This window comes from Chelonia mydas, chromosome 1 (assembly GCF_015237465.2).
Source record: "Chelonia mydas isolate rCheMyd1 chromosome 1, rCheMyd1.pri.v2, whole genome shotgun sequence".
Lineage (NCBI taxonomy): Eukaryota > Metazoa > Chordata > Testudines > Cheloniidae > Chelonia > Chelonia mydas.
The window spans coordinates 208,697,196-208,805,648 of NC_057849.1; the positions used below are offsets into that span (position 1 = coordinate 208,697,196).

The 108,453-nt window shown below is 45.9% G+C and overlaps 2 protein-coding genes and 2 gene segments (V, D, J or C); 1 reads left to right on the top strand and 3 right to left on the bottom strand.

Annotated features, from left to right (window-relative positions):
- The first annotated feature begins 7,425 nt into the window (after nucleotides 1-7,425).
- LOC102940192 lies at nucleotides 7,426-8,926 on the top strand. The segment is given in 2 exon segments: nucleotides 7,426-7,585; nucleotides 7,683-8,926. Coding segments are annotated over 2 exon segments (429 nt in total).
- An 8,964-nt stretch (nucleotides 8,927-17,890) lies between these two features.
- Nucleotides 17,891-29,916, bottom strand: LOC122465755. The segment is given in 5 exon segments: nucleotides 17,891-18,113; nucleotides 19,749-19,855; nucleotides 20,764-20,781; nucleotides 21,214-21,549; nucleotides 29,663-29,916. Coding segments are annotated over 5 exon segments (492 nt in total).
- Nucleotides 29,917-41,338: 11,422 nt separating this feature from the next.
- On the bottom strand, nucleotides 41,339-53,648 carry LOC114021503 (T cell receptor beta chain MC.7.G5). Its single transcript, XM_037893320.2, has 6 exons — nucleotides 53,637-53,648; nucleotides 49,661-49,724; nucleotides 44,716-45,048; nucleotides 44,260-44,277; nucleotides 43,353-43,459; nucleotides 41,339-41,652 (listed from the first exon to the last, which is right to left on the bottom strand). The coding sequence occupies exons 1-6, from the start codon at nucleotides 53,646-53,648 to the stop codon at nucleotides 41,626-41,628; spliced, it is 561 nt and encodes a 186-aa protein (XP_037749248.2). The 3' UTR covers nucleotides 41,339-41,625.
- Nucleotides 53,649-55,806: 2,158 nt separating this feature from the next.
- LOC102938872 (anionic trypsin) lies at nucleotides 55,807-77,038 on the bottom strand. 3 transcript variants are annotated; one of them, XM_037911641.2, is made up of 6 exons: nucleotides 76,912-77,026; nucleotides 60,546-60,554; nucleotides 58,822-58,972; nucleotides 57,274-57,527; nucleotides 56,662-56,798; nucleotides 55,807-56,057 (listed from the first exon to the last, which is right to left on the bottom strand). In XM_037911641.2, exons 4-6 carry the CDS (start codon nucleotides 57,401-57,403, stop codon nucleotides 55,908-55,910), a joined length of 417 nt encoding a protein of 138 aa, XP_037767569.1. In that variant the 5' UTR covers nucleotides 57,404-57,527; nucleotides 58,822-58,972; nucleotides 60,546-60,554; nucleotides 76,912-77,026; the 3' UTR covers nucleotides 55,807-55,907. The 3 variants fall into 3 exon arrangements, with proteins under 3 accessions (XP_037767569.1, XP_037767563.1, XP_007068773.2); XM_037911635.1 differs by lacking the exon at nucleotides 60,546-60,554 and having other exon boundaries at nucleotides 76,912-77,038; XM_007068711.3 differs by lacking the exon at nucleotides 76,912-77,026 and having other exon boundaries at nucleotides 60,546-62,851.
- Nucleotides 77,039-108,453: the final 31,415 nt, after the last annotated feature.

Consider the following 108,453-nt stretch of genomic DNA (forward strand, 5'->3'; position numbering starts at 1 on the left):
GGAATCCATGTCACAGCATTTGCAGGATTTGCCTCTACATTTTTTCACTCTGAGCTGATTGCTTTTGTCTGTCTTGTGTGCTTTGTCTTTTTCCTTCATGTGACAAACAGATGCTAAAATAACGCAAACACTGAGTCTGGTGCTGGAGAGAGGACAAACTGCATATCTCAGCTGTGAACAAACCTATGGTCACAACAATATGTTCTGGTACCGGCAGGATCTGGGGCAGGGACTGAAGCTGCTCTTTAATTTCTACTATAAAGAAGAAAGAGAGAAAGGCACAAATTCTAGTCACTTTCAGGCCGACCAGCCGCGGGATGATCTCTTTCGCTTGAACATCTCGTCTGTGCAGCCAGAGGACTCAGCTGTGTATTTCTGCGCCAGCAGCTTAGACACAGCACTTCAGAATCACCTCCTCCCTCTACAAAAACCTCAACTGTTCCTTGTCTCTCTGCAGCCCCAGGCTGGCTGCCTCCACATGGACAACAACAAGGCCCACACACCCGGCCAGTCATGTGAGAATAACAATATTTAACCCTTGTCATACATTTAATACCTGAGGATCCCAAAGTGCTTTACAGACATCACTGAATATAATTACACAACAATATCCTACAATGCAAGAAAAGTTTCTTTTCCCCTTTAGATATGGGAACAGTGAGGTATGGTGCAGTTAAGTGACTTTCCCAAGGTTAAAAAAGAAGTTGGGGCAGAGGAAGGAATAAACAGTATGTATTCTGACATCCAGCTCTGTGCTTTAACCACCACGATCCTTTTCCATGTGTCTGTAAACAACTGGCCTCGTGGCCTTCAGCTCACCACACCACACACACATGAATGGACACAGGAACTCACAACCTTCCCAAAATACAGGTTTCTTCCCCATTATGTTACGCTACAGTTCTAGTTATTTTGGTAGTGATGAAAACTCACTTGCATGTAAATAACTCAACTGTCATCACCAATCCAGTAAGGGACAGCTGTGCCCACACACACGCACATACGTTAAGTCTGCCCATAAAACCACACCATGCTAATGTGACATATTGCTTGACATCAAACCACCATGTGTGCTAACAGCCCAGATTCAATTCGCATTCAAAAGAAGAGCTTTTATCTGGCACCATTTCAGTCATCCCTTCCCACTGGAGTATGTGTGAGTGTAAATCTTGGAGTGGTTGGTGAATTCCCATGTAAAAATCCATTTCTATTCTCTATGGCACTTCTCTCTGTGGCAATAGAAATGGAGCTTTTACACCAGAGATACCTGGTCCTGTTCACCAGTGCCCTGAGCCTTGTACAGTGATTTACACCATTAAAAGTGAACACAAAACAGCATCAAAATCAGAATGGTAGCATTTGATACCTACTTTACACCAGTGTAGCACACTAAAGGTGCAGGCAATGGTAAATCAGGTAACAAAAAGCCAATCCCTTCCCCAAAGAAGACTCAGTCTCAGGTGTTGACACCAAGCTTAAAGTAAATAAAGACAACCATGTGCCAAGAGTCCTGGAGAGGGGAAAGTAACAACAAAGACAGGTTCATTTGCATAAGTTAGTGGCCACTAAGACTCAGGTGACAACATACCTTCCCCGACCTAGAAGAGTTTTTCAGTGAGTGTAAATGAAACTGTAACATCCAAGGTGGCACGTGAGCTACTGCTGAAGGTAGAACAGCTGTTGTGTTGGCTTTTGTAGTCCCTGCACTCAGAAATGCCTCACTGTAATGATACCCCACACACCCATCCCAGTCCCAACAGTCCAGCTCCCAGTCAAGGCCCCAGATCCCTTCATTGAGTCCCTGTGCAATGACCCTGGAGCAATTCAGGTCTGTGGCTGCAGAAAAAAGTGATATAATTGACCAGTAATAATACAACTAAGAGACCCATCTCTTGCTCCTGAGGGCAGAACCAGGCCTACAGAGCAGCTGTATAAAATTGTGATCAGGGAAACTCCCCTGCTCAGTTAGACAGAGGTGGGGATGGGGATAGTCTGGTGCTGGCTATGTGCCTCTTGGGACTAAATACATAATTGGCTGAGGCATGAAATCTCCACCCAGATGTTTGTGGGGCGTGGCTGAAAACGTTTCCCTCTGAGCCATTTGTTTTATGGACTCTTCCTCGTGTGCTTTGTCTCTTTCCCCTGCAGGATGCTCAGATCAACAAAACCCAGAGTCTGGTCCTAGAGAAGGGGCACCCAGCCCACCTGAAATGCAAACTAACTTACAATCACACTCGGATGACCTGGTACTGACCAGTTCAGAGCAGGGGCTGCAGCTGCCCTTTTACTCGCTTGATATAAAAGTTGTGCAGAGCGGTGACACTAGAGAGAGAATCACAGCCTCCTTGCTGCAAGCTCAGCTCTTCTGCTTCACCATCTCATCTGTGACACTAAATCTGTGTATTTCTGTTCCAGCAGTTCAGACACAGGGGTTCAGTCATCTGCTCTCCCGCTACAAAAACCTCGTCTTCCTTCCCCTTTCCTGCAGCCCCCAGCACCAGAAGCAAGAGGCTGGCTGCCAGTGCAGGCAACAAGCTAGTTGCCTCTCTTAGCATTGGAGAGGTGCAAGGTGGGAGAAGGGACTGGGGTGGGGGGGAATCCATCTCTCTGGGATGTACTCACCTGGTTGAATATCCCCAGTTGTCATGTGAGAACAACACTTTCACAAGGCCTTCCATCTGAGGATCTCGGAGTGTGTTGCAGACATTAGTGAAAATAGCCTCACAACACCAGTCTGGGAGGTAGGGAAGGATTATTGCCCTCATGTTTCAGATCGCAAAACTGAGGGAGCTCAAAGGTGCAGATTCCCAAGCATTGATGCCTGGCTTGAGAGATGCACTGTCGGTAGGATGGGGGCAGGGCAAATAAGAATCCACAGGGGCTAAAAATATGAACTAATGGTGCCGATTATTTAGGGCTGTTGACTGGGACTGGTTCACAAACCCATTGATATACTCCACGTGGGTGTCACTTTCATCTCTCAGTGATGAGGTCAGAATGTGGCTTGTGGCCTATAATGACACGGCAATGGTAACCTTATGGAGGGGAGTCACAACCTCCTGACTGGAGAATATGATCTTTTGCTTGACTCTCTCTCTCCTGTGGAGACAGAAACATGGCTTGTGTATTTCTGGGCCAGCAGTTTCAACCCAGCACTTCAGGGTGACCTTCTCAATGCAGGGCTACAATTTTCTCCAGCCTTTGAATGCTCTTTGCCCTTGTCCAGTCAGGGCTGTCAGTAGATTTCCTCATGTGGAGGGAGGACCATGGGAAGTACGGCATTAGGTATCAATGTAAAATCCATCCATACCCATAGGTGGCGCCCTTTCCCTTTTGAAATGGAGAGAGAATTTCAACAGAGGAGACTCTAGGTGTCTCTGGTTTCTGCAGTAGGGCAGGGAACTGGGTCTCATTTCAGAGGCAGAGATGGAAAACTGCAGCGCAGCCCAGTGTGCATTTCTGACAGGTTTTATAGTGACTTTGCAGGTTAGTGGATAATGCTCTTACATATGGACCAGAAGACTATAGACTTTACCAGGACTTGGGTATATATAGAACATTGGCACGGCAGGACAGCGCTAAGGAGAAAGGGTTTGTTAGAATTACTCTCTTTTGGTATCCAGCCCAGGTCCCTTCTGCTTTTGGTGGGTGCTCTATGCTCACGTTGCAGGGGTGTCCCACACACAGCCATGGTATGCCCCTAACAGGAGATGATAAGTTCTGATTTTCCTGTATCTGGTGGACTGTTCAAAGGGAAGTGAAAGAGCTAATGGTGTCTAAGGGTCTGTGAGCTAACGCTGAAGGTGGAATGGCTGCTGTGGTTTGCACATACAGCCCCGCATTAACGATTCCCTTAATAACAAGACCTAACCCTTATCTAATGCTTTTCATTCGTAGATCTTATAGTGTTTTCATAGAATCATAGAATCATAGAATATCAAGGTTGGAAGGGACCTCAGGAGGTCATCTAGTCCAACCCCCTGCTCAAAGCAGGACCAATCCCCAATCAAATCATCCCAGCCAAGGCTTTGTCAAGCCTGACCTTAAAAACTTCCAAGGAAGGAGATTCTACCACCTCCCTAGGTAACTCATTTCAGTGTTTCACCACCCTCCTAGTGAAAAAGTTTTTCCTAATATCCAACCTAAACCTCCCCCACTGCAACTTGAGACCATTACTCCTTGTCCTGTCCTCTTCTACCACTGAGAATAGTCTAGAACCATCCTCTCTGGAACCACCTCTCAGGTAGTTGAAAGCAGCTATCAAATCCCCCCTCATTCTTCTCTTCTGCAGACTAAACAATCCCAGTTCCCTCAGCCTCTCCTCATAAGTCATGTGTTCCAGACCCCTAATCATTTTTGTTGCCCTTCGCTGGATTCTCTCCAATTTATCCACGTCCTTCTTGTAGTGTGGGGCCCAAAACTGGACACAGTACTCCAGATGAGGCCTCACCAATGTCGAATAGAGGGGAACGATCACGTCCCTCGATCTGCTCGCTATGCCCCTACTTATACATCCCAAAATGCCATTGGCCTTCTTGGCAACAAGGGCACACTGCTGACTCATATCCAGCTTCTCGTCCACTGTAACCCCTAGGTCCTTTTCCGCAGAACTGCTGCCTAGCCATTCGGTCCCTAGTCTGTAGCTGTGCATTGGGTTCTTCCGTCCTAAGTGCAGGACCCTGCACTTATCCTTATTGAACCGCATCAGGTTTCTTTTGGCCCAATCCTCCAATTTGTCTAGGTCCCTCTGTATCCTATCCCTGCCCTCCAGCGTATCTACCACTCCTCCCAGTTTAGTATCATCTGCAAATTTGCTGAGATTGCAATCCACACCATCCTCCAGATCATTTATGAAGATATTGAACAAAACCGGCCCCAGGACCGACCCCTGGGGCACTCCACTTGACACCGGCTGCCAACTAGACATGGAGCCATTGATCACTACCCGTTGAGCCCGACAATCTAGCCAACTTTCTACCCACCTTATAGTGCATTCATCCAGCCCATACTTCTTTAACTTGCTGACAAGAATACTGTGGGAGACCGTGTCAAAAGCTTTGCTAAAGTCAAGAAACAATATATCCACTGCTTTCCCTTCATCCACAGAATCAGTAATCTCATCATAGAAGGCTATTAGATTAGTCAGGCATGACCTACCCTTGGTGAATCCATGCTGACTGTTCCTGATCACTTTCCTCTCGTGTAAGTGCTTCAGGATTGATTCCTTGAGGACCTGCTCCATGATTTTTCCGGGGACTGAGGTGAGGCTGACTGGCCTGTAGTTCCCAGGATCCTCCTTCTTCCCTTTTTTAAAGATTGGCACTACATTAGCCTTTTTCCAGTCATCTGGGACTTCCCCTGTTCGCCACGAGTTTTCAAAGATAATGGCCAATGGCTCTGCAATCACATCCGCCAATTCCTTTAGCACTCTCGGATGCAACTCGTCTGGCCCCATGGACTTGTGCACTTGTCCTTTTGCAAAGGAGATCAGTGTCATTATCCCCATATCCCCTGAAGGGGAGCTCAATGTGGCTCAAAATCGTGTCTCTCTCACCACTGCCTCACCCACCTTGTCACTCTATTAGCCCCATTTGACAGATGGTGAATCTGAGACACAGAGAGGTGAAGGAACTCGCCCAAAGTCTCCCAGAAGGCAGAGCCAGGAATAGATCCAGGATCTGCTGAGTTCCAGTCTAGTGCCCTATTCACTAGTCCACCCTGTCTTATACTTACTTACTGTATTTGTGCCGCACAGGTCCATTCAGTGCTCTTGATTTTGGAAGCTACAGATGTGTACTCCCAAGGGTCCAATGGAATGATCCTAGCCTCCCCTTATGGGCACCTCTGGGGTTATGGCTGCAGGTGTCAACAGTGACTAGAGTGGGACAACATTTTTCATTTGGAAAGTTTTCCCACCCAAAAATATGGTTTAGTAAAAAATATTTTTTAATGGGAAAATGTCAATTCCAATGAAAACTTTCTATTTTCTCACAGGAACTGTCAAAATTAAAAGGTTTTTTTTTGTATTGAGTAAAACTTATTTCATTTTGGCTTTTTGGTTAAAAAAGAAAAAAGAAAATGACATTTTATGTCAAAATCTTGATTTGAAAAAAGAATTTTAATTTCTTTCCAACTTAAAATGTCCCTTTGGCTTTTTTTAAACTGGATAACTAAAAATAAATGACATTGTAAGGCAAAATGAAATGAAAATTGACATTTTATGTCAATAGACAAATATTGCATTATGTTAATAGGAAAAATGGGTACAAAAATTATTGGGTTTTTGAGGGAGAAAATCTGGTTTTCCATCTAACTATAATAGTTCATAGCTGAACTTGCAAAAGCCTTACATTTAACCCAACAGCATCTCTCTCTCTCTCTCTAACTTTTCAACACCACATCTGATCTGTTCCATAATTTCAGGGAATGTTCTATACATGAATGGTGAGAACCCTATTGATTTCGGGGAGGACTGGAAAACCAAAAGGGAACATATAAAGCCCCTGCCAGCTCATTAGCACAGCCACAGATCCAAGAACCTTTAACAACTGGTTGATGGCACCCATCAATGGCTTCCAGCATATCAGTACCCCATCTCATCTCTGCTCACCCTCCCAATAGAGTTTAACGTATTGACAGCCTGAGACAGAAAGAATAATAATGGGGGGGGGGAGGGAGAGAATGGGGGGCATGTGAGAAGGGGGGCATGTACACAGCCTCTGGCATGGGGGAAGAATGGGGGCCTTAGTGTGGGGGCAGAGGACAAAGGGGCAAATTGAAATATTATGGGGTAAGATTGGGAAATACTGATATGGAGGCAGGGGAACACACAGAGTGCCTAGCATGGGTGGGCAGGTGGAAAGAGGAGAAAGGAGGAACTGGGGGCAGACAGAGCCCCTTAATGGGGGGAGAGGAAAACTGGGGGAGGGGAGAATGGGGTTAGACACAGAGACCCTGCCAAGGGGAAGAATGGGGGACTCTGCTATGAGGGCAGGAGGGATGGGATCACATAGAACCCCCTTCCATGTGAGCGAGAATGGGGGACCCTAGCATGGGGAGAACGGCGACATGGGGGAATAGAGGAATACATTTTCACATGGAGCCCCTGCCATGTGGGGGCGGGGAGGGAATGGGGGACATGGGGGCAGAGAGGCCATGCAGAGCCCCTGGCATAGAGGGGAAGAGAATAATGGGGAGGAAGGAGAATGGGGGCACAGCAGGCAGGGGAGAAGATTGGAGGAATAGGGGGTATGGCATGGAAAAAGGGGGTGCATACGTAATACAGATCTACTGGTATGAGAGGGGGAGAAGTGGGGACCCTGCAATGCGGGAGGGAAAATGGGGGTCACACATAGTTCTGGGCATGAGGATGAGAATTTCAGGGATTCCCTGAAATAGGGAGGAATGGGAGGGTGGCCCTGAGCTTGCCTACATCAGTTTTCATGTGTGCACCCCCTCTGGTGTCTATCAGTGCAGAAGCAGCCCTACAGAGCAGAGCCATATAAAACCGTTCGCTGGGGAAAGGCCCCAGAGATGGGGATGTGGTTAGTCTGGTGCACGGCTGCCCTGTGCTTCTTGGGAGCAAGTAAGTCTTTGGTGTAGTCATGAAATCCCCTTTCTGGTGTCTGCAGGTTACAGCTCCTTTGTTTAACTGTGTTTGTGTCTTTTGTTTTGTCTCACAGGACACACAGATGCTAAAATCACCCAGATACCAAGTCTGGTACTGAAGAAAGGACAGACAGCCCAGCTGAAATGCAGCCAAACTGATGATCATAACTCTATGTACTGGTATCAGCAGCAGCAGGGGAAGGGGCTGCAGCTGATCTATTACTCTCTTGGTAAAGATAACCAGGAAGATGGTGACAGTGACATTAAAAATGATTTCACAGCCTCCCGGCCACAGATTGAAATCTTTGACTTGAACATCACCTCTGTGAAGATGGAGCACTCGGCTGTGTATTTCTGTGCCAGCAGTTTAGACACAGCGCTTCAGAGTCACCCCCTCCTTCTACAAAAACCTCCCCCCTCCAAGAGACCTTCTCCTCCCATCTCCACATAACAGGGAGATCAGGCTGCTCTCATGCAGAGAGGAACAGCCTATTATGCATAGAAATACCAGCAAAGTGCTGCTGGGGGAGAAGGGAATCAAAGGCAGAGCAGCTCCCTTAAGTATGGGTTATTTCGCAAACCATATCCCCCCCTTGGTGTTCACCTGGCTAGTCCCTTCTTCAAGATGTCACAGTTGCGATCATGCAGTTCCCATCATGCAGGCATGAATCAGGGCAAATAGAAATCATAACTTTGTATTCCAAAAACCCAATACTCTCCCTAGGGCCGTTCTCATAGCCAACAGAGCAGAGGTACCCAAACTTTTCTTATTGTGTACTCCCTTACACACAGAGGTGGATTAACATTTTGTGGGGCCCTGGGCCACAGCAAGTGGGGGCCCCTCCCCACCCCTTCCACCTACAGTCCCTCCTCCATTCCCCCCCGGTGCTCCTGCTGGGAAGCGGGGTCGGGGTGCGGGGACTTGCCTTGCTCTGCCCACCCGGCACTCCTGTAGGGAGCAGGGGAATCCCCAGTGCCCTGACCCTGTGTTCTTCTTAACACTACTTGTCTTTAGCCATCTGTCGCTATTTCACTGTTATGTACAGAGATACTTATAGTGCAATGTACACAGTTGAAAAAAACCCAACAACCCTGACTAAGTTCTGTGCTCAGTTAGACTAGACAATTGCTAGGCAACTGAACCTGTGCTGTACAGTGATTGGAGGTGAGGGCACTATACATCAGTGTTCCTGTGTATCTGAATTATCGCTGGTGCATCTTGAAGTAAATTAATTACCGTATTTTATGTAACAAATTCCTACAGAGTTTTAAAGCTTCGTCTGAGTAGCCTATTATGAAAATGCAATAAATAAAAGAAATAGCATCTACCATTACACAATTTCTCCCATGTATCCGCCAGAGATGTCTCACTTACCTGCAGGGATACGCATTCCACAGTTTGGGAACCCCTGCAATAATGGGTAACAAAGTGAATGATAAAAGGTTACAGGTCTGAAACAGACTGTCGAGTAGGGACAGTGACAGCCATCTATGGACACCTACATGTCAGAATGTTACAAGTCAAGGAAATCTCAGGACATACATTCTGCACAGCACTTTGAAAGTTCACCCCAACCAGGAAGAGTTCAATAGACGTGGGAAATTAGAGAACCACCACAAAACTCATTAAGTTGTCTTCAGGAAAGATGTTATAGCAGGAAAGCTGAAAAGAACTAAATATGTGTAAGTCACCCTTAGCACAACCTTAACTCCACCTCCCTGGAGTTGGCAATAGCCGCTGGGAATGATCTGCATGTGCTCCAGCTACAGCCACTGGGTTAGGGTTAGCCGTAATGAACGGTAGAGGGATTAATTGGAGCAGCTTGGCAGAGCTGTGTTTGTGAGATGAGGGTATCTAGGGGGAAGCTGTGCTGCTTGGGGGAGAGCCCCTCTCCCTGAGCCCCGTGTGTGTGATCAAAGGAAAGTGGTGCACATGTACCTTGAGAGATCCAGAATGCCTTGTTTCAGCACTGTGTAGGTCATGTCAGCTGTGGGGCACAGGGGTCTTCTTGCCATGGGGACTGTCAGCAGTTAGGTGGGAGTCAGGAGATGAGTGTGTGCTGTGGGTTTAATGAAAGGTCAGTGAAAGCAGAGTGGTAGATGGCATCTTGTGTATAACAGTGAAGGGGTTGTAAAAGGGGTTGTAAAATTTAGCAGTCCTGGCATTCTGTCTGTGTGTGTACACTAATCATTCAAGTGTAGGACAGGTGTGTGGAGCTCCTGTTCAATGCAATGCAAAGGGAGGGTGGTGAGTATATGTCATGGTGCATTGGGGAGAGGACAGAGTTAAGGTTACATGGGCATTTACCTTAACTTTTCCTTTCCTTGTTTTCAAAAGTTTGTGTTTTGTGGCACTCAATGTTCCTGAAGGGCACAAAATGTCTTAGTTTGTTTTGTTTTTTTAACAGAAAGAGAAAAGTAGGAGTTAGTGGTCATTTAGGTTTCTGTGGTTATCATGCAGGTATGCAGCTGAGATGCTACTGTGGCCAGGTAATGAGACTAATAACTAGCTCTGACATAGTGCTTTTCATCAGTACATCTCAAAGAACTTTACCAAGGAGGGAAACATCATTATCCCTCTTGTATAAATGGGGAAGCTGAGGCAAAGTAAGTTGAAATGACTTAGCCAAAGTCATTTAGCAGGCCCATGGCAGAGCCAGGAACAGAGCCCAGACTGTCTGAGTCTCAGTTTACTGTTACCCCACGAGGCCACACAGCTGCTATGTGATTGCTAAGTGTCGCTCCCCCTCCCCGCCCCCTTTGTTATTGTAGAATGGGGGTAATGGTCTGGCTTTGGAGTGTGTCGTTTCTTACAAGGCTGGTGAGAGAAAACTCAAGTATGGTCTCCATCCCCAAAACTTGACTGTTTTTTTACATGGGCGTTATAGTCACTTTAAGCATAAGAGAAAAGACTGGTGTATCTCTCACCATCTCCACCTCCACCCTCACCATCCCCCGCAACATATAGCTTCACACCATCATTTCCAGCTCACCTTCCCCTTCCCATTCCATTAAGCCATTAGTACTTTAAAAGCCCAGTCTGCAATCAAAAAGTTTGTAAAATCTGTGAACTTTAAGAAAAGCTGTTTTTTCAGGGTCTGTATCTTGGTCAAATGACTGTAAATTTGGATCACTAATCCTACCCCACACTCCCATGAGGCACACCAAATTTCAAGCACTTCAAAGCATCATCCTTTAATGAGCAAGTGACTCTTAACCTTAATTGACACTCTGCTATAATCATAGAAATCACAGAATCATAGAACCAGAAGGGACCTTGAAAGGTCATCTCGTCCAGCCCCCTGCACTTGTGGCAGGACTAATTATTATGTAGACCACCCCTGACAGGTGTTTGTCTAACCTGTTTTTAAAAATCTCCAATGATGGAGATTCCAAAACCTCCCTAGGCAATTTATTCCAGTGCTTAACCACACTGAAGTTTTTCCTAACGTCCACCCTAAATCTCCCTTGCTGCAATTTAAGCCCATTGTTTCTTGTCCTATCCTCAAAGGTTAAGAAAAGCAATTTTTCTTCCTCCTTCTTGTAACAACCTTTTTATGTACTTGAAAACTGTTATCATGTCCCTCTCAGTCTTCTCTTTTCTGGACTAAACAAACACAATTTTTTCAATCTTCCCTCATAGGCCATGATTTCTAGACTTTTAGTCATTTTTTGTCACTCTTCTCTGAACTCTCTCCAGTTTGTCCACATCCTTCCTGAAATGTGGTGCCCAGAACTGGACACAATACTCCACTTGAGGCCTATTCAGTGCAGAGTAGAGCGGAAGAATTACTTCTCGTGTCTTGCTTACAACACTCCAGCTAATACATCTCAGAAGGATGTTCACTTTTTTTGCAACAGTGTTACACCGTTGATTCATATTTAGCTTGTGGTCCACTATGACCTCCCCCCTCCCCGCCACCCCAGATCCCTTTCTGCAGTACTCCTTCCTAGGCAGTCATTTCCCATTTTGTATGTATGCAACTGATTGTTCCTTCCTAAATGGAGTACTTTGCATTTGTCCTTATTGAATTCCATCCTATTTACTTCAGACCATTTTTCCAGTTTGTCCAGATCATTTTGAATTTTAATCCTATCCTCCAAAGCACTTGCAACCCCTCCCAGCTTGGTATCATCCTCAAGCTTTATATGTGTACTCTCTATGCCATTATCTAAATCATTGATGAAGATATTGAACGGAACCGGACCCAGAATTGATCCCTGCGGGACCCCACTCATTATGCCCTTCCAGAATGACTATGAGCCACTGATAACTAGTCTCTGGGAACAGTTTTCCAATGCTGAAGACAAAAAAACAAAGGGTGAAACAAACAAGATGCATATGTAATTATATGCATACCATGATCTCTCACTGCTGGAATTCTCATTCCCCTTTGTCCCCACCAAAATGCCTTCCATACCTCAAGAGCTATCATAAGTTTTCAGTGTAAGAGGTAGATTATAGCACCCTTGCGTAGTACTATGTTTCACAAGTAGTGCCATTGACTTCAGTGCTATTATTCATGGTATAAAGTACTCTTTGATGTTAGGGAGCCAAAAAAATGGCCGAAAATGGCTGCAAAATAAGAAAGCACAAAAATAAATTCTCCATAAGAGAGTGTGGTGTGTGTGCCACCTGTGGAACATGCTGCATTTGAATTAAACCCAAAGAAGCACCTGGCTGCAGCAAACTGTAGATTTCTAGAAAGACAAAGGTGCAGTACATGGAAAACAAAATCGTAACAGTTATAGACATGTGTACAGCACTTGCAGATTGTTTGCTTATTGTCATCCGTTGCTGAATTCTGTCTAATTAAATTGTGAGATCTTAAGTCAATGTTTTCATGCCATAAAGCATCATACACCTATGGTGCTGTTTCATATATACATAGTAATAATGACATTGAGCTACAAGGGAAAATTTCAGGCTGGATAACTAGGAAATATTCCCTCACAGTGAGAAAATGTATTATCCTGTGCTCTAGTTCCCCAGGGGAAACGTGGAAGCCCTGTTACTTAGATATTTAAAACTAGCCCAGAGGCAGCCCCGGAGAACAGAGAGTAGGGAACAATCCTGCAGTGACTGTGAGGAAAGAGTGGGTGCTGAGGCAATATGCAATCAGCAGTTCTCTTTCAATCCCTCATGTTTGTCATTCAAAAGAGACCCAGAAAAATCTTGTTTTTCTCATTTTTGAAAACAGGTCAGTGACCTACAAACACCCCCTAGTTTGTCGTGTGACACATCAGGAGCAACGGCTGCTTCTGCAAACACCCGCTGCAGCCTTCTGTGCAGCAAGATTATGTGATAACACAAGGCGGCAAAACCACCAGCCTAGCTGGGACAGATAGGCACTGTGATTTCAGTCTAACATGTGCCTCAGAGTGAGGTGCGGGGGGTGCTGTGGAAAGAGGTGATGATGAGTTACAGAAACGGTTTCACAAGCAAATGTTAAACCGCATCCTGTTATGTATAAAACTCAACTGCTATTCTTGTAAATGAACAATATCAAGGTTGGTTAGGCTCATAATTTGAGCCATTCCCTTTCCTCTCTTAATCTGCATACGAGGCCTTTTGAAATGTTCTATGCCATCCCATGCTGAGCTCTCCAGCTCCATCTCACCCTTGAACGGCAGCACCCGCTACTATTGCAGCCCTGGGCTCCCCACAGAGCCCTGCCAATGCCCCTCAGTCATGCCCTAGAACCCCCCTGCTAGTCCAGTGTTGGCCTCCCCACACAGCTCTGCCACTGCCCCTCAATCCTGCCCTGCAGCCCCCGGCTATTCCTGTCCTGGGCTAATCACACAGTTCTGCTAATGCCCCTCAGTTCTGCCCTGTAGCTCTCCTGCCATTCCAATTCTGGGGTCCCAACACAGTTTTGCCAAGGCCCTCCAACCTGCCCTGCAGCCCTCTGCTAGTCCAGTGCTGCATTCCCCACACAGCCCTGCCAATGCCCTTCAGTCCTGCCCTGCAGCCCCCCTGCTATTCCAACCCCTGCTATTCACCTTCCTTTTTTAGGAGAGATTACTGATAATACTGAAGTGCACAAATGGGGATTAGGGTGATTTTAACCAAGCCTGTCTAGGCAGCTTTGTACATTTTTAGACCCTAGTTATCATTTTCCCTTAGCCTTTTTGCAGCTGTCCTTAGATCTGTATTGCATTGAAGTCCTTCAACAATAATGATTGAACTCTTTAAAAAGATATGGAAGTCATGTCTCTATAAGTAAGAATTTATCCTCCCAAGGGAGAGTACTGCCATCTGAATCCCTGCTCATTACCACAAACATAGCAATGATATTGTTCCATTACTAGATGGAAAAGATAGAATTATTAATAATAATGCAGAAAAGACAGAAGTGTTCAATGAATATTTCTGTTCTGTATTTGGGGAAGAAACAGATGATGCAGTCTAATCATATAGGTTTCAGAGTAGCAGCCGTGTTAGTCTGTATTCGCAAAAAGAAAAGGAGGACTTGTGGCACCTTACAGACTAACCAATTTATCTGAGCATAAGCTTTCGTGAGCTACAGCTCACTTCATCGGATGCTTATGCTCAAATAAATTGGTTAGTCTCTAAGGTGCCACAAGTACTCCTTTTGTTTTTTCTAATCATATAGTGATAACACTCTTGCCATTCCACCAGTATCTCTGGCAGATATTAAACAGAATGTACTAAAGTTCAATATTTTTAAATAGCAAGTCCAGATAACTTGCATGCAAGAGTTTGAAAAGATCTCACTGAAGAGCTCTTAGTGGACTATTAATATTGATTTTCAATAGATCTTGTAGCTCTCGGGAAGTTCCAGAAGACTGGAAGAAAACTAATAAATTTTTAAAAAGGGTAAATGGGATGACCTGGGTAATTACAGACCAGTGAGTTTGACATCGATCCTGGGCAAGATAATGGACAGGCTGATACAGGACTTGATTAATAAAGAATTAAATGTGAGTAATGTAGTTAATGCAAATCACCATGGCTTTATGGGAAATAGATCCTGTCAAACTAACTTGATATCTTTTTTTGATGAGATTACAAGTTTTTGAAAAAGGTAATAGGATGACATAATATATTTAGATTTCTTTAATGTGTTTAACTTGGCAATTCCTAACATTTTGATTAAAAGACTAGAATGATGTATTAAAAACTGGCAAATGGATAGGTCTCAAAATGAGAGAGATCAGGTGGGTGAGGTAATATTTTTTATTAGACCAAATTGTGTTGGTGAGGGAGACAAGCTTTCAAGCTACACAGAGTTCTTTTTCAGGCCTGAGAAAGGAACTCCCAGCATCACAGCAAAATGCAAAGTGGAACAGATTGATTAGCATAAGTAGTTAGCACATATTGTAAGGGACCATTCAAGGTAGAGTGGCCTAAAGCTTGTCTCTCTCCCCAACAAAAGTTAGTCCAATAAAAGATATTACCTCACCCATCTTGTCTCCTGACTACCTAATATTCTGGGTCCAACACAGCTACAACTACACTGCATAGATCTCAAAATGTAATTGTAACCCGGGAATAGTCATTGAGTGGATGTGTTTTCAGTGGGGTCACATGGATCAGTTCTTGGCCCTATGCTATTTATCAGTTTTATCAATGGCCTGAAAGAAAATATAACATCATCATTGATAAAGTTTGCAGACGATACAAAAATTGCAGACGATATAAAAATAGCAAAGACAACAGGTTGAGAACAATGTGAATTGCTTGCTAAACTGTGCACAAGCAAACAATTTGTGTTTTAATATGACTAAATGAAAATGTATACATCGGGGAACAAAGAATGTAAATGTATATATCTGGGAATAAAGAATTTACATAATGGGAGACTGTCCTGGGAAGCAGTGACTCTGAAACAGATTTGGGGGGCATTGGGGATAATCAGCAGAATATGAGCTCCCAGTGTGACTCTGTGGCCAAAAAAGCTAATGCTATCTGTGTTGTATAAACAGGAGAATCTCGAATAGGAGCAGAGAAATTATTTTATCTCTGTATTTGGTACTTTTGCGACTGCTGCGGGAATACTGTGTGCATTTCTGGTGTCCACAGTTCAAGAAGTATGTTGATAAATTGGAAAGGGTTAAGAGAAGTGCCACCAGAATGATTAAAGAAAATCTTCCTTATAGCGATAGATGCAATAGGCTCAATCTATTTAACTTCAAACAGAGAAGTTTAAGGGGTAATTTGATTACAGTCTATAAGTATCTACGTGGGGAACAAATATTTAATAATGGGATCTTTAATCTAGCAGAGAAAGGTATAACATGATCCAATGGCTGGAAGTTCGATCTAGACAAATTCAGACTGGAAATAGGCGTAAATTTTTAACAGTGAGAGTAATTAACCCATTGGACCAATTTACCAAAGATTGTGGTGGATTCTCCATCACTGATAATTTTTAAATCAAAATTAAATGTTTTTTTCTAAAATATCTGCTCTATGAATTATTTTTGGGAAGTTCTATGGCCTGGGTTATACAGAATTTTGGACTAGATGATCACAATGGTCCCTTCAAGCCTTGGAATTTATGAATCTATGAAAACATAAAACTAGAGATGGGCATGAGTCACAAAATTTGTGTCTGCATTTGAACTTCCAGAATCTGGGGGTGTTTGGATCCTGAGCTTTGGCTAGGACACATCTCTACATAAAAGATGTCCCTGCTTCCCCTCACCGTGCCTTGGGATTGAGTGAGCTGCCTCTGAATCACTCCGTATTTAACCTGAGGCACTCACTGCCAAAGGATATTAATTTAGTAAGAATAAAAAAAAAAGATTAGACAATCTTATGAATAAGGATATCTGTAGAGACACTATCTGGGGTTATCAGTTCTCATGATTCACTGTCTGTGATTAGGAAGCAACACCTCTTGTTGTACAATATTGTACCATTTATGATGGTTTCCACTACTAATCCCCATTAAAAACCAAGAAATGTATGAAACAGAACAACTTGTGTTGTCTATTTTTCAAGCTTAAAATAGCACTGGCTGCTGAGCAGTATATGACTCCCATTTTTCACTATTGTCTCTTTCCCTTCCTTAGTTCCACACCACTATAATGATAAATGGCTTGAAATGAAATGTGCCATTACTAGCTTTTATGAGAGCCCTTCTAGTGGTAGCAATGCTACTTTACGTATGGTGCAACTCAAAATGCTACATGGTAAAAGAAGAAAAGGAGTACTTGTGGCACCTTAGAGACTAACCAATTTATTTGAGCATAAGCTTTCGTGAGCTACAGCTCAAGAAGTGACCAAACATGGCTGCCTCTTCACTACAAAACTCACCATACCCTGGTGTCATTATTTGTTGTGTTATCTTCCAAATTTTGCCTATGTCTATCTCAGCATAGCCTCCTTGTGTAGACATAGCCCATACCAACAGGAGTTTTTCTGTCCATGTAGGAACACTACCTTCCTCAACTATGTTAGCTATGTCAACAGAAACAATCTTCTATAGGCATAGCTGCAACTACACTGGGTATTTTGTCTGCATAGATATGTTGGTTAGGGCTTTGGTCTTTTCACATCCCTGACTGACGTAGCTATGCTGATATAACTTTTTAAGGATAGATCAAGTCTGAGAGTGTAAGTGCCTAGTGTCAGAACGCTTGTCTTTTTACCTGTAGAGTGCCATGTACTCCTGTGGGTCTCTACGTAAAAGAGTAAATGGACACAAATCAGATGTCAAGAATTATAACATTCATAAACCAGTCGGAGAACACTTCAATCTCTCTGGTCACGCGATTACAGACATGAAAGTCGCTATTTTACAACAAAAAAACTTCAAATCCAGACTCCAGCGAGAAACTGCTGGATTGGAATTAATTTGCAAATTGGATACAATTAACTTAGGCTTGAATAGAGACTGGGAGTGGCTTAGTCATTATGCAAGGTAGCCTATTTCCCCTTGTTTTTTTCTAACACCCCCCGCCCCCCAGACGTTCTTGTTAAACCCTGGATTTGTGCTGGAAATGGCCCACCTTGATTATCATACACAATGTAAGGAGAGTGGTCACTTTGGATAAGCTATTACCAGCAGGAGAGTGAGTTTGTGTGTGTGTGTGGGGGGGGGGGGTGAGAAAACCTGGATTTGTGCTGGAAATGGCCCAACTTGATTATCATACACATTGTAAGGAGAGTGATCACTTTAGATAAGCTATTACCAGCAGGAGAGTGGGGTGGGAGGAGGTATTTTTTCATGCTTTGTGTGTATATAATAAGATCTTCTACACTTTCCACAGTATGCATCCGATGAAGTGAGCTGAAATGCAGAAAACCTCATTAAGGATTCCATAAATGTTTATTAAAAGCTGCTGTTTCAAACAAGCAAATACAGCCAGACAACCCCAAATTGCGGTCTTTGTACATTTATTGTAACAAAAGCCTAAGTGCTGTGCTGGTTTCTGAAACAAATGAGGACTTGTAAAACGAATGCAGCTGCAGCTCCTTCTTTCTCCAGGCAGCTGTGCCATCCGCCTCAGGCCAGCTTCTTCTACTGCACTTTCTGTGGGAGGGAAGGGAATAGAACTGGAGATTAGTCATGGGCCATCGCTAACCAGAACCAAGCAATGATCATCCTGTGATTGAAACACCAGGGGGAGGAGCAAACAGTCAAGTTTTCCATAATGCAGCTTGTTCATGCACAGCCATCCCCATCTCCATTCTGATTCATAAATTAAGGATCTAGATAGATTAATTGATGAGGAGACATTAAAGGAACTAAATATATAGTGGGTACCTAACTGACAGAAGGTTGATCAAATTATATCAATATTTTAGTAGATAGATAGATAGATCAGCTATTTCTCCTTTCACTGATGCTGGTGTAAATCAGGGATAACTCCATTTACATTAATGGGATTACACCAACATAATACTGGTTTAAGGGCTGGTCTACACTAGAAAATTAGGTCAGTATAACTATGTTGCTCAGGGATGTAAAAAATCCACACCCCTGAGTGACAGAGTTAAACTGATCTAACCCCTGGTGTAGACAGCACTAGGTGAACAGAAGAATTTTCCCATTGACATAGCTACCACCTCCGACAGGAGAACCACTCTCACCAGTGTAGGTAGTGTCTTCACCTAAGAGCTGCAGCGTTTTAAGTGTACACAAACCCTTAGTAACAGAAAAATCAGGGTCACTGTGTTTGAATGGTGTACACCTCAAGGATAGACACAAATTGACCCTTGGACTAGATCTCAGGGAACAACCCTCTATTGGCTGGTGAGGGGAAAGAAAATGGACAAATTGTGACCAAATGTATCTTTTTATCTGTAATTTCTCAGATTCCCACTGCCTCCAGCCAGTGCTCTAGCTGGAGGGGATTCACTGCTATTTTACAGTTGGTGCTTCCTGTTAAGTAGTGGTCAGGGGCATATCTGACAGGTGAAACCTTACATTGAATTTTCCCATGCAGTCACTAAGGTTATGAAAGTTTCTGCACAACAGAAACAGTGTGGTTTTGCTTGACTATGCTGAAGGACTCATGTGTGATTGGAAAAGAAAGAGTCAGCTCAGAAGGTCTCAAGATATTTCCGATAAGCACTGTTAAAAATGAGAAAGAATGGATGACTACAAGCACACCACTAGATAAACAAACTTTCTTAACTCACTCTCTCTTTCATTTTTTATTCTTTCTCTCTACATATCTATTTATCTCTCTTTTTCTTTCTTTCCCTCACATCTTTTCTGATTCTCTCTCTGTTCTCTCATTTTTCCTCTGTTGTTTCTCTCTTGTCTTTCTTCCTCTTCTCTCAATTTTCTCTCATTCCCCATCTTTTGTCTATGTCACATTTCACTCTTCCTCTTCCTTCTTTTGTCTCTCTCTTGCATTCTCTCTCTCCCCTTCTCTCTCAACACTTGCACTCTCTCCATCACTCTAGCTTACTCTCTTGCAAACCAGGAGGTACAGAGACATGGGGAAAAAGAAAAAACACTTCATTGAACTTTTTTGCATCTTAAAAGTTGTGGAGATTTCTTTTTGTGTGTGTGTGGGGGGGGGTGGGGGGGGGGGAGAGATAGAGGTTCATGGCTGGTTCTCATTTTGTCCAAGCTAGTCCCCTCCCCACCCACCACCTCTCTTCTAGTTAGAATGCACCTGGCCCAGAGTGCATAGAATAAGAAAACACCTCTCACCTTGTTCCTTAGCATTAGCCCCATCACAAAGACCCCATACAAGGCACTCTTGAAAATGAGCAGAACATACACACTCTTGCCTGCCATGGCACTTCTCAGATACGACTCTGAAAAGCAAGGGAGAAAATAATACATCAAAACTAACAGAGAAGTGGAAGATTTCTTTGGAGAATTTATCCAGTCCAGGGGGGTTCTTTTAAGCCTGTAGATTAGCAGAAGATGGTGCAATGCTTATCTGTAAAATCCACCTACTGCCCATTTGGCTGCCTATGGCTGTACCACCAAGGAGGGCTGGATCTCCAAAGCTAAAGATTGTCAGCCCTGGCCAGCAATTGGTTTGGAGACTGCTAAGGGAAACCTAGGAGTTTGAAGAAGTGGTGGTGACACTGAAGGTGGTAGGCTTCCCCCAGAGATAACATTGATCCCAACACATCAGTGTGGTGCTAGGGGGTGCTGTGCTGCAGAGAGTGGGGTAGGTGACTCAGTAGGGGGTACTCTCCCTTCTAAGTCAGTACTGACCCTAATGACCCAGTGTGGTCTTAGGGTCTCTGTGCTGCTGAAGGTGATATCTTTAGGATGAGATCTAAAGCTGAGGTCCTGGCCACTGGTGGTTAGTACAAGTCCCACAGAAATGTTTGTGTGTTCAGGGGTGTGAGTTCCAGTGTGTGTGCCTACGCACATACTCACACGTGCACACCCATGTCTCTGTGAAACAAGAAATATGTACACGCATGTGCACCTACACATACAAATATGCACATAAGCACATGCACACCCGCACCTGACAGCATGAATACACATACCCCCATGCACACACCCCCACAGCAGTACCTCAGGGTACACATACCCCCATGCACACACACCCCCACAGCAGTACCTCAGGGTATACATACCCCCATGCACACACACCCCCACAGCAGTACCTCAGGGTACACATACCCGCAGGCACACCTGAACATTCATGTGCACATGCACACGTGCGTACAGTACAGAGGAAGAAGGGGCTTTAACTGACCTTCTGAGACACTGCAACCTGAAAGGAGAAACAAGCAGAAGTTAGTATCTGAGCCCAGCTATCTGTGCCTTTTACAAGGAACTCCCAGTTTCCCACAATTAATTGGGTTGGGGAAGGGCGGAAGGGAGAATTATGTGTCTATTCACTAGCTTGTAGGAGACCAGATTTGGATCCCAGTCCCGGTCTCAGATCCCAAGGGCGGGCAGAGGCTGGAGTGTGGCATACAGTGGTCTTGGTGCCCCAGGGTTTAGCAAATTGCTCTGCTTTGCAGAACTCTGAGGTGACAATTCCCACTCTTGGACTCTCTCTTGGGACAGCAGCGATTTAAGTGGTGATTCCCTGATGTGCTGGGCAGGAGCCCTGCCTTCCATTCCAATTCCTAACCCCAGAGGTGGGAAGGCTGCAGAGGCCAGACCCCAGCACCCTAGGGCTTTTGTGCTCAGTACTCACCAGCTGCACCACGGATGACTTCTTCATATGTGTGTGTGTAATTCTCGTAGAACTCAACAAAGCACTGGAATCTATTCTTGGAGTTGGAAAATTCCTGGTGTGAGATCCTCAGGCGGCTGGTCAGTGAGTATTTTTTTGAGGCTTTGTCCATGATAGATTCATCTGTCCTCACCCCCTCTTTCCTCTCAACATCGTTCACCCGCCAAACCAGCTTGATGTGATCAGGGTAGAAATCTGTGACCAGGCACACCAGGGTGGCCTTCCTCTTCTCTTTGATCTCCTGCTTCGACGGGGGAAAGATGGCCACTTTGGGGGTGGTGATATTGAATCCATCCTCTGGAACAGAAATCAAGATGACACAGAGAGCCCTACACAAACCCTCTCCTGCCTTGTGCCAACAAGCCCTCCCAGATCCATGTATTTGACTCTGTATGTGTTGTGTGAGGAGGGAGATGCTTTTAGAGGCAGATTCAATGCCCTCTTTAGAAATCTACACAGGAGACCCATCATTTTAAACCAAAAGAGAAAATTATATTTTTTGACTATCCTGTACTCGAGTCTGAATCAGTAACCACTGTGTATGTACCACTTCCACTGAAGTCAATAGAAAGTGTTGGCTGCAGAATCTGGCCCCAATATTTTAAAAACACAGCTACAGAGTAAATGTAAAGTCTCTATATCCAGTCATTCATTGAGCCCTGTTGCTCTGTAATTCCTTACTGCACTGGGGTGCCCTGTGTTTCACCTCAGAAAAAGATGCTGAAGACTGCACCCTTCTTTTGCAAACCCAAACTTTCCAATCTCTCAGCAAGCTCTCCTTGCTTTCTCTCCCGCAATTTTAAAAAGGACAAAAGAAATAAAAAATCCAGCCCACAAATATCCAAAGAGAAGCTTGAGACAGAAGCCCAAGACTGTGAATGTTTTGTTATTTAGCAAACAAACAAACAAACAAACAAACAAACCCTTCCTTACCCAGGACAGTCAGCTTGGTTCCTGTGCCAAAATACTGTTCATATCCAGAGCACAGAGACAAAGGGCAGTAGTAAAACTCAGCAAAGTAGCAATTTACGGTTCAAGGGCTTGACTCTACACACTCCTCACACAGGCTGAACTCTCACTGAAGTCAATGGAAGTTTTGCCTGAATAGGGACTGCAGGGCTAGGCCTGTGGTGTCTCTCTATAGAGACAAAGTGAACACGTGAGTACAAACCTATATGACCATGAAATGAGCACATAGGGAGGATCTCTGCTGTTGATGTATTTCCCACTTTCACAGGACTCATCAGCTCCATTCCTGCCACTAAAGTTTTCTTTATCCTGCTCTTGACTTTGCAGTGGCAGAGGGGATCCTTCACCCACTTCACGGGGGGAGTCAATTCCATGGCCCACTTCCTCTGGCTCATAATAAATTTTTCCTATTGTTTAATACTAGCTTTTCCTTACTGGACCTTAGGTTTCCCATCTTTGTCCTGCCATCTTTTGAAAGAGATCCCCATTCTTCCTCCACATATATTATTTCTTCAAGGGAATGATGTCTAGACAGTGCCTTACTGGACAGAGGAGGCAGTGTGTTGCAATGAGCAGAGCACCAGACTCTGTGGGCCAGATTTTCAAAAGAGCTCAACTCGCATTTATGCAGCAAACTAGGAGGCCAGATTTTCAAAGGCTCAGCATGTTGGGTGGAGAGCTCTTTTGAAAATTGGGCCATGAATAAGGAGGCTTGGGTTCTGTTCCCAACTAGGCCACACTTGTTATGTAACCTTGGGCAAGTCACTTAACTGCTCTGTGCCTCAGTTTCCCAAGCTGTATGAAGCTTGTAATGTCCACCCATCATAGTGAAGTGCTTTGAACTCTATGGATGAAAAATACTAAATATTCTTATGAAGAGTTTCAGAGTAGCAGCCGTGTTAGCCTGTATTCGCAAAAAGAAAAGGAGTACTTGTGGCACCTTAGAGACTAACCAATTTATTTGAGCATAAGCTTTCGTGAGCTACAGCTTCCTAGTATATATTATTAAATTAACATGTTATCTGTGGACCTCTATGAATATAGCCTAAAAATCAAGCTATTAATTATGGATGGTTGAAATTTTTTTTATTTCCAATTGTTTTTTTAAAAAAATGGAAATATTCTGTAGAAATGTCGACTGAAATAATTTTTTTTTGTTTCCATCAACATTTTTCTGAGAAAAGAATTCCTATTTTTAACTAGTGCTCCTATTCATCCAACCGTCCCTGTGTCTCTTCTACCAGCATTACAGAGGGATTGTATGGGCTGTTCTAATATATTGCAGAACCAGGAGCACATGGGAAAGAATTGTGAATAGAAAAAATAAGGCTGACCACTCAACAACATTTCCTCATGGTGAGGGTCTATTAAGCTGTGTCTGCAGATAAGTGTGTCTGAGAGAGCAGAATCTCAGCCCTTAGACGTGGAGAAAAGACTTGTTTCATTACACCTACTGTACCCTCTCTTCTCAAGCAGAGTAAGGCTATTCCTTACAGCAATGGCTCTCAACCTTTCCAGACTATTATACCCCTTTCAGGAGGTTGATTTGTCTTGTGTACCCCCAAGTTTCACCTCACTTTAAAACTACTTGCTTACAAAATCAGACATAAAAATACAAAAGTGTCACAGCACACTACTACTGAAAAATTGCTCACTTTCTCATTTTTACCATGTAATTATAAACTAAATCATGAGCCCCAGTTTGAGAAACACTGATATAGTATATAGCGCAGTATAAACAAGTAATTGTCTGTATGAAATTTTAGTTTGTACTGACTTTCATGTAGCCTGTTGTAAAACTAGGCAAATATCTAGCTGAGTTGACATACCCCCTGGAAGACCTCTGTGTACTCCCAGGGGTATGTGAACCCCTTGTTGTGAACCACTGCCTTATAGTACACTCTCAAGGGGCTTCGACCATATCCCTTTGGAGACTATTTCAAAATCTCTTCCCCCCTACTCTAGAAATTATTCCTGATACACTATGTGAAGGATTTTTCTTTAATTCAGTTCCAGCCCCTTTATTCCTAGCTATTCCCTCACGGACTACACTAAAAAAAAATCATCTTCCTCCTTAGTATTTCATCCTTCCCTGTCTTTCTCTCTTGTGTGTCTTCTTTGTCTGTTTCCCTTTTTATTCCTTTTTTCCCCATCACCTTTTTATTACAAATCCAGCATACTCTCCTTAAATATGCTCTCCAGACATGTCCCAGGCAGATCACATAATGTTAGGCATAGAATTGTCTTCTTTCTGACATAGATTGGTACAATCACATACCAGCCAGAAAAAAACTCTAGAGGTGAAATGCTGGCCTTATTAAAGTCAGTGGGAGTTTTGCCATTGACTCCAGGGGAGCTGCGCTTTCACGCAAGTGTTTTCCTTTTGCGGATCCTATCTTCCCAAAATGAAAATGCCTTTTATTGTCTATGGGGTTCTTAGGAAATGTACAGATCCCACTGGGCTGCTAGAGACAGATCATGAGATGATAAAAGTATTTATTTTTCTTACCTAGAACTGTGAGTCTGGTCCCGTCTCCAAAATATTGCACCGAGCCAGAACCAGAACACAGCGTTTTCCTCCCATGCTACAAATGCCCTGGAACCGGGACTCGTTTCTACTTACCTGTGTTTCATTATTTTGTGTTTCTCTGCTTTGTCCCTCACTGTCTGTCTTAATCTCTGTCTGTCTGTTTCTCTGTCCCTCTTTTCTCTAGATTAACCCCGTTAGAGACAAGTTCATCAATTTGGCTGCCACCAGAAATGCTTCTAAAAACTGGGTTTTATTCCAGTCTCTTTGCCTGCTATTTTCTTTCTTTCTTTCTTTTCTTCCACTCACCCAGAACTGTCAGCTGTGTCCCTGCTCCAAAATACTGTGCTCCAGTTCACAGCCTCTTGGAGCTGCACCAAAACCATCCCTCCCAATCCTCCTCCCCATCCAAACCCCACCAAAACCACTTTACACTCCTTAGGGACTGGGCAGAACAGAGCTGCTTTGGTGGGGCTAGGGAATGCTGCCATCTCCATAAAGTGCCGTTAGATTGTATTTAGTCTACTTTCTCCTAGCCAGTGCAGAACTGTTCTCTATATTCCACTCTCCTGGACTTTGTTCTGCCCTAGCTTTAAATAACTCAAGCAATGAGATATCCTACAGTTCACTTGCGGAGAATATTCTACATTCCGCTATCCACCCCAAAGGCTTCCCTCTTCATTCAGTTTCACCGATTCATGCTTCAAGAATCCTGCCCCTTTCACACTCCCAAACCCAGTCCTCTCCCAGCATGGGGTGTATGTTATGTTATTTTGTCATCATTTTCACTCACCCAGAACTGTCAGTCGAGTTCCAGCTCCAAAATACTGGATGTCTGTGGAGCACAGCTTTGCATTGCCACACCAAAACTACTCACTACCCAGTCCTGGGCTGATCCCCATGAGATGCCATTGTTAACCCTTAAAATGCTGGACTCTTCCAGAATCGTAGCCAAAGGCATGCTCAGGAGAAACTATAGGCACTAGCCATCTAGCTGTGCTGTCTCAGCAGCATTTAGAAGACTAATATCCTGTATGTGCTCCCCAGTGATGATTTGGATCAGACCTCATATTTCAAAAGATCCCTCATTTTCCTTTCCACAGTAAAGTACCTCATCCTCTGCTTCTGCACCTCAGCATCGCCACACACTCCTAGGATCAGTGTTTATCCTTCAAGCTCCTTCTCCCGCCTTCCCCCCCCCCCCCCCGGCTTTATACCCTCATCCAATCTCTCTGTTTGTTCTCCCAGCTGCTGCAGGATAGTCCTATTGTTAATGAATGTCTGGCTCCTGACCTCAGTCTTCTTCACCTCACCCCCTTTTCAGGGACAGATGCTCCCTTAGATATTGCAATGGGAAGACAGAGTCATCCCAGGCATTCACTGGATCGTGGTGGGGGAGGGGGCAGATGCACCACCTCTGAATAGGTGTAGTCTAATTTTGGGGTGCTGGCACTGCATGGGCTTCATTTCTAAGAGAATCCAGCCAGCACCCTAAGTGGGCACTGAGCAGGGCTTCCGGAGTTTCCACCAGATTTATATTGCAATCTAGATATAAAATACCACTCTAGGGGCCCGTGTGCTCTCCCTTCTTTCTCTGATTAGATTTGAGATCTCCTCCTATTCCAGACTTGAAGGAGATGCTCCAGCCATTAACCACGGGATTAGAACACTTTCTTTCTTTCTTTCTTTCTTTCTTTCTTTCTTTCTTTCTTTCTTTCTTTCTTTCTTGTCAATAAGTTTATTAGCATGGCAAGAAAATGTTGGCAAAGTTAACACTACAGTTGTCTGTGCCCAGGACAAATTTAATAGCAGTAATGGGTTTGTACTCTTCCCCAGTCATCAACTGCCTTCCTTTCCCTCTGTCTCTCTCAGTGTCTTTCCCAAAACCCTTTTCTTGGTGTGTTTGCCAGACGATGACCTGCTGGCTGTGGCCCAGACACGATTGCTGGTATCTCTTACCTAGAACTGTGAGCCGTGTTCCCTCTCCGAAGTACAGTATATTTGCAGAACACAGCCTGACACCCCTGTCAGAAAAGTCCTCTCTGGAAAGGGGAAGGGAGGGAAGGAGGCGGTGGGCTGCAGTAATGGAGAAGTTCTCTTCGTCCTCTTTACTGTCAGTGAAAGAGCCTGAAATCTCCCATCTCTCCTCCCCCAGGAGAGCAATTCTTGGCCTCTGGGTGATGAGGGAATCTGCCTGTTTGGGAGTGCTGAACACAGCATTGTGGTCCTAGAATCAGGTCACATTCCATCCAGATTTAACCCTTTCCAGCTTTCCACCTTCTTTCCACCCACTCCTCCAAGCCCACACAGGAGGGCTTCTCCTTGCATAAGGAGTGGGAATTACTCCCAATGGGAGTTACTTGTACCCTGTTTGTATCGTGCTTTATGCAATCCTAGCCTTCATTGTCCTAAGCAATTTCCACTTCTCTTGGCCCACTCCCCATCCCATATCCTGCCATTGCACAGCCTAACAGATCTTCTGATCTGCCTGTTAAGACATACTCACCCCTTTGCAGCCTGGCATTCCCCCCTTTTCCTCAGTTTCATCCTGTTGACCCTACACTTACCCTCTTGGAGCACCCTTAATAATTCCTCCCCCTGCCTACCCTTCCCATGCATGTAGAATTCTTAGCTGGCATTTAGTCAAGTGAAACATATTTTATCTTAATCTTTTCCCATCGTTCAGTTCCCTCCTGCTCTGTCAATATCTTTCTGGCATTGAGGGACCCAGAAATGAATGCAGTTTTCGAAGTAGGTTCTCAGCGGAGCTGTAGAGAGGGGGTCTATACCATGCATAGCATTCTCAGTGGGGTCTGAGCACCACTGACTGGTAAATACTGGTCTCTGTCTATCTGTGTGGAAGATGACAATGTGTCACCATAGAAGCCTCTCCCAGGGCCAGTGGGAGACAATTGTTAGATCCCTGCAGTTTTTCTGGCTGCCTTCACTTACCTAAGACAGTCACTTGGGTCCCTTGGCCAAAGTTCAGCGGGGAATTGTAAGAACACAGCGTGAAACTGTTATAATCAAAGTGAACATCTTCAAAGGCAGAGGCAGCCCAAAGTGTAAAGCCCAAGGGAGCCTTGATCTCGTCTCCTCCAGCAGTCGCTGGAGGCTAGTAAACACTAGTCACAGAAGTATCCCAGCGGGAGGTGGGGGGTGAACCTGTACATTTTGTGTTCTCAGGGCATAAGCTGCTCACTGGCTTGTGCCAGCAGGTAATTGTCCCCCATGCCATGTAACACTAACACAGAAATATCTGTTCATAGCCTGCCCTAAACCTTTCCAACCATTGCTTCAGGCAGCTGCCTCCTGTTCTTTCTGTCTCCAGATCTGTAGATAATTCCCTGTTCCTTTGGAGGGATCTACAGTCTCTGATCAAGTCCCACCACCACCTTGAGCCAGCTCTCCCCTGGGTTACATACACTGAGCTCCCTCAGACTCTCTTGAAACTCTCAGATCATGGCATGAAGGTTTATTGCCTTGCTATCTATATTATCTCCAGCTTTATTATTTTTAGTTCAAGTAGCGAGATGTTTTGGGGAATTCTCATCTCTTCTCCAAATGGCTTTCAGATTCACATTCTCCGACTCCACATGTCTCTTTGCCTCTGTCCCTGCCTGGGTTCTTCTGTGTGTTTTCCTTGTTCTCTCCATTTCTTTGTTTAGTTAAATGACCAAGGACCACTTTTCATCCTGCCACCCACTGAAACCAGTGCAACTGTGGGAAACATTAACTATTAAGGTAAAATTGAAATGATAAGGTAGAATACCCACCTTTCTCATGGTTACATTTTAGACGCTGATCTTATCGGGGTTAAATGGGAAAATGCCCACTCTCCCTGCAATGTGTCTAACCAAAAAATAAATAGTTATATGGGGACAAATTCCCCCAGACAGGAATTGTAGATTTTGCTAAGTTTGGTTCAGAGATACTTTGGAAGATGCATTTTCTTACCTAGAACTGTGAGCCTGGTCCCCTCTCCAAAATATACCGGCTGTGTGTTTACACAGACAATTTGCTCACTGCTAAAACCTCCAGGCAGCAGCCCAAATGGCAGTGATTATTACCCTGAAACGTCTGCTAAGGTGAAGAAGACATTAAACCAGGCTTCCTCTAACCTCTAATTGGAGCACCCAGTGCTGGCATAGCATCAGTGCTATGGGGAAGAGAGGATGATGCCTCCTTGGAAGGCACATTAAACTGCTTTGGAGGAGATATTAAACTGAGTTCCCTTCTGCTCAGCCCTCATGGGCTGTTCCAGGTCGAGATTTGAGACCCACAGGGCACTTATTGAAAAGAGCTCCTGTCCAGACAACATTTCTTCTCTTTCAGCTAAAACACATTGTAATACCGGAGGCTACATACCAGTGATAGTTGAGTTCAGAACATCAGCTACATTTGTTTGCACAATATTCAATGCGCTGCACTTAAAGTGCTTTGGGGAGACAAGGAAAGTGACAAGCTTTGAGAGAAAAAAATCCTTCTTTAGATCTTCCCATCGACTCTTTGCCCACCTGCCTCCCAACACTGAGCCATTTCAAGCTATGCACTAGAGGAGATATTCCAGGACACCCCTGATTCTCCCCAAACCGATCCCTTCCAAAATTTGCCAGTGCCTTTACAGTGGTGACTTTTAATCTGCTTGGATTTCACTTACCTAGCACTGTAAGCCTGGTGCCCTCGCCGAAGTTAGCTTCAGCATAGTTACACAGTGATAGACCCACAGCCTAGAAACACCACTGTTCCCCAAGGGGCTGCCATTTCTCAGGTGGACTCTGTTCTCTGCTCCTTTTACCCTTCCTTGAATCCTGAATTTACCTGATGAAATGTCAGCCTGTTGCCTATTTGCAGACCTCTGGGAATTTGGGTATTTGAGTCACATCATAGAAGTTAGAGATGGCAGAGACTTACCTTCCTTCTCCAATCCCATAGCCAGGGCAGGATTACCCCCTACAGTGTAGTCTCTAGGTCTTTGTCGCAGTACTCACTTTAAATGGTCCTGGAGATGGGGCCTCCTTTCCCTCTTTGCACCCTTGCAAATGGTTCTCATACCTACCGTTAGCCACCTTTATCCAAGCTATTACATTCACTTATTCCTGTCTAGTAAATTAACCCCTTACTGCTGTCAGTTGCTCTTATCAGACATCCCTTCACTAATGGACTGTGTTTGGGATAATAGACAGAATGGCCACGAAGAAACTTACCCAACACTGTCAGCCTGGTACCCTGGCCAAAGTACTGTGGTGTGTTTACACAGTGTTATGAAGGGGTACAGGAATCACCTGCCTTCAGCTATGGGAATAAGGCAGCCTCAGGGAAGTTACCAGTTGGGGGAGGGGGTGTGGATTATCCAAGGAGACACAACAGATTTAGGTAATCTTATATAATATAATGTGTCTGCCGCTCCCCCCCCCGCACCCCCCAACCTCCAAGCACTGAGTACAGTGTTAGAAAATGCTGTTTTTATGGAAGACGGATATGATGAAAAACCCCTGTGTTCACTTGGAATATCATCTAATCTATCTATCTATCTATCTATCTATCTATCTATCTATCTCAACCCCACCCTGCAACTGAGTCCAGGCTGAGATTCCTGTTCTTGTGTAATTTTAGAAGCAGTTACCCTTTCCTGCGGTCAAAGGGCAGTGGTGGTGGTGTGCATGGGGAAGGGAGGGGATCTTCTTCTGGATTTCACCCACCCCATGCTGCAACCTGTTCCTTCAGACCCTATTCTGGACAAATTTGCACACAGGACTTTTTCATTTACTCTTGAAAAAGGTATTTCATTGTCACCAATTATTTAATGCCTGAGCTTCTTTTCCTTACCTAATACAGTCACTCGTGTCCCGGAACCAAACTGTGCTGGAGATGAATCACAGCGCTACAGAGACCATCTCAAAATACACCGCTCCCCAGAGCACAGGTGGGGAGGGGGAACTGTGATAATCATCTTGTAATACCCCGGGAGGAGAGGAAACAGACCCTGTTTGGGATAATAGACAGAATGGCCCAAAGGAAAGTTACCAAACACTGTCAGCCTGGCCCCCTGGCCAAAGTATGGCTGGCTGTGTTAGGAAATATTGTCTAATGATAAGATGGATTGGGCTGTGGGATGGTCTCCCAAAGGGAAGTGGTGGAAGCCCCTCATGTGAGACATTGAAAACTGGTCTGGACAGAATCCTGGAGAATCTCCTGTAGGGTATACTCTCACCTGGGAGAGTTGGGGCTGGGAGGATGGAGAAGATGGGAGGTGATAGGCTTTTTTAGATCCCTAATTCCTAGAAGTCACTTACCTAAGACAGTGAGTCTGGTCCCCTCTCCAAAGTACACGGTGCTGCCAGAACACAGTGTTGGTAGGCCTGGCGAAATCAACCACAGGTTTCCTTAGCCACCTTGGGGTGGGATTCCAGCGACACTGGCCCCTCTGGGAAAGATACCTTGAGACACTGATGGAAGGTGCAGAAAAGTGGCATGTGGAGGAACGTGGTTGCCATGTGTCTTGATTTTCAAAGGCAACCACCCGCATTTTATTCCTCCACAGAGGATGCCCATCTGGTGCAGACTGTCCTATCCTGGGGGGTCCCATAGATAGAAAAACTATTGGGTGAGCCAAAGGGAATCTCCTCCCACCGGGGTCTGCTGTGTGGTCTTGGTTAGGAGTCATCCTTTGTGGCCCAGGAACACATCAGGGTTAGGATGAACAAAACCTTGAAAATGTGCAGGCAGCTCCTAGTGGAGCCGTGGGTGTCAAGAAGTGCACATACGCCAGGGGGCCTTGCATCCTATCCACTACATGAGGGAGGTTTTTGTAAAGGCCTCCCTAGGGAATGTATCACCGTGGCCCTGCTGTCCCCACAATCGTTCAACCTCATACAAAAACATCTCCTCCCTCAGCCCCGCCCCAGAGTCACCCAGCAGAGGCAGGGCCTGGGGAAATGGCAGGGTCTGTGCTTATACTGAATAAACAAGGGAAAACGGATGATGTTGCTGGGGGTGATCATACCAAACAGACACCTGGCCGGATAGAGGGGTTCCTGGGTTTCTCTAAGCAGGAACTTGCTATGCTCCCTCCCCACTACCCCTCACTAAGCCAAACTGGTATTTATAGCTTACGAGAGGGAGAGGGGAGCCGTGAGAGGCGGGAAACCACACAGAGGTACCCAGCCTAGACACACGTGTACAGACAGCTGCACAGATACACATAGATTGTAGGCAGTGTTGTTGCAGTCATGTCGGTCCCAGGATATTATATATAGCTATGACACTTTAAGTAACTTTCCCAGCCCCGAAGAACAGCTCTGTGTAGCTGGAAAACTTGTCTCTCTCACCCAAAGACGTTGGATCACCTCACCCACCTGATCTCTCAAATACACAAAGAGACATGAATACAAGCACAAACACATGACACAAATGACACATCATACCGAGCGGTTACACAGGTACAGGCACACATATACACACAGAGGAATGTGCCGACACACACCCAAGAACATGCAGAGAATAGCAAAGGCACAAATACACTGCAGAAGGATATGTGCTGTCACACACACTCAGAAGCAGGTATGGAGAGTCACATGAATGGCCTCTCCCTCTCCCCATAGAATCATATGTATAGATGCAGATGTAGAGTCACAAACAAACATGCACATACCTAGTCAGACTCGCCCCCACAGAGAAATTAACTGAGCTGGTCAGAAAATGTTCATCGGGAATTTTATCTGAGAAACCTTTGAATAAAAATGTTTCCTGGGTTTTTATTAGCTCTAGAAATTCAGCACGGCTACAGATGCATGCATTCCCACCCAGAAGCCCATGGACTGACCACACTCAATCCCAGCAGACCAGGAGATTATTCATACAGAATCCATGAGATCAGGTGAGAATACTGGGAAGACACTATGGCTTTGTTATTCTCTGAGCATGAAATCAGACTCTCAGCACTTAGTTTAATGGAATAAGTCAGGAATGGGGAGAGCCAGGTCAGAAGAAATAAAAAGCCACCCACTGAGCCGATGTAGAGGTTTAACAACTGTGTGTGTGTGTGTGTGTGTGTATGCAGAACATGGTTTCCTACCCCTGCTCATTTCATCCCAAGAAGCCTGTCTCTCTTACTCATGTGGTTCCGCCATCCACTTGTATAAGCACCATGGCCTAGCTCCTCAAATCTAAATACCTTTGAGGATCTGGGCCCACATGACTGAGAGACCAGCATTCCTATAGTGTCTTTGAACCCAGAGATTCACAAAGTGCTTTACAGACAATACACAGGGGCCATTCACTTGGAAGGACACTGCACAACATTAGCACAGAGAGAGAGGAGTTAATGCCATATCCCCTGATGCTACAAGGGAAATCTGAGTCAGAGGAATATAGTGCACCTGCTGGAATTTTTCCAGGAAACAGGTAACCATAAAACCTTAACTCTTGCAAAAATTGCTTTGGGACCTTTAAGCATCATGACTGGCCCTGGGCTTTAGCTCTCTTTTGGCCATTATCTTTGAAAACTCATGGCGAACGGGGGAAGTCCCGGATGACTGGAAAAAGGCTAATGTAGTGCCCATCTTTAAAAAAGGGAAGAAGGAGGATCCTGGGAACTACAGGCCAGTCAGCCTCACCTCAGTCCCTGGAAAAATCATGGAGCAGGTCCTCAAAGAATCAATCCTGAAGCACTTAGAGGAGAGGAAAGTGATCAGGAACAGTCAGCATGGATTCACCAAGGGAAGGTCATGCCTGACTAATCTAATCGCCTTTTATGATGAGATTACTGGTTCTGTGGATGAAGGGAAAGCAGTGGATGTATTGTTTCTCGACTTTAGCAAAGCTTTTGACACGGTCTCCCACAGCATTCTTGTCAGCAAGTTAAGGAAGTATGGGCTGGATGAATGCACTATAAGGTGGGTAGAAAGCTGGCTAGATTGTCGGGCTCAACGGGTAGTGATCAATGGCTCCATGTCTAGTTGGCAGCCGGTGTCAAGTGGAGTGCCCCAGGGGTCGGTCCTGGGGCCGGTTTTGTTCAATATCTTCATAAATGATCTGGAGGATGGTGTGGATTGCTCTCTCAGCAAATTTGCGGATGATACTAAACTGGGAGGAGTGGTAGATACGCTGGAGGGGAGGGATAGGATACAGAAGGACCTAGACAAATTGGAGGATTGGGCCAAAAGAAATCTGATGAGGTTCAATAAGGATAAGTGCAGGGTCCTGCACTTAGGATGGAAGAATCCAATGCACCGCTACAGACTAGGGACCGAATGGCTAGGCAGCAGTTCTGCGGAAAAGGACCTAGGGGTGACAGTAGACGAGAAGCTGGATATGAGTCAGCAGTGTGCCCTTGTTGCCAAGAAGGCCAATGGCATTTTGGGATGTATAAGTAGGGGCATAGCGAGCAGATCGAGGGACGTGATCGTTCCCCTCTATTCGACACTGGTGAGGCCTCATCTGGAGTACTGTGTCCAGTTTTGGGCCCCACACTACAAGAAGGATGTGGATAAATTGGAAAGAGTCCAGCGAAGGGCAACAAAAATGATTAGGGGTCTAGAGCACATGACTTATGAGGAGAGGCTGAGGGAGCTGGGATTGTTTAGTCTGCAGAAGAGAAGAACGAGGGGGGATTTGATAGCTGCTTTCAACTACCTGAAAAGGGGTTCCAAAGAGGATGGCTCTAGACTGTTCTCAATGGTAGCAGATGACAGAACGAGGAGTAATGGTCTCAAGTTGCAATGGGGGAGGTTTAGATTGGATATTAGGAAAAACTTTTTCACTAAGAGGGTGGTGAAACACTGGAATGCGTTACCTAGGGAGGTGGTAGAATCTCCTTCCTTAGAGGTTTTTAAGGTCAGGCTTGACAAAGCCCTGGCTGGGATGATTTAACTGGGACTTGGTCCTGCTTTGAGCAGGGGGTTGGACTAGATGACCTTCTGGGGTCCCTTCCAACCCTGATATTCTATGATTCTATGATTCTATGATTCTTATATTGCTTCCAAATAATGGCATCTCCAGCAGCAGAGCACCCCTTAGCATCACACTGGGGCATTGGGAGCTGTACTGACTAAAGGGGAAGAAGTCACTGACCCCACTCCCTGCTTAGCCTTGGTTTTGCTTGGAAGGTTCCCATTCATATGCTGATCAGGGCTAATCCTGCTTAGTGTATGAGTTCTGAACAGATCACAGCCACCCAAGGTAGTATATCTGTGAGTCCCAAGTCCAGTTTTTGTCTGGCAGCTTCAGGGTTTTGCAACAGTGTGTGACTGGCGGCACAAAAATACAGGGCAGAGTCCCTGGGCTTCAGCAGAACTATCTGCAGTGTGCAGTGTCTGTCATTGTCACGTCCCATACTGAATCAGTTGTCCCTGAAGTGCTCCTCAAAAGTGGGTTCTGGGGTCTCTTTAATTAGCACTCCTATGAGCTCCAGCCCTCAATGTGCTGCTGGCTGTCAGTACCAGTACATCCAGCCATGATCTGTGTTGTTCTGGTAGCAGTGCAGTTTGGCCATGGTCTCAGTCTTCTGTGTCTCCCACCTGGGTACCTGGGACAGGACCACCTGCTCCCTCTCTTCACAGAGAACAGATGGAGAGATAGTAAGAACAAAGGGTTAGGGATCTGTACAAAGTGTCCATACTACCCTCTGCAATCAGTCAGCATAAGAACAAAGGCAGGGGAGAGATTAAAGACACAAGAGAATATTTTTTATTGGGAGACCCATGTCCCGAATGTCCTGTGTCTGCCTGCCTGCTGGCTCTCTTATTCTCTCCGTCTGTCGTTGCTTTCTTGCGTGTTTGCTTGATCTAACTATCTATCTATCTATCTATCTAGTACTGTCCCTTAATTTCTTCCACCTCCCCTCTCTCTTGCTCTCCTTTCTTTGTTCTCTCTTTGAATAAGGCTCTATAAACACTTACAAGGAGCGATGAGGAGCCACAGAAGAAGTGCGTAGAGCTGAGACATACTTCTCTTTGCATACGGTACTTAACTTGAATCACCAGAGAAATGTGCTATTTGTAGAGTAGAGGCAGGAAGTGACATCGGGGTGATCTGGAAAATGCTCACCCATCTTGTACCGGGTCATAGCTCTTCTCCTGCATGAGGGGAGGGATACAAAAGCCAAGGTGGAGATGAACAATATAAAAAGAAGACATTAGTATACAATTGTCTAATGAGAGCTAGGCATCTTTCCCCTCCACAGGACTAGGTGGACAATGTCCCTCAGAGTGAAATTACATCAGTGAATCCCAGCCATAGGTGAAAACAAAAAAAACCCCACACCTGTTCATTATGATTATCGAATTCTACCCTGGAGAAGCCTGGTACAGGAACAGCAAAAAAAAATCACGGTTGAGGGAATCAGCAGAGCTGTGTGGGGAGCCCAGGACTGGAATAGCAGGAGGGCTGCAGGGCAGGATTGAGGGGCATTGGTGGTTTGATTGGGTCATAACAGGAATGGCACTTATTTAATCAGAACTCCAAAAAAGTCCTGATCTCATCTTGACATTGTTTCTGAGTCACATCATCTCAACTGTGCAAATAAAGGCTTTGCAAATAGGGTTTCCTATGTGCACTGTCTTATACTCTTTGCTGCCATCTGCTGGCACAGTGAGTCTGCACACAGGTTCCCTAAACCAACAAAAATGGACATCTTTGGCCCAGTTCATCCTTGCATCAGACTGAGTTTGGTTTTGGGAAGGGAATCAAAGGACGCCCCTGGACCTTACATATTCTAGACTAGGCAAGCCCTGCTTCAGTATCCCAAGGGTTGTGCTAACTTGTGCCCAATGCATACACAGGGTAATTCTGTGTGGGGCCAGATCCATCAGTGTGGCAGTTCATTTATGCTGGTACAGTATTAAGGTGGTACAGCATAGGAATGAACTGGGCCTCTTGATGCTTCTCTACTCTTTTGGGGTGTGAGTTGGGGGCATGTATTTGGTCCTTACCTTTTGAACTTTCCTCAGTGGCAGCCATAATCCGTTACCTTGAAACTTCTCTCTACAAGGGTTATAATATCTTTGGTTTTCTTAGCCAGTTCTTCCAGATCCTGCTTCCCTTTTCATTTCCTTCCAGCCTTTCTCAGAAGGGTCAGTTACCCCAATTTCTAGGACTTTTTATGACCCCTCACCCCAGTTCAGAGCAGTGCCAGGCGTAGCAGAACTGTGAGTTTATTCCCTAGTTAACTAAGATCAAAACATCACCTCTTTCTTTCTAATCACAGATGACGATTGAAGTGGTTTAGTGAGTCCACTGATTGGTTTTAAGGCTACAGTGAATTTGGTGCTGGGAAAAGATGCTGGACTGACATTCTTTGGATCCTGAAGTCCACCCAACAGGGACAGCATGGGCAGTGGTTGGTGCAGGCTTCTTCACACACTGCTCTGTCAGCATGTCCCATCCCTGACTTGCAGTGACCACCTCCATGAGTGAAAGCGGTGTTCAGTCTCCATGACCCATTTACTCCACGGCTTCTCTGCTGAGAATGGCAGCAAGGAGGCCAAATAATAGCACCTGTAGGGGGTGGGGTTTGTGATGCATGCCTGGTATATAGATTGCAGGGTTTTGCATGACCCGGGTGAGAGCGATGCTGGGTCGACACCCTGTTTATTATCTGTAAACCACAGACAGAACAATGCTCGGAAGCGTGGCCCACAGAACAGTACCACCTGCGCTGTGACCTCTTGGAAATGCTTTGTATCATTGTCATCTCAGTGTTGCATGTGGTTTTGAGAATAAGACCTACATTGGCTGACAGGTGGAATGAAATGGTGACTCACCAATCACTTGTGACTCTGAGCGTTTAACCACATTCAGAGACCAAACCCCCAGGGCCTTGTTATTGAAACTTCTGCTGCCTTTTCAATTCTGCACTGACACAATATGAACAGCTCCTCCCCACATCTGCTATGCTCTCTACCTTCACCACATCCTCCCAGCTCTCTGCTGCTCCCCACCACACATCTTCTTGGCTCCCTTCCCCCGTCTTCAGGCTAACTGACTTGGGCTAAGATTGTGTCAGGTTTCTCATGCTAGGAAGGGTCAGTACTTAGGCAGAAGACTTTCAAGGAAAAAGCAATTGGTACAGGGAGTGGTTTGGGTGACTCAGTAAGGGGCCTTTTCTCCTGTAAGTCAGCATTGACCCAAAGGTCCCTGCATGGTGCTAAGAGGTGCAGAGCTGCAAGAAAATGTGTGGGTGACTCAGGAGGTGACTTTCTCCCATGTAAGTCAACACTGACCCCAGTGTCCCACCATATTGCTGGGTAAAACAGTGTGGCTAGAGCTGAGTGGTAAAGTGAAGATACTAATTATTTCTAATAATTGGAGGTCCCATGCTGTGGCAACTTTAGGGCTATGTAACCTGTGCAGTTGCATTGGCCCACGTACTTCTGTGTCCCATGGCACATTCGCACACCAGACAGTACCACTCCAAGTTTCATGTGTGTTTCTGTGGCACCCGCAGGCCATGGTACCGGTGCATTTCCATCCTCACTCCCTCCTTGGTTAGTTGCCCTTCCTCTCCACCTCTTGGCTTGTACACACCATGAGGTTTTGAGGAATAGCCATGGGCTTCCTAGTACAGGGTCCCATCCCCGCTTGCTAGCGTTGGAGGCAGAGTACCCTGTCCCAGCTGGACAAAGCAGAGACTTACCCCATAGTAACAATCCGAAACACTGAATGTAGCCAAACATGTTCATGAGCCACTTGGTGGACGATGACAAAACCACACATGTAAGCAGGGTTACTAGACAGTGGCTGTTAAGTAGTTAGCCTGTACATAGTCCCCCTGGCCCAGTGATGTATCCTGGAGAGATTACATCAAATAATTGCACAAGGGATGTCCAGTCACAATAGAACAAGGAGAGCACTGTCTGTCTGTCTGTCTATCTGCCCTTAGTGGTCTTGAAGGATGCTTGGGTGAGGTGTCACCTTTTTGCAGGAAGTTCAGATCTTGGCTGACTCAGTAGCTGGAAATTTGCTTCTGAGTCCTTTGGTTGGCTTGCGCTGTCTAGACAGCTGGAAGTCAGGCATCTTGTGTGGGTCTTACTGGAGCACAGAATGGAGACTAAACTACAGTAACTCCTCGCTTAATGTTGTAGTTATGATTCTGAAAAATGCTACTTTAAGCGAAACAATGTTAAGCAAATCCAATTTCCCCATAAGAATTAATGTAAATAGAGGGGGTTAGGTTCCAGGGAAATTTTTTTCACCAGACAAAAAACTATATTTTATATAGTATAAGTTTTAAACAATTTAATACTGTACACAGCAATGATGATTGTGAAGCTTGGTTGAGGTGGTGGAGCCAGAGGGTGGAAGAGGGTGGAATATTTCCCAGGGAATGCCTTACTGCTAAATGATGAACTAGCACTCGGCTGAGCCCTCAAGGGTTAACACATTGTTGTTAATGTAGCCCCACACTCTACAAGGCAGCACGAATGGAGGGAGGGGAGACAGCATGGCAGAGAGAGACAAAGACACACACCACACGATGTGTAAGAGAGACGTGCGTGCTGGCCTCACTGTGTACTGTGCCTGTTTAAGTAGATCAGCAAGTTGAGACAGCAGCTGCTGCCAGGTTCCTGAGCCATGTCGTGTCCCCCCACCTGCTCTGTGTATGGGGTAAAGGAGCGGGGGGCAGGAGCAGGGGGAGAGGGATACCCTGACATTAGCACTCCTTCCCCCCCCCACCCTTGCACAGCAAGCAGGAGGCTCCCTGGAGCAGCTCCAAGGCAGAGGGCAGGAGCAGCACATGGCAGTGGGGGGAGGGACAGCTGGACTGCCGGGCAATTGATAGCCTGCTGGGCGACTGCCGCACAGGGAGCTTAGGAAAGCTGATAGTGGGGCTGCCGATCCACCCTGGTTCCAAGCCCCCCTCCAACGGGCTGCTTTTTCTGCAAGCCGTGGACAAAGCAGGCGGCTGCCCAACAACGTTATAAGGGAGCACTGACCAACTTTAAATGAGCATGTTCCCTAATTGATCAGCAACGTAACAATGAAACAACGTTAATCGGGATGACTTTAAGTGAGGAGTTACTGTACCTGCTTCAGCTGTCTCCCAGCTTGTCTCTTTTTACTGATCCAGCTCTCTGATCTACTTTCACCCCTTGGTCCTGGCATCCACAGGCTAGTTTCTGTGCCTGCCCTTATGCCATCCATGGCTGGGCCTGGCCTAAAATACAAAAGGCACAGAAGTGGTGTAAAGCCATCTTTTCCCCCTTCCCCTTGTTCCCTATGCTCAGCTCATATCTGGTGCAAGGGAGAACTGGGCCCAAGATGTTCCTACACTGATCCACCTGAGGTCATCCATTCCTTTGCTCATATAGAACAAAGCAGAAGAGAAGAAAAAAAAAGCACAGTCTTCAAATAGGACATTTTCCATAGTTTTTCAATAGGTAAGTGAAAGTAGGTGCCTAAAGACCTTTGAGGGTCTTGGTCTTTGTATAGCTTCCCCAACTGCAAAGCCCTGGGAAAATGCCATCTAGGCATACAATGACCTTCTCGTCTGGTATCCTGTCTCTGATAGGATAAATGCTGAAAGCTTCAAAGGAAACTGCAATACATCTCATTATTATTATTTTTTACTTTGTCCAAACTATGTAAGGCACCTTGCCAAATAGAAAGATATAATCCATGCCCAGGAGAGCTAACAGTCTAATCTTAGATATAAATAATAAGGCACCTAATGATACAGTATTCAAGGCCCTTCATTTTTGCTATTTATTGATTTTTGTTGAAAAATTCCCAGGTGTTCAAAAAGCCAGTATTTTGATTTTACTGATTTTCACTCAGATTTTGGCTTTTTCGCACCTGACATTGCTTTGGAGACGCTCCTCTCGTGACACTAGCCCTTCAGCATGGCCCAGGGCACAGAGCCCCATCCACTTCCCCTGCTGGACAGAGCCTGTGCAGGGCAACCGGACGGGGCTGTGCTGAAGGGTTGGGGTCGGCAGGGGGCTCTATCCAGCAGAGGGATCCGTACTTATGGGGGTGCAGCCTCCTGATCCCCTCCTGATCCTGGCACTTCTGCGCAGCCCCAACTGCTTCCTCTCCACAGTAGGAGAGTGAGAGGGGCAGGGAGCTGGGTCCCAGAAGCTGAGACCACCTGACTGCTACAAGGAGTGGAAGGCTTCCTCAGGGTAAGTACCCTCCAGCACACCCTGCCCACTGCACCCTGTGAGTACCAGGCACCCCTCCCCTCCCCTCCATTTGAGTATTGAGCACTCTTCCCCTACTCACCCACTGCCCTTCATTTTTGGTTTTTACTGATTTTCTCATGTTTTTTTAAATTTTTGAATAAACACCAATACATTCCCAGGAAATTAAAAAACAAAACCAAAGCTGAAAAAGAAGGACCTTGACAATATTATACCACTTTATTCCAGGAAGGAGGTCAGCACGGACTGTGGGTGGAACTTCAGTGTATACCCTGATGCATGAGAACTCGAAGACCCCTGTATTTTCCTAACTGCAGATGAGATACTTTTCTAATCCCGGTCAATGAATGCAGATTAACATGGGCTCTGCATGATGATGTGTGTCATTCCATGCTGCAGTGTGTGGACTCCAGCCCTGTAGCTATCAGAGAAAAGACACAAACTCAGGTTTTTCAAATGAAAAGAAACCAAGACTTTATTACGGCTTCAGAGGGCAGCCACCTCAGTCTCTCACCATGAGTAGCTATCTAGCTTTTAAAGCTCTGGGGGTAGGGGGAGCCATCAGTGACTACTGAGAGAGATGGATAGAGAGGAACTACTCGACCCATCAAACCCCTCCAAGGAATGGAATATAGGCAGGGTGCAGGCAGAAGCAAAATCCTTCTCCCTGGAGGATTCGGGGCAGTAGATAAATTTTGCTGTGTTCCTCCTGAGGTGCTGGAGACGAGTCCCAATTTATTCTCTGCTCAGCTTGTCACCAGCCTAAACAGAAGAAAGAAAAACACAAACAAAAGTGACTACCCTATAGAAACAATGGTCCAGATTCACAAGGTGCTGTGCATCACAGAGCAATGCAAAACAGTCAGTGCATCATCTGGCCCAGTGCACTTCCCCTGTTTTTTGTCAGTAGAGTCTCCACTGCCTTACATCTGGTGTCACTGCCATTCTGATTTGGTAGAGTTTTATACCCAACTTTTCACAAGTTGTCATGGATCCACAGGTCTGGTACTCTCAAACAGCTCTGGAACAGTCCCTGGGAGGATCCCTTCAGTGTGTCAGCCCCCTTAGGGTCACACACTCTCACTGGGGTAAGCCACTCGGCTTTATCGCCTCCTGGGACCCAACCTCAGAGCCTTCAGCACCCCTGCTTCATGCCGTGAGCTCCCTTCAGTGAGTCCACCTGAGTTGGACACATGGGGGAGACTTACACACCCAAAGGGAGCAATGCACCCCCAACTTCCCAACTCTGCTGTGACTCTCAGCCAGCATAGAAAGTCCTTAGTTAGCACGGTGAATGGAAATTTACAGCAAAGTCCATCTGGGTCAGTCTAGAACCCAGAGCCCTCTGACCCCTCTTTAGTCCCACTCCAGAAGCTTCCCTCTGACTCCAGCAGCCCACACAATACAACCCCCCTGGTCCCTCCCCAGTCCTTTGTTCTCCAGTTGGTCACACCCAGCTGGCTTCCTAAGGAGGGTGGCTGATCCATGGTCGTTTGTTGCAAGGTACCAAATGTCCGAGTGACTGGAGTGGCCAGTGTTTTCTGGGATAATCCATGGGCATGGGGACAGGGGACCCAGGCAGCTAGGCATCAGTTACACCTATATCTCTGGGTCTCTGCAACAAGTAACTACACTTTTCCTCCCACCTATTTAAACATGCCCCACATACGGGAAACTGAGCCACATACAAAAGTCGTCCAAAATGCTGTGAAAAAGTCCAGTGCCATCACACAAGTGTATTATTATTTTTTATTGTTTGTATTGCCATTGTGCCTAAGAGCCCCAGTCATTGACCAGGAACCCACTGTGCTAGGCACTGTACAAATCCAGAACAATGACTCAATACATTGTGCCCATCTGTCTATAACTCCCTGGATCGGTCCATAAGGTCTATGTTCTAGTGCTTTGTCCAACCTGAGGTTTAAATGAGTCATGTAATGGCGCTTCCATCACACCCCTCAGAGAGATCATTCAACCGAACATCATTCAACAGTCAAAACTCCCCCCTGTATTCAAATTCATCCCATTAACCCCAGGATCTCCTCAGAAACCACTTAGCTATTCCTCTCCAGGTGCACTCTTTCCAATACACGTAGAATGTTAACATAGCCACCTTAGTCATACTCTGGAGAAGCTATAGTTAATTCTTTTGAGCTTTCCTCATGTGTTAACAAGTGCCCTGAAAAGGAATATTTGTGTTGGGTATCAGGAAACCTTTCCTAACAGCGGGTTTCTATTAGACTGTGAAAGGGAAGTGGTGGAAACCTCATTGTTTGGGACATTATACTAGACTGGACAAAGCCCTGCAGAATATATGGAAAACAACCTTGCAATGGCTGGGAGAAGGAAGGACAAGATTGTAGGTCTTTGCCCATTGCTAGCGTTCTCTGCATCCGATGTCCCTGTTGCATCCTTGAACCTCTGATTTTGCGAACCCAAACAAAAACCAATGCCCAGCCTACCTTGACTCTCCACACCAGAGCACTCGCCAGCAAGGCATAGAGCATGGCTTTCCACAAGAGCATCAGGTAGGTGAGCTTTGTAGAGTTGCCAGATCGCATGTAGGAGTCTGTAAATCAAACACTGATTATTTATGGAATTATATAATCTGGGGAATCTGCATCTAGAGTATCAACAGTCGAATAAGAAATCCACAGCGAGGAATAGAAGGTCTTACTATACATCACTGAAAAACTGGGCTGGATATCTGATTACACCGGGCACCCAAATAAAGCTGAATAGCATGGCATTTGTATTTATATTCCTGATATTCACTGGCTCTTTAATGCTTTTAATGCCTCATGGAGCCATTTGGAAAATACCAGTTTCATAGATGGGCCTTCTATGAGTAATGACTAAGCTGGTAACTTTCCAGTCTGAAGATATCTGCTGTTCATAATTATACTGAAGGAGAGGGAAGACCGAGGGAGCAAATCTGATTGGATGAGGAAGGTCCCATGATCCCCTTTGTGTAATTTACAAAGGGAGCCCCCGGAGGTGGCAATCTCAGTGCACTGTCTCTCACATGCAGGTTTTTCTTTTGTACTTTTTAGTTATCTTTTCTTCATATACTATACCGGACATTTTAGGCTGGAAGTTCTTGCTTCTCTCTTAGTGCAGAGAAACATAACACATTTCCTCCACGTACTAGTCTAGTCTCCTGTGGGCTGTAGGACTTTGGTCTAATTTTGGTTGTTGGCTTTAGTGTGGGGGTGTTGGGTGGTGTTGGTGGCCTGTGATATTCATAAATAGATGATCCGGTGGTCCCTTGTGGCCTTAAACTCTTCCTGACACACCCTGTACATAGTGTCTGCTAGTAAGGGAGTTTAAATTCCTGGAGAGATAGAGGCAGTGAGAGGAAATGCCTACCTTCAGTGATGCCACATCCTGAAAGGCAAAGAAAGGATTGTAAGTCACAGCATTCCTCAGAGCTGACAGAATACAGGCTTCAGAGTTTCTGGGATGTTACATACTGATGGTATTAGTGGTACTTACTTATATTATTTAGATTATAGACTCTTCGGAGTGTTTCTTAGCTAAATTCTATAGAGAGCTATGAAAATGTACTTGACTATATACACATATAAAAAGACTATGCACATGCAAATATGTATCTCTGTGAACATACACATATAGTCCTGGCACATACTCATACATGTACACGTATATGTGTGTCCATGAAGCTGCACATTTGCAGATGACACTGTCTTTCTCTTTCTATTTCTGTCAGGATTATTTTCTCTCTCTTTCATCTCCTTTTGCTTTTGTTTCCACTTTGATTGTTTTCCATTTCATACGATAAAGTAATGCTCAGTTGCTACTCACCATCTCCACCTCTGATCACTTTATACTGGATCTCATCCAGGTGGAACTTCACAGCACACCGGAAACTGTTCTTGGAGTTGAACCACTCTTTGGTTGAGATCCTCAGGCGGCTGGTCAGGGAGTATGATTTTGATTTTTCATGCCAAGTGGAAAACTCATCTGTCCTCACCCCGTCTTCCCTCTCAGCATCATTCACCTGCCAGACCAGCTTGATGTGGTCGGGGTAGAACTTTGTGGCCAGGCACACCAGAGTGGCCTTCCCCTTCTCTTTGATCTCCTGCTTTGATGGGGGAAAGATGGCCACTTCGGGGGAGGTGATAGTGAGCTCACCCTCTGGAACAGAAAGCAATATGGCACAGACAGCCCTGCACAAACCCTCTCCTGCCTTGCGCCAACAACCCCTCAGGGTACTGATTGTGTCTTTACCCTCTATACAACATTGACAATGCAAGGAAACCACACAGACACAGCTGGACCCCAAGGCACCATGTTTACTAACTAGATCAGAACATAGCAGGCCTAGCTACATACAAACTATGGCTGAGACAGAGTTCTGGTGCCTTCTGCAACAGAAAACTGGGAGGCACACTAGGGGACTCCAAATTCCCAAATTATTTAAAGGGATACTACCAAACCCATGCCTCCATCCTGACAGGGAAAAGTATCCATGGGTATTATCAGACAAAACATGCAGTGTATTCCTTGTGGGCAGTGTGCTGCATCGTAAGACACAAGAAGCAATATGTTCTTGGCAATTACAGAGTGTTTTGGGGAGGTGTAATAAGACACAATAGTGTATTACTCAGAATTATACTACAGTGTGATCGGTTCACAGGCCCCATTCAGGCACTGGCAGGAAAGGGGTTAACCTTCTCCCGCTGGCTGGAGGAAGACTCTCCAAGAAGAGCCCTGGAGCTGAGCTGAGAGATGGACCCTCCCCAAAGTGATCAACTCCTGATCAGTGCTTTAGCCTTAACTGGCACAGCCTTACATCTTGACTTTCAGTTTTGGCTGTTGTATGTGTGCTTGGCCCTTAAAGGGGCATCACATTCCTTACAGAAGCTTCGCTGTTTTATTACAAAGGTGCCAAACTCCTGCTAGAGATGTAGAATCTTTTCCTGCCTTGGCTGGCCTGTTGTGGCAAACCCTTGAGGAATAGAGAGTGGAGACATGGAAACAGATAGAGGCATACAGACAGAGAACACCCCTTTGGGAACGTGGCATTCTGAGATGCAACATGCCCTGAGTTACTGATGATAAGCTCACATCATCTTATTCTCCCCTTAAAATGTTAGCATTAGTTTTGAAGCCACAGTATCTAGTATTTTCCTCTTCCTTGTAGGCACCTCTCTGCCATATGAGAAAGCCCATAAGATGAGAAATTCCACGTTGCCCAAGGAGCAAGAGAAATTGTTCAAGGACACCTGAGGTGAATAGCTAGGAGCAATGGGATGAAAATGAGCAAAATGAAATGTTTCCTGAATGGCAGGAAACATGACCTGATACCAAGGTTCTGGAATAGCATGAAATAGTCCACCCCAGGGAAGAAGTGCTGGAAGCCTCATTACTTAAATCATGTAAAACTGGGATTGGACAAACCCCAAGGGAACGATTCTGCATTGGTGAAAATGTGGGGGGAATGAACTAGGGGATGGACAAGATGTGACCTAGATATGATTTCCATCTCTACTTTTTTAAATTCTTCACCCTAAATTAGCTTTATCCTCCCCTTTATATCCTTGCTGAAATAAGAATATCCTTCTTGTAGATTTGGGGACAAGAGTGATGAGGACATACAACTTTGTCCTTGGTCTACTTGCTCAATAACATTTAGTCTATAGGATAAGAGACTTCAGTAGAAGTCAGCTGGGATTTTATGTATTTTATTTAGGACACAGAAGTTGCCGTATCAATGGTCTGTGCAGTCTGGTCTCCAACGCTGGCCAAGTCAGGCATCAGAGGAAGACTTAACCACTTCATCATGCATAGACACACACATACATTTGCACAAGCATGCATAGGCACACTTTTCGTTCAGTACTTTACCCTTACTTAAGATTTGTGTATTGTTTTGAAAATATTGTATAAGTGACAAATTTAGGCAGGGAGCATTTCTAAAGCACCCACCATTATAGTACTAAGTTTCTCCCTGTTGGAACCCTTGCAGTGAAGAGTTGTGTAGCAAAATCAAACAAATCACTGATCTTTTTGCAGCTCCACTATAATTACTGAGAACATGAAAATGCACACTGCATTTTTTCATGTTCTCTGTATATATATGTATCTTCCTACTGTATTTTCCACTGCATGCATCTGATGAACTGGGCTTTAGCCCATGAAAGCTTATGCTCAAATAAATTTGTTAGTCTCTAAGGTGCCACAAGTACTCCTTGTTCTTTCTGCTGATACAGACTAACACGGCTACCACTCTGAAAACTATAATTACTGTTATCCCCTAATGAAATGGGTTCCATTATGAATGCTTTCCAAGATCCCTGGAAGCACCATACTGAATGAAAGGCGATAGGTTAAACATATCCTATGGGGATATGTCCATTTCAGAGAGCCAGCATATCACGCAGCTCACTGGGTCTGACTGGCTCCTGTAGAGGAACCATTTCTAGGGTGCGTGAAAGTCAGTGGAGGTTTTTATCTGACGTGGAACCTGACTTGGAAGTTTTAATTTGGATTCCAAATCCTGGTGCTTTATTTCAGCGATTAATATTAACCACGATAGTCAGTGCTCACCTAGTACAGTGAGATGGGCTCCCTCCGCAAAATTTAGTGTGCTGGCTGCAGAGCACAGTAGTAGGGGTCTGGGAGGAAACTGAGCAGCTGCCTCCCCTTCCCCATAACCAATGCTGTGACTATGGGGGAGCTATGATCCCTTTTCTTGTTCCCACCATCATAATTAGTGTTTTGTTTTACAAACTGTTTTCTGTTGTCTTCAAAGCCTCTCTGGCATATGTAAATGCTCAGTGTGCTTATCAGATCCTGCCCTCAAGGAATAGAGAGTGGAGGAGACATGGAAACAGAGAGAGAAACAAAGACAAAGAGACAGACAGAGAAAAAAGAGAGAGGGATGGAGAGAGAGAGAGAGAGAAAGAAAGACAAAGAAAGAGACAGAGCTAGAGAAGGACAAAACACAAAAAGACAAGGTAGGTGAGCTAATATCTTTTATTGGAACAACTTCTGTTGGTGAGAGAGACAAGCTTTCAAGCTCCACAGAGCTCTTCTTCAGGCCTGGAACCAGACCTCTCTCACCAACAGAAGTTGGTCCAATAAAAGATATTAACTCTCCCCTCTTGTCAATCTAATATCCTGGGACCAACACAGCTGCAACAACACTGCAAAACACACAGAAAACATAGAAGGCCAGAGAAATGGGTGGACTAGGAATGAAACAGAGAGATTGAGACATACAGGCAGACACATAGAAAGAGAGAATCTGAAAGAAATCTATTGATACAGTAGCCTAGGAATAGTCTATTTTATATTCCCACTTGCCAAAGTCAATGTTTTTTAATGGGTGAGTACACGATCATTGTTTTTTTTTCCCCTTATTTTCACAGCAAGACCAATTGGGTAGAGATTGTGCCTTGAATAATTGTCTTGCCAGTTTTCCCTCACTTCCACTTGTGTGAATGCTACATGTCACCAGCATAAGGGAAACTTTTAAGCGTCCTTCAGGGGAGTGAGGAGATAAATCATGACCTCTTACCTGTAACAGTGAGCACAGTGCCAGCTCCGAAGATAAGGGGAGAGGTATTAAAACACAGCTGTAAACTGTCAGAATAAAACCCACAACAGCTAAAGCCTGGCCCAGCCCCCACTGCTCCCCAACTCAGGAAACTTTGTAGCAATCATGGCCAGATTGTATCACTGGAGACTGCAATCAGACTAATCTCCAGCATTCGACAGCAAAAGACAGGAGGCAAAGAGGAGCGTATGATTCTACAACGTCCTTCCTATGTTATCTATCTCAAAACAGCCCCCAGAGAGGGTGAAAGAGAGGGACAAGAGAGAGGAACTGTGTGTGGGAGACACAGAGAGACAAAGAGAGAGAGAGGGAATAAGAACATTACAGAGAGAGGAAAATCAAGAAAAAGATAGAGTGACAGACAGGCAGTCGGACATTTTACTGGGGTCAGTGAAAGAAGAATGTTGTGGAGCGCACCCGTCCCAGAGATGCCATCAGGCTATGCTCTCCCTAACTACCCTCCCCCCCACGGCCCACAGCCCAGGAGCCAGTAGCCCGTTCCTTACCCAACACCGTGAGCCTGGTCCCGTCTCCAAAGTACTGCTCACGGTTGTTACACAGTGAGGCAGGAGAGCTGCAAAAACCACATGGACTGGGGACGAGTCCCCCATCCCCAACCTCCTTACTCCCTTCAGAAATGGCTGGAGAGAGCTGTCACTTCTTCCTTTCTCCTGTCATAGGACTCCCAGTGAGTGTTCATGTTATAATACACCTCAGCCCAGGGAGGACACGAGAAGTGAGTCACTGCAATCCCCCCACCATCTCATTTTATCTTTTTTGGCCCTATGTAATTGCTCTGTAGAGTGAGGAGATTGACCTAGTCCCGTGGCTGAATCCAAAACGAATTAGACACACATATGGCTCAGAATACAACATGCAATAACACCAGCTAGGGTAAAAACACCAGGGCTATCAATCCACAGGTTCCAAGGCTTGTGTTGGCCATTGCTTGGTGTCAAGCCTGCCACTATGATACCAGAAGGTACTAGCAGCTACTTTATGGATGGGGTGGGGGTCACACATGCCTCTGCAGCATCTGGTATTAGCTGTGGGTCACTGGACTAGATGGACCAGAGGCCTGTTCCAGTAAGTGGGACATAGGAATAGGTGAAGCACTGGTCAGGTCTCGTATGGCAATACCTCAATAATATCACAAACAACACACGACTCAGGCTTCTCTCTTACCTAGGACAGTGAGTTTGGTGCCATCGCCGAAGTATTGTCTTTCAGAGTTCACACCATTATACAGCTGCAGGAAAACCTACCTCCAAACTCACTCTGCTGAACCCACCCTGCAATCTATCCCCCTCCTCTGCCCCATTTGGTCTGTTGTTAGGGGCCCTGTGTCCCAGTGGATGGAAAAAGAGCAACTGGGAATTAGAGCACAAGGCATCTGGGAGCATGGCTTGGGATAAAACGGATCGTTTGTTTGTTGTTCTATTTTGTCTGTTAAAAATTTCATGCATATTTGTTTGTTACCTTGTCATCCCAGACAAAATACGTGTATGTTCAATCCCAAAGAGACCAGAGTTACTGAAGTTAATGAACTCTGGTTTGACCCCTACACACTATTGTTTGTGCTATCTAGAACGTGATTGTAACTCAGTCCCCTCTGGCTAGGTGTGCTGATGCATGTGTTGGTTTTTAATGTTCTGTAGCCCCAGAATAACTAGCTCTCTAGGGGAATACTTACACCTTTGTGGATCAGAGAGATTTTTCAGAGGTTGTTATATTAATGCAAATTTAGGATACACAAATATTTCACAGCCCCTCACCCTTCCTAATTCTTTGCCAGGGCAGCCCCATTGTCCACATATATTACATTCATTCAGCAACTCACAAGGAAATTTATGTCCTTACCTAGAACAGTGAGTTTAGTCCCTTCTCCGAAGTAGACTGGGTAATTGGCACACCGGGAAAACACCAGCTCAATAACCAAAGGGGGACGTGGATGGGGGGGTTATTCCCAAAAGGGGAAGATCTGGGATTTCAAGGGATTATAAAGAAAAATGGGATTTTCTTACCTAACACAGTGAGTTTTGTGCCTGCGCCAAAATAGACTTTATCGTTGGTCACGGTGACAAGGGGCCGCATCATAAGCAGAAGAAAGGGACATGCTACAGGTGATGTGGACAGACATAGGAGGTGTTTACTCTATCTAAAATCCCAGAGATGTGAGGGCCACTCAGCCCCGGTTTAGTGATCATTGGCATAAAAACAGTCCACATTGCTTATGTTCAACACTCAGCATTCACTAGAGCACTGTTCATTATTTACTGATCCTATTATTGTTTTATTTATATTTCACACTCCAATTGCTTTATAGACATTATCTAAACCAGTAGTTCTCAAACTTTTGTACTGGTGACCCCTTTAACATAGCAAGCCTCTGAGTGCGACCACCCCCCTTATAAATTAAAAACACTTTTTTATATATTTAACACCATTATAAATGCAGGATACAAAGCGGGGTTTGGGGTGGAGACTGACAGCTCGCAACCCCCCATGTAATAGCCTCGTGACCTCCTGAGGGGTCCCGACCCCCAGTTTGAGAACCCCTGATCTAAACAGTCCTCACCTACCCCTGTGAGATCAATACATATTGTCCCCATTTTACAGATGGGGAAACTGATGTGCCCAAGGTTATCAAGCAAGTCAGTGACAGTGCCAAGAACAGAACCTCCTGGTTACTAGTAGCTCCAGATTCCCAGTCCTGTGCTCCAAGGAGTAGGCAGCCATTCGCTCTGTAACTAGTGGGTGTACAATGGTCAATGAAGTAGTTACTTAATGGGACCTAGGAATAACTATAAACAGGTGCTTGCAAAGAGTGTGATGTTTTCATCTTTTTATCCCTGAATTAAAGCAAAGAGTTCCTGATTTCATCTCCTCTACTGTCAGAGTGCCAAAGTCCTAGGAAGACCCTGATAGAACACTATGGGGTTTCCTAATAGATTAAAGAAATTAATCCAAAGCCCCAAAGACAGTCCAGGAGGTTCAGTCGCTGAGAGTCTAACTTCTGCCATCCCTGAGTTAATAATGAGGAGGGTCAAAGAGAAGCCTTGAGCCTGTCACTATGATCAGCCAAGCCCAAAGGATACCGGAAGCTGAACTGGAGAGTGAAAGATCCAACAGAGTTTTACACTTACATCGCTACTGCCTCTGTGTTTTGCATCTGACAGAGCAAGTCATGTTTCTATCAGGTCTCTGTTATGTTTCGGATTGTCTTTTTCTGGGAGCGTTTTCACATGAATAAAGGGACACTTATTGCAAGACGTTATCACATCAGCAAAAGTCTCTCCCTCTTGCACTGACACGCGTTTTAGGTATACCCCAGCTGAATCTGTTTGGTTCACATATGTTTTAGCTCCAACCCAGGACTGGCTGTCCTACCAAACATAAATACTTCTCCAGTAGAATATGCAGGCAGAGCGGCTGATCTTCCTGTTGCCTCCCCGCTGGAGTGGAGCCAAATGCTCTCGGTACATCCCAGACAGAACCCATGCTGTGCGGCAGTCGTCTAGGCATATCAGGCCCAGGTGGAGAGTCCCTGCTGCGCGGTAGAATGGTCTAAGTATGCCCCCGATGCAATCCACCTGCCTCGCTGCTGCACACGCGAGGCACAGCCCAGGGAGCATGTGCCTGCCCTGCTACAGACTGCGCTATTTCTGTCCTGGCACACTCTCAAACGGGAAACCCACCGGGAGGTTTTTGTAAAGGCCCCCCTAGGGAATGTATCACCGTGGGCCCCCTGTCCCCACGGCGTTACAATCTCATACAAAAACAATCCCACCCAAGGCTCCACCCCTCCGGGACTTCAGCCAATCACCATCAGAGAGCTTCTCCGAAACCACAATCTATTTCCTCAGCTGCTCCGTTACTGCATTTGTGGAGGAAAGTGAGTGTGTGTGTGTGTGTATAAAGGAAGGATTACGTCTAACTGTAGCCATCTCTTCATAACATATATTTTTAGCAGAAGCCTTATTGCATGGTTAGAATAAGTCAGTGGCAAGCTTTTTCGTTAGTGAGCTGTTTTCAGAGACAGCTATTTTCCACCCCCACAGCATTCTGTGTGTTCCTGTTGCACCCCCTTCTCCCTCTGCCTTTCCCATTCCCTGTGAGATTGGCAACCCATGTTCAAATCCACCGTGGACCTGATAGCACTGAGCCAAGCGGCCCTGTGCACGCCTGCCAGATGGGAACCTTTGTTCACAGCTTTTCCCAAGCCTTGATATTTTCTCTGAAAACCCGGGCTGTGTTGTACGTGTTTATGCCCAGAGCGTGAGCGCAGTGCTAGAGAGATGCGCTAGATTGACCGTCCCTGGAGTCTCAGGCTTCTGTTTACCCTCGGAGTGGCATACCATAGGCAGTGGCAGTGCAGGTTTCTTTCACGCCCTGTGTGTTGCAATCCCTACCCTGAAGAGATCTCATCTGGGAACATGAAGAGAGCTGAGCCGCCGTGGCCCATTCAGTCCTTCACTTTTTTCCTGAGACGATCAGCAATGTGGTCAAGCAACAGAGATGATGATCGATGCTGTGAAGCACCACCGTTCTATAGACGTTCTGAGTGGGCATGAGGTCAGGTCACATGGCATCCCGTTTACCTACATCACACATAAAATAGCCCTTGGAAGTGAGCCCTTCCCCAGAGGCTCATTTACAGGGCAGTTGTGGTGCACCCCAGGAAGGAAGATGTCATGTCAGCTAAGTCTAAAACCTGCACGGAACTGAGCCAGCCAAGGGAAGGGGTGGACACATGAAAAAGCTGTAACAGAATCATCCAGTAGGGGGCATACCCCCCACCCCCAAGCCAGTCCAGCCCTCTTACCTATTGGACCAGCTGTTCTCAGGCAGCCAGCACTAGGAAGCGATACACACACAAGAAACCCTGACATAGCCTATTCAGCAGGGAGCAGCTGGTGAGGCCTCAGCAGGTGTGCAGAGGAGAGAGGGGCTAGCAGCAGTACTTAGCATCAGGGCAGGGGGGTCCAGCTGGGCATTTGGGATGCTGGCAAAATGCAGTGCTTAAAGAGTGTGTGTGTGTGTGTGTGTGTGTGTGTGTGTGTGCACGTGCACACGGGTGTCGCAAGGGGGTCACAGATTTGCCCTCCATAAATAAATAAATAGAGCTGGGTTGTTAAGGGGCACACCTTAACAGTCTTACCAAAGCCGCCATTCCCACATTGTGATAGAGACACACTTTTTTCAGAGCATTTTAAGCACTGGCTGGATGAGTGCTACGTGTGCGTCTCTGCAGTAACGAAGGGTTTTCAGCACTAGTGAAATGTGAGCATCTCTGCAGCAGCAAATGTTCTGCACCACCAAAGCTACATGCTTCTGCACAAGTGGGGGCCACTAGCCTGTGGGAACAATTGTGTGTGTTTGCCTTTTCAAAGTTTATTACATTAAAAAACTATTATTTGGGGACATTATCAAACTGTCCATTTGTCACTGTCTCGTCTCTGGACAGTGTGTTATTTATCTGTCTTTGTCTTTCTGTCTCTCTAGCTATTAATACAGGGACCATTATCACAACAGCGAAGTCTCTATAAAACTATGCTTTGATTTGACCTTCTCTTGACTACTACTGCTACTTTATTAATAATAATAATAACTATTATTCTTATTATTATATAAAGAGGCATTTGCATTATTTGTATTCAGAGCCCCAGTCATGCACCAGGACTGCATTGTGCCAGGTGCTGTACAAACACAGAACAAAAAGACAGTGTCTGCCCTAAGGAGCTTACAATCTAAGAGAACCAAGAGAAAACAGATGGCTAAGGTAAGTACAAGGAAACTATAAAACAATATTGGTCAGCATGACAGGCTGTGGTTTCTGCACAGCAGCAGCGTAACTGTTGTCAAGTTTCTTGTAGTCAAGGAAAAGGACAGTTTTCAGGATAATAATGAAGTGACTTTGTGCTGTTAATGTCCTTAATGTCACTAATGAGCCCCAGCCCACAAGCTACGTGTCCTCTGAGTTGGAGATCTTTTGGCCAATCACTTTGCTCCCTTTGTTTCAATTTAACTTTGTATCATGATTCCTGTGGATGATGTTGGCGCCTCACTTGGACGTTAACTTTAAGAGGTAATTCTCCAGAGCACCAGCAGAGGGAAACCTTCCTCCACTTTGGGTTTGAAATTGTCAAGGTTTCAGATTGTATGTGTGACAATCAGAGGTACAGGAGTGAAAGTGTATCCATAGGCGCGGGAACTAGGGGTGCGGGACCTGCTGCAGCACCCCCAGGTTTTGTTCTGGGTCCCGGCCACTGGCACCATGCCCAGGGTCCCGGCGCTGCCAGCCCTGCGCCTGGGGCTCTGCTCCTGGCCATGCACCTGGGGTCCTGCTGCTGGCCCCTCGCCCAGCCTCAGCCTCCTTACCCCTGTCCAGGCCCCCCACTCCCGGAGCCATGGCCGGGTTCTGGCCTCAGCTCTGGGGAGAGGAGACATGGACAGGGGCAAGGGGGGTGGGACATAAAAAGTTTGGGGACCACTGGCTTTCAGCACCCCCAGTGTAAAAAGTGTTCCAGCACCACTGAGTGTATCCTGCATGAATTCAAAGAGGAGACAGGGAGAGAGACATAAAAGGATGAGGTGGAAGAGAGGGCTTCAGTTATGTTTTGTGTACCTTGCTGCAGGCAAAACATCTTAAATGTATTTCAATGAGGAGAAGGGACCACAAGTACACAAACAAATGGTACAAAACTGAGCAAAGGGGAGACATTTCTGGAAATATTTTCTAACAGATCTGTTAGATTGTGGAATAGTGTCCCAGGGACGTGGTGGCCCCATCACTCGTGTCATTTAGAACAGCACTGGACTCAGCACAAGAGAATACATTTTATAGGACAATACTGCTTTGTCCAGAGGGAGTGGGGAGGGGAAGAGAGAGAGAAAGAGAGAGAGAAGAGAGAGAGAGGCCTGTTCTGTTTCTGTCTGTGTTTTGCCTCCTATTGTGGATCAGTCTTTAGGGCTAACAGTCACCACTTTGCTCAACTACTAAATCTCATTTTAAAAGACGCAGGAACCATTTTGTATGTTTAAGAGAAGTCCTGGCCATAGTCCATCCTGAATAAATGCAGGCTCCCTAAATTTCCCCCAGCAGGTACAACTGGATCCACTATCCTGCCTCACTTCCTGAGCTAGTTTGTCATGCAGAGTATTGCTGTGTGCTGTGCTTCACTCAAGGATGGATGACTTCAGTGCTGGGACAGTGATTCCATTATGCATCATCTATACGGCACTATAGGAATGAGAGATGCTAGGGAACAGTAAGGTGTTGTTACGAAAAACCCTGAGGAAAAAAACACTGGCACCAAGAAAGCACTTGCTACAGCTAATATATCTTTTTATTTGTGCTATGTACTTTTCAAAGATGAATTAAAGGGGAGGGAAGGAAATGTCACCAGGAAACCAGCAGGAGATGGATGTCTCAGTTGGCAGCAATGGTATCCTTGATCCAGTCAACATAGTTGCAGACCTTGGTGTAGACTCCAGGGTAACCCTGCTGAGCACACCCAATCCCCCAGGACACAATTCCTTGGAGCACACCGTTGCACACAGCTGGGCCACCAGAATCACCCTGTGAGGGAAAGGATTTGGGTGTTACAGACATGAGCTAATTCAAGCAGAGGAATCTATTCAGCTCATCAGGAAAGGTTTCAACTAGCTGCAGGTGAATCTTGAAAGCACTAGGTAAGAGCAGCAGAGTCCATATGCTCTGATATGTCTGATGGGCAGGGAATAGGGGATAGCTCAAAATTCCCAGTTTCCTCTGTTGATCGTCACGTACCTAACACCCATCAGCAGTACCTGGAACTAAAATGCTAACTGTGGTAAAAGCCTAATATATCCAAATCTGCTGATCTGAGACTGGATTGGAAGCAGACACCTGTCTCTGTCCTTGTTTTGTCCATCCTGTTCATCCCCACCCTCAATCAGAGACTGAACTGCATTTATAATCCAGAGGTGAAATGCCCTGCAGTTCACAGCTTGATCCCTTGAGCCATCCAGTTTACACCCCCAACACACACCCTCCAAACTCTTGAGCACATTCTTTTCCTCATCACATCTTGTGATTAATTCTTTGCAGGTTCTCAGAGTTCTGGCACTTAGGCTAGAACAGGAGGGACAAGAGCAGCTGAGCCCTGTCTCTGCAGAACAAGAGAAAATGAAAGGCAGCTCACCTGGCAGGAGTCTTTGCCACCCTCAGGGAATCCAATGCAGAACATGTTTTCAGTGATTTGCCCTGGGTAAGCAGCACTGCACACAGCGTCAGTCAGGACTGGAGCATCCAGACACTGGAGAATCTCGGGGTAGTTAGCTGCCAACAGAGAGAGGAGAACACTAAGATTCATCTGAGAAAGCAGACAGGCCAATTAATACAAAGACTTGTAGATTTCTGGGCTAGAGAATCCAATAAAGAAGAGGGCAGTAAGAACTACTGCACCATCTCTGAGGAGGACCTCAATGACTAGAATAGAATAACAGGGGTTATTTCAGGGCAGGTCTGAGGGGCATTGGCAGAGCTGTGTGGGGAGCCCAGGGCTGGAATAGCAAGGGGGGCTGCAGGGCAGGACTGAGGGGCGTTGGCAGAGCTGTGTGGGGAGCCCAGCACTGGAATAGCAGGGGGTGCTGCTAGTAAGGAGTGAGGGTAGTTGGCACAGCTGAGCGTGTGGACCCAAAGACTGCAAGAGCAAAAAGAGCTGCAGGTCAAGACTGGGATATATCTGGGTCCCATATCTGTAATAACAAGATAAGGGTGCTGTGTGTCATGTGTGAGGCACATTCATACTTACAGCCACTGCTGAGGGTGTTTCCCCACCCAGAAATCAGACACTGAGTCCCAGCAGCCACACAAGCAGAGGGAAGAGGGATGGTTGCGACATGGGAGTTCAAGTTAGCTTGGGTTGCCAGCTTGATCAGCATAATGTCATTATCCAGGAGCCTTGAATTGTATTTGGGGTGGCGAATTATTTTAATGGCGCTGATGAACTGCTCGTTCCCTTCCACCACATCGATGTTGTATTCCCCGAGCCTCACCTCGATGCGGCTGCAAAATCAACCAGGCAACATGGAGGGCAGCTAACCACAAATATCATGATGAGATGTGACCACTAGATGGCACTACATAGTTCAGTGCACTGTGCAGTGATGACATTCAAATTCTGTCATAGATCACAAGTGAAATAATTGTGACTGGCTTTCATAATAGTCTTCGTACTGAACTCAAACCAATGGGCCATTGAGTTTGGTATCCCACCTGCATCAGGGGCACAAGCTAGATGCTTCAGAGTAAAGTCTTAAATCCCCCTAGTGAGCCTAATTGTGTAAGAGCATACCAGGAAGAGGAAGTTTGATGCTGATCCCAAATAGTGAGTGACAGATGTCCAGAAGCAGGAGGACTGATTCTTGCTCTGGTTGAATATTTGTTTACATGACACAGTAACAGTGAAATTCATGAGCTCTGTCAGTTCTAATAAAAAAAGATAGAGATGGGAAATCCGTACCTGTCCAGTAGATCTCCAGCTATGGCCCAGGGTGAAAAGAAAGAAAGGTTCTGAGAACCCATTGGTGGGGTGTATACAGGAGAGGACCCTTCACTTGTGAAATGCTCTGCAGAATGAGTATGCTGGAGAATGCCTGATTTAGACCATCCCCCAGAGTCAGCTCAGGATGGTTCTTACAGCACGCAACCAGCTAAGCTCTCCGGATCCTTCCTGAACCCAGGAATGGTGACTGGTTTACTTTCTTTAGTGTTGTGGATGTAACAATAACATATGACATTTCACTAGCAAACTTTTATCCCAAGATCAATTATGTCCCTGAAGGTGGATCCAGTTCTGTCCTCAGCCAGTATGAACTGCAATGGCAATTGCATCTGGATACTCAAGGGCAGAACTAGGCGCTGTATAGAAAGTATACATAGGGATCACGTCACCCCCTCCACAGATATATAGCCATCTCAGGGAAGCATGGGGCAGCTGTCTAGCAATACCTAGCAGCGTTACTTAACACTTTAGGTCAGGAAATAAAGAAGAAGAATGGGTCCAACTGAAAATTCTGGGAGAAATAAAGGAGAACAGAAAGTAATTAACAATTTTGGAAACTGGCCTGAACAGATGGACTGTCAACCCTACTACAGAGAAAAGTGTCTTGGGAACTTTCATGGTGGTCAGAAACACCTCCTGACACCATGCTTGGGCACTGGGAAGTCACTCTGCAACATGGATTTTCCTTTATTGTTCTGCTGTCCAGGTACTGGGCAGGTCTGATTAGATCTGACAAGATCTCAGGCAGAGGCTGCATGGCCAGAGGCAATACATAATGTTTTAACCTTCACTCACGATTTGTAGCAGTGAGCAGCTGACACGACCCATTGGTTGTTGATGAGGGAGCCCCCGCAGAAGTGGTATCCAGAGTTCAGGGACACCTGGTATGGGACAGAGCAGGGGTAGCCCCCCACGATTTTGTCATCATCATCAACAGGGACAGCAACTGAGGGAAATGGGGAAATCAGGAGTTAAAAAAATAACTTGGAACCCAGTGACTTGAAATGCACCAGCAGCTAATGAGCAGCAAATTATTTAACCATACCCTTAAAAGCTTTGGTTTACAGGAGTCTTCTCCACATCCCTAAAGCCCTGCCCTCCTCGAATTTTCCATGTTTCATGCCCAACACCCTCTAAGGCAGGGGTGGGCAAACTTTTTGTCCTGAGGGACACATCTGGGTGGGGAAATTGTAAGCAGGGCCACGAATGTAGGGCTGGGGCAGGGGGTTGCAGTGCAGGAGGGAGTGCGGGATGTGGGAGGGGGTGCGGTGTGCAGGAAAGGGTTCTGGGCAAGGTGTTGGGATGCAGGAGAGGTGCAGGAGGGGGCTCAGGGTAGGGGTTGGGGTGTAGGAGGGGTACGGGGTGTGGCAGGGGGCTCAGGGCACGGGCTTGGGGTCTGGGGTGCAGGAGGGGTTTGGGGTGTGGGCTCCAGCCCAGTGCGGCTTACCTTGAGTGGCTCCGGGGTGGCAGCAGCATGCAGTGGGGCTAAGGCGGGCTCCCTGCCTGGCCTGGCCCCACGCCACTCCCAGAAGTGGCCAGCATGTCTGGCAGCGGCTCCTGGGGATAGGATGGGGCAGGCAGCTATGCTGCGCATGGCCCTCACCTGCGGTACCACCCTGAAGCTCCCATTGGCTGCGATTCCCCGTTCCCAGCCAATGCAAGCTGCAGGGGCAGTGCCTGCTGGCGAGGGCTTCACGCAGATCCCTCCGCTCCCCGCTACCCCAGGGGCTGCAGGGACATGGTGCTGGCCGCTTCTGGAAGTGGCACGGAGCCAGGGCAAGCAGGGAGCCTGCCTTAGACCCACTGGGCCATAGGGCTGGCAATCCCACCTGCTAGATTGAAAGCACTGACAGGCCGGATCTGGCCCGCGGGCCATAGTTTGCCCTCCCCTGCTCTAAAGCATGAAGCTGTAACAACTATCCTGGTTCTGGAAGAAAACAAGTTTGGGCTCACCAATTCTGCTCCTTCATTGCCCAGTAAAATAATGATGGGGATTTCTCTCATATCTCCAACCCTGAAAGACCTCAAAGTGTTTTACAAACTATATATGTATGAGAATTACTGCACCCACCACTAAAGGACTGCCACGGAACATGATAGCTGTTTAACAGTGAACAGAAACAATAAACATCAGTTTAGGGCAAGAAATGAAGAAGAATGTCAAGACCAATTGAAACTGCCAGTGGAATTTTTTGTTTCATTGCAAGGAGACAGAAGTACAAAGAGAGAAGACAGAGGGAGAGAGAGAGAGAGAGAGAGAGAGAGAGAGCGGGAGAGAGAGAGAGAGAGAGAGAGAGAGAGAAACAGTGTGTCAGAGAGGGAGCAGAAATTTAGAAGTCTGAAGGGGGCAGAAAAAGGGAGAAAAGCGGAAAGGGAGACAGAAGGGACAGACTGAAAGAGAGACAGAGAGATAGGGAAACCTAAAGAAAAGGGGAAAGCATTAGGTTTGTGGTAGAGCACCAATGATCCCTGGAGAGAATCAGAGGATCAAGAGAATTAAACTGCTTTGGAAAACTCACCTGCTGCTCCTAGGCAGGCAAGAATCAGGAGAAACTTCATGGTGTCGCTGTTAGTGAGCACTCTCAGCTGTGACAGGTTTTGCTGAAGAAATCACCCCCTTTATACCTCCCAGAGGGTGTTATCTCCCCAACCCAAAGTCCTACCAGGTTTCCACTTCCCAGGGTCTTACATCAGTTCAGACAAATATAGTTACCCTATCAATCTAAAAAGGTAATAAAGTGACTGCGGTGCCACAGAGATCGAAACAAGCATTTCGTGAAATTAAAAGAGAAAATGTCCAACTCTATACAGCCCTGCTGATGTGCCTTAGTCCTGCCTTGCACACGCCTGCTATTTCAGTCCTGGGCTCCCCACACAGCTCTGCCAATGCCCCTCAGTCCTGCTCTGCAACCCCCTGCTATGCCAGTTCTGGGCTCCTGTGATGAATGTGGAAATTGTTGGCAATATTTTTATGGTCCATAGGTGTAGCTTGGTTTCCCTGTGAGCTTTGTATTGCCATACACTGAGTGTAAAGGGAAGCAATGGGTGTTTGAGTCACTTTAGCTGCATGGATGGAGACGAGAATCATTAACATGAACTACATATGACCTACAAATGTAAATGGAGGATCTGGAGGAGACAAAGGAAGAGGCGGTGACCAGAATTTAGGACCTAGCAACTGAGAGTCCGAGGCTGGCTGGCCATGTGAACTCAGTGTGGCTTGCAGCAGGAGGACACTAGACAAAAGGTATCAGGAGTCTGGGCTAAGAAGAGGGTTCACAGACAAACAGTGGGAAATTTGGGACAGGCACAGGGACAAAGGTCTGGGGGAGAGTGAAGATGGAGCTCAGGAAGAAGGAGAGCATGGCAAAGCCCTGGCTTCCACTGCCATGAACTCTGTCCTAAGCCAGCCTCTCTCATGCTAACATGAAGACTTTTGGTGCTGTATTCCAGGTGACTAAAAAGGTTATGTTATTATCAAAAGAGTGCCTGGTGTTGCTGCAGATACTTTACTGAAGAGCATTGCACCCTGAAGGAGGGGAAAAGGCTCTCACAGGAGTCTGGCTCAGCTGGACTTGCTCCAGAGAGACAGAGAGAGACAGGGCTTGCTGGCACCTGAAGGCCCAGTTTCAGAGTCATGGAGGCTATGGGCCTGCCCTTGTGGAACACTGTGGATCTTGGGATCCAACTCTCTAAAGGGGTTACTCCCAGGAGACTGGTTAAAAACCATGGCATAGTGCAGAACCTTTGAGTACATTGCAGTTCCCCACACCATTCTGCCAATGACCCTGAGTCCTACCCTGCAGGACCTCTTGCCATCTGAGCCATGGGGCTTGTAGCAACCTGCATAATACTTGGAGGGAGGAGCACAAGTTGTCAGGAAGTCAGTCTATGTGCACATGGCTGGAATGCTAGGTGCAGCTGCAGCATCTCTGTAAATAGGTCTCTTAATAAAGAGCCCATTTAGTTTTACAAGCATGGAGTCCTTTCATGTTTTTGCCCAGCACATGGGACATGAAACAGGGTCCCCCAAAACTCCTTTGAAGCATCTGAATTCTGACCTGCAGCACCATCTGTTAACTTAATTATCACTTGCAGTGTGTTTGGCTATTTCAGTCATGTGAACCTTCAGAACTCTGCTAAAGCCACTCTGTGCTGACCCCTGCTCTTTGAAACCCATCTTGGGCCTCTATTGCACAGTCACTACAAAATCCTGTGGTAGAGCTTTTGTGATATTCACAAATGAGAGATACGTATGAGACTCAACAAGCTCAATTAATTTGTAATCTCAGATACCATGTGAAGTATCATCCCAACAGGAAAATATGCAGTGAATGGTTCCCATTTGTCTCCCCACCGGCATCCGGAAAGGACCTGAAGTCCACAGTGATTAGTTTTGCATGAGTCAAGCAATGTTACCTAGTTGGAGCAGGAGATTGGGAGTCAGTCACTATTCCCAGCTCTGTCACTGAATTGCTGTGTGTTATTGGTCAGATTTGTCTGTGCCTCCAGTTTCCTCCCTTCTAATAATGCCCATCTCAGAGGTGTGTTCTAAGGCTTAATTAATGCATGTAGAGCAGTTTGAGAAAGGTGATTTCTAAATGGAAGAGTTAACCTTGGATAAAGCCAGGTAGGGCAAATGAGGTGAGGGAAAATTTCATTACACCAAACCTGCCTTTCCATATTAAAGTACAAACTAAACAGCAAGGTCAGAGATTAATTGACATTTCTTCTGACGAGCACAAGGGAGATGTGAACTTGAATAACTATCTTTCCAGCACTTCCAGATTCTCCCTTGCTGGACTTCACCCCCCAACCTCCAATAGCACTGTGACGGTGCACCCCATAAGGCTTTATGGAAATATGCTTTTGAATGTATATATATGACATAACTGGAATATGTTTTATGCTACATATGCCATATAACATATCTATGTAAAGGTTATGATACACTGAATATATTCATCCTATTTGTATGCATGTGTCATTGTTGTATTAGAAGTTATGAATATTGGCTGTATACTTGTTTGATTTTAAATAGCCTTAGTAAGGCATTTGCTCAGCTTCTTTAGAAAGGAATTTGCAAGTTAAGTGCCCAATCAAGAAGCACGTAATGGACAATGGATCTTGGAAGACTCCAATCCACATAAGAAGTCTACATGAGGACGTTCAAGGTAGCATGTGAACCATGGCTGCTACCTGTAAGTTCTGAGTCATGCATGGACATGTGACTTAGGGAAGAATTAGTGGGGGAAGCAAAAGTGGACGGGAATCTGGGAGGCAGTGACCATGAGTTGGTTGAGTTCAGGATCCTGACACAGGGAAGAAAGGTAAGCAGCAGGATACGGACCCTGGACTTCAGGAAAGCAGACTTCGACTCCCTCAGGGAACGGATGGGTAGGATCCCCTGGGGGACTAACATGAAGGGGAAAGGAGGCCAGGAGAGCTGGCTGTATTTCAAGGAATCCCTGTTGAGGTTACAGGGACAAACCATCCCGATGAGTCGAAAGAATAGTAAATATGGCAGGCGACCAGCTTGGCTTAACGGTGAAATCCTAGCGGATCTTAAACATAAAAAAGAAGGTTACAAGAAGTGGAAGGTTGGACATATGACCAGGGAAGAGTATAAAAATATTGCTCGGGCATGTAGGAATGAAATCAGGAGGGCCAAATCGCACCTGGAGCTGCAGCTAGCAAGAGATGTCAAGAGTAACAAGAAGGGTTTCTTCAGGTATGTTGGCAACAAGAAGAAAGCCAAGGAAACTGTGGGCCCCTTACTGAATGAGGGAGGCAACCTAGTGACAGAGGATGTGGAAAAAGCTAATGTGCTCAATGCTTTTTTTGCCTCTGTCTTCACTAACAAGGACAGCTCCCAGACTGCTGCGCTGGGCATCACAACATGGGGAGTAGATGGCCAGCCCTCTGTGGAGAAAGAGGTGGTTAGGGACTATTTAGAAAAGCTGGACGTGCACAAGTCCATGGGGCCGGACGAGTTGCATCCGAGAGTGCTAAAGGAATTGGCGGATGTGATTGCAGAGCCATTGACCATTATCTTTCAAAACTCGTGGCGAACGGGGGAAGTCCCAGATGACTGGAAAAAGGCTAATGTAGTGCCAATCTTTAAAAAAGGGAAGAAGGAGGATCCTGGGAACTACAGGCCAGTCAGCCTCACCTCAGTCCCCGGAAAAATCATGGAGCAGGTCCTCAAGGAATCAATCCTGAAGCACTTACACGAGAGGAAAGTGATCAGGAACAGTCAGCATGGATTCACCAAGGGAAGGTCATGCCTGACTAATCTAATCGCCTTCTGTGATGAGATTATTGATTCTGTGGATGAAGGGAAAGCAGTGGATGTATTGTTTCTTGACTTTAGCAAAGCTTTTGACACGGTCTCTCACAGTATTCTTGTCAGCAAGTTAAAGAAGTATGGGCTGGATGAATGCACTATAAGGTGGGTAGAAAGTTGGCTAGGTTGTCGGGCTCAACGGGTAGTGATCAATGGCTCCATGTCTAGTTGGCAGCCGGTGTCAAGTGGAGTGCCCCAGGGGTCGGTCCTGGGGCCGGTTTTGTTCAATATCTTCATAAATGATCTGGAGGATGGTGTGGATTGCACTCTCAGCAAATTTGCGGATGATACTAAACTGGGAGGAGTGGTAGATACGCTGGAGGGCAGGGATAGGATACAGAGGGACCTAGACAAATTAGAGGATTGGGCCAAAAGAAACCTGATGAGGTTCAATAAGGATAAGTGCAGGGTCCTGCACTTAGGACGGAAGAACCCAATGCACAGCTACCGACTAGGGACCGAATGGCTAGGCAGCAGTTCTGCGGAAAAGGACCTAGGGGTTACAGTGGATGAGAAGCTGGATATGAGTCAGCAGTATGCTCTTGTTGCCAAGAAGGCCAATGGCATTTTGGGATGTATAAGTAGGGGCATAGCGAGCAGATCGAGGGACGTGATCGTTCCCCTCTATTTGACATTGGTGAGGCCTTATCTGGAGTACTGTGTCCAGTTTTGGGCCCCACACTACAAGAAGGATGTGGATAAATTGGAGAGAGTCCAGCGAAGGGCAACAAAAATGATTAGGGGTCTGGAACACATGACTTATGAGGAGAGGCTGAGGGAACTGGGATTGTTTAGTCTGCAGAAGAGAAGAATGAGGGGGGATTTGATAGCTGCTTTCAACTACCTGAGAGGTGGTTCCAGAGAGGACGGTTCTAGACTATTCTCAGTGGTAGAAGAGGACAGGACAAGGAGTAATGGTCTCAAGTTGCAGTGGGGGAGGTTTAGGTTGGATATTAGGAAAAACTTTTTCACTAGGAGGGTGGTGAAACACTGGAATGTGTTACCTAGGGAGGTGGTAGAATCTCCTTCCTTGGAAGTTTTTAAGGTCAGGCTTGACAAAGCCCTGGCTGGGATGATTTGATTGGGGATTGGTCCTGCTTTGAGCAGGGGGGTTGGACTAGATGATCTCCTGAGGTCCCTTCCAACCTTGATATTCTATGATTCTATGATTCTATGACTTGCCCATGTGACTCCAAAACTCCATCCTGTAGCTGGAATTCCACACAGGGGGAGGGAGGGGTATCCATCCACAAAAGAAAGTCTATTTAAACCCCTGGGAGACCTCTCCATTTTGTCTTCAGCTGGCTCAAGAGATAACCTCTCCACCCCAAAGGATACCTGAAAGATATTGGAACAAAGGACAGTAACTACAGGGGGTGTGAGTGATTGCTGGACCCAGACTAGAAGGAGACTAGTCTGTAAAAGGAAGCTTACTGGAACACCTCTGAGGGTGAGGTTTTATCTGTATTCAGTTTTCTTACTGTATTAGACATAGACCTATGTGTTCTATTTTATTTTGCTTGGTAATTCACTTTGTTCTGTCTATTACTTGGAACCACTTAAATCCTACTTTCTGTATTTAATAAAATCTCTTTTTACTTATTAATTAACCCAGAGTATGTATTAATACCTGGGGTGGGGACTCGAACAGCTGTGCATATCTCTCTATCAGTGTTATAGAGGGTGAACAATTTATGAGTTTACCCTGTATAAGCTTTATACAAGGTAAAATGGATTTATTTGGGGTTTGGACCCCATTGGGAGTTGGGCATCTGAGTGTTAAAGACAGGAACACTTCCTAATCTGCTTTCAGTTAAGCCTACAGCTGTTAGGGAACGTGGTTCAGACCTGGGTCTGGATTTGCAGCAGGCTAGTGGGTCTGGCTCAAACCAGGCAGGGCACAGAAGTCCCCAGCTGGGAGGGCAGGAAAGCAGGGGCAGAAGTAATCTAGGCACATCAGTTGGCAGCCCCAAGGGGGTTTCTGTGATCCAACCTGTCACAAGCACCATTATGTCCTTGAGGGTCAATGTGCAGGCACAGGAGCAAAAGCCACCCTCCTCTTAAGTGACAGGTCTTCAGCACTCCCCAAGCCTGGTGAGATGGGGTTTGTAGCAGCATCCTTTGCACACCTCTGATCAACATTGGTCCTGCCCCTTCTGTCTCCTGCCTCCCTCTGCCTCGTTTCCATGCACAAAGAGTGAAATGTACCATTTGTAAAGCTCTTAGATTCTGTGGAGATGAGAGCTGTAGGAAAGCCCATGAAGAAATTCAGAATGCTGTTTTCAGTGCAGGCTTTGATAAAAAAGGCAGGAGTTACTTAATGAATGATGAACATAAAAAGAAAAGTTGAACAGCTGCCTCATTCCCTGAGCACCATCCATTCTGTGGCAGGTGTTGTGTGGAAAAATAGCATGTGATCATGTAATCACTGCATCACAATATATGTATGATAGTGCATACGTACAAGGGGTTGAATTGAGGCTGCACTGGCAACTGTAATTCAAGGATTTCTCAGCTTTAGAATTTTCAACATTTTTTGTAGAAAATTATATAAATAATTTCATATCTTATTCTCCATGGAGTTGGCCAACACTACCACGTGGATGTAATGGTGTCCATGAGAGATAAAGCACCTGGATGAGATACAGCTGGCTGAAATTCAACCCAGGTGAGCTGGAAGTGAAGCTGGGAAACAATTTGAGGAGCCTGCAAAACCCATAATTGGGCCCTTCATTGAGGGCATCTGCCCAAAGGCTAGTCTTGTCCCTCTTCTTTGGGAACTAGGTGGTCCAGGAACAAATCTCCCCCTGTGGAGAGACAGGAGATTACACCCACTGCTTGAGGAGCAGGGATCTATCAACCCTGTTCCTCATGTTGGTCTAGTCACGGCTGGAAAACTGTAACACCTTTTACCTGGAGTTATCAGTGTAGGTCACAGAGAAACTTAGGCTTGTCCAGCTCTGCCCTTGAGCCTGAGAGATGCTAAGCACTGATTTCCATAGGAGTTGGGTATATGGTGTATCTACCTATTGTGACGGGGCAAGGCCAGATGGCTATAGGAAAGTAGTGAGAAACAGGTATGTAAACCCCAGGCTAAACAAATCCCTGTTACCATGGTAACCAAATGGCAGTTGCTCCACGTTAATCAAGACAGCTGGGGCCAATTAGGATCCTTCCAGAAAGCAGCGGAGACAGCTAGGTTGGTTGGGACACATGAAGCCAATCAGGGGCTGGCTGAAACTAGTTAAAAACCTCCCAGTTAGTCAGGTGGGAGGGCGCATGTCAGGAGCTGTAGGAGGAAGCTGTGCTGTTGGAGAGACTGAGCAGTACACACCATATCAGGCACAAGGAAGGCGGCCCTGGGGTAAGGGTGAAGTGGCTCTTGAGGAAGGAGGGGCTGCTGTGGGGAAGTATCCCAGGGAATTGTACGCATCCTGTTTCTAAAAAGTCAGCTACCATAGCTGATACTATTAGGGTCCCTGGGCTGGAACCCAGAGTAGAGGGTGGGCCCTGGCTCCCCCCTTTGCCCCCTGATTAATCACTTAGACTGGGAGACCACAGAGACTGTGCAAGGGAGGATAGCTTCTCCTCACCTCCATCACTTGCTTATGATGAAAATAGCTCAATAGGCTGTGACCCTTGCCTCTAGAGAGAGAAGGGCTACGTAAAGGGTCACAGTGAGCCTCTAAGGCTAGCAAAATCTGCAAGGAAATATGGGACCCACAGAGACAAAGACAGAGCTTTGTCACAACTGATGTCAGGAGTGGAATAATCATTCACAGCATGGCGGAAGAAAGAGGTTAAAAAAAGTGCACTGGGGTTTTGGATTTTTTTTTTGTTTTGGTTTGTTTGTTTGCTTTGTACCACAGTGGAGAAGGTGGTAAGAGCTCTGGTACAAGCCACGGCAGCCAAGCAGGAGGCCACCCGGGTTCAGGCAATGGCACAACAGGAGTCTATGTGGCTACAGCAGGAAACCAATCAATTACTGATGGGCCAGGTGACCTAAGATCATGCCCTCTTGTGAGAGATAGTGGACCAGCTGAAGATCCTCACCACCCAGGCCCGGGGTTCTGACAGGACGCGAACTCTGAGGTCCACTGGTTGTCTGTCAAAGATGATATCAGAAGATGGCATAGAGGCATATCTCCTCTCTTTTGAGAGGACTGCTCAGTGTGAAGTGTGGTCCCAGGAACAGTGGGCCAGCATTCTCGCCCATTTTTTGTGTGGAGAGGCCCAGAAGGCCTACTTTGACCTGCCTGCCATGAACACCATTGACTATCTCCGGCTAAAGGCAGAGATCCTAGCACTGTCAGGGGTGATGGCTGCGGTACTGGCCCAGAGGTTCCATGAGTGGAAGTACTAGGAGAAGAAAACCCCAAGGTCCCAGCTATTCAACCTCATACACCTCACGCAGAAGTGGGTACAGCCCAAGGCGTGCAGCCCGGACGAGATTTTGGAGACCCTGGTCATGGACCATTACATGTGGGGACTGCTGCCAGATCTCCGCAAATGGGTAGGCCAGAATGATCCGTCCACCTACAACAAGATGATCACGTTGCTAGAAAGATGGATGACAGCCAGAGAATTGACCCGACTACCCAAGGAAGGCCCCTTTTGGAGCAAGCACTCGAACCCAACCCTGGAAGGTTGGGCAACCAAACCCCCAGGCAGTCTTAGGTGGAAGAAGGGGTGGGCTGAAAATCGGAGGGGACCCCAGAAGGAAGGGATTGGCCTAAGTGGGGGGAACCCTGGGACTAAACCCCCTAGCTCCTGTGATAGGGGAATGATTAGAAGCAATTATAGATGTTATGCATGGGGGAAGTGAGGACACACAGCAGCACAGTGTCCCAGCATAGAGGAGCCTATGCAATGTAACTTGGGGGACTGGGAGATCCCGTGCTCCCTTATCCACCTTGCAGGGGTTGCATTAACCCCGCATAACTACACCAGGCCGGTGAAGATAAATGGAGCAGAGACTACAGCGCTTGTGGACTCTGGGAGTGCTATCACCCTCATATCGGGTAAGATGGTAAAAAGTAGCCAGATGCTACAAGCCAAATGCATAGCCATGACGTGTATGCATGGGGCCATGAGCCATTACCCCACCACCCTGGTGGAGATAGAGGTTCAGGGGAACCCCGTTGAGGTGACAGTGGGTGTAGTTCCTAAACTTTGACAAGGTCCCTCACCAGAGGCTCTTATGTAAATTAAGTTGTCATGGGATAAGAGGGAAGATCCTTTCACGGATTGAGAACTGGTTAAAAGACAGGGAACAAAGGGTAGGAATAAATGGTAAATTTGCAGAATGGAGAGGGGTAACTAAGGGTGTTCCCCAAGGGTCAGTCCTAGGACCAATCCTATTCAACTTATTCATAAATTATCTGGAGAAAAGAGTAAACAGTGAGGTGGCAAAGTTTGCAGATGATACTAAACTGCTCAAGATAGTTAAGACCAAAGCAGACTGTGAAGAACTTCAAAAAGATCTCACAAAACTAAGTGGTTGGGCAACAAAATGGCAAAGGAAATTTAATGTGGATAAATGTAAAGTAAAGCACATTGGAAAAAATAACCCCAACTATGCATACAATATGATGGGGGCTAATTTAGCTACAACTAAGCAGGAGAAAGATCTTGGGGTCATTTTGGATAGTTCTCTGAAGACGTCCACGCAGTGTGCAGCGGCAGTCAAAAAAGCAGATGGGATGTTAGCAATAATTAAAGGGATAGAGGAGAATTAAAGGGAGAATATCTTATTGCCCTTACATAAATCCATGGTACGTCCACATCTTGAATACTGCATACAGATGTGGTCCCCTCATCTCAAAAAAGATATACTGGCATTAGAAAAGGTTCAGAGAAGGGCAACTAAAATGATTAGGGGTTTGGAACGGGTCCCAGATATGAGGAGAGATTAAAAAGACTGGGACTTTTCAGCTTGGAAAAGAGGAGACTACTAAGGGGGGATAGAGGTATATAAAATCATGAGTGGTGTGGAGAACGTGGATAAGGAAAAGTTATTTACTTGTTCCCATTATATATGAACTAGGGGCCACCAAATGAAATTAATGGGCAGCAGGTTTAATACAAATAAAAGGAAGTTCTTCTTCACACAGTGCACAGTCAACCTGTGGAACTCCTTGTCTGAGGAGGTTGTGAAGTCTAGGACTATAACAGGGTTTAAAAGAGAACTGGATAAATTCATGGCGGTTAAGTCCATTAATGGCTATTAGCCAGGATGGGTAAGGAATGGTGTCCCTAGCCTCTGTTTGTCAGAGGGTGGAGATGAATGGCAGGAGAGAGATCACTTGATCATTACCTGTTAGGTTCACTCCCTCTGGGGCACCTGGCATTGGCCACTGTCAGAAAACAGGATACTGGGCTGGATGGACCTTTGGTCTGACCTAGTATGGCCATTCTTATGTTCTTATGTTCTCCTATATGTAGCCATTGGGACTATCCAGGGTTTGATAATTTACTCCCCCCGGAGAGGCTGGAGGGAGGTGGGGACCCTGAAGGAAGCAACACATTGCCAGGGGAATGTCAACTCCCGATGTTCGCTGAGATTTCTCAGGATCTGTTCTCAGCCCCCCAAAGGACCCGGAAGACCAAAAAGAGAGGAAGGCCGCGAAAGCCTTGGGTACCCGGATCCTGACCCAGGGCCAGAAGACCACCCTAGTAGGCAGATGGACATGAGCAGCCAACAGAGAAACTACCACCACAGAAGGTGAGCCAGTGACGGCAGCGAGATGTTGGAAGAAGCAGAAGTGGGCCCCTGGGAGCTTGGGCAGGTTAGTCCCGGGAGAGAGACTTTTGGGAGGGACCAGGCAGGGGACCCCAGATAGGATAATGCCAGGAAAGAGGTGGCCAAGATAGACAGGATGCCCGTGGATGGGAAGGACCGGGGTCCAGGACCTTACTTTATAGTAAAGATCTCCTATACCAGGTGGTGCAAATGCAGGAGCAAGAGATACAACAACTTCTGGTGCCATGAAAACATCAAAAAGCCATATTGAGCCTCACCCACAGTCACCTGTTTGGAGGACACCTAGGGGTAGAGAAAACCCAGGCACAGATCCCATAATATAAGAACTCAGTAGGCTGTGACCCTTGCCTCTAGAGAGAGAAGGGCTGCATGAAGGGTCACAGTTAGCCTCTGAGGCTAGTGAAATCCACCAGGAAATGGGGGACCCGCGGAGACTAGGACAGAGCTTTGTCACACTATGACAGAGCTTTGTCACACACTGTTATGCCACTGTTTTTTGTGTATTGCACCTTTAAAATTCTAAGGATGATGATATCAGAGAAATAGCCATTTTGTATTTCATGCTCAGACTGTCATTGTGGTGATACACAAACACAATGTGTGCTCTCGCTTTGTCCCATAGAGACTTTATTTTGTTCTTTGTTTTGTTTTTTTACTTAATCTAAAGTAAAGGTGAGTCTGACTGACAGAATAAGGTTTATGTCTGAAAAAAATCCATAACAAGAATTCTAGCAATGAGGATGGGATCTAAAACAGCAGAGAGCCTAGAGCAAGTGAACTAGCAGGGGAAAGGTCTCCTGTCTAAACATAAGAGATTAGAAAACAAAGATAGAAAGGTAAGCAATGGAAGGTTTCCAGTTTAACGAAGTGAGGAACGTTATTTAATATATGTGCAGAGAGTTGGTCAGTATTGACGTAGATGCTGTTGAAAACAGTGGCATAAAAAGGTCAGCACTGGGCGGGGGAAAATGACATTTGCTGAGCATGGAAAGCAAAGCTAAATACATGTTCGCCGCCATTAGCATTAGGATTGGTATTTGGTCCATATCAATAGTGATCATAAGTTGCTACCACCTGATGGCTTTTTGGTCAGGATGAACTGCCTTGGTAGTTCTTACTCCAACTCCTCGTGGGACTGGTGCCCATACTAGCACCATCTGGCCTCCTCTTTGGTTATCTTTACAGACCTAGCAATGGAAATATTCAACAAGGGGGCAGAGGGGAAGCTATACGTTTGAACACCATTGAAATACAGTAGAGTGAGAGAGCTTTCTGCAGGCACTGACACCTGGTACACATGGTAAGCTGTCTAGGTATAAAGGCTAGGCAGGTGGCCTGCTAGTGAGTCATTAACATCTCCTCTTCACTTAGCTTATGTTAAAAATAAAACAAATCACAATGAAGCCTCCAAATTGTAGATTTAGCTAATATACGCAACCATATGTTTCTATTATTTTCACATGCGTCATTTTAATGACGATACAGAAAATATGGATCTTATTAATAACAATAATGCTATAGATATCTACACATAGGCCAGAAGCTTGGCATAACTTAGACATAAGCCTTTAAAATATGTCAAACAACAGACGCTATTTCTGTGATTCACACAAAGGAGATGTAGGTTGAGTAACTACAACGGGGGGGAGAGAAAACCTTTTGTAGTGATAAACACCCATTTTTTCATGGTCTGTGTGTATAAAAACATCCTCACTGTATTTTCCACTTTATGCATCCGATGAAGTGAGCTGTAGCTCAAGAAAGCTCATGCTCAAATAAATTGGTTAGTCTCTAAGGTGCCACAAGTCCTCCTTTTCTTTTTACAACAGCTAACCAGCTAGATTTAATCACAAACTTACTAAATTGTGAAGTAACTTCCTCTTTCATAGTTTTCTTCTATTTTATATGCCATATTCCTGTAAGTTTGTAATAGAGATACAGTAGAACAATCTGTACTATTTGATGAAGTACCATAAAGTATAATTTTATTATTAAATAAAACAAATCAAAGAGATTGAAGAACTTAAATCTTCTGATATCGTTTATCGAGAACCATTCTGTAACACGCCCTGTCAATTTGAGGAAGTTTTGCTGCCAAGGCAACCCAAACATAACTTTTTGCAACTATCGCCCTATGCAGTCTATTTTAAATAGAAATGGATCAATAAGAAATAGATAACTGATGTTTAATGAAGGTATATATAAAACATATTTGCTTTGTATTAAAGAAGCCGATACATTCAAATGGTATGTTGAGAAGCCAATGTGAACTATAAATCTTTATGGCTAACCGACCAAAATGTCATAAGACTGTAAAGCCTGATTATCTGTATGGTTGACTGTGGCGCAGAGAGGTTTGCATATGCAGCAATCCTACTGATCTTATCCCTGAAGGGTATAATAATAATATTATTCCCTGAAGGGAATAATAAAATAGTGGCACAGAGGTGTATACAAGTTTTTTGTGTTATTTCATTAATCATTATTTCTTACTGGTGATGTATGAAGCTCTGATGCTGTATGATTGAAGATGACAATTTGCTATCAATGTTGCACAATTGCACTAAATTTGATACAAAGTATATCATGTAAGGTGTCAATGGAAAAGTTACAATCCCTCAATTATGATTATCCTGGTTAAATCTGTTTCATCACTGTATCTGAAGTTTGAATATTGGCTATGTATTTGTGTCTCAGATATGTGTGTTTTTGGGTGACACCACAAAGTCATTTACATCCAGCCTCACCAGCCCATTGTGAATGGACTATTCAAGCTCCATGGGCCATTAAAAGAATCAACTCTCTGGATAGCTCTTTCTGAGGAAGCCTCAGACAGCAAGGAGCCAATGGCTACCCCTGTGATTCAGAAAAGCATGTAAGAACATGTGATGTGGACACATGACATTGGACTCCATCTTTGTCAGTAACTTTCCGTATAAAGTGGCTGTGGTTGTTGTTTGGGACAGTAAATTTCCATGCACATGGCAGAGGATATAAAAGACACACAAGACATCTCCATTTTGCCTCATTCCTGTTCCAATTCTCTGGACTGATTTACAACTAAAAGGAGTATTTTGTACAATGTACTGAGGATCTCCCAGTCCTTTAGAAGTTACCAGAGAGACTTTTGCAAGCCAGCAGACTATTGCATCACTGCTACATACCTGATCTGAGGACTTTGCAGTTATTACAGGGGATTTCAGTGGACGAGAAGATGGATATGAGTCAGCAGTGTGCCCTTGTTGCTAGGAAGGCTAATGACATATTGGGCTGCATTAGTAGGAGCATTGCCAGCAGATTGAGGGAAGTGATTATTCCCCGCTGTTCGGCACTGGTGAGGCCACATCTGGAGTATTGCATCCAGTTTTGGGCCCCACACTACAGAAAGGATGTGGACAAATTGGAGAGAGTCCAGTGGAGGGCAAAAAAATTATTAGGGGGCATGTTAAGAGGAGAGGCTGAGGGTACTGGGCTGGTTTAGTCTGCAGAAGAGAAGAGTGAGGGGGGTTTTGATAGCAGCCTTCAACTACCTGAAGGGGGGTTGCAAAGAGGATTGAGCTCGGCTGTTTTCAGTGGTGGCAGATGACAGAACAATGAGCAATGGTCTCAGGTTGCAGTGGGGGAGGTCTAGGTTGGATATTAAGAAACATTATTTCACTAGGAGGGTGGTGAAGCATTGGAATGGGTTACCTAGGGAAGTGGTGGAATCTCCATCCTTAGAAGTTTTTATGGCCCAGCTTGAGAAAGCCCTGGCTGGGATGATTTAGTTGGTGTTGTTCCTGCTTCGAGCAGGGGGTTGGACTAGATGACCTCCAGAGGTTTCTTCCAACCCTAATCTTCTATGATTAGTATGTATATGATCTTTTCATCATTTATAACTATTCTTTTGTTTTATTAATCATTTTTTAGTTAGTTTACTAAGGATTGGCTGACAGCACGATATTTGGGTGAGATCTGAGATACATATTGACCTGGGGGTAAGTGTCTAATCCTTTGGAATTGGTAGGACCTCATATATGGTGAATTGAGTTTTCAGTAACCTCTCACTATATTAAACTAATTTGTCTGATGGGAACCAAGGACTGGAATGTCTAAAGGGGACTGTGTTTGCCTTCTTGTTAATCAGTGTGCTGCCATAGAAGCTCTTTTTTTACTGGTTTGGTGAATCTAATTATAGAATAAACCAGCTGTTTTGGAGGATTGTCTGCCCTGTTTCTTACAGTCTGCCCTGAATGTGACATTTTCATGGTGGTCCATCCCAGGCACCTGGTCATAGAGGAAAATGAGTCAAAGACTTTATATTGCTGCATGATGAGCAAACAAAGACAGAACCATCCAGGAGTGTGAAGACACTGTACATAAAGACTTTGCTCTAACTTCAGTATAGATGTTTCTGCATAAAGCTAAAAGTGCTGATGGAAAGATCATGGAGTTGGGCAAAGTTGGCCAAAGGGCCTGTCAAGGTTCCTTCCCCACTCTGAACTCTAGGGTACAGATGTGGGGATCTGCATGAAAGACCCCCTAAGCTTTTTCTTACCAGCTTAGGTTAAAAACTTCCTCAAGGTACAAACTTTGCCTTGTCCTTGAACCCTATGCTGCCACCACCAAGCGTGTTACACAAAGAACAGGGAAAGAGCCCACTTGGAGACGTCTTCCCCCAAAATATCCCCCCAAGCCCTACACCCCCTTTCCTGGGGAAGGCTTGATAAAAATCCTCACCAATTTGCATAGGTGAACACAGACCCAAAGCCTTGGATCTTAAGAACAATGAAAAATCAATCAGGTTCTTAAAAGAAGAATTTTAATTAAAGAAAAAGTAAAAGAATCACCTCTGTAAAATCAGGATGGTAAATACCTTACAGGGTAATCAGATTCAAAACATAGAGAATCACTCTAGGCAAAACCTTAAGTTACAAAAAGACACAAAAACAGGAATATACATTCAATTCAGCACAACCTATTTTACCAGCCATTTAAAAAAGGAAATCTAACGTATTTCTAGCTAGATTGCTTACTAACTTTTTACAGAAGTTCTGAAGAGCATTCCTGATCTGTTCCGGGCAAAAGCATCACACAGACAGACAGACCCTTTGTTCCCACCCCTCCTCCAGCTTTGAAAGTATCTTGTCTCCTCATTGGTCATTTTGGTCAAGTGCCAGCGAGGTTATCTTAGCCTCTTAACCCTTTACAGGTGAAAGGGTTTTGCCTCTGGCCAGGAGGGATTTTATAGTTCTGTATACAGAAAGGTGGTTACCCTTCCCTTTATATTTATGACAGGGCCTCACTGAAAAAGGGTTCATGGAATGTAACTTGTGGAAGTAGGTTTCTGAACAGAGTTGAGCCAGCAGGTGTTCAATGTATGGCCCAACATTCCTTACACAAACTGGTAAAGCAGAAGATGTTTTGCACTTAGATACAAGTACTGGAATTTTCCAGATGAAATTTCAAGAAGCTATAAAAGGAGATTGTGATGGGTCCCCCGTGGGGGTACCACCTGGAACTGGGGTACCACTGAGCCCTCTAACTCACAAGCCTGGGCTCCCTCTCACATTCTGCTGCTGTGACCAGCCTACCAAGCCCCCTCCAGCACACATACAGGTAGGGACACACGCAGCAGCAGCTATATACAGATGCTGAGATCAGCTCTGCATAGGAAGGCATCAGCTAAGGAACTGCCCAACTACTTAAGTGCACATCCCCCTCAGGAGGATAAAGCCAAAATTATACCATCTTGTTCTGCACAGGGAACTGTACAGCATAAGTTCATGAAACTCACCTCCTTCTCACTAGGACACATCTTCCTATGCCCCTAGGGTGAGGTGTGTCCCCTGCTTAACTGTAAGCTGCTAGCAGTCAGCAACCTGGACAGTTTTCTCACTGATAGGCAACATGCTCCCCTCCCCTCTGGAGTAAAAGCTGCCTTTAGCCACGGGGTGATAGGAGCTGGTCTCAACCACACCCACCCCTGGTACAGCCTGTTTTCCCTGCTGCAAAGGAATTAAAGAGACACTGTTCCATTCTTTCTGAAGTTCCTGGGACTTCACCCTTTCCCTCTTGGATCCCAGCATATTATTCCTCCTTGCTGCAGACAGACCCCTTGACAGCCCAAGCCACATTGAAAAAATCATTTCCAATTAACAATTGTGTTGGCTTACTATGTACTGCTGCCACAGTTAATTCAGCTTCCAAACAAGATCTCTCCTGACCACAGAAATTTCTGCACCTATATCCCTCCACCCAAGGAGTTCCTTGCCATTAATGTTGACAGCCTGCCTGGCTGTGCAGAGGCTGCTTTTACAAACCCTGTATGATAAGTGGCAATTGCCTGAGGTGAGTCTGTGGTTCTGGGTAGCAGCATTTCCATGAGCTGCTTGCTGCTTGTTTCCACTTAGCACCTTCTGGGCTCTTCTGCTTTTACGGGAGATTTAGGACGAGGACTAGAGGAATGGACTTGTTTAGGTGGGTATCCAGTATCCCCTCCACCCTCATTCTTCTTAGGAGTAAAATGGTTCAGAGTATTCATATGGAGCTTTGAACCTCTAGGATAGTATTTCCAGCTGCTGATGAGAAGAGAAAGGGATCAGATGGTCTGGAAAAGGATCTGAGTGTCTGTTGTGGGGACAGTTTGACCATGTGCTTGATTGATTGTTTGAAAAGTGTGAATTGGGAGTGCTTTGTTCCAGGTGAGCCTTGAGTGGGCCTGACTGTTATAAAAAGCCAGTCAGGTGTGAACCAGCTGAGCAGCGAATAGCAGAGAGGCTAACAGAGGGAGTTTGACTGGCAGTTTGCCTGGGGAGAGCCCACTGAGGCTTACGTCTTGCCGGCTTCTCTGAGGAGTTAGTACAACTCCTGAGGAAGATCATAGAAGGAAGGTAATATGGATGGGGAGCATTCAGCTGTTGTGACCTGCACATGTTTGTCTTTCTTCCACAGGACAGAAGCAACTTTGTCTGTACAAAGTGCAAGCTGGTCTCCATATTGGAAGAGAAGGTTCAAGGTCTGGAGAAACAAGTATCGATCCTGTGTTGGATAAGAGAAACTGAAGATTTCCTGGACAGATGTCAGGATATGCTTCTACGGAAACCACATTCTGAAGAATCAGAGCAGGCTGCGCAGCAGGAACAGAAGGAAGGTGAAGAAATTTGCTAGCATGTGACCTCCAGAAGAAGAAAGGGGAGCATCCATATACCAGCAATGCAGATAGAGGTAAGCAACCGTTTTCGTGTACTCTCCATAGGTACTTATGAGGAGAGTGGACTAGATGATACATTTGAGGGAAGGGAACAGAAGGAGACTCCGATTGGAAGACATGAGATGCACTGTCCTAGGGATGGGGGTTCCACGACCACTGCTCCCAAGAGAAGGAGGCGGGTGGTGGTGGTCAGGGACTCTCCTCAAGGGGACTGAGTCATCTATCTGCCGCCCTGACCAGAAAAACCAAGAAGTTTGCTGCTTGCCAGGAGCTAGGATTCATGATGTGACAGAGAGACTGCCGAGACTCATCAAGCCCTTGGATCGCTACCCCTTCCTGCTTCTCCACATGGGCACCACTGATACTGCCAAGAATGGCCTTGAGTGAATCACTGTAGACTACGTGGCTCTGGGAAGAAGGATAAAGGAGTTTGAGGCACAAGTGGTCTTCTCGTCCATCCTCCCCGTGGAAGGAAAAGGCCTGAGTAGAGACCGTAGAATCGTGGAAGTCAACGAATGGCTATGCAGGTGGTGTCGGAGAGAAGGCTTTGGATTCTTTGACCATGGGATGGTGTTCCAAGAAGGAGGAGTGCTAGGCAAAAACGGGCTCCACCTAACGAAGAGACGGAAGAGCATTGTCGCAAGCAGGCTGGCTAACCTAGTGAGGAGGGCTTTAAACTAGGTACACCGGGGGAAGGAGACCAAAGCCCTGAGGTAAGTGGGATACCGGGAAGAAGCACAAGAAGGAGAGCATGAGAGGGGAGGGCTCCTGCCTCATACTGAGAAAGAAGGACGATCAGTGAGTTATCTCAAGTGCCTATACATAAATGCAAGAAGTCTGGGAAAGAAGCAGGGAGAACTGGAAGTCTTGGCACAGTCAAGGAATTATGATGTGATTGGAATAACAGAGACTTGGTGGGATAACTCACATGACTGGAGTACTGTCATGGATGTATATAAACTGTCCAGGAAGGACAGGCAGGGCAGAAAAGGTGGGAGAATTGCACTGTATGTAAGAGAGCACTATGACTGCTCAGAGCTCCGGTATGAAACTGCAGAAAAACCTGAGAGTCTCTGGATTAAGTTTAGAAGTGTGAGTAACAAGGGTGATGTCGTGGTGGGAGTCTGCTATAGACCACCAGACCAGGGGGATGAGATGGGCAACGCTTTCTTCTGGCAACTAACAGAAGTTACTAGATAGCAGGCCCTGGTTCTCATGGGGGACTTCAATCACCCTGATATCTGCTGGGAGAGCAATAGCGCAGTGCACAGACAGTCCAAGAAGTTTTTGGAAAGTGTAGGGGACAATTTCCTGGTGCAAGTGCTGGAGAAACCAACTAGGGGCAGAGCTCTTCTTGACCTGCTGCTCACAAACATGGAAGAATTAGTAGGGGAAGCAAAAGTGGATGGGAACCTGGGAGGCAGTGACCATGAGATGGTAGAGTTCAGGATCCTGACACAGGGAAGAAAGGAGACCAGCCAAATACGGACCCTAGACTTCAGAAAAGCAGACTTGACTCCCTCAGGGAACTGATGGGCAGGATCCCCTGGGAGAATAACATGAAGGGGAAAGGAGTCCAGGAGAGCTGGCTGTATTTTAAAGAATCCTTATTGAGGTTACAGGGACAAACCATCCCGATGTGTAGAAAGAATAGTAAATATGGCAGGTGACCAGCTTGGCTTAACGGTGAAATCCTTGCTGATCTTAAACACAAAAAAGCAGCTTATAAGAAGTGGAAGATTGGACAAATGACCAGGGAAGAGAATAAAAATATTGCTCAGGCATGCAGGAGTGAAATCAGGAAGGCCAAATCACACTTGGAGTTGCAACTAGCAAGAGATGTTAAGAGTAACAAGAAGGGTTTCTTCAGGTATGTTAGCAACAAGAAGAAAGTCAAGGAAAGTGTGGGCCCCTTACTGAATGAGGGAGGCAACCTAGTAACAGAGGATGTGGAAAAAGCTAATGTACTCAATGCTTTTTTTGCCTCTGTCTTCACGAACAAGGTCAGCTCCCAGACTGCTGCACTGGGCAGCACAGTATGGGGAGGAGGCGACCCGTCCTCTGTGGAGAAAGAAGTGGTTCAGGACTATTTAGAAAAGCTGGACGAGCACAAGTGCATGGGGCCGGATGCACTGCATCCAAGGGTGCTAAAGGAGTTGATGGATGTGATTTTAGAGCCATTGGCCGTTATCTTTGAAAACTCATGGTGATCAGGGGTGGTCCTGGATGACTGGAAAAAGACTAATGTAATGTTCATCTTTAAAAAAGGGAAGAAGGAGAATCCGGGAAACTACAGGCCTGTCAGCCTCACCTCAGTCCCTGGAAAAATCATGGAGCAGGTCCTCAAGGAATCAATTCTGAAGCACTTAGAGGAGTGGAAAGTGATCAAGAACAGTCAACATGGATTCACCAAGGGCAAGTCATGTCTGACTAATCTAATTGCTTTCTATATTGAGATTACTGGCTCTGTAGATGAGGGGAAAGCAGTGGTCTCCCACAGTATTCTTGGCCTCAAGTTAAAGATGTATGGGCTGGATGAATGGACTATAAGGTGGAAAGAAAGCTGGCTAGATCATCGGGCTCAATGGGTAGTGATCAATGGCTCCATGTCTAGTTGGCAGCCAGTATCAAGCGGAGTGCCCCAAGGGTCGGTCCCGGCGCCAGTTTTGTTCAATATCTTCATTAATGATCTGGAGGATTGCATAGATTGCACCCTCAGCAAGTTTGGAGATGACACTAAACTGGGAGGATTGGTATATATGCTGGAAGGTAGGGATAGGATACAGAGGGACCTAGACAAATTAGAGGATTGGGCCAAAATAAATCTGATGAGGTTCAACAAGGACAAGTGCAGAGTCCTGCACTTAAGACGGAAGAATCCAATGCACCGCTACAGACTAGGGACCGAATGGCTCGGCAGCAGTTCTGCAGAAAAGGACCTAGGGGTTACAGTGGACGAGAAGCTGGATATGAGTCAACAGTGTGCCATTGTTTCCAAGAAGGCAATGGCATTTTGGGCTGTATAAGTAGGAGCATTGCCAGCAGATTGAGGGATGTGACCATTCCCCTCTATTCGGCATTGATGAGGCCTCATCTGGAGTACTGTGTCCAGTTTTGGGCCCCACACTACAAGAAGGATGTGGAAAAATTGGAAAGAGTCCATCAGAGGACAACAAAAATGATTACGGGGCTGGAGCACATGACTTATGAGGAGAAGCTGAGGGAACTGGGATTATTTAGTCTGCAGAAGAGAAGAATGAGGGGGGATTTGATAGCTGCTTTCAACTACCTGAAAGGGGGTTCCAAAGAGGATTAATCTAGACTGTTCTCAGTGGTAGCAGATGACAGAATAAGGAGTAATGGTCTCAGGTTGCAGTGGGGGAGGTCTAGGTTGGATATTAGGAAATACTACATCTCTATGAGGGTGGGGAAGCACTGGAAGGGAGGTGTTTGAATCTCCTTCCTTAGAGGTTTTTAAGGTCAGGCTTGACAAAGTCCTAGCTGGGATGATTTAGTTGGGGATTGGTCCTGGTTTGAGCAGGGGGTTGGACTAGATGACCTCCTGAGATCCCTTCCAACCTTGATATTCTATGATTCTATTAAGGTATTGTATTGTATAGACATATTTTATTCATGTATTGATGTGTTGCATAGTACTGATGTATTTTATGTATGTATTCTATTGATTATTTACATATTGATGTATTGCATTGATGTATTCATAATGCATTTTGTTATACTGAAGTATTGTGTTGTGTGGTATTGATGGATTGAATTGAGGTATTGTGTTTAATTGTACTGATGGATTGATATATTTCATTGATGTATTCTATTGGATTTGACTAATTATTCATGTATGCTATTCATAGAAACATAGGACTGGATGGGACCTTTTCCAGTCCAATCCCCTGCACTCAAGGCAGAACTAAGTATTATCTAGACCATCCCTGATAGGTGTTTGTCTAACCTGCTGTTAGAAATCTCCAGTGACAGAGATTCCACAACCTCCCTAGGCAATTTATTCAAGTGCTTAACCACCATGACAGTTAGGAAGTTTTTCCTAATGTCCAACCTAAACTCTCCTAGCTGCAATTTAAGTCCATGGCTTCTTGTCCTATCCTCAAAGGTTAAAGAGAACATTTTTTCTCCCTCCTCCTTGTAACAACCTTTTATGTACTTGAAAACTGTTATCATTTCCCCGCTTTTTCTTCTCTTCTCCAGGCTAAACAAACCCCATTTTTTCAATATTCCCTCATAGGGCATGTTTTCTAGACCTTTAGTCATTTTTGTTGCTCTTCTCTGGACTTTCTCCAGGTTATCTTTCCTGAAATGTGGATAATACTCCAGTTTTCTGAGCGGTAGCCGTGCTAGTCTGTATCAGCAAAAACAACCAGGAGTCCTCTGGCACCTTAGAGACTAACAAATTTATTTGGGCATAAGCTTTCGTAGGCTAAAACTCACTTCATCAGATGCATAGAGTGAAAAAAAGAAGTGGGTTTTAGCCCATGAAAGCTTATGTCCAAATAAATTTGTTAGTCTCTGGGGTATGTCTACACTACGAAATTAGGTCGAATTTATAGAAGTCGGTTTTGTAGAAAGCGTTTTTATACAGTTGATTGTGTGTGTCCCCACATAAATGCTCTAAGTGCATGTAGTCAGAGAAGTGTGTCCACAGTACCGAGGCAACTGTCAACTTCCAGAGCGTTGGACTGTGGGTGGCTATCCCACAGTTCCCGCAGTCTCCACCCCCCATTTGAATTCTGGGTAGAAATCCCAGTGCCTGATGGGGCTAAAACATTGTTGCGGGTGGTTCTGGGTACATATCGTCAGGCCCCCGTTCCCTCCCTCCCTCCCTCCGTGAAAGCAAGGGCAGACAATTATTTTGCACCTTTTTTCTTGAGTTACCTGTGCAGACACCGTAGCATGGCAAGCATGGAACCCGCTCAGATCACTTTGGCAATTAGGAGCACATTAAACACCACACTCATTATCCAGCAGTATATGCAGCACCAGAACCTGGCAAAGCGATACCGGGCGAGTAGGCGACGTCAGCGCGGTGACGTGAGTGATGAGGACATGGACATAGACTTCTCTCAAAGCACGGACCCTGGCAATGTGGGCATCATGGTGCTAATGGGGCAGGTTTATGCGGTGGAACGCTGATTCTGGGCTCGGGAAACAAGCACAGACTGGTGGGACCTCATAGTGTTGCAGGTCTGGGACGATTCCCAGTGGTTGCGAAACTTTCGCATGCGTAAGGACACTTTCATGGAACTTTGTGACTTGCTTTCCCCTGCCCTGAGGCGCAAGAATACCAAGATGAGAGCAGCCCTCACAGTTGAGAATCGAGTGGCAATAGCCCTGTGGAAGCTTGCAACGCCAGACAACTACTGGTCGGTCGGGAATCAATTTGGAGTGGGCAAATCTACTGTGGGGGCTGCTGTGATGCAAGTAGCCAACGCAGTCAAAGATCTGCTGATATCAAGGGTAGTGACCCTGGGAAATGTGTAGGTGATAGTGGATGGCTTTGTTGCAAAGGAATTCCCGAACTGTGGTGAGGCCATAGACAGAACCCATATCCCTATCTTGGCACCGGAGCACCAAGCCGCCGAGTACGTAAACCGCAAGGGGTACTTTTCAATAGTGCTGCAAGCACTGGTGGATCACAAGGGACGTTTCACCAACATCAGCGTGGGATGGCTGGGAAAGGTACATGACGCTCGCATCTTCAGGAACTCTGGTCTGTTTCAAAAGCTGCAGGAAGGGACTTTATTCCCAGACCAGAAAATAACTGTTGGGGATGTTGAAATGCCTATAGTTATCCTTGGGGACCCAACCTATCCCTTAATGCCATGGCTCATGAAGCCATACACAGGCAGCCTGGCCAGTAGTCAGGAGCTGTTCAACTACAGGCTGAGCAAGTGCAGAATGGTGGTAGAATGTGCATTTGGACATTTAAAGCGCGCTGGCGCAGTTTACTGACTCGGTTAGACCTCAGCCAATCCAATATTCCCACTGTTATTACTGCTTGCTGTGCACTCCACAATATCTGTGAGGGTAAGAGGGAGATGTTTATGGCGGGGTGGGAGCTTGAGGCAAATCGCCTGGCTTCTGGTTTCGCACAGCCAGAAACCAGGGCGGTTAGAAGAGCACAGGAGGGCGCAGTGCGCATCAGAGAAGCTTTGAAAACCAGTTAATGACTGGCCAGGCTACGGTGTGAAAGTTCTGTTTGTTTCTCCTTGATGAAACCCCCCGCCCCTTGGTTCACTCTACTTTCCTGTAAGCTAACCACCCTCCCCTCCTCCCTTCGATCACCGCTTGCAGAGGCAATAAAGTCATTGTTGCTTCACATTCATGCACTCTTTATTAATTCATCACACAAATAGGGGGATAACTACCAAGGTAGCCCGGGGGTGGGGGTGTGGGTGGAGGAGAGAAGTACCAGGAGGGGTGGTGGAGGAGGGAAGGACAAGGCCACACAGCACTTTAAAAATTTAAAACTTTAAAATTTATTGAATGCCAGCCTTCTGTTTCTTGGGCAATCCTCTGGGGTGGAGTGGCCGGGTGGCTGGAGCCCCCCCCCCCACGTTCTTGGGCGTCTGGGTGAGGAGGCTATGGAACTTGGGGAGGAGGGCGGTTGGTTACACAGGGGCTGTTGCGGCGGTCTGTGATCCTGCTGCCTTTCCTGCAGCTCAACCATATGCTGGAGCATATTGGTTTGATCCTCCAGCAGCCTCAGCATTGAATCCTGCCTCCTCTCATCACGCTGCCACCACCTTTCAGCTTCAACCGTCTCTTCAGCCCGCCACATACTCTCTTCAGCCTGCCACCTGTCCTCCCAGTCATTTTGTGCTTTCCTGCACTCTAACATTGTCTGCCTCCACGCATTTGTCTGTGCTCTGTCAGTGTGGGAGGACAGCATGAGCTCAGAGAACATTTCATCACGAGTGTGTTTTTTTCGCCTTCTAATCTTCGCTAGCCTCTTGGAAGGAGAAGATCCTTTGATCCTTGAAACACATGCAGCTGGTGGAGAAAAAAAAAGAGACAGTGGTATTTAAAAAGACACATTTTATAGAACAATGGGTACACTCTTTCACAGTAAACCTTGCTGTTAACATTACATACATAGCACATGTGTTTTCGTTCCAAGGTCGCATTTTGCCTCCCCCGACCACGTGGCTAGCCCCTCCCCCCTCCCCATGGCTAACAGCGGGGAACATTTCTGTTCAGCCATAGGCAAACAGCCCAGCAGGAACGGGCACCTCTGAATGTCCCCTTAAGAAAAGCACCCTATTTCAAACAGGTGACCATGAATGATGTCACTCTCCGGAGGATAACACAGAGAGATAAAGAACGGATGTTGTTTGAATGCCAGCAAACATACACTGCAATGCTTTGTTCTACAATGATTCCCGAGTACGTGCTACTGGCCTGGTGTGGTAAAGTGTCCTACCATGATGGACGGAATAAGGCTGCCCTCTCCAGAAACCTTTTGCAAAGGCTTTGGGAGTACATCCAGGAGAGCCACGAATGCCAGGGCAAATTAATCATTAAACATGCTTGCTTTTAAACCATGTATAGTATTTTAAAAGGTACACTCACCAGAGGTCCCTTCTCTGCCTGGCGGGTCCGGGAGGCAGCCTTGGGTGGATTCGGGGGGGACTGCCTCCAGGTCCAGGGTGAGAAACAGTTCCTGGCTGTCGGGAAAACCGGTTTCTCCACTTGCTTGCTGTGAGCTATCTACAACTTCATCATCATCATCATCATCTTCCTCGTCCCCAAAACCTGCTTCTGTGTTGCCTCCATCTCCATTGAAGGAGTCAAACAACACAGCTGGGGTAGTGGTGGCTGAACCCCCTAAAATGGCATGCAGCTCATCATAGAAGTGGCATGTTTGGGGCTCTGACCCGGAGCGGCCGTTTGCCTCTCTGGTTTTCTGGTAGGGGGCTTGCCTCAGCTCCTTCAGTTTTGCGCGGCATTGCTTCGGTTCCCTGTTATGGCCTCTGTCCTTCATGCCCTGGGAGATTTTGACAAAGGTTTTGGCATTTCGAAAACTGGAACGGAGTTCTGATAGCATGGATTCCTCTCCCCCTACAGCGATCAGATCCCATACCTCCTGTTCGGTCCATGCTGGAGCTCTTTTGCGATTCTGGGACTCCGTCATGGTCACCTCTGCTGATGAGCTCTGGCCAGCGTGGAAAGATGCAGGTGACCATGCAAACAGGAAATTGAAATTCAAAAGTTTGCGGGCCTTTTCCTGTCTACCTGGCAGTGCATCTGAGTTGAGAGTGCTGTCCAGAGCGGTCACAATAGAGCACTCTGGGATAGCTCCTGGAGGCCAATACCGTCTAATTGTGTCCACAGTACCCCAAATTCGATCCAGCAAGGCTGATTTAAGCACTAATCCACTTGTCAGGGGTGGAGTAAGGAAATCGATTTTAAGAGCCCTTTAAGTAAAAAAAAAAGGGCTTCATCGTGTGGACGGGTGCAGGTTTACATCGATTTAATGCTGCTAAATTTGACCTAAACTCCTAGTGTAGACCAGGGCTAAGGTGCTACAAGGACTCCTGGTTGTTTTGGCAAATACTGCAGTTGAAGCCTAATCATTGTGGAGTAGAGCAGAAGAATTACTTCTTGTGTCTTGCTTATACCACTGCTGCTAATACATCCCAGAATGATATTTGCTTTTTCTGCAACAGTGTTACATTTTTGTCTCATATTTAGCTTGTGATCCACTATGACTCCCAGATCCCTTTCCTCAGTACTTCTTCCAAGGCAGTCATTTCCCATTTTGTATGTGTGCAACTGATTGTTCCTTCCTAAGTGGAGTACTTTGCATTTGTCCTTATTGAATTTCATCCTATTTACTTCAGACCTTTTCTTTACTTTGTCCAGATCATTTTGAATTTTAATCTTGTCCTCCAAAGCACTTGCAACCCTTCTAAGTTTGGTATCATCCACAAACCTTTTAAGTGTACTCTCTATGCCTGATGCGCTGGGCATCACAACATGGGGAGTAGATGGCCAGCCCTCTGTGGAGAAAGAGGTGGTTAGGGACTATTTAGAAAAGCTGGACGTGCACAAGTCCATGGGGCCGGACGAGTTGCATCCGAGAGTGCTAAAGGAATTGGCGAATGTGATTGCAGAGCCATTGGCCATTATCTTTGAAAACTCGTGGCGAACGGGGGAAGTCCCAGATGACTGGAAAAAGGCTAATGTAGTGCCAATCTTTAAAAAAGGGAAGAAGGAGGATCCTGGGAACTACAGGCCAGTCAGCCTCACCTCAGTCCCCGGAAAAATCATGGAGCAGGTCCTCAAGGAATCAATCCTGAAGCACTTACAAGAGAGGAAAGTGATTAGGAACAGTCAGCATGGATTCACCAAGGGAAGGTCATGCCTGACTAATCTAGTCGCCGTCTATGATGAGATTACTGATTCTGTGGATGAAGGGAAAGCAGTGGATGTATTGTTTCTTGACTTTACCAAAGCTTTTGACACGGTCTCCCACAGTATTCTTGCCAGCAAGTTAAAGAAGTATGGGCTGGATGAATGCACTATAAGGTGGGTAGAAAGTTGGCTAGATTGTCGGGCTCAACGGGTAGTGATCAATGGCTCCATGTCTAGTTGGCAGCCGGTGTCAAGTGGAGTGCCCCAGGGGTCGGTCCTGGGGCCGGTTTTGTTCAATATCTTCATAAATGATCTGGAGGAAGGTGTGGATTGCACTCTCAGCAAATTTGCAGATGATACTAAACTGGGAGGAGTGGTAGATACGCTGGAGGGCAGGGATAGGATACAGAAGGACCTAGACAAATTAGAGGATTGGGCCAAAAGAAATCTGATGAGGTTCAATAAGGATAAGTGCAGGGTCCTGCACTTAGGACGGAAGAACCCAATGCACCGCTACAGACTAGGGACCGAATGGCTAGGCAGCAGTTCTGCGGAAAAGGACCTAGGGGTTACAGTGGACGAGAAGCTGGATATGAGTCAGAAGTGTGCTCTTGTTGCCAAGAAGGCCAATGGCATTTTGGGATGTATAAGTAGGGGCATAGCGAGCAGATCGAGGGACATGATCGTTCCCCTCTATTCGACATTGGTGAGGCCTCATCTGGAGTACTGTGTCCAGTTTTGGGCCCCACACTACAAGAAGGACGTGGATAAATTGGAGAGAGTCCAGCGAAGGGCAACAAAAATGATTAGGGGTCTGGAACACATGACCTATGAGGGGAGGCTGAGGGAACTGGGATTGTTTAGTCTGCAGAAGAGAAGAATGAGGGGGGATTTGATAGTTGCTTTCAACTACCTGAAAGTTGGTTCCAGAGAGGATGGTTCTAGACTATTCTCAGTGGTAGAAGAGGACAGGACAAGAAGTAATGGTCTCAAGTTGCAGTGAGGGAGGTTTAGGTTGGATATTAGAAAAAACTTTTTCACTAGGAAGGTGGTGAAACACTGGAATGCGTTACCTAGGGAGGTGGTAGAATCTCCTTCCTTGGAAGTTTTTAAGGTCAGGCTTGACAAAGCCCTGGCTGGGATGATTTGATTGGGGATTGGTCCTGCTTTGAGCAGGGGGTTGGACTAGATGACCTCCTGCGGTCCCTTCCAACCCTGATATTCTTTGATTCTATGATTCTATGATTCTATGCCATTATCTAAATCATTAATGAAGACATTGAACAGAACTGGACCCAGAACAGATCCCTGCAGGACCCCACTTGATATGCCCTTCCAGCTTGACTGTGAATCACTGATAAGTATGCTCTGGGAATGGTTTTCAACCAGTTATGCACCCACCTCATAGCAGCTCCATCTAGGTTGTATTTCCTTAGTAGTGTCATGTGAGACAGTATCAAAAGCAGGGGTGATGGAGCCATCCCAAAAGTCTGTGTGTGGGGGAGGGGGGGCAGGGGCCCTGTTCCCTCTGTGGCCCCACCCCTGCCCTGCCTCTTCTCCACAAGGCCTTGCCCCTGGCCAAGCTAAAAGCTGAAGCAGGGCCAGAGAGACCAGGCCTCTACACCTTCCCTGGGTGGGGGGTCGAGAGCAGCCTCCAGGCTGTGTCTCTGCCCTCTAGGCCTGCCACCCAGAGTAGGTGGAGAATCTCACCCTGACCTGGCTCTGGCTAGGGGGCGGGACCTTGGAGCCACAGCCCAGCCATATAAGAGCTGCCCAGGTAGCTGTGGGGAGTCATGGGCCCTCCACCTGCCCTGAGAGGGAGGTCCAGAGGGTGGGGACATGGGCCAGGGGCTGCTCTCAGGTCCTTCCACCCCGTCAATGCCGAGGGTCCGCAGCTCCCCACAGCTGCATGGACTCCGCAGCTGGGCTCCAACTGCTGGTCTTGCCAGGGGGTGGGGCCTTAGGAGGAAAAGGAGGGGTAGGGTGGGGCTCCTGGTGAAAAGTCAACAGGCCGGGCCTGTTCACTTTCAAAAAGTGGGAGGACCATGGCCCCTGGCCCCTTGCTCGGGTACCCCTGATCAAAAGCCTTACTAAAGTGAAGATATACCACATCTACTGCTTCCCCCCGAAGTACTGATGTATTCTGTTGTATTGTACTGATGTACTGTAGCATTTGTATTTTATTGATGTATTGATTAATTATATAGACTTATTGATTTTTGTGAATGCATTTTATTGATATAGAAAATTGTATTGATAATGTATCGAAGTGCTGTATTGTTTTGATTGATCATGGATTCTATTAAGGTATTGAAGAATTGCATTATAGTGATGTATTGTATTGTTAATGTTTTCATATAATGAATTGCATTTCTGTATTACACTGATGTACTGAAATATACTATTGTATTAATGTATTGTGTTGATATATAGTATTGTGTTGATGTATACTGTTATATTATATTAACGTATTAATATATTGTGTTGTGTGATATTGATGAATTGGTCTATTGCATGTTCTTGGTGTATAATATTGTAATATATTTATCAATTATTTTGTATAAATGTATTAATGTTTTGTCTTGATGTATTCTACTGTATTGCTGTATTGCACTGATGTATTGAATTGACATATTATATTGCACTGGTTATTGCATTGTACTCGTGTATTTTATTGAAATAGTCTATTGTACTGATGTATTGTATTATACTGATGTTTTGTACTGAAGGACTGATATATTGTATTGGTGTATACTATAGTTTTGCAGCACTGTACGGTATTCATATATTGATGCATTGTACTGTCTCATGTGATGTATTGATGTATTGTAAGGATTTACCAGTGCATTACACTGATTATTTGATCTGACATATTGATTTATTTTATGGATGGACTAATGTATTGAATTGATTGATTGTATCACTGGGTTGTATTGTAATGACATATTGCACTGATGTATCAGTCTTGTGCTCCTAACCTCCCTGCTTCCCACAAAGCCTGCCAGGCAGGCTGCCCACTTGACCAGCTCCCTGGGCTATCTGGACCCTGGTGTGTCGGTGGGCAGCCAGGCTCTCCAGGGTAACCATTTATGGATGGGCAGGCTGACCAGTTCCCCAGGCTGACTGGCTAACTGGCTGGCTTGCCAGCTGAGGAGTCAGGATCCAGACAAAAATTTTCAAAAAAATTCCATGTTGTTTTTCTGGAACCAATCATGTTGGAATTTTTGGAACATTTCTGTTCTGTGGAAAACTTGGCATTTCCAACATTTTGTTCCAATTTGGAAAATATGTTTTTCAGAAATGAGTCTTGCAATATTTTATTTTTTACCTTAAGCTCCAGCTCCTATAGTCCTGTGATTATGACAGAATCTCAGCTTTCACTGAAAAAAAAAAAAGCAAATTTCTCACTGTGATGATTTGGGGAATCTGTCTATATACTGTTTATGGATACCAGTTTGAGATTATGAATTCTTTCTATATGTAACCCTTCTTCCAGTTGTAGTCAGCAGCAACAAGGGCCTGATTCAATATATAGGGGTTCCTTTTCAATAATACAACACAAAACTGGCTTGAGCCCCCACGCACTAACCTGGGGAAATTATGCACCACCCCCGGTCACCTCTCAGAGGCAATACTTCCCCTCTCGCAAGCACAGAGTTTGAGCATAGAGAAGAAACTTTTAATAAAAGGAGGGAAGTAACCCAACATAAACTGGGAAAACACTACAAGCAGGATTCATAAATATAAACCCATGAACAAGACCCCCACTCCACAGTTAGTTGGGCAGTGTCCTTTTGCCTCAGGTTCTTAAGTCCAGCAAGAAGGCACCTTGCTTGCCTTGCTGTCTGAGTGCTTGCTCATTGCTCCACTTTGCTAGACACCCTGCTGCCACTCTCTCCAATCTGTTGGGGGCTCCAGGATGTCTTGAGGTTCTGCCACTTGACACAACTCTGAGTGACTTCAGCTGTTAGTGTGGGAACCTCACTATTAATGCACACTGGGAAGTCTCTTGCATCAGAGGCACTGTCCCAAAGCAGATCTAATGCTTAGACCCCATTATCAGTGAGTTCAGCTCTGTGGTGTGTAACAAGGCTCTCAATTGACTCTTTATCAGCTCTTTTACTACACAGTGGCAAAAGGAAGGGTCAAATGGTGTCTAGAACCTTAAGCAAAGCACACCCCACCCAGAACAAGTACCTGTCTCCACCCTCTCTCAACTCCACTGGGCTTTGGCACCCATGTTCCCTGCCTAATGAGTGCAGTTTAGTTGAGGGTCAGTCCCTCAATCAGGGTATGGTAAGCACAGTTCTGCTGCATTTGATTCACAGAACAAGGATAACAACCCTTTAGTGCCACTGCCCCAAAAGTAAAGTGACTTGTGATCCAAAACCAGCCAAAAACTATCATTTGGGCCAAACAGTCCGATCATGCTGAGCACCTAGGCAGAGTGGGTGAGCCCATGAAAACAAGGTCAGCTCCTGAAATCCTCTTAGAATCACAGAATCATAGAAGATTAGAGTTGGAAGAGACCTCAGGAGGTCATCTAGTCCAACCCCCTGCTCAAACCAGGACCAACCCCAACTAGATCATCCCAGCCAGGGCTTTGTCAAGGTGGGCAAAACACAAACGCCAAATCTGATGCTGGCAACAGGACAGACAGCTCATCTGAGATGTGAGCACACTGATGAGCATTACATTATGTATTGGTACCAGCTGCAGCAAGGGAAGGGTCTGCAGTTGATCTATTCTTCTGTAATAAACTCCGTGCAGTCAGAGGGTGATGATAGCACAGAGGGATTCACAGCCTCCCGCCCTGAGATTGCACTCTTTCACTTGACTAACTCCCCTGTGACAGCGAATCACTCTGCTGTGTATTTCTGCACCAACAGCAGACCTACAGCAGAGCTACACAGTGCTCCAGAATCACCTCCTCCCTGTACAAATTCCTCCATCTCCCAGGAGAGAGGCCAGTGCCCCCAGCACAGGAAGTGGGAGTCTCTCAGCATGAACAGATGCAGGTCACCTCTGTATTGACAATGGAGAGGTGAATAAAGGGTTGAGGACTATGTTTAAATATAAAGATATACTTTAGAATTTTCCTAAGTGACCACTGATGTTGGGTGCTTCCATTTTTGCATGCAAAAGCTGTGGCCACTATGACCCTGGGTGCCTGGGGTAGCCCTCACTGAAAATGCCAAGGTCAGACAGACTGCAAAAGGGAGAGCTGATAACCACCAGTTCTGGGAGTAACACTGAAGTTAGATTCACCAACCAGTCACAGACTGTGCTTCTGATCCCCCACACTGGTTACTGAGAAGCTGAAAAAAGAAATCACACAGCCCCCTTTATTGCATTCCAGTTCTCTGGCTCCCAATCAGCACCTAGGTCCAGTACAGTGAGAAGTTATTTAAAAACTCTGCTCACATACATAAAATGTTCTTCTGAACCGCAGAGGTCCAGTCACATTGCCAGGTCAATATTAGCTTGGATCTTACTCAAAATACCACACTACCAGCCAATTCTTTAGTGTCTAAAACTAAAGGTTTATTACAAAGAAAAAAGAAAGTACAAGAAGAGTTGTTAAATGGTAAAGCAATCAGATACATACAGAGACTTCAAAGTCCATTATCAGGTTCTTAGCAGTAGAGGTGAATTTGCTGGCTTGAAAGTCCCCCTGGAATAATCCAAAACTTGGATGGCTCATTCAGTCCTTTGTTCAGTGTTTCAGTTTGTAGAAAAGTTACTCCAGAGGTAAGAAACAGAGTTGAAGACAAAATGGAGATGATGCAGCTGTCTTTTACACCTTTTGCCATGTGGCTTGTCCATAGGCATGCCCCTACAAGTCCTGCTGACTCATAAGGTGTAGCCCCTGGCTTTTTTCAATGGGTCCATTGTACAGCTGATGTCCTTTGATGCCATCAAGCAGGCTTAGTACTGATGCCACTTTGTTTGGGGACGTCACCGAGAAATACAGCACAAGTTTTGAAATATAGAAATATCATACATATCTTCAACTCACAATACAAAGGTGATACAAACATATAAGCAAGTTTATAATACTTGGCAAATAACATTTTCACTGACACCTTACACAGCAAATTTGGCACCATTCACTGCAATTTTATAATATTGGCATTAATAATAATATAAAGTGTCTTACAATTCCATACAGCATCACAGCCATTTTAGGCTGTGTCTACATTTAAAATGTTACAAAGGCACAGAGGCACACAAGGGGTCCATGTAGTCCTGTATTGTGTCTACGACAGTGGCCAGTACCAGATGCTTCAGATAAAGGTGTAGGAAGCCTGCAGTAGGCAGATGGGGAATAATCTGCTTCCTAGACTATTTATCATCCTGATCACTAATATTAGAGATTGGTTTAAGCCTGGGGCACAAGGTTCAGTATAGGCTGTGTGGGGAGCCCTGGACTGGAATAGCAGAGGAGATCTGAGGGGTATTGACAGAGTTGTGTGGGGAATCGATGATTAGAATAGCAGGACGGTTGCAGGGCAGGGCTGGGGGGGAATTGGCAGGGCTGTGTGGGGAGACCAGGAATGGAATAGCAGGGGGAAAGTGGGTTGCAGCATAGGGAAGGCTAATCAGCAGAGTTGTTAAGTGGGTTTTTGCTTTTTCCATTCCTGGAAATGCTATCATTATTGCCTCCTAAACCTGATAGAGGAACTAACTTTGTCCTTGCTCATGCAGTGCCCTGGGAAATGGGAGCCAGGTGGGTCTGGGGTTGGAGAGATAACACCTTCTGGGAGGTATAAAGTGGGGTGATTTCTCTAGCAAATCCTATCACAGACAACAGTGCTCACTGAATTTAACACTATGAAGTTCCTCCTGATTCTTGCCTGCCTAGGAGCATCTGGTGAGGTTTCCAAAGGCTTTTATCTCTCTGATCCTCCTCAGGGCTTAGTGGTATAAAGGCACAAGGCTATTGCTTTCCTTTCTGTTGGTGTAGGTGCTTGTCTCTGCCTCTGTCACTTTGTTTTCCTCTTAGAATCATAGAATCATAGAATATCAGGGTTGGAAGGGACCTCAGGAGGTCATCTAGTCCAACCCCCTGCTCAAAGCAGGACCAATCCCCAACTAAATCATCCCAGCCAGGGCTTTTTCAAGCCTGACCTTAAAAATCTCAAAGGAAGAAGATTCCACCACCTCCCTAGGTAACACATTCCAGTGCTTCCCCACCTTCCTTGTGAAAAAGTTTTTCCTAATATCCAACCTAAACCTCCCACACTGCAACTTGAGACCATTACTCCTCGTTCTGTGATCTGCTACCACTGAGAACAGTCTAGATCCATCCTCTTTGGAACCCCCTTTCAGGTAGTTGAAAGCAGCTATCAAATCCCCCCTCATTCTTCTCTTCCGCAGACTAAATAATCCCAGTTCCCTCAGCTTCTCCTCATAAGTCATGTGTTCCAGTCCCCTAATCATTTTTGTTGCCCTCCGCTGGACTCTTTCCAATTTTTCCACATCCTTCTTGTAGTGTGGGGCCCAAAACTGGACACAGTACTCCAGATGAGGCCTCATCAATGCCAAATAGAGGGGAATGGTCACGTCCCTCAAACTGCTGGCAATGCTCCTGCTTACATAGCCCAAAATGCTGTTAGCCTTCCTGGCAACAAGGGCACACTTTTGACTCATATCCAGCTTCTCGTCTACTGTAACCCCTAGGTCCTTTTCTGCAGAACTGCTGCCTAGCAACTCGGTCCCTTGTCTTTAGCTGTGCATGGGATTCTTCCTTCCTAAGTGCAGGACTCTGCACTTGTCCTTGTTGAACCTCATCAGATTTCTTGTGGCCCAATCCTCCAATTTGTCTAGGTCTCTCTGTATCCTATCCCTACCTTCCAGCATATCTACCACTCCTCCCAGTTTAGTGTCATCTGCAAACTTGTGAGGGTGCAATCCACACCATCCTCCAGATCATTAATGAAGATATTGAACAAAACCGGCCCCAGGACCGACCCTTGGGGCACTCCACTTGATACCGGCTGCCAACTAGACATGGAGCAATTGATCACTACCCGTTGAGCCCGACAATCTAGCCAGCTTTCTACCCACCTTATAGTCGATTCATCCAGTCCATACTTCTTTAACTTGCTGGCAAGAATACTGTGGGAGACAATATCAAAAGTTTTGCTAAAGTCCAGAAATAACACATCCACTGCTTTCCCCTCATCTACAGAGACAATTATCTCATCATAGAAGGCAATTAGGTTGGTCAGGCATGACTTGGCCTTGGTGAATCCATTCTGACTGTTTCTGATCACTTTCCCCTCCTCTGAGTGCTTCAGAATTGATTCCTTGAGGACCTGCTCCATGATTTTTCCAGGGACTGAGGTGAAGCTGACTGGCCTGTAGTTCCCCGGATCCTCCTTCTTCCCTTTTTTAAAGATGGGCACTACATTAGCCTTTTTCCAGTCATCCAGGACCTGCCCTGATCACCATGAGTTTTCAAAGATAATGGCCAATGGCTCTGTAATCACATCAGCCAACTCCTTTAGCACCCTCGGATGCAGTGCCTCTGGCCCAATGGATTTGTGCTCATCCCAGCTTTTCTAAATACAATCATAGAATACCAGGGTTGGAAGGGACCTCAGAAGGTCATCTCGTCCAACCTCCTACTCAAATCAAGACCAATCCCCAATTTTTGCCCCAGATCCCTAATGGCCCCCTCAATGATTGAACTCACAACCCTGGGTTTAGCAGGGCAATGCTCAAACCACTGAGCTATTCCCCCCCACTACTTCTTTCTCCACAGAGGGCTGGTCACCTCCTCTCCATACTGTGCTGCCCTGTGCAGTAGTCTGGGAGTTGACCTTGTTCGTGACGACAGAGGCAAAAAAAGCATTGAGTACATTAGCTTTTTCCACATCCCCTGTCACTAGGTTGCCTCCCTCATTCACTAAGGGGCCCACACATACCTTGACTTTCTTCTTGTTGCTAACACACCTGAAGAAACCCTTCTTGTTATTCTTAACATCTCTTGCTAGCTACAACTCCAAGAGTGATTTGGCCTTCCTGATTTCGCTTCTGCTTGCCTGAGCAATATTTTTATACTCCTCCCTGGTCATTTGCCCAAGCTTCCTCTTCTTATAAGCTTCTTTTTTGTGTTTAAGATCAGCAAGGATTTCACCGTTAAGCCCAGCTGGTCGCCTACCATATTTACTATTCTTTCGACACATCGGGATGGCTTGTTCCTGTACCCTCAATAAGGATTTTTTAAAATACAGCCAGCTCTCCTGGACTCCTTTCCCCTTCATGTTATTCTCCCAGGGGATCCTGCCCATCAGTTCCCTGAGGGAGTCAAAGTCTGCTTTTCTGAAGTCTAGGGTCCGTATTCGGCTGGTCTCCTTTCTTCCCTGTGTAAGGATCCTGAACTCGACCATCTTATGGTCACTGCCTCCCAAGTTCCCATCCACTTTTGCTTCCCCTACTAATTCTTCCCGGTTTGTGATCAGCAGGTCAAGAGGAGCTCTGCCCCTAGTTGGTTCCTCCGGCATTTGCACCAGGATATTGTCCCCTACACTTTCCAAAAACTTCCTGGATTGTCCGTGCACCGCTGTATTGCTCTCCCAGCAGAAGTCATAACTCTTCATTGAGTTTCAATGAAGTCAGACAAATGAGGGTCATTCTTGTCAGTTGCCAGCTTGTGCAGATCAAGGAGTGACTGGTTCACATTCTTTTCCAGGTGCATGAGAACTTGAGGTGCTTATGTGCTTGAGAATGAAATTCCTGAGACACATACTTTGTGCAAGGAGTGTGTCTGTCTCCAAGTGCAGTCAGTGACCTTTCCCCTACTATTTATACATATAGCAGGGGAATATCTGCACTGTGATACCATCCACTGATTATCACAAACTATTTTTAGGAGCTTTTCATTATATCTTCATCTCCAAACTTGCAAACTCTCCAGTCAGTAAAAGAAACTTTTCTCTGTGAATCTCCCCATCTCTCCTTTGTTCAGCCATTCTCCTCCACACCCAGTCACTGGCAGTGTGTTAGGCCCCTCCTGTATTTACAAACACTCCCTGAAACATTGTTCCAACCTCTTGGTTTGCTCTTTGCGGCTTTGTTTTGTTGGTGCTACGTCGCCCTCCAGTGGCCACGGCTAAGAATGTTAATAGAAGGTAGTCCTGGTAATCTATGTCCTTTCTTCTTCTCCATTCATGGGAATCCAAAGCACTGTAGGCACTAGGAGTTTAGTTAAATCCCAGCAGTACAGGTGAACACAGCGTGGTCAGTGCAAAATGAAGGTGTAAATCCCCCATAATGAGCCTTTTTGCATAACACAATTCAGGGAGTCTGGATGTGTGTTGTGGGGAGTAAAAGGGAATTTATTCATGTAGTAGTTTATGCCCTGAAGCAGGAGCATCAATGGCCCTGATAATTGTTGCTCTCTGACTAGCACCAATCTCAGTGCTATCTGCGTGCTTATATGCATGATGGAAAACCTTTATGTTGCCCTGAAAACGAGCGATGAGGAATCACCCCCAAAGTTGGAGGAAGAGAAGCCATGTATTCCCAAGCCTCGGAGGATCACAGCCACCACTCCCAGCAGGAATACGTAGGATAGTGGTGGTTGGTGACTCTCTCCTGAGGAGGATGGAAGCACCCATCTTTCGCCCTGACATGGCATCCTGGGAGGTATGCTGCCTGCCAGGGGCCCATATCTGAGACCTTACGGAGGGAATATCGAGGATCATCTGGCCCTCGGACTACTACCCCATGCTACTCATCCATGTGGGCACTAATGATACTGCAAGGTATGACTCTCAGCAGATCAGAAGTGACTACAGGGCTCTGGGAGTATGGATGAAGGAGTTGGGTGCACAGGTGGTGTTCTCTTCGATCCTTCCGGTCGAGGGTATCATCCTAGGCAGAGACAGATGCATCCTGGAGGTGAATGCCTGACTGCGAGGGTGGTGTTTCCAGGAGGGCTTTGTCTTCCTTGTCCTCGGGATGCCGTTCCAGGAAGAAGGACTGCTAAGCAGAGATAGGTTCCACCTATCAAGGAAGGGGAAGAACCTATTTGGATACAGACTGGCTAACCTAGTGAGGAGGGCTTTAAACTAGGTTTGAAGGGGGCAGGTGACCAAAGGCCAAAGGTAAGTCAAAAACATGGAGACCTGGGAGAAGGGTCGGAATTTGGGGGAAGCATGGGGTGTTATAGCAGGGATAAGGGAGAGACAAGACAGAACTGGAAATGCAAGTAAATAAACACCACTATGACATAGTTGGCATTACAGAGACTTGGTGGGATAATATGCATGACTGGAATATTGGTATAGAAGGGTACAGCTTGCTCAGGAAGGACAGACAGGGAAAAAAGGGAGGAGGTGTTGCCTTATATATTAAAAATGTATGCACTTGGACTGAGGTTGAGATGGAAAGTCTCCAGGTAAGGATAAAAGGGGTAAAAAACAAGGGTGATGTCACGGTAGGGGTCTACTACAGACCACCTAACCAGGAAGAAGAGGTGGATGAGGCTTTTTTTAAACCACTAACAAAATTATCCAAAGCGCAGGACTTGGTGGTGATGGGGGACTTCAACTACTCTGTTGGGAAAATAACACAGCAGAGCACAGATTATCCAACAAGTTCTTGGAATGTATTGGAGACCATTTTTTTTTATTTCAGAAGGTAGAAAAAGCTACTAGGGGAGAGGCTGTTCTAGAATTTGATTTTGACAAATAGGGAGGAACTGGTTGAGAATTTGAAAGTGGAAAGCAACTTGGATGAAAGGGATCATGAAATGGTAGAGTTCATGATTCTAAGGAATGCTAGGAGGGAGAACAGCAAAATAAAGACAATGGATTTCAAGAAGGCAGACTTTAGCACAGGGAGTTGGTAGGTAGGATCCCATGGGAAGCAAGTCTAAGGGGAAAAACAATGGAAGACAATTGGCAGTTTTTCAAAGCAACATTATTAAGGGCACAAAAGCAAACTATCCCACTGCATAGGAAAGATCAGAAGTATGGCAAGAGACTACGCTGGCTAAACCAGGAGATCTTCAATGATCTAAAAATCAAAAGAGTCCTACAAAAAGTGGAAACTAGGTCAAATTACAAAGGATGAATATAAACAAATAATACAAGTATGTAGGGGAAAAAATTAGAAAGGCCAAGGCACAAAATGAGATCAAACTAGCTAGAGACATAAAGGGTAACAAGAAAACATTCTACAAATACATTAGAAGCAGAGGAAGACCAAGGGCAGGGTAGGTCCATTACTCAATGAGGGGGAAAAAACAATAACAGAAAATGTGGAAATGGCAGAGGTGCTTAATGACTTCTTTGTTTTGCTTTTCACCAAGAAGGTTGTTGGTGGTTGGATGTTTAACATAGTGAATGCCAATGAAAATGAGGTAGGATCAGAAGAGGCTAAAATAAAGAAATTTAAAAATTATTTTTTTTTAATTAACTAAGTTAAAAATTACTTAGACAAGTTAGATGTCTTCAAGTCACCAGGGCCTGATGAAATGCATCCTAGAACACTTAAGGAGCTGACTGAGGAGATACCTGAGCCATTAGCAATTATCTTTAAAGAGTCATGGAAGACAGGAGAGATTCCAGAAGACTGGAAAAGGGAAAATATAGTGCCAATCTACAAAAAGGGAAGTAAGGACAACCTGGGGAATTACAGACCAGTCAGCTTAACTTCTGTATCCGTAAAGATAATGGAGCAAATAATTAAGCACTCAGTTTGCAAACATCTAGAAGATAATAAGGTGACAAATAACAGTCAACATGGATTTGTCAAGAACGAATCATGTCAAACCAACCTGATTGCTTTCTTTGACAGGGTAACAAGCCATGTGGAATATGGGGGAAGTGATCGACGTGGTATATCTTGACTTTAGTAAATCTTTTGATACTGTCTCTCATAACCTTCACTTAAACAATTTTGGGAAATACAATGTAGATGGAGCTACTATAAGGTGGATGCATAACTGGCTGGAAAACCATTCCCAGAGAGTTGTTATCAGTGGTTCAGTCATGCTGGAGTGGGGTCCTCCAGGGATCAGTTCTGGCTCCAGTTCTGTTCAATATCTTCATCAATGATTTAGATAATGGCATAGAGAGTACACTTTTAAAGTTTGCTCATGATACCAAGCTGGGAGGGGTGGCAGGTGCTTTGGAGGATAGGATTAAAATTGAAAAAGATGTGGACAAACTGGAAAAATGGTCTGAAGTAAATAGGATGAAGTTCAATAAGGATAGTACTCCACTTAGGAATGAACAATCAGTTGCACACATACAAAATGGGAAATGACTGCCTAGGAAGGAGTACTGAGGAAAGGGATCTGGGGGGTCATAGTAGACCACAAGCTAAATATGAGTCAACAGTGTAACAGCATTGCAAGGAAAGCAGACATCATTCTGGGATGTATTAGCAGGAGTGTTGTAGGCAAGACACGAGAAGTGATTCTTCCGCTCTACTCCATGCTGGTGTAACCATTCTGCCCATCAGAGTTGGCAGCAACAAGGGCTGGGTTCAGTATCTAGGGGTTCCATTCCAATAACACAATGCAAAACCGGCTTGAGTCCCCACCCAGTGACCTGGGACAAATATATACCACTCCCTCAGGCGCCTCTAAGAGGCAATACTTGCCCTCTTGCAAGCACAGAGTCTGAGTGTAGCAAAAGCCTTTTCATAACAGAGAGAAACAATGTGGCATCATCTTGGGGAAACACCACCAACAGGATTCATAACACAAACCATGAGCAAAAACCCACCCCAAGCAAATTGGGCCATGTCCTTTCCCTTTGGTTCTTGAGTCCAGCAACACAAAAGTCACCCAAAGTCCCAAAAGTCCAACAACCCTAAAGTCCAGCAACCCAAAAGTCTCTGTTTCTGGTGAGTCCAGAGTTCAAAAGTTCATCTGTAGAGTTTTAACCCCTCCAGCCTGTATGGAAATACAGGGGAGGGGAAGAAGAGTAAAGGGGCACCTTACATGCTCCAACAGCTGACAGTCCCACCTCTCTGTGGGTTTCTGCTGCAGCCTTCACCACCAGCTGCTCCTGCAAGCCACTCACCAATATATCTTCAGGCCCCCTACTACTTAACACAGTACTCAGTGATTTCAGCTCACAGTAGGGGAGCCCCAGTGCTGGTGCACCATTAGCCCAAAGTGGATTGAGCTCTGCAATCTGTAACCAGACTCCCAGTAGAATCAACATTAGCTCTGTTATTACACAATAGAGAGAGGCAGTGACGCAGTTGGCATTTATGGCCTTCAAAAGGCACCTATACCACAAGATACAAATGCCTAGCCACAACCTCTCTCCATTCACTGAGTTTTGGAACCCATGTCCCTTGCCTAGTGAGTGCTACTTAGTTGATGGCAAGTTCCTCCATCATAACAAAAAGCCAAGTACAGTTCCACTGTCCTTGATTCACATAATCAGGATAATAACACTTTATTCTTCCTGCCCCAATAACAGAGAAACTGGGGATCCCACAGCAGCCAAAGTGCCCATTTGGGCTGGTGTGGGCTCATGCTAGGCAGGGTGGGAGTGCCTATGCAAACAAGATCAGCCCCTGAAGTTCTTTTCCACAACTTGCCACAATTCACCACCAGACGTCAGGATAGAGCTCATCCTGACTCTGCTTACACTGGTTAGACCTCAGGTGGAGTGTTGTGTCCAGTTATGGGCGCCGCATTTTGGGAAAGATGTGCACAAATTGGAGAAAGTCCAGAGAAGAGTAACAAAAATGATTAAAGGTCTAGAAAACATGACCGAGGAGGGAAGATTGAAAAAATTGGGTTTGTTTAGTCTGGAAAAGAGAACACTGAGAGGAGACATGATAACAGCTTTCAAGTACATAAAACGTTGTTACAAGGAGGAGGGACAAGAATTGTTCTTCTTAACCTCTGAGGATAGGACAAGAAGCATTGGGCTTAAATTGCAGCAAGGGAGGTTTAGGTTGGAAATTAGGAAAAACTTTCTAACTGGCAGGATGGTTAAGCACTGGAATAAATTGCCTAGGGTGATTGTGGAATTTCCATCACTGGAGGTTTTTAAGAGCAGGTTAAACAAATACCTATCAGGGATGGTCTAGATAATACTTAGTCCTGTCAGGAGTGCAGGGGACTGGACTAGATCACCTCTTGAGGTCCCTTCCGGTCCGATGATTCTATGCAGATACAATGCTAGTGCCACTGTCAAGGCTGCTATTTTTCATAGTTTGAAAATTATGAGTCTTTGATGCCAGGTGCTGTTGCAGGTCTCGGCATCTCTCTCTCTTTCTTCCTCCCCTCCTCTTCTCCTCAGTTGCTCCCTCTCTCTCTCAGGGGAGGGCAGGTTTGTGTTTGAGTTCTGGATCCCCTCACCACACTGCGTGCTCACAGGCAGCACAGAAATAGGTGGCTGCATCCTGAGATAGCATCTTCTTTTCGGTTACAGCAGACAGCCCTTCTTCTTCTCTTCTGTTCAGAAACTTGCTCTCCTTGTAGCCCTTCATACAGAAGAGTGGTGATGCAATGATATCAGTAGCTATTTACTTCAGCCCTTCTCCCTGGGTTTGCTGGTACCAGATATGTTTGTCCGGGCAGTGTCGTTCTGGTAACAGCTCATGGTCACATCCTCCCCAGGTTTCTGGATTGCTGCTCTTGGCCACTGCGAGATGCGGTCTCCAGCCCTAGCACCTATGAGAGCAAGAGGTAAAAGAAGAGGAATATATTAGACAGGCACCAAAGGGTCCTCCACCTCCTCTGTCCATACTCAGGGTCATGGGCAGTGGGTATCATAGGTGGGGTAGGCTGTGCCTTACCAAACAGCCTAGTGTGCCCTGCCCATGCTCCGCCCCAGGGCCAGGCCCCCTCCTGCGGTTCCCAGCACTCTGCCGTGGCTGGCCCCAGGGAGTCAGGGCGGCTGGGGCTGCGCCAGCCAGTAAACTGGGGCTGCCCGTGCTGCCTGGCAGCCCAGAGCCCCAGGGCCAGTAGTGCTGCTGCCCGGTGAACAGGGGCTGACCAAGCTGCCCGGAGCACTGGGGCTGGGGCCTCACTCCCAGGCTGCCCAGTGCGGGGGCCGGGGGCTGTGGTGGGTGTGCTATGGGCTCCTGCAGGGGAGGGTGGGCAGATGGAGGGGCAGGTGGGAAGGGATGGAGTCTTTGGCACAAGGGGAGGAGCCAGGGCCGAGCCTCCCCCGACAGCCAGGTCTCCGGCTGACCATGCTCAGGGTGTTCATTAGCTGCAGAAAAACAACTGTGCTGCTTTCCCCCCAGGGCAGTCTGGGATTTATGGGGCCTTACCAGACATTGGAAGGAGCAGAATTTTCAGCATTTCTAACAACAGATGTTCCTTAACAGTCAGAATATACTAAGGTAACAGGAAATGGTTGGAGGCCAATTCACCGCGCACTGCTGTGACATTCCAGCCCATGTTTCACCACTCAGTCACTATGAGTGGTTACTGAAGCCCAGTTTAATTAAACAAAGGGTTCTTCTGATCTATAAGGTGGATAGAAAGCTGGCTGAATCGTCTGTCTCAACGGGGAGTGCTCAACGGCTCGATGTCTGGATGGCAGCTGGTATCAAGTGGAGTGCCCCAGGGTTCGGTCCTGGGGCCAGTTTTGTTCAACAACTTCATTAATGATCTGGATGATGGGATTGATTGCACCCTCAGCAAGTTTGCAGATGACACTAAAATGGCGGGAGAGGAAGGTAGGGATAGGGCCCAGAGTGACCTAGACAAATTGGAGGATTGGGCCACAAGAAATCTGATGAGGTTCAACAAGGACAAGTGCAGAGTCCTGCACTTAGGATGGAAGAATCCCATGCACTGCTACAGGCTGGGGACTGACTGGCTAAGCAGTAGTTCTGCAGAAAAGGACTTGGGGATTACAGTGGATGAGAAGCTGGGTCTGAGTCAACAGTGTGGCCTTGTTGCCAAGAAGGCTAACAGCATATTGGGCTTCATTAGTAAGAGCATTGCCAGCAGATCAAAGGAAGTGATTATTTCCCTCTATTTGGCACTGGTGAGGCCACATCTGGAGTATTGCATCCAGTTTTGGGCCCCTCACTACAGAAAGGATGTGGACAAATTGGAGAGAGTCCAGCGGAGGACAAAGAAAATGATTAAGGGGCTGGGGCACATGACTTATGAGGAGAGGCTGAGGAAACTGGGATTATTTAGTCTGCAGAAGAGAAGGGTGAGGGGGGATTTGATAGCAGCCTTCAACTACCTGAAGGGCAGGTTCCAAAGAGGATGGAGCTAGGTTGTTCTCAGTGATGGCAGATGCCAGATCAAAGAGTAATGGTCTCAAGTTGCAGTGGGGGAGGTCTAGGTTGGATATCAGGAAAAACTTTTTCACTAGGAGGGTGGTGAATCACTGAAATGCGTTACCTAGGGAGGTGGTGAAATCTCCAACCTTAGAGGTTTTTAAGGCCCAGCTTGATAAAGCTCTGGCTGGGATGATTTAGTTGGGTTTGGTCCTGCTTTGAACAGGGGGTTGGACTAGATGGCCTCCAGAGGTTTCTTCCAACCCTAATCTTCTATGATTCTATGATCTCAAGAGATCAGCCACAGAGCCAGGTCAATTTTTAACTCAGATCTTACCCAATAATCATGCTGCTGCCAATCCTTTAGTAATTAAAATCTAAAGGTTTATTCATAAGAGAAAGGAAGAAGAGAGTTAACATGGTTAAGAAAATAATTTACATACAAGAGACTGCAAAGTTATTATATCAGGTTTGAAGCAGTGATGGAATAAACTGCTACTGTGCAAAAGTCTCTCTGGAAATTACCCAAAGAGTCTGCGGGTCATCAGTCCTTGTTTAGATCTTCCTTGTTAGAAATCCAGCCCAGAGAAATGAAGGAGGAAATGAAGACAACATGGTGATGTTTCCAGATGTTATACCCTCTCCCATGTGGATGGAATTTTACTGTCCCAAACAAATCTCTATCTCAGTTTGTGGAAAATTACAGGCCCAAGATAGAGTCCAGCGTCAAAGAAGAAGTCACATGCCCTTACATGGCTTGCTGATTCACAGGAGCAGCCATTTCCCATATTCTTTCTAAATCATCCACTGGAAGGCTCACCGGACATGGATAAGCTTCTTCTCTGGCTCATTGTGAGAGTCAATTGCCCTTCATGGGCCATCAATACAAAGCTGTTGGGCTTCAATGTAAATTATACCTTCTGTGTACTACCCCAGAAATAAACACATTTGGTATCTAGATCTATATAGCCAATATTCATATTCAGGTACAGTGATGATACACAGATATACACACAATAAACATACTTAGTAAATCATAACTTTTCCATTGACACCTTACATGATATACTTTGTACAAGATTTGTTGCAATTCTGTAACAGTGGTAGCAACAATGATATCCAATGGTCATATTTCAGCCATACAACTAAGGCTATATACACACTAGCACTATTGTTGGTAAAACTTTTGTTGATAAGGGTTGTGAAAAAAAATCCAGTTGACCGACATAAGTTTCACTGACAGAAGCACCCCCTTCTCCCCTAACCTTGCACTGCCCTCCTGCTTCCTCTTTTCCACTAACCTTGCACTCCATTCCTTTTCCACTTCTCCCCTAACTCTGCACTCCCCACCTTTGACCCTTCTCCTCTAACCCTACACTCCCCTCCTACACCCACTTCTCCCTAACCCTGCACTCCTCTTCTGCTTCCTCTTCTTCCCTAACCCTGCACTCCCCTCCTGCGACCCTTCTCCTGTACGGAAAAACCTTGGCAAACCAGTAAAGTGCCTGAAACCACTATTGCTTATTGCTAATAGGAGCCAAGTCAGCAGGCCGTAAATTGGCCATGTAGTGGCCTTAGCTTAACCAAGGCAGGAGGAAAGGGGGTACTGCGTGCCACAGAAAGGGCAGCTTGACCCCGTGTCCTTCCTGCTAAGAATGTTAAAATTGCTGATATATGTATTTTAAAAAAAACAGAAAGCTTGTCTATGTATGCCTTCAAGAATGTGTCTGTCAGAGCTTCAAGGCATAAACACTCTAAAAAAACATATCTGGTTAATTAACGGTCATAAAAAACCTCTTGCACTGCTTGCTTAGCAAGTTTTCTTTAAGTAATATGTTGTATTACTAATGTATAAATAAGGGGAAAAAGTTTAAGGTAGCTGAACTCTTCGGGAAGGTTTCTTCAGGAACACTCCCTCTGGACGCATCTTGGGGTCCCCTCCGGCAGAAGGAAGTTTGGCCGACGGAAGCCTGTCGCTGTGCCACTCAAAAGCTACACTCAGCTTCGGTAATTATCGAGGGTTGGGGGTGTTTTACTAACCTGTTCCAGACGTGTGTAAGTGCTTAAGACTAAGTAAAGTTTAGCTTTAAGTAAAAGCACTCTTGTGTTGTCCTGTTTGTGCCAGCCATCTATCAGTTGGATGGCTGTGTGGAAGTATAACATTGTATAAGTATAACGTTGTATAAGGGGACATGCTGGATACATTGTATATGAGAGGGCATGCCAAAACATGTTACAAAGTATCTGAGGGAGCACACGTAGGGACAGTTAGCTTTTGAATGGAGAAGCAATTAAGATAGAGCCAGCACGTCTAAGAAGCAGGCATCAGAATGGAAGGTGTGAAGGGCAATTAGTTAAGTTAACTGGAAGCTGTTAAAGGAGATTGTTAAGGGTGGCAGGTAATTGAAGATACGTGACTGGTCTCAGGGATCTCGAAGGGTGGTGACTAAAATCTTTTTCTTCTTTTGTCTGTAACTTCTCTGTAACTTGTTCTCCAAAAAACTGTATAAATTAAGAGACACAAGCCCCACTCGGGGGGCTCACTTCTAAATGTATTAGCAGAGCAGCTTTGCTAATGAAACAGAGTGTTCTGATAAATTGTGAGTCTGAGTCAAACTTTGACAGCTGGGTCTCTCTTAATTTATTTCCTAACACCACCTCGCAGAAAGTAAAAGTTACCAAGAGCTTTGGGTTAAAAAAACCCCTGGGTAACACTCCTCTAACCCTGCACATCCCTCCTGCGCCCCCTTCTCCCCTAACTCCTGCACTTCCCTCCTGCGCCCCCTTCTCCCCTAACTCCTGCACTTCCCTCCTGCACCCTCTTCTCCCCAACCCTGCACTCCCCTCCTGCACCCCTTCTCCCCAAATGCTGCATTCCCCTCCTGCAGCCCCTTCTCCCCTAACCCTGTGTAACCCTTCTGCCAGTCAGAGTTGGCAGCAGCAAGGGCCTGCTTCAGTATCTAGGGGTTCCTTTTCAACAATACAACACAAAACTGGCTTGAGCCCCCACCCAGTGACCTGGGACAATTACACACTAGCCCCCAGGCACCTCTAAGAGGCAATACTTCCCCTCTCACCAGCACAGAGTTTGAATGTAGCAAAAAACTTTTTAATAAAAGGAGGGAAATAATGCAGCATTAATTTGGGGAAACACCGCAAACAGGATTCATAAACATAAACCATGTGCAAAAGACCCACCACCAAGTAAGTTGGGCAGTGTCTTTTTCCTCTCAGGTTCTTAAGTCCAGCAACTCAAAAGTCCCTTTAAGGTGCCCATCCCTTCTCTGCACCCCACTCACAGTTGCTGTCTTGGGACAATGAAACCCAGAGTTCAGAAGTGCATCTGCAGAGTTCACCTCCCATCCTGGATGTGAGGGAAAGGAGGCAGCTTATTTGCTCCACTACTCAGGCTCTCACTCACTGTCCCTTTCTGTGGGGCTCTGCTCTGGCACTCTGCCGCAGCAGCCACCCTGCTGGCTGCTCACCAAGCCACTCCAGCAGCCA

What these genes read in the sequence shown, in the direction of transcription:
- LOC114021503 (XM_037893320.2), bottom strand. An exon ending in CACCAAACTCACTGTCCTAG is followed by an intron (nt 45,049 to 49,660) that starts GTAAGAGAGAAG and finishes TTTCTGTTCCAG; the next exon opens with AGGGTGAGCTCACTATCACC. An exon ending in CTCTGGTGTGGAGAGTCAAG is followed by an intron (nt 41,653 to 43,352) that starts GTAGGCTGGGCA and finishes TCTTCTGTTTAG; the next exon opens with GCTGGTGACAAGCTGAGCAG.
- LOC102938872 (XM_007068711.3), bottom strand. Translation starts at nt 60,585, where the DNA reads ATGAAGTTTCTCCTGATTCTTGCCTGCCTAGGAGCAGCAG. An exon ending in TGCCTGCCTAGGAGCAGCAG is followed by an intron (nt 58,973 to 60,545) that starts GTGAGTTTTCCA and finishes CATTTCCCTCAG; the next exon opens with TTGCTGTCCCTGTTGATGAT. An exon ending in GTGGCAAAGACTCCTGCCAG is followed by an intron (nt 56,058 to 56,661) that starts GTGAGCTGCCTT and finishes TTTCCCTCACAG; the next exon opens with GGTGATTCTGGTGGCCCAGC.